Source organism: Semicossyphus pulcher, unplaced genomic scaffold (genome assembly GCF_022749685.1).
Source record: "Semicossyphus pulcher isolate SPU_LCO1_2020_fin unplaced genomic scaffold, fSemPul1.0.p SCAF_7, whole genome shotgun sequence".
Classification (NCBI taxonomy): domain Eukaryota; kingdom Metazoa; phylum Chordata; class Actinopteri; order Labriformes; family Labridae; genus Semicossyphus; species Semicossyphus pulcher.
Genome location: NW_027211748.1, coordinates 23043658 through 23187836, shown reverse-complemented (window position 1 = coordinate 23187836; position 144179 = coordinate 23043658). Strand labels below are relative to the sequence as shown.

The 144179-nt window shown below is 41.5% G+C and overlaps 6 protein-coding genes across 7 annotated transcripts; 2 read left to right on the top strand and 4 right to left on the bottom strand.

Moving 5' to 3' along the window:
* Positions 1–2409: 2409 nt before the first annotated feature.
* Positions 2410–9499, bottom strand: pigr (polymeric immunoglobulin receptor). 2 transcript variants are annotated; one of them, XM_069684653.1, is made up of 8 exons: positions 8723–9499; positions 7873–8208; positions 7691–7772; positions 7267–7493; positions 5065–5149; positions 3234–3322; positions 3015–3085; positions 2410–2902 (listed from the first exon to the last, which is right to left on the bottom strand). In XM_069684653.1, exons 1-8 carry the CDS (start codon positions 8769–8771, stop codon positions 2813–2815), a joined length of 1029 nt encoding a protein of 342 aa, XP_069540754.1. In that variant the 5' UTR covers positions 8772–9499; the 3' UTR covers positions 2410–2812. The 2 variants fall into 2 exon arrangements, with proteins under 2 accessions (XP_069540754.1, XP_069540755.1); XM_069684654.1 differs by having other exon boundaries at positions 3015–3064.
* An 8511-nt stretch (positions 9500–18010) lies between these two features.
* dad1 (defender against cell death 1) lies at positions 18011–22240 on the bottom strand. The gene is made up of 3 exons (XM_069685213.1): positions 21939–22240; positions 18988–19159; positions 18011–18259 (listed from the first exon to the last, which is right to left on the bottom strand). Exons 1-2 carry the CDS (start codon positions 22147–22149, stop codon positions 19029–19031), a joined length of 342 nt encoding a protein of 113 aa, XP_069541314.1. The 5' UTR covers positions 22150–22240; the 3' UTR covers positions 18011–18259; positions 18988–19028.
* A 1051-nt stretch (positions 22241–23291) lies between these two features.
* abhd4 (abhydrolase domain containing 4, N-acyl phospholipase B) lies at positions 23292–29072 on the top strand. The gene is made up of 8 exons (XM_069684956.1): positions 23292–23439; positions 24629–24714; positions 24939–25043; positions 25155–25443; positions 27684–27895; positions 27980–28091; positions 28173–28359; positions 28449–29072. Exons 1-8 carry the CDS (start codon positions 23390–23392, stop codon positions 28536–28538), a joined length of 1131 nt encoding a protein of 376 aa, XP_069541057.1. The 5' UTR covers positions 23292–23389; the 3' UTR covers positions 28539–29072.
* Positions 29073–31571: 2499 nt separating this feature from the next.
* On the bottom strand, positions 31572–52945 carry tgm1l1 (transglutaminase 1 like 1). The gene is made up of 14 exons (XM_069685541.1): positions 52764–52945; positions 46759–47060; positions 46474–46665; positions 42542–42793; positions 39035–39153; positions 38446–38553; positions 37885–38062; positions 37280–37418; positions 36133–36325; positions 35749–35902; positions 35153–35437; positions 33812–33972; positions 33584–33720; positions 31572–33498 (listed from the first exon to the last, which is right to left on the bottom strand). The coding sequence occupies exons 2-14, from the start codon at positions 47057–47059 to the stop codon at positions 33354–33356; spliced, it is 2364 nt and encodes a 787-aa protein (XP_069541642.1). The 5' UTR covers position 47060; positions 52764–52945; the 3' UTR covers positions 31572–33353.
* Positions 52946–63448: 10503 nt separating this feature from the next.
* Positions 63449–79832, top strand: LOC138611984 (nucleolar protein 9). The gene is made up of 12 exons (XM_069685265.1): positions 63449–63478; positions 64080–64376; positions 64993–65229; positions 65333–65542; positions 66881–66988; positions 75468–75609; positions 75707–75899; positions 75991–76131; positions 76316–76435; positions 76564–76776; positions 79416–79521; positions 79618–79832. Exons 2-12 carry the CDS (start codon positions 64151–64153, stop codon positions 79770–79772), a joined length of 1851 nt encoding a protein of 616 aa, XP_069541366.1. The 5' UTR covers positions 63449–63478; positions 64080–64150; the 3' UTR covers positions 79773–79832.
* Positions 79833–101017: 21185 nt separating this feature from the next.
* rem2 (RAS (RAD and GEM)-like GTP binding 2) lies at positions 101018–143603 on the bottom strand. The gene is made up of 5 exons (XM_069684978.1): positions 143347–143603; positions 140069–140405; positions 135799–135872; positions 121644–121821; positions 101018–103980 (listed from the first exon to the last, which is right to left on the bottom strand). The coding sequence occupies exons 1-5, from the start codon at positions 143356–143358 to the stop codon at positions 103652–103654; spliced, it is 930 nt and encodes a 309-aa protein (XP_069541079.1). The 5' UTR covers positions 143359–143603; the 3' UTR covers positions 101018–103651.
* Between the last annotated feature and the right edge of the window lie 576 nt (positions 143604–144179).

The window sequence follows — 144179 nt, the reverse complement described above, 5'->3', positions numbered from 1 at the left end:
TTTTAACAGCCGAACGTGTCACTTCGTGTGGATCTTTCCCGTGGAAGATGTAAACAAAAAATGTTTTGGCAGTGTGCTCTCCTTGTCTGACACCAACCCGTTGGCAGCAACACAGGCCTTAAAAATAACTGTATATGTAAAGTCAGTCTTGTCTCTGATGGTCTGGTTTGCTTTTGTAAGACATATCGAGTCATCAGTATTTATTTCAGTCTGTTTCAAACCGGCTAAAAACTCCTCACAGCAGCTTTAAATCACTTTGTGACTCCATCCTGCCCTGAAACGAGTCCTTTCATTGATTTACATCTTCCTTGAATTTGTCACCGACCTGTTTGTGATCTGAGACGATGATAATGATCAGCTCTGTGATGATGGAAGTTTGGAGTTATGGCATTATACATAATTGTATACGGATGACTGTTGAATTAATGGACAAGAAGTAACTGAATGCAGAATAATAAATCGGTCTGGTCACAAAGGAACGACTCTGCGTCTTTCCATTCGGGGACACATCAATAGAAGTTGTTGTGGAATAAACGGATGTTTTTTTGTTATATATTATGAATTGTGATGATTATAGGGAGAATTATTACACTCATGTCATTGAATATCAGGATTTTGCTCATGAGAGATCATTAAAACGGTTTACATGAAAATCACAAAGACTCGTGAGAATGTATTTTTACTGTGTTCTTTGGATCACAAACCTGTAATGGCTTGTCCTCATATGAATTTACAATTCTCGCACATTGTTTGAGGTTCGGAGCAGAGCTGTTTCTTTCTCTCAGAGGTCATTTACGAACTCCTTCTGATGGTTTCTGCAGCCATTTGCTTACATCTTTCTCACTGCGACGTTCATACAGTCTGAATCTGCACGCTCTCTGTTAAACAGAATGTATTCGTGCCTAAATGTGTTAATTAGTCTCTTCAGTGTGGTATGAAACAAACACTGGAGTCGAGCTCTACTTAAATGGTAACAAGAACTAAATGTGTCTCTGCCAGTCCCACGGGCTTTCCATGCAGACAAACTATCTTACTCTTTGGACACATTCACACTGAACTTATTTTTCTGTAGTTAAAGGCAACGATTTCCAACAGCTTGTCCAAATCCATCTTTAAAAGAGCCCTTTATACCAGGGGTAGTCAGTGTGCGAGACAGCTGTGGTCATTAGACCTTTAAACACGATTTAAAACACTACAGACTTTTGAGCAGAGCCTGATCCAGGATTTCTGACACTGAGGTGATGTGTCAATGTTCCCCCCAACAGCAAAATGGATACTTGAAATAAAGTCTCTGAATATCTTTTTTTATATATAATAATATAATTATTTTGTTTGTATGTCGGGGCTGCACATTGGTGCAGTAGTTAGCACTGCGGCCTCACAGCTAGAAGGCTCGAGGTTTGATTCCCAGTTCAGACCATAGACGGTATAAAAAGATGGACGACATGACAGCTCCCTAAAAGTGAAGCCAAACCCTCTCTATCGCCCCCTGCTGACTGGCTGCAGTATAGGTCATAAAGCCCGCCTCCTCCATATTAACAGATGGGACATGAGTCAAACTATAAAATCAAAATACACGACCAACACAAGAAGCTGTTCTGCTAGTAAATACGGCGATGTGCTGGATCTTTGCTTTTCGGTAAGTTAAGTGTGTGTTTGGGTTAGCGGGAGTGGCTACGGCCGCTCCACCCGCCGATCTCTACTGCGCAACTCTGGCTCCAAATGACGACACCAGCGCAAGATGGCAGTGCTTATCACAGGGGCTATCTCGGCATCAGTCTCGTACAATGGGAGCAGATGGAGACGCGTCGTCCGTCTTTATATAGAGTCATTGGTTCTGACTTCGGGGGCCTTTCTGTGTGGAGTTTGCATGTTCTCCCCGTGCATGTGTTCCCTCTGGGTGCTCCGGCTTCCTCCCACAGTCTGACTCTAAAATTGCCTGTAGGTTTGAATGTGAATGTGAGTGGTTGTCTGTGCATTTATTATTAATATTATTGTATTTCATTGTCTTTTTGTCCTTGCATTTTTTTTATCCATCACTTGTTTCACCCCTGCGCCTTACTTTGAGCTGTTGTAACAAGTGAATTTCCCCCCAATGGGGGATCAATAAAGTCTATCTTATCTGATCTTTAGCTCATATAGAGTCATTAATTTCAGTCTGTTTCATAACCAGTGGAAAAACTCCTCACAGGAGCTTTAATAAAGGGGACATAAACGCAACTGATAATTAATGCCAATGTGCCTCCACTCCTTCAGGATGTTTAATTAAATCTTTGCGGTGATGGTTCACTTATGTTTGCTTGTTTTTGCCGCCCCCACATGGCCAAAAAAATCACTTATTTAACTTCTTTATACTTTAGAAAGTATGAAGGTACACTTTATTTTGCCACATGAAAAAAAAGACAGAAAGAGGAGAAGTAAGGATCTTTATTTTGAGAATAAAAATGTTCCAATTTCACCATTCGCCTTCTCTTTTATCTGCAGAATATCCACAAGGTTTCTCAAATCCCCAAATTATAACACACGATGAAGAGGACCTCAGTGTCCTCAGTGGTATTCACGGGGCTTCATCTGACCAATAAAAGATTACATGATTACATTTTGGCAAATATGAGTAACAGTGGCATCTCTTAAGATCTCCAGCATGCACCAGTTGCGTATGGTTAACAGCAATCAGAGAACATGTTTTTAAATGCGATGGTATGTAAAATACAAAAAGGCGCTGGATATAGAGGCTGTGTCATGAGCAGTATACTAACTCGAACATGCCGTTCAGTCAAAAAGACTAACATTAACTCTGCAGCGACAGAGCTCAGTACAGAAGTGCGTCGTCCCTCTTTTCACCCTTGTTCAGGAAAACGACCGTGGTGTCTGGCTGGTTCGTTACACCCCCCGAGTATTTCTGGGGGAAAGCCGAGAGAAAATTCAGCATGATAAGCATGAAAGCACATCCTTGATAACAGTGTATTTTTAATTATAATGAAATACAGGAAGATATATTAATAGGAACTTACATTTATCCTTGATTTAGGGTCCTTATTTTGTCTCACTGCAGAGTCTTGCTCTAAAAATTGATATTGAGGATCTGTAAGCCACACATAACGAAGCAATTCTGTTACTCAAATATATTTAATGATTGTGAAACACTCCATTGACCTACAGGGGAGGTTATGGGAATTATTCTGCCTGGATTCAATGTTTTAAAAAAGGTAAACAATGAGGAGTTTCCTTACTGCGCACTTTCCACAGCTTCCTCATAAATACAGCGATGCCGAGGATGATGACGACACCCGAGCACACCAGCCAAGACTCCAAGTAGTGACTATAACACAAACACACAGAGAGCTCAGGCTCAGACAGATGCATGCTCCTTGGCAAGAGAACATCATGACAGTGTAAGCATCCATAATGGTTAATAGTTTTAGAGACTATGGACATTTAAAAGCATACAAATGCTTGTTTGATATCAATGTTGAGAGTCTCATAAAGCCTTGTGTCCACATGGCGCCTTTTTGTGGCAGAAAAGGGGCTTGTCAAATGTACAGCTCCGGGTAGACGGGAACGGCCAAGACAAGTTGTCCTCCATGTTTGTTTGTAACCAGGGAGACGAGTGCTGCCCTATCTGATTGGTTGCCTGAAAAAAGCGGCAGTGACGACACCCGCACCTTTCTGTAAAGTTCAGAGATTTTCAACTTGAATAGCTCGGAGAGGGCGCACAAAAAAGGCGTGGCGCTCTGAAAAAAGGCGGCTACAAACGCTCTGTCCTCATTGAAAAAAGACGTTGGCGCTGAGAAAAAGGCGCTATGTGGATAAGGGGCCTTAGGCATAGACAAAAATCAGGGTGAAATAAACATTGCTAACAATCAGAAAACCTTGGGCGTGGACAATCATGTTTTAATTGACATTTTTCTGGCTGCGCACAGAGACAAGTAGCATATGAAATTCAGCGTAGTGTCGCCCTAAACTTTATCTATAGTCTTCTGATTAACATTCAGAGAAGGAGGCGAAAGCCATCTGACAATATTTATTTAAATTGTTGACTGAACAGTGAGTTATAAAAGGCTCTGCTTTCCATGTCTTAAGTTAGACAATGTTAGCTGAGAAGCACTTATTTGTTCTCAAAGCTATGAATGCATGCTTGTCTCTTTAGCGTTAGCGTCTCCTGCATTATTAAGTAGCTAAAGTCCCTCCAACACCAAAAATAGATTATCAGCAGTCACACTAAACTCCCGCAGTCTGCAGTTGACACAGAACACCTGTGGTTGTCAGTAATCACCCAAGGCCTTCACTAATGGCCCCACCAACGCTTTGTGTAAATAGCTAAATAACTAGCGTATGACTTTTGATGGAATCGGGAAATTAAATACTTAATAAAACCCGTAGCCATGCCAAATTCAAAGTCAATATCAGGAAAGCTTTCATGACAATATCAAGAGTCGAGCTGGATTATTCAGCGTTTGTTTGGCAAATTTTCCTCTTGACAAAAATGATCGGTGCAGAGTGTTGCGCGTGTTTACATTAAGCTGATCTAGCCACCGCTATCTCAGGCCATTAGATAGCGGTAAGCTGCGTTACAGACAGTGAAACTAGTAAACACCTGTCGAGTCTGAACTTTACAATAAACTGTTTAAGAGCTGCTCCCTCCTCTTTCTGCTCATCACCAATCTGTGCATGGAGTTGAGATCCGTCAGTGTGGAGCTCAACTACTGCCTGAGAGCGCAGGACAGAGCAGCAGAGAGTGGAGGTGCAGACAGCGTCTCTCCACAATCAGACATAAAACAAGAGCAAGTGCACAGATCTGCTAAACTTTATGTTTGCACTTGATTATCATCAGTGCAATTTTCTTTGTGAATCGGATCTTGAGACGGGGCTGATAGCAGATGCAAATGATGTGCAATTTATGGTGGTATCAGCACCCGCAATTCCTTCTTAGTGAATTCCCCCATTACTACTGACCTCATACAACCCCACTTTAAAAAATCCATGTTATCCCTTTAAATTCAGGTTTAAATATGGACAAAATGCGGAGGAGGTTTGTGGTCAGAAAAAGTTTGTCAGTCTTACCTATGACTGGAGTCCTTATTGAGAGGTCTGGCAGGCATGTACCTATTACACTGACTTGGCGAAGGTGTGGATGTCACAGGCGCTGCTGCAGAAGATAAAGACACAAAGCTGAAAAATGATGTTTGCAAGTATAAGCAAAGTAGTGTTCTCAGCAGCGCCCGCAGAGTTCATAAAATCAATATTCTTGATAAGTGACCCGTAATAATCGATACCTCGTAGAGCTTTGAGAGCTAAAAGAGCCCCTGCCATCTGTCACAAACACATATTGATCTCTAAGCTGCACTTGGCTACCTCTCAATACAGTAGACTGATGTGGGTAAAAGGGCAGAATTTGGCCTCTTTTCATAGCTACAATGCCCGGATTAAATACTTCTCAATGGCAGTCTGGTGTTTGAGTGGGCCTGTCAGATCACCGCTTTAAATAGATGTTTGCAGGAGAGAAATTTCAGTTAAAACTGAGCTTTTAGGATTAAAGCTAGCATTACAAGGCTTATGTCTTTGGATAATAGAAAACAAGTGCAGGTAAGGTGAAGCAATCAAGCCAAACAAGACTGCATAATGTCTACTCACTCCTGAGAGGTCTATCTAGAGGACACTATTGACCATCTTCACATGGTGGCCATTTTGTTCTGAAATCACACATAAAAGTCTGAAGCTAAAATGCTGTTATGATGTCATACATCAATTTACCAAATCTCAGTCGACCACCACTTTAAAGATGATGAACAGTAATAGTCTAGATGGAATAACTGGCAGTAATTCAAGGTAAAACAATATGCTAAATAGCTAGTCAGACAACATATATCGTTAGCTCTCAGCTGTTAGCTAATACTGCTGGTGGCTGAAAGCTAACATAACTGTTTGGTAGTGTTACACGATATAATAGGACAGCATAAATTCCTAGCTAACGTGATGTTAGCTTGTTTGAATGTTAACATAAGTGTGTTGTCCAGCGTTAGCTAATTGGTAATCTCTATTTACAGATTCTACATAGAAATGTAGAATCTGTAGGCAGGGACGTGGGCGATGGCAAGTGTTCAGGTTTCCCATCAGTCTGACAACGATACAGCCTCTGGGGGTAACATGCCGGACAGTAGCCAGCGGTTAGCGATAAACGACTTCCAATCAAGACTTCCTTTTCCACATGCTGCATTGTTTACAGAAAAAGAACCTGTTTTTCTTGTGATACACTTTAGTTTTACCTTTGCTGAAATTTCAACATCATGACGCAGATTTGTAAGAAGTACAAATGAAGCTTTGTCAGGTCTGTCCTCGAGAGGAGAAGAAAACTTTTAAAATGCTTGTTTGTTGACCGGAGGTCAGATCGATCATTTCTGATGCATTCAGAGAGTCGGGAAATCTGAACGCTGAACAGCTTTTGTGACACAGTGTCAAGGGAATTTATCTCAAGTTGAATTTTTGATCTAGAACGAATTGTTAGCTGTTAGCATGCAGATGTCTGTTTACAGAGATAAATAAGAAGCTAAATCATTGTCAGATAGCCGCTGATGGGAGCCGGGATGTCATTACGGCGCATTGCGTTCTGCCTGCTTTTGCTCTCCTCACGGACTTTTTCCTGCACACGCCGCAGCCTGCTGATACGTGATTGGTCAATACTAATACTCGGACTACAAGCATACTACAAACGGAAAGCAGACCACTTGACTACCTGTCAGATTGATTGTGGGATACTTTGAGTCCACTATATATTTTGAGGAAATTCTCACTCAACATTTGGACAGCAGTACAAAATGGGGAACCCACTTTATAGCTGACTATACAGGAAGTAGTGAGTGATTGCGATGACAAACCCACAGCGATAATCACCCAATTCTGCAGCCAACTGTAAACTATCTGTCTGACATAACAACAAAGTTAGCTAGCTGGTGAAAATAGTGGCGTATAAAGAAGCTCATGAGCTATAAAAATTGGCAGAGACTAAGGTTAATATTAACTAACGCCCACCAGAAACATAGCTTTGATGGAATGCTAATGTTGATGTGGAAATAGACTTTCAGTAAAACTTATATTTGAAACTTAGATGATAATATGTAAATGTTTGATCCACTGCCTCCGAGTGCCAGAAAATGAATGAATACAAACAAAAACACTCACTAACTTGCCTGATTCCACATTCAGTGTAAGACATTGCAATGAGAGGATAGTTTATCATATACTTTTAAGGGTTCTTTGTCAACCTACAATCCGTGCTTCGAGGCGTGACCAGCACTTGCACAGACATCTTCTGCTTTCCTGCCGAGCACGTGTACCAGCCAGTATCTTTCAGCCGCAGCTTCTTTAGGGTTACAGTGAAAGTCCTAGTTCTGTCATCGCTGATGGCCACTGAAGCGTCTTCGTAGCTCTCTCCAGCATCTGTCAGCAGACAGGAGCTCCAGTCTCCGCTCCGGCACCACTTCTTTCTACTTTCTCTGTTGGCAAGCAATCACAGGGGAGTCACTGACGGCTGACAGTCTATCAGAGTTCGGCTTGTATTGAAGATCTCGAATAAATTAGCATTTTTCTCAGGTTTATTAATGTTAAATAAATGGATTCTACAAGTTATGATGCCTTAAAGGTAAATAAAACATCCACAATTGAAATACTATGAGTGAGAAAAATCAAGTACCTGTATCTCTCACTGTAGGGGCATTCAATTGTGACAGTTTCCCCTTCTTCCCCAGTCACTTGGTTGTTCACCATCGACATACCTGCAGGAAACAACTCCCTCTAAGAGCTTCTGTTTCAAATGCATGAAAATGTTTTGTTTCTTTACGCATCAATAAGGTTAAGAATCACTCCGTTACTCACCATCAACGACCCTGATGTTAGTGTAAGTGACAACGTCCGCGCTCCATATGCTTCCTATCTCCACGCCACATATGTACCACCCAGTTTCCCCTTTCTTCAGGTTGTTCATGGCCACAGTGAACACCAGCTGGTCCAGGTCGTCAGAAATGCTCACTTTATCCTTGGGTGAGCTGAGGTCATCCGTCCGGGCTAAGATGGTGCAGAACTCCCTCGTCGTGCCCCGACACCAGTATTTGACGTAGTGTTCGTACTGAGGCTCATAATGACACGGGATCACGACAGATTGGCCCTCCAGGACTGAATACTCTCCCTCGGTGGTTACCCCGCACTGGATGGCTGATGGAAAGTAAAGATGACTTCACTTTGAACACATTTTAGGTTTCAGTTTCCTTTCTACCCAAACACTCTCGCTATACTTCCCACCCCTCACCCCTCATTCCAAAATTGGATTATCCCTCTGTAAAAGAGATTTGGAGGTGGGGGGGGGGGGGAATGTAACAGGCCTTTGGAGAACAGAAAAATAAACATCAAACCTTCTCCTGCCAATGGTGCAAAGAGTACAGAGGCTTAAGAGATTATTCAAAAACGCTCAATAGCCCTCTCCTGCTCCCAGAAAACATGACAACTCTAACAACCTTTTCAGTCTGTCTTTAACAAATATCGTATAAGTCAGTAAAAAGAAGTGTAACATAAAACATATCTAACAATGTAGCAGCAGTATTTGACAAAAGCACAACAATAAAGTAAGGGGGCGGCAACATACACATGAATAATCCTAAGAACTCTTTCATAAATAAAAGGCTTATTGTCAAACTTTTGTAATCATATGACCTCAGTCTGCAGTCATTACCTGGGATCCATAACAACAGGCTGAGGACTCGTGTGTCGAGCTTCGGCATGTTTCACCGTCTGTTAGAGGTCTACCAAGTGGATCCACTCCCTCCTGGACTCCGGTTTCCGCAGTGAAAGTTTCCTCTCAGTCATGTGACTATAAATTGGATGCAGATTGTCCAGATATTAACCACGTAGGTGCCAGTTACATTTTATTAGTGAGGGGTGACTAAACTGAACATCTGGCAAAGTTGAAATCATTGCGACATTCATGTAAAACATCGGATCAGGACCAGGATTTGTAAATAAGCTTTCATGTTTGTTAAAGAATTTTTTAATGCAAAATATGAAAAAAAAAAAGTAGAAATCAACACATTACATTGTATTTCTGTAAAGTGACACTTTAGCCACAGTCCATTATACTCCTCAACATCCTCATATGATTTATTTTCTCCATGAAATTCAAGAAATCAAGCCAGTTGGGAATACTTTAGCTCTTTTCCCGTGAGTGGGATAGGAAGATTGACATCACTCTCATATCTGTTTGGTAAATATAAAGCTCAGGCAGCAGCTGGGAGCGTATCTATGTTCCCATGGTTCTATAAAGATATGATGAAATTAGGAGAGCTTTCTAATGTTTTTTTATGTTCTCGGCTGTTGGATGTGGTAGACAGTGGTCAAATTTGTGATTGTTTAGTATATTATTTAATAGTTTAATAACAGATGTGCAGGCTAACAACACAGATGTGTCTGCTTTCATTTACCACTTTGAGTATTTCTAAGAAGAAAACAAGTTGTGAAAATTTTTGCCAAAAGTGGTAAAAATCAGACTCAAAATAAGCTGTATTGGCCAAGTATGTGGACGCATACAGGGAAATCTGACTACAGGTTTTCTTTGCTCTCGCTGCACAGACACACATACCAAACAGACACAATAAACTTTAAAACAAGGACAGGTTAGACGAGGTAACAAACTTAGACACTAAAAAAACTAGATCTAATACCATCATAGACAGACCTATGGGTACAAATATATTTTGCTAATTATTTATATCTATATATATACATTTAAACACAACAACACTTATAGACAGGAGACAATAGTGCAATGGTGCAACAGAGAGTGCACATTGAGTGTAAATTGTACTTCAATCAAGCAAGTGTTTTCATGTATATTTCATACCTAAGATGTGATCAGATATTGTTTATTAAACGGTATAAGTGAAAACTTACATGCCAGTGGGCACACTCATGTCCTTCCTGGATCACGCCTACATAGCAAGCAAATTTGATTGATTTAAGTTGTACTGTTACTTTCTAATTATATTTACTCAAGTACAAGTAAAAGTAGCTATAGAAATAACTACTTGAGTAAGAGTAAGAAAGTATCACATAAAAACTACTCAAGTAGTGAGTAACTTCATTAGATGCAATTTATTTCATAAATATGTTGAACACAAGATAAGACGATGTGCACGTTCAGAAATCAAATCATATTCCAATTAAATTAAATTCTCTGTTCCAAAATCTGACTATGCATTTTCCAAACTCTTCTGTCAGTAACTGGCTAACGTTCACTTATTTTAAAACATCTTTTCTAACCGTAACAATATTCCATGTTTTTTACTTGTAAACTGATACAGCCTAAAACAAACCAAAAAAGATATGTGCAGGCCTAAATATTACTCAGCCCATCTCCTGTGTGTTTCTCTCCATCACTGCCAGAACGAAATGATGGGTGTTTCATGAATGTAGCTTAAACGACAAACAGTGTGCACATTTGCCCAGAAACATGAGGCGGCTCACCTTGCCCGACTCTCCCTTAATCAAAACCATTGCCTCAGTTACTGTGCACCTCTTCTCCTCGATGTTCTGTGGTTAGCTGTTGATAAGTTGCTAATTGGTGCTTTTAGACTACTGATGGTTAAAACAAGCACTCTTAGAAGTAAATTTAGTACATGTAACGGAGTAAGTGTAACGTGTTACTAGCCACCACTGCGCAGAACAAACAGAAAAACTAATCAAGCCAAATCTAGGCGCATGACTTTTCTCACAGACCAAAACTAGCATGCATGACGTGAAGATTATGCTAACTGACAAAGAACATATACATGCTGACAACCGTGTGGATTTTAGCTCCAAATCATACAATCTTAATATTCAGAAAATACCTCTGGATTTGTGCTAAATAGTTTTTCCTGCCAATATGCTCAGCAAAATGTACGAATCCTGTTATTTCTCAGGGGTGTTGGCCAGTAGCCTACAACTACCTTTCATTTTAGGTGACTTCTTGGGTCAGTGTGTTCAAATCAACTTTGTGCGCGACAGTTTTAAGACAGAATCAGTATCATTTTTAGTGGCCAAACATGTGCAAACATACTAAGAATTTGACTCTGGTTTTACATTACTCTCAATGTACAGACACAGAAATATATCATTAAAACAATTGGACGGCAAGTTCGACAAAGGTAACACAAACATTTAAACACTAGACTATTAAGTACGTCATAAATACGTCTACAGACTTTTTACAGTTTAGGATACAACTGATAGCATTCACTAATATCTTGGGATGAGCCCCACCAGCCTCTTAGCTTACTTTAGCATTGAGACTGCAGCAAAAGGTGAGCAGCTAGCCAGCTAGCTAGCCAAGTTCAGTGCAAAGCAACGCCCTGTTTAACATGTTCACAGGGTCACAATACCTTTTAAAATGACATATTATTCACATTAAGGTTTTAATACAGATTAAACAAACAGTGTGCCTGTGTGCTATGCTATGTGAATTGCCTCCTAGCTGTGGCTTCTTTTTTAGCCTACAGACCTAACAGTGGTTTTCTTACTTCTCCTTCTCACCAAAGCTCAAACTCCTCTTGTAACAAAGGTTTTTTACCTCAGAGTGTAAAAAGTAATCTTCAGAGTCACATCTGCTGTTTTTATTTTGTAGCCTAAGTGTTAGTTGTCTTTTTAATAACCTATGCTCCCGAGCAGCCAAATGCTGAGTGCCTTATTCCCTCCATGAATGCAGAAATGATTTGGCAGGCTACAATACAATGATTTGATTTGGTTGCCTGAAAACTTTGGATTTGGTCCAGTCTTCATTTGTCGGATTAAGCTTCTCCCCACTGCCCCCACACTCACTGAATTAACAAACAATTATTCCAATCCTCTCAATTTGCTCTGTGAAGGGTGTCAGGGATGTCCCCAAAGCCGCTTGCTTTTCGCTTCGGCTGCAAAGCCTTTTATGGTCATCCGTTTCCTGGAAAAATGAAGGCAGCACTCTGAATGGGAACAAACTGTCCAAGGAAAGTGAGAAACGAAACTCAACTTTCACAGAGCTGACCTTTCCCAGCCAGCTGAGCTCCATGAAATATTCCAGTATCCTGATTTTCCTTTCAGCTGTGTGAAATCTGTTTGAAAGACACTTGAAGTGATTTTATTTTAGTGAATTGCTGCGTCAAACTAAGCAAAGTTAAGTAGAAAGTCACTTTTTTTCAGTTCACAATGCATGTAACCCTGATTTATATTATCCTCACACTTTTTAAAGGCTCTTACTGTGAAATGTCTTCATGTTTGTAATAGTGCACAGTCATGCACAGTAAGACTGAATGTAAGAATGGTGCCATGATGCCTCCTGATGTTTGTTGTTATTACTGGGGTTCTAATTTACACTGCTTAGCGGTTTGAATTAACATAAACAAATAGACTACAGCTTTAAATGGACACTATTTAATGGGACTGTTTTTCATAGAGTGAAAAAAGAACAGTTTAGTGAGTCCTGTGATGAATTACCCCTTAAATATTGTCTTTTTCACCCAAAGTGCAGAAGGTGGCTGCCAAAATTATATTTACTCATTTGTACATTTTGCTATTAACTTAATAGTAACATATTTGAGGGGAAATATTGCACCGTATCTACATTTATGTGACAGCGTTACTTTATAGATTAAGAATTTAAGTTTTTAATAAACATAAAACAATACAACACATTGTTAAACTTTTAATTTAACCATTAAAAAGTACATAAAAGAGCTAATGATAACACTACATTTTGCTTACATTTAAAGGCATACGTTTTAATCACACTATATAACTTCATGTAAATAAATGTCTGTTAAGTCACTATCTATCGCCGAATGAGGTAACACAATAGTGATTGAGCCTATGGCCCGCTGATGAAAGTCTTTTTACAGACTGGGTGTCTGTGGTGACTTTAGGGGAAAACACTCACAAGCTGCGCCCAGTTAGTGACGTGTTTTCCATCAACCAGCAGTGGTTGGTCTGCCAGAGAGGGTAGGCGGAGCTAAGCGGCTGCTTTTCCGCTATCTGCGAGTAAACAGTAATCTACTATGGCTGAACAAACAAAGAAAAGATCGATGACTACAGATACAACTTCAACAATAAGTGAAAATCCAAAAAAAAAGAAACAAATTCGACGCTCAGATGAAGCAAACAGTCTAAAAAGGAAAGCGACCGTCAGCGAGGAAAATCAAGAGTAACAACCGGAGCCAACCGTGGACGTCACACATTTAGCACTGTCTGGATATCTGGGAAGTGTGCTACCGCAATTACTGTTTATCGCCATAGGTGCCGCCAAAGAGAACGAAACTGACATCTTCGAGATTACCACTTTAATTTTAATTTTACCACTTTAAGTGGAATTGCTACCTTTCTTACACAGAGGATCTGAATACTTCTTCCAGTAGTGCTTCCTTCCACATAGTCAATAAACTGGACTCGACTGAAAACACTGATGCTGTTTCCATGAAAGGTCAGAGCTGCCTGTATTTCCTCAGGAAAATCAGATCTTTCGACATCTACAGAACCATGCTTCAGATGTGCAATCACTCGGTGAAGACACAGGACGCTAACAGACTCAGCAAGCTCATCAGGGAGGCAGGCTCTGTCCTGGGAGTGGAACTAGAGTCTCTAGTGGAAGTGTCTGAGAGGAGGATACACCTCAAACCGCTCACTCCCTGCACGTCACACTGGAGTCCTACCAGAGCACGCTCAGCGGTAGACTGAGAGCACAGAGTAGCACCACAGAACGCCACAGGAAGTCCTTCCTACCTGTGGCCACCAGGCTGTATAACTCCTCCCCGTTCAGCAGGAGGACAAATGGAGCATGAAAGATCTTTTCATCACCATATGCATGTTCTCAATTACAGCAATGATACAACTTCTAATATAATGTGCAATCAGGGCCGTGCGCAGATATTTTGGGGGGCAGGGGAAAAAAAGGCCACCTGCTCCACCAACATGCACCAGTTCCTATCTGATTTTGTCACACTGCCGGCATCCATAATCACACGTTATGTTGATAACATGGGAACTGTTTATCTTCTACTGACCCACATTATTACGAAGAAACCACAGATTTGAGTAATGCAGTCAGTGTTCAGTTGTTTAGACTAATTCAGTGCGGTTATATATTTGTTACATCTGTGCTTACGGTTTACTAGTCCAGGGTCAGGGAGGTGAGAAAGATGTATTTTGTCTTTCATTGGATAAAGCTGTATTTGCCTTTCTAGTAGTGTTTATGCTGCTTCTTATTTCCCAATCAAAATGTATTAATTGACTGATTAGAACTTTTATTTTACTGCCGTGCAACTGTGACATGCCCAAATATCACGTTTATATATGTATATACGTATATGTTCTTTGCAGTATAACTTTTTAAAATAACCATGCACTATTACACATTTATCTGATCTCATCTTAACAGTCATCATCTCGTGCAATATAAAGTTTTCATTACTTATTTTTGCTCCAAATTCAACTGTCATTCTATTCCTGTAACCTTTACGTGCTGTGTATCCAGGCAAACATGTAGGGACTGGAATAATAGAGAACGCTCTAAAGTGGGGGATGCTTCTTTAAATTCTCTTTGCTTTCTTCTCTTCCAAAGCGTCGGCGCTGATGTTATCCTTTTATTATGTAGCAGCAGGTAGATAGACGACCTCTTTGTCTGCTATTAAATCAGCATAGGAAGAGATTTATATCTGACCTTTAGGAGAGACCTGGGGTGCCAGCGTGATTTAGTCCGTTTTCCATCTCTGTATGCAAGACAGTTTCATATCCAGTTCAGACTGGCCCACACAGCCGCACCCTACAGCTCTGTGCAGGGTAAAGCGATTGAGCTGGACCGCGTTTTCAGTCTATCAGTTATTCCAGAACAAGAAAAAGCAGCAAAGCCGCTCATCGCTCGGGGGTGTGATGTCCTCGCTTTCCCCGCTCTTAACATGATAGGCGGGAGGCCTGCTGCTTAAATTGAACCCCACACGCTCTCTCTGATTGGCTCAGGAGTTTACTTTAGTCTCCGTTCTGCTAACTTTTAAAAAATGATGCAATCTTTGGGGTTGAAAACAAGTTTTTCATGGGATGACGTTCTTTTCGGGCAATTTTTTCGCAGAGTTTATTTTCCTGTCAACCCGTGGAAAGACATTTAAGATGTAGCATGCAGCTGCCCCAAACTCTGATGTTTAATGTCCTAGTTGAAGCTGTTATTTCACTTTACTGACGTCAACTTCATGAAATGGAGTTATGGAGTTGTAGGCACATGATGTATTTCTAATGTAATATTAAAAAATAAACACTAATATTGTATGTTTAAATATGAGAAATGTGACTGTTAGGCCTCATCAGTCAGCTTGCTCTTTTTCCTGTTTAAACTACAACTAAATTTATCCTCCAGCTCGATCACTGATGTCCTCTAATGCTTCTCTTTGTTCCTAATGTGTTCCACAAATGCACCGGCGAGAGAGCTTTCTATTTTTACGCCCCTTAACTGTCGAGCTCACTGCCTCGAGATAACACCTTGTTATACCTTGGAAAAATTCCTAAAGGACTCAGAACTAAGTCAAAACCTCGTATGTGGCTGACCGCATCAGGTCAATGTGCTTTTGTGTTCAAGGACTGTCCTTATGAGGCCGATGACAACGTGTTTGAAAGCAGGTGCGTGCTGCGGATGTAGGTGAGGTCAGCAGACGAGCAGCGGAGGAGCAGCTCCCGCCTACACCCCGAACAAAGTATCCAGAGCCAGATAGACAGAGAGTCGCGTCAGTGGAGGTCCAATATGCTCCATGATCCGCCATTGCGATGTCGCAACTCTCTCTCTCTCTCTCTCTCTCTCTCTCTGCGGCTCTGAAAGTACCGACACTCACTCAGTCAGTCAGTCACTCAGTTACTCAGTCAGTCAGACTCTGTCCACGCACTCCCAGTTCTCCCAGTAATGAGATAGTTGATGGTGCTATGAACCCTCGACATTGGATTCTACAGGACAAACCCATAACCTTCCATCCTCGCTGTTCAGTTTCTGCTGCCAAATCTGCATATCTTAGCTTTTTCCTTTCATACGCTTCCTCCACTGAGTCCTCCCAGGGCACCATCGGTTCTATAACATAAACTCTCCACTGACTCGCAGACCATAACACTATGTCAGGCCTCAAGTTAGAGCAAACGATCTCCTGTGGAATAACTAGTCTTCCTCCCAAGTCTACCTACATCTCCCAATCATTAGCACCCTTTAGCTGGCCTGACTCTTGCCTGCTTAAACCACTACCTCCTTTATGCTTCTCGCCCTCATGGACAAACTGACTGCTGCACTCTTTTCCTGATTGAATTCATCGTCGCCTTCCACCTTCAACCCCTGCTGCTAAACTTTTCAAAACCTGGTTATGTCACCATGTGTACCAGCAGTGTGACAGACCAAACTTTCACCTGGCAGAATATGCCTCAAGGTGTCTGTCTCTGAAAACAACGGGCACGATAGGTCCCCCTCTACCCAACATTTTAGTTTCTGGGGTGATAGCAGCACATCGTAAGTAGCCCCTATCAGGAACTTGATCTGACTATCCTCCACCCTCCACAGGTCCCTCCAGCTAAGCTTCCTCTTCTCTACACTCTCCCAATTCATCCACAGTCCTTGCTTAGCCTGAGCCACAGCCTGAGTACACCTAAAACTTCTTCTTGTCGACGTACCTGCTCCACTACCAGCTTCCTTCTAAAAACAACAATTCTGTCCTGGCCTTTCGACACTTAAACTCCTCCGTTCAGCTAGTAATTGGTAGCTGGAGTATGCCTTTCCTGTAACTCCAAGCCATTTCCTAATATACAAATTAACCAGCCTCTCTAGCCTTTCCACCTTTGATATCGATATTTCATAGACTGCCAGTGGCCACATCAGCCTAGTCCGAACTGCAAACACCGTAACTTTAGCGTGCCTGGCAGGCCTGACGTCTCTATCCTTCCTTTTCCCTCTGCAACATCTTACAAATGACTTAAGTGGCTGTCCCAATCTGCCAGGATTACACTGTCCCATTCTAATTTACCATTACATTTAATAACTGTATAACAACTACATACTACCAATTGGTACCTACAGAATACTGTGGAGCTACTTTCCATCACAGTTCACTGCAGAGTTAAATATGATGTTCTACCCCCCTAAAGAGATGTCATGGCTGCAGAATCTATATAGCCTATATATTTTTTATCAGATATTTGCTTATGATGAGCTCAGTGTTGATTTTTAGTATGCAGGATGTTAGTATACCCGATGAATTATTAAGCTTAATGTCCCACTTCACCCTGTTAGTACTTATTTAAACAGCATTTTTCATTTCAAAACGACAGCATGTGTATGCACATTCAAAAACGTTGCATAAATTACTGGTAACAACCTTTCAGCTGCCTCAGGTTCAAGATTACGTCACTGTTTATATGATGTTGGCTGTTTCTGTGATTTTTGCAAATCATTCAAAGGCGCAAAGAGGGGAAAATAGGAAGCTGCTGACAAAATATGAAAGCAGCTCCTGTAGAAAGGCGGTCACATTTTTAATTTACTTATATTGACTTATATTATAGACAATTTAGGATAGGTAAGGTTTTGCCCACTCAGATGGTACCGACATCTGGTCTGGCCCGTGGACTACTGTGGGCGCATTACACTTTAAAAGACTGATTTGTATTTATTGATTTCTAACATTTTTGTTTTTATGGATATATTTTGCTTTTTTCTAGCCTTTCAAAATGTTTTCTATTGTTGTTAAAGTTTTCAGTTCCTGTGTGAAGCACTGCGGGCTGCATGTTTGTATGAAAGCTGCTTCATAAATGAATAAAGCTGAATAAAATCTTTCCACTTGCAGTTTTACTTCTTCTCCCTAATTTTCAGAAAATAATGCATTAAAAAGATTAAAAACATCTTTTATGGATCTTTAGACACAAAACACGCAACATTCAAACGACTATTAATTATCTCTCTAGCTATAAACTGTGTGTTATGTGAATCGTGCTGTTGAAAACCAGCCAGTTTGAAGGTCATCATTTCAGTTGTTTTTATTTCTTCTCCTCAGTGCAAAAGGGAATGCTTTACAAATGTCATCATTAAAAAAAAAAGAATAAACAACCATTATCAGTAAGAAAATTTTACTGCATCATTTCTGTCAGGATGGAACTAATTCAGTGTTGTTGGTTGGAAGGGACTCTCCGAATTAGTGGCACACACGCAGATGTAGCGTCGTGTCTTGAAGGGGGGTTTTGGTAACTTCTCTTGCGTGATCTATGAAAACAAAGAGAAGAGGTGGATGGGTTATTTAGGAGTTGTTATTTAGTGGCAACGGAGAAACAAGAGGATGCAGTACAGCCTTCTCACCCACCTACAAGTATGAAACTCAATAACACTGTTTTCTTGCAGCACAAAAGCAATATTCGGTTTGACGTAGATCTCCCAGGAGAAGCAGGAAGGAAGTCTATCTGATCACATTAGCTATGTGGAGCTGCTCCTCTGAGGACGGAGAGACGAACTGGCAAGAACGGTTAATGTGACTGAGTGCGCCCTGAGGAAAAGGTGTTTTTCTTGTTTTATAAGCACAAACATTACAGGAACGCCTCGAGCTGTATAAAAGCCCACTTAACACATCCCTTGAGTTCATAAACTCTCTCTTTTATTGTCCATTAAGAGCCTAAACCATAAACTCTAATTGCCTTTAAAGGGCGGATTTCTCATATTAGAGAATGCATTCCTTAAAGCTTGTCACATTCATCCCTCGCAAGGCTGGTTTTAACATATTTTAAAACACAGAATACACTTTCAGTCAGTGCTAAGAAATGTTCAGTCAAGGATGTCTACAATGTTCCAGTCGCAGCTTGAAATGGAAGAATTCACTCAACTAAGGAGGCACCAATAACCGCAGAAAGATCAAACTCGCAGCTGGAAGGAGAGCTAACGACAGAATGTTTAATGCCGACGGGATGTTTGATGTGTTAATGCATGTGTGAAACACACACCTTCTGAGAGGGCAACACTGCAATGCAGATGCACGTCTGTTTCAACCAATGAAGTTCATCACAACCAGATGGAGGACGGTGTGAGCGAACAGGAAGTCAGCAAAGGCTCTCTCTGGGGAGATGGACAGGAACTCTCCTTTGTTCTGTGGGTTGATCTGGATACGAAGACACACTGAGGAAGAAATACATGAAGGATTTATTAGTTTTTGTACTTGTTAGGCCCTTTCATAACGTTTGGAAGTATTCTGTTGGTTAATAACTGCTTACTAATATTTTCATTATAAATGCAGTGTTATTTTTGAGCACAAAAAACATACATGAGATTATTAAGACAAAGTAATGTTTTTGAACTGAAAAGGTGGCTGTGAATTGAAGAATCATGGTGCACCTGCAGGTTTGAACCTGACAGAACCTGTAAAAAAAAACCTCTTGTAATTGTGACAGATTCAGTAATATATCTGTGTAGTTACTTAAAAGGGTCAACTTTTAAACTTCTACTGCGACTGTAGAATCACAATTATAAGAATTTAAACAACATTGTGACTCACTCTGATAACTTTATTAACATTCCCAAAGATTAAATCTGACATAAACTGATAGTACCTTGTAGTCAGGCTGTAATGATTAGTAAATGTATTAATTAGACAATAGACAAAAATAATAATCACAATCTATTTTGATTATTGATGGATTATCAAATTAACCATTGTTAAAGTAATTTAATGCCAAACATGCTCCTGTGCCAGATGCACTAGTCTGAGGAGTTGTTGTGTCTCTCTGTTTCCATCAATGTAAACTCATTTTGTAATGATTTTTTTTTTCTGGCATTTAACAGCAAAGCAATTAGTCATCTACTTCAATGCAATAAACATAATTGTCTTCACAGCAACCCAACTGCTAGGTCTATATCTCACCTGTTTACCTTACAGGTCTTGCAGGGTTTTCCCTGTCCTCCACTACAGTGATCAAATTGATTTTGAGATTAAGTAATTGCATTTATTTTATTTTATCTATTTTATTTTATTATTTAGTGGCTTTGTAATATCTTGCTGTAGGGCTGGGCAATATGACAAGGTCTATCGTATGTGTTTTTCTATATCGTCTCTATTGTGATTGTGTCACAAAACCAGCAGCTGAACTGCTTTACGTCTATTTTTATGCATTTTGACAACGCTTTACATTCTAATCCTTGCACATGGGAGTGAACCTGTAGCGGGCTGTTTTTTAAGATGGACAATAAGGTGTGGGAAAGGACTCAGGCTCAGCCCAAGTGAAAATGGAAACTCCGTACTTTATTTGTCAAGCATTTAATTCACACAGGATTATCAAAAACAGGCGTTACCATGTGGTTATTTCATGTAGACTAATTATTTGTTAAATTACCAGCAAACATGACGTATCGTGTTATATATTGTTATCCAGATATGAAAAATCCTACATTGTGATATAGGATTTTGGCCATATCGCCCAGCCCTACCATCAGTCGGGCTGAAATGATTAGTAAATGTATTAATTAGAAACTAGACATAAATAATAATCAACATCTATTTAAAAAATTGGATTATCAACATTTATTGTTCAAGAAATGTATCAAGGATCCATGCCAAACATGCTCCTGTGCCAGATTCTCTAGTCTGAGGAGTTGCTGTGTCTCTCTGTTTCCATCAATGTAAACTCATTTTGTAATGATTTTTTTTCTGGCATTTAACAGCAAAGCAATTAGTCATCTGGTTCAATGCAATAAACATAATTGTCTTCACAGCAACCCAACTGCTAGGTCTATATCTCACCTGTTTAAAAAGAAGCTTGCAGGGTTTTCCCTGCCCTCCACTACAGTGATCAAATTGATTTTAAAATTAATTGCATTTATTTTATTTTATTGCTTTTACCCTTTATACTCTGTTTCCTCTCTGCCGTGTTCTTACAGGTTTTTTGTCCTTTTGCTTCAACTTCATATTGACTGTGGCTTTGTGATATCTTGCTGTAGGGGTGGGCAATATGACAAAGTCTTTCGTATGTGTTTTTCTATATCGTCTCTTTTGTAATGTCACAAAACCAGCAGCTGAACTGCTTTACGGCAATTTTTATGCATTTCGACAGCGCTTTACGTTCTAATGCTTGCACATGGGAGTGAACCTGGAGCAAACCATAGAGGGAGGCGCTGTTTATTAACATGGACATTAACATGCAGAAAAAGGACTCAGGCTCAGCCCAAGTGAAAACGGAAACTCCGTAAAAAATAGGCTTTACCGTGTGCTTATTTCATATAGAATAATTATTTGTTAATTTACAAGATGTATCGTGATATGAGAATTTCTATATCGTGACATAGGTTTTTGGCCATATTGTCCAGCCCTAATATGCTGTGTCTGGCCATGTAATTTGGATTCTTTCTTACATCTGTGTTTGTGATTCGTTGCTTGTTGTCAAAGCACTTTGTAAACCTTTGTTCTTTAAAAGGTGCTAAATAAATAAAGTTATAAAAAATGTATTATAGTAAGGTTCACTCAGCTGCCAGGTCATTACACCTAACTAAAACACTTCATGTGGGTTATAAGGTTCAGTATGTAAAACTGCACCGTATAAGCTTCATGAGAGGAAGGTTTATTGCAAGTCCTTTGTATTAGTTAGACTAGGTGCATTTTAGCTAGGTGAGCCAGGTTAGCTAGGCTAACGTAAGGTAAAGAAGCGTCTGACCGCAATTTTTAGTACTCTTTTTTAGGAGTTAGTGTTTGAATATTTCGATACTCAAACAGCATGTTTTAAAAATATATTTGTATATAGTTGCAACTCAATAATTTCAGTTTTTAGCTCGGTTAGCTTCCTTTAGCTTGTGTCTGCACACGCTCACCAGTGGGCCATAGGTCCAGTGACTAACTGAAACACACGTATTGACACGTTATTTAATAGAAGAAATATTAGATAAAACATTTAACTGAATAAATGTTTACCTGCAAGAATGAAAGCGCCCACACATGAGATGAAGCCTGACAGAAAGCTATTGAAGGGGAAGGTGCCAACGAGCAGACAGTAGAGGAACTGCAGCGCTCCTGTCAGTAAGATGTACAGCAGATAAGCATCCACCACCTTCAGCTTGTTGGGCGTCGTGGTGGTGTACTCCTCCAGAAACCGAGAAACGACAGATATGACCGAATTCGACATGATTAAGCCGTCTTTTTCCTACAGAGAGGGTCAACAAACGAGTTTTGCACAGGTCCTCTTCCTCAGTTGAATGACGTGACGTGTCCTCATCAACCGGAAGCGGACATGGAGTTGCAAAGAATATATTCCGAGTCGGACGGAACCATAGAAAGCAGAGCTAAAGAGTCCCCCCGCTTAACAGAGAGGGGTACAAATTAGAGAGATGGCTTACTCTGACAGTATTTTCTCATACATTTGTGTCAACTGCCCTTTCTTTGACAAGAAATTAATTAATAAATATAACTGTTTGTGAATCGCAGAGTACCATAAAGGCTGAGCTTTTGTGCTTTATTAAATCGACCAATTAATAATCCATTCAATAACAACCACGGTAATGTTGTGTGGTGCAACAACAGTACACCAAAATATGCCATTGCATCCAGCTGTTTGAGGCTGAGAAAATGTGCCACCATTGTAAATAAAATTATTAGTGCCAGACTAGAAAAAAAAGTGAGAGTTGCTTTTTTTTTTCTTCTCACTTTTCGATAATTAATTCTCTGATTCAAAATAATGTGGACATTTCAACAATATATTCGATATATTGGGAATAAAGTCGTACTTTTAGTAAAAGAGTCAGAAAGAAGAAAAATGTTTGGGTTTTTTTGTAAATTGTTTGCCAAAGATTTTTTAGATTTAAGTCCAAATGTCCAGAATAAAGTTGAAATACAATTTCGAGAAAGAAATCTTGCTCCTTACTCCAATAAATAATTTCCTAAACCTGGCACTATGAGTGATAGTACGTATTCTCTTATTACGTATACTTTATTCTCAAAATGTAGACTTCATTCTCCAAATGAAAAAGGGAGAACTCACCCTCCACTCATTTATTTTTCTTATAATAGTACTAATACCAAATGTTCTACTTTATTATTGAAATGCAAAATGTTTCCCCTTCTGTTTTTTTTTCTTTCCTTGTCCTGGTCCTAATACTCTTCCATTCCTATCGTTGGGTCATGGTGAATATATACATCAGACTTTGTAATAGATGAAAGACGAGTAACAGATGACACTTTTTGCCTAACGTTAATGCAGCTCAGTAATAGACGATCTTCGTGGTTAGTCAGCTGACCAAGGTATGTACTTGTTACCAAACATAACAAACAAGGCTACAGTGGTGTTATTTTAAAGCAGATACGGAAGAGCGCGTTGATGAGCTTATACCTCGTTTTAAGTGAATGTAGTCACCGGAATATGTCAACCAATGGATCCTGCTACGACCGCAGCTCCGTTACAGAACGATTGTGAGACAGAGTAAGTGACTTAGATACACATAGCCTAATACAACCTTCACAATGCTGGCCTGCTTATATCACATGTTAGATAAACTTCCCTGTACTAAACGTGTTTACGGTGCCGCTTTACGTCTTTAAGATGTTGTAGTGTTGTGTTATCATGCCTAAACAACACATAATCTGTTCGGATATACAAAATCTCTGTATACAATTTATAGGTACTGCCTCTTTTGCTCTTTTGTCTCTTTTGTACTGTATTTTTGGAGCTATCTGGCACTATAATTTCCTAAGGGATTTATAAAGTTCTATCTTATCTTATCTTTTAGGCTACATATTCTGATATTTATGTCTAACATTGTGACTTTATACTTAGAAACTAACATTTTAATATTTTCAGCCAAATAACTCTGTAACACAAAGACTCACCATTGTCCATATAAACCACCAGTAACTTAATCTGACAGGAATGAGGGAAAAATGATGTAAAATCAGTGTAAATTGACCATAAAGTTTTCTATTAAAGGCTCACTGTAACCACTTATCAGTGAAGTTGGAGTAGTAGGGTTATATTAAGCAACCAAGACCCTCAGCAGTGGCTTCCTGTTTAGTGATTGAAGTTAGATTGTTTTTATCTGGCACTAATGAACAGGATAATCAGTGTAGAGAAGAGTGATAGAGAGTTACACTCCACATTGAGCCATTTGTCAGCATGACTCAGCAATTTGGAGTTGCCCATTCATTGCAGGACAGGTTGAAGACACAGAGGTGTACATGGTGTTTAAAGGGTGGAGTTAGACATGTAACACTGGTCCTTTTCTACCTCTAATCAGAGACGAAGTGGAGGGTGAATCTACCTCAGCTCAGTTTACTGACCTTTTTAGTTTCTCTCCTGACAATAAAAAGGTTGTGAATACCCTGATACCCGCAGTTCAATTCAAACAGTGAAGACTCTATAGAGGCCAGAGGTAACCGTGATTAATATTAACCAGTACGTCACAGCTGTGGGGCTTAATGTGGACTTTGATTGACAGCATTATGCCTGTGAAAGGTGACACTGCGGGGCGAGTGTAGCATGTGTGCTTCATGCAAACATTTATAACCTTGAACTCTCACCGGAAACATTAGTATTTTCTGGTAACATGCATTTAATGTGTCCTAATTCTTTCAATTTCTGTTCCCTCTTTTCATGTCTTTGTTTTTGTTTCTAGGACAAGTTCAGTCTGGAGCTGGTGGCCTTCCTGGCGTCCGACCTCCATGTCCCTTTTAAAGACTACAGAATCCAAGATTCTTGCTTGTAAGAATGTTTTGACTTTTAAATGCAGATAATAAAATCACTGGATCACTAGCTAATATATGTGCAGCTTAAGACTTGTTACGCTATACAAAAGCTGCTAACCCTTCATTAAATATCTACCTCCCTTCGTGTAGCTCCACTGAGTGTAATTTGACACTCATTTTGCAGCTGTAAGCTAACAAAGAACCTCCACTAATCAGCGCTCCTCTTTCATGTCCTGACAGGTATTCAGAATGACCTATGGGCTAGATTTGTGACTCTCCCGAACCAGGATCGAATATGGACTCTGACCGTTACCAACAAGACACTGCACAAACCTGCAGAACAAGGTAACGCCCTCTTCCCACTCTTTGTTTGTATAATAGGAGGAACCAGCTGTAATGCTGTGTGCTTTATAGATCATAATCCCCATTACATAACTCCTCTCTGTCTTCCTCCAGCCACAAAGACTCCTCTGGTGATGGTCCACGGCTTTGGAGGAGGGGTGGGTCTGTGGATCAGGAACCTGGAGCCGCTGAGCCGGTCCCGGCCCGTTTACGCCTTTGACCTCCTGGGCTTCGGCAGGAGCTCCAGGCCTCCCTTCCCCTCAGACCCCGTCAAAGCAGAGGAGCAGTTTGTTGACTCTATCGAGCAGTGGAGGCAATCTGTTGGCCTGGAGAACATGGTTCTGCTTGGACACAGTCTGGGGGGGTACCTGGCTACCTCCTACGCCATCCAGTACCCTTCTAGGTAAATATGGGATACAATGAAAGCCATGAAATAATCAGGGGGAGCGGCGGAAGACAATACATGCAGCAGGGAGTGTTTGAGGATTAATGGACAGTAGAGATAAGTAAAGGCATTATCTAAATGCCATGTATTGAATGTGTTGTGTTGAATATTAACCAGGCTCTTATCTGGAGGATTAAATAAAAATTAATCAATTAATTTCAGTCATATAGTATGAACATGTCATGGCAGTCAGATATGATCTCCTTTGGCACTAACCTTATTGATGCCTCCATTCAGACCCACACGATTTCATGTTGTCAAATGTTTTTTAACACGTTCATTATTTAGTTTTATTGGAGGTGGGGAATAAGCTCCTCCACCTTCTTGCCTACAGTTAGATACCACTCTCATGTTTGTATAGTAAATACAGCAGCCAGTGAGCTTAGCTTTGCACAAACAGAGGACACAGGAGGACACAGTTTCCCGGCTCATAGTTATTATTATCCTTATTGTCGTCATTTTTACACTTAAGATTTTCTATAGATTAAACAAACAAGATACGATGTCAATGTCAATGTCAATGTCAGCTTTATTTGTATAGCACATTTAAAAAGGCCAGCGGCCAACCAAAGTGCTTTACAGTAAACAAAAAACAGCAATACAGTAAAACAACAATACAGTCAGTAAAGAGAAGACCATATAGCCGGAGCTATACTCAGCCAAAGGCCAAGGAGAACAAGTGTGTCTTGAGCAAGGATTTAAAATTGAGGAGGCTATTAGCAGTCCGTACAGGCAATGGCAATGCGTTCCACAGAGTGGGAGCCGCGACTGCAAAGGCTCGATCTCCTCTAGTACTTAAAAGGGATCGAGGAACATCCAAAAGCATCTTATTTGCAGATCTGAGAGCTCTGGGGGGCTGATGCAGCTTGATAAGGTCAGCTAGATATTCCGGGGCCAACCCATTTAGAGATTTAAAAACAAATAAAAGAATCTTAAAATCAACCCTATACCTAACTGGAAGCCAATGAAGTGAAGACAGCACCGGAGTTATGTGGTCACGTTTCTTTGTTCCAGTTAGGAGACGGGCTGCTGTCAATAAGCTAGCTTTAGAGATGGTGCCAGGCGAATTATGTAACCTTTAGCATGAGTCATGCTAACTTTTCCCTGTTTACATTCTTAATGCTAAGCTAATCTCACCGGTTGTGTCAGTAGCTTTATCGGAAGCTTATTTTAGCCTATAAACATGATAGTGAAATCAATCTTTCAAGTTAGTTCACAGCAAAAAAAAAGAAGCTATTAAGCATATTTTCCTTTAAATTAAATGTAAAGCTGCCCTAATCAACATTTTAAAGTGGTAATCACCTATGGCGATGAACGGTAATTGTGGGAGCACACTTCCCAGATATCCAGACAGTGTTGCATGTGTGACTTCCACGGTTGGCTCCGGTTGTAACTCTTGATTTTCCTCGCTTTCCTTTTTAGACTGTTTGCCTTCATCTGAGCGTCGAGTTTGTTTCTTTTTCTTTGGATTTTCACTTATTTTTGAAGTTGTATCTGTAGTCATCGATCTTTCTTTGTTCAGTCATAGTAGATTACTGTTTACTCGGAACACTTGCAGAGAGCGGAAAATCAGCCGCTGGTTGACCAGACCAACCACTGCTGGGTGATGGAAAATGTGTCACTAACTGGGCGCCGCTTCAGATTTTTTCTTTGAAAGTCGCACCAGACAACCAGTCTGTAATTCCGCAAATGCACCATTATGTTGCCTCAGTCAGCGACAGATGGTGACTTAACAGACATTTATTTAAATGAAAATCTTCAAGATTATTACTTTCAAGACAAAACTTTAAATGAAGCATAATGTTTGTCTGAGTCTGCAGGATGTGGTAACAGGAAAACGTTTGTTGACGCATTACTATGAACACAAGTTTATTATATCTTAGTTTTGTGTTCATATTTTTAGTGCTGCCCCCAAGTGGCCAAAAGATTGTCAGTGCTGCTTTAAACCTGCATTTTTACTAACACAGACCAAAACGCTCATAAGATATTATTGTACTATTAATAAACCACCTCATTATTGTCTGCAAAAAATTTAACATGTTAAATTGCCTGTGATTGACTTTGGAGGCATCTAGTGGAAGAACATTATAGTAATACAGTCACACACACCCCTTTCTCTGTGCATAGTTTGGCTGATCACAAATAAATGCCCACTGAAATGATCTGTATTTTTTATCTTTTCTGCTCTCCTCTTGCAGAGTGTCGCACCTCATCCTGGTCGACCCCTGGGGTTTCCCCGAGAGACCCAAGTCTCAGACCCAGACCCAGACTCAGACCCAGGCCGAGCAGACTGAAGGTCAGAGCACAGAGGTCGTGAAGAGGCCGCCCCTTCCTCGCTGGGTCAAAGCCATCGCGGCGGTGGTTTCCCTCTTCAACCCGCTGGCTGTCATCAGAGCAGCCGGCCCGTGGGGTGAGATGTGTTTGTGTTTATCTAACGGTGCACTGTTCAACTTAATACTCTCTCCACTCCTCTTACAGCGTGTTGTCATTTCAGGTCCGGGTTTGGTGAACAGATTCCGTCCTGACTTCAAAAGGAAATTTGAAGATCTGTTTGACGACGACACCATGACGCAGTATATTTACCACTGTAACGCACAATCCCCGAGGTAACTCATCACTCAGTGTTTTTATAACACAATGCCTGTGTCTGACCCTTCTTCTAACACAGTTTCCTCTCCTCCTCTCAGCGGTGAGGTGGGTTTCCGGGCCTTGTCAGAGTCTCTGGGCTGGGCCAAGAGGCCCATGCTGCAACGGGTTCACCTGCTGCCCCCGTCCATGCCCCTCACCATGCTGTACGGAGCGCGATCCTGGGTGGAGAGCTCGTCTGGGGACATGGTGGCCCAGATCAGGGACAAGGCCTACACCAAAGTGCAGGTGAGTGGAGACGAAGCAGTGTCTGAAATGTGCAGCTTTATATTTCATGTGTAACTGCTGAATGTAATGCCTCATGTTTTCCTCTGCAGCTGATAAACGATGCCTCCCACCATGTGTATGCTGATCAACCAGAGATGTTCAACAGAGTGGTGGAAAATATATGTAACTCTGTAAACTGACCAGTGTCTAATGTGTGTGTGTGTATGCTTGTGTGCGTGAAAGGGCTGGAAGTGTACAGACAATTCATGGTGTTTTCAGCACTGTAACCTTTGCATGTGAAGCATGCCGGCTGAATTTGCGTCGGGGCCTATCGAAAACATCATGAGTTTGATTGTTAATCTGAATCCTGTTGTCATAGCAACTAGTTATCATTTGTAAGCTCATATATGCTTCTTTCAACGTATTATTGCCAGTAAATGATTTATTTATACACATGAATTATTTGTGAATTGAGTCAAACAGAGTCATAATTGAACATCAGTGCTAAGTTATTGTCGCCGTTTGTCATTTGTATAAGGGGCATCACTCTGAATGAACTGGCTTTATGTAACAGAGCAGCCACATGGCTACTGATTCATACTTTGTACATGTGCCTGACATAACCATTAAGTACTGTATGACATATATTTTTATCTTTGACCCCTACTGCATCTGTACCAGTGTATCAAACAGCTGTTTGTATTTTATACCTCAAAATCATTAAACGTTTATTTGACAAACTGTTTCCTTCAGGCGTGTTACTGTCGAATTTAAATGTGATGCACTTTGTGGCCCAACCAGTAGAGGGCAGTAACAAGCACCATTTCTATTAGGCTGATAGTGTGCTTCATGCTTCTGCCTGCAAGCTTTGGACAATTAATATGGGAACTCCTACATTTAAAAAAAAAAACACACACATCATTTGATTGACTCTGAAAGTGGCTGTAGGTGTGAAAGGTTGTCTGTCTCTGTGTGTCAGCCCTGTGATTGACTGCCAATCAGTCCAGGGTGTACCCCGCCTTTCACCCAATGACAGCTGGGATAGGCTCCACCCCCCTGCGACCTTAAACAGGATAAGTGGTGTAGAAAATGCATGGATAGATTGAACTTCAGGATTAACTCTGGGTTTTCAGTACTTCGAAGGTGGTTAACTCCTAACCAGGGTAGATCGCCATGGTAACTTATGCTGAACACCTAACCTGCTCCAGGTTATGTTCGAGAAAACAGATCAACCTGAACTAAATGAAATGAAGAAATAAGTGTATGTTCTTGTTTGAGGGCTTTTAATCCTTCATGTGTCAACAACAGTTGTGGCATAATTTGAATGTTTCTTCCATCCATCCGTTCCATACTTGTGAACGCAATATCTCCAGAACGCCCAAAGAGAATATCTTCAAATTTGGCACAAACATTCACTTCACTCAAGAATGATCAGATCTGATTTTTGGGTCAAAGGTCAACCTCACTGTGATCTCTGAAGAATCCATTTGGCCATAACCAAAAAATGTTATACGCCAATTATGAAAAAGCTTCTCAAATGTTTAATTGAATAAAATGTGATGACATTTTGTACCCAAAAGGTCAAAGGTCAACCTTACTGTGCCATCATAATGTTACAGGGAGTAAAAACATTTCTGGCCATTATATCCATGTAATTGTTGTGAATGTAATATCTCAGGAAGGCCTGGAGGATAGATCTCAAACTTGGCACAAACATCCAGGGATGAACTAAATGGATTTTTAAGGTCAAAGGTAAGGGTCAGCAATACCTGATGTCCGCCCCATTCTCCTGAATGGATTACCTGGAGGAAATTTCATAACATCTGATTTATTTATATTTTCTTCAATATACACACACATGTCCCCTGTCCCCCAGTCACAGTTAAGCTGTCATTCTGTAGGAAACACTGATGGATGTAAACTGAAACTTAATTTGTTACCAGAGGCATTCGAACGCAGGGCAGTCATTTATATTGTTTTACAAGTTTCTTTACTGGGGTCAGTGTGCTGCTTTGGCTGAATTTGGTGTTTCCTATGTTTTCCCACTGTCCTGAGTTTTTGATCCATTCTGCCTCGGTCCTGTTAGCACTTGTTATCAATCGCAAAGAGAAGAAAGAAAGGACTTCTTCCCCTCCAAAAATATCATAAAACAGAAATTGTTTTAACCTATCCCCTGATAACAACAAATTCCAAATAATAGGCAACTGTACAAAATAAACAACGCACTAAAAGTAAATGCATCACTTAGGCAGCTGAATGGACCGTGTGTCTGTGTATCAATGTTTTGGAGTCATTATGGGTTTTGTACGATACATTTTAAGGTGAAATACATTCAACCATGCATTTTCTATACCGCTTATCCTGTTTAGCGTTGCAGGGATCTGGAGCCTATCCCAGCTGTCATTGGGCGAGAGGCGGGGCACACCCTGAACTGATAGCAAGTCAATCACAGGGCTCGACAACCTTTTTACACACAGAGTTACCACTTAACCAAACGAGCATGTCTTTGGACCCACACGTGCACAGAGGAGAACATGTAAACTCCACACAGAAAGGCCCACTACGTCTGAGCTGGGGTTCAAACTAGGAACCCTCTAGCTGTGAGGTGACAGCGCTGACCACTGCACCACTGCGCAGCCCTTTCAGTTGAAATGTAGCTGTTAAAGTCAATATTGGCCTCTAAAATAGAGTGGAGATGGTAGCCTCAAGTACATGCACCTCTAAATATTAACAAGCTTATACTTTGTTACTCCATCTCTGCCTTTCAGCCGCTGCAGCTAATGTACAGTCAGCCAAAATAGCACTGCATTATGAATCAAGTAAAACACACGAGATGAATCTGAATCTGTATACAGCCTGAATTCAGCATATCAGAGAGGAGAAATAAAACTGTGTGTGTAGATAAAACATCACAATCACAAAGCTTTAAGTACCCGTTACTCCATCAGTCATCAATGTGTTCAATGATGAAATGCAGCAAGGGTGTGTCACCTTTCTACAGCTGCACATTTTAAATGAGTCACTTCAAAGTAACACATCCATCATGCAGCACACATTTTCTACCAAAACAAAAATGGGGAATTTGCATAAATTGAAACACACATGTAGGCGCTTGTTTCCTCTTTGATCTCTTGATTTACGTCGTACTTCCCGCTCTCTATTCGATCCCTTGGGGACTTGTAAAAGTATGAGTGCACACAGAAGATAACTCAGGAGCCGGGCCTTCATGGACGTGTAAGTTTTATTACCAATGCAAAACATATGATACAAAAAGAACATTCAAGTAGATAAGGTAGATAAATAGTGTAATGTTATGAACTACTTTCTTTCACATTGTATGTTGAGTTAAACAGAACCTGGTAAAGCTAAGGTGAACTAAGGCCTCTGTGGTCTCTGGTTTGCTGGAGTTCACAGCAGTTGTGTCCAATTTCACAGGTAGGTTGTGATAAGGTAAGTGTTATTACACTCACATAATGATAAACACACAATACATACAGAACATCATTCCTCCTCAGGAAACATGTAGGTCTGAATTCTGCAGTTGGTGACATTTCAGTAATATGAGTGGTTACTTAAAATAAAAGACACAACATTTGCATCTCACCTGATGATTAAAACGACATTTTAGCCACATCCTTTAGGGAAATCTGCATTTCATCTTTCAACAATTACATTTTTTGCAGTCAATTGACCTTTCGCTTAGCCCCTCCCTTGAACGGCCACTGTCCAATCCTACCAAAAACTCAAGAGGAGAGATGTTTTGGAAGACCTCACTCGCAGCTAACTTGACTAGGTTAGCATGTTAGCAAAGAAAGACGGTTGAATATAAATTCCAAGTTAATCCAGATTCAGTGTGTGGCTCAAGCCCACGATATGCTACACGCTTAAACAAAATGAAAAAGTGGGATAATTTAGTTTTGCTAGCAATTGTCTAAAACACATTAGATAATGAATAAGTTATAGGGGGTCATATCTAAATATTAGCTTAAAATAAAACAATATATTGACTTACCCTGCTGTGCAAGAACATTGTTGTTCCTGTATATGATTGTCCTTAACATGAATTGTAAAGACGTGGGGTGCCTGACGCTTGCATTGAGACCAGTGAACGTTTGCTTCGATTTTTAAGTCCTCTTCATTCTCAACACCCTGCTGACAAATTATGTTCTGGATGTAGCTTTCACATGCGTGTTGTCGTCCCTTCTGTCTACTTTTCTCTCTTATTTGGGAACTGTTCTTCCAGAAATGTGCTATTATTTCCCTCGGAACATCTCTCACCGTTAGAGTTGAAAACGCCATAGTATTTACGTGCCGGTGCGAAAGCTTGACTGGCGTAGCAACAGTATCCAAGGGGGGCGGGACTTACCGAAGGGTCAACGGTAACAGAGAAAACTGGGGAGATTATAATGTGCTCTTTTGCAACATGTTAATGCCAATTTTTAGCATCATACCCTTCAAACACTTCTCACAGTACCCTTCCTTCACGTAGCCACGTGAGGTTCATCCTGTCTGAAAATACTCTGCTAATAATTTTCATCTTATGATGAGCTAAATAAATGATACAAATACAGTATTTACATTATAACTAAATGATCATGACCCGACTTTCTGACCCCCTAACTATATGATTGCAGTGTCTTAAAATATAAAAGTATTATGACAGTCTATGTAATGCGACAAAATACAAATACCTGTTAATCCAAGCGCTTCACTTGCTGTGCACGCATTCAAACGCTGCTGCATAGTTCACCACAGTTTTAAAATTCAGAGCAAGGCAGAAGCGTGAACTCTCCTTCAGTTATTATCTCAAGTTAAAAAAAATAATACTGACAATGCTACACTGACTTATTGGCTAATGAGACATTTTAAAATATAAAACAAAATAAAATGACCTGTAGTAACAAATAAAGTTTAAGATACAGGATCAGAGCACACTTCTCATATAGCTTGAGGCTCTCAGTTTGAACTTCATAAAGTAAAAGCAGAACAGGAAGCTATGTTTCTAGCGCCCTCTCTCAATGCTCCTGAACGACAATATCAGCCACTCCGTGCACTTGAGTCAGCTGTTTACAGTCAAGAGACGCCACCAGCTTCCTGGGCCCGGGCTGGGTGGGGATGAAGTGCTCTGTCAATGTCACAGTGGAGAGACCGCCGACGTCGCTGTAAGAAAGAGGAAGTTGAATTTAAGTCAGGCAAAGGAAATGCAGTGGGCGGCAAAAGAGGGCGGGATGTCACACGTTCTTACCCGACGACTACTTCATGTCCTTTCTGCAGACCCAGGCCCTCCACTCTGAATATAACTCCCTTAAGCAAACGAGGCAAGGGGTTGGTGAAGGTAATCTTGGCTGCCATCTCTTTACCAACCACAGCTTCTCCCAAAGGCTGCAAGAAGGCAAGTAAACATGAGTTAGCAGGGGTTGCAGAAATGTTCCCTTGTATCTTCCCGCTGAATAATGTTCGACTGCTTTTTTACCGTGATGTTGAGGTCAGGAGTGCGGAGCCTGAAGGTGGTCTGGTTGGCTAATACTTGCTGGGTTTCACTGACTCTTCCAGACAGGGTCAGCATCAGAGCGGCCTGATCCACCAGCTGGTTCTGGTACTGTTGGTAGGGCAGCACCCACTCAATGATCTTTTCTGTGAGGAGAGACAGAAAAAAAGGGCTGTGCTCATTATCCAGCATTTGCCAGGCAAGTTTAACTTAAAGAGTAACTAAACCCCCAACTGAAAACTTGTATGTGGGTATTTAATCGTTGATCAATTCAGGTCCAATCAAAGTATTTGAATCTACATATTGTGTTAGAAATATGCATAGCGACTGCCCTCTAAAGGTTGAAACCCAGCTACTGCAATTGAATATTTATATTGGCTCATCTGGAGGCAGGTGACGTATGTGGTGCCAGCTTTCGTCCCCAAAACTATACAAGCTACGTCACCCGATTTCGCGAACTGCCTGCGCTAGCGGTGAACTGATACAGTTCTGGACCACCTACAGGAGACTATGGAGGAGAGAAGTCCTCTACTTCAAACGGCATTTCTGCTTCTCGAGTCGTTGCTCATGGCTAAATAACCTAGCTAAACTTGCTAATCAGTATATGTGTGTGTTTATGATGTTTGTACATGTGTGTGTGGCGCATAGACTGTATGGTGTTGCTGCTGATGGTGACGGCGCGAAGGAATGAGTGGCCGTGTCAAGTGGCGTCAAGAAATCGCCCTAAACAAAACTCTACATGAAACGCTTTGATATTTGTTTGTACCGGCGACGCTAAGCTAACTGGCTAGTAGCTGTAGCTTTAGTCATACAGACATAATAGTGCTGCGAATCTTCTAAACTATCTCTCAAATAAGAAACTGGGTATACTGTATGTGTGTTTTGTACGGGGAAACAGACACAACTTTAAACACAACACTGAGCTAACAGTAATTTGACTAGGTTAGCAAACTGTTTCTTGAGCAGCATTAGCATTCGTAACGCTCTTTTTAGCTCTGTTAGTTCTTAGTTTGGTCTCCACCAACTCCTGTATAACAATGCTTGGTCGTATAGCTACCAAATGCTCCATCAAAAATATTCTGTTTAGGTCGTGCACTGTAGGTTTTTTACACCTTTTTTTCCTGAATAGCAGCTGCTCGCTAAACAAAAGAGAGCCACAAGACAAATTGATATAGTGATGTTGTAGGCCATCAAACCAAAGCAATGCTTTCATGCTCTTAGTGCTGAGGTTAACAGCAAAGTTAGGAGACACTAAAAGAGACCTCTTTCACAAACATGTAGCCATTTTCACTCGTTAGTATAAAAATAAGATAAGTTAAAGCCAACCTTCATGGGGCGCCAGCTCCACCGGGATCTGCTCCTTCTTGATGGTGCCCTTCAGCACACCAGTGTAGTACATGACGGCCACCTGGCTGTGCAGAGTGGTCCGACGGGGCTGCGAGCTCTGGTTCTTCACCTGGATCTTCAGCTTGGCGTCAGTACCCATCCTGGGCCCCTCATCATCCATCTTCACCTCCACGCTCACATCCTCCGCCATGGGTGAGGAGTAGACATCTGGCTTGCTGCCATAACGACTGGCAGTCTCCACTGCGATGCGTTCCTCTTCAGAGCCTGGTAAAGAGGGAGGAGAAGGTGAGTTCAGGTTATTCTGTCTAATAGTTCAGGATTTATTGGCAGATGCAAGAGATATGGCAAACAGTCCTCCAAACAAAACAAACAGAGGAACATATTTTAATATTTGAAGAGCATTTGAGGGGTCAGAGAAGAGGAATCTGTGTACAGGGAAATGATCTATGCAGCAATACATTATTAAATCATTCCATTTTAAGACAGTTCCAGGCACCATAGCATTAACTGTCTAGTTTTGGAACATCAATCTGGGGTGGAAATGCAATTAGCAAAGTCTAATATGCTCCAAGTACCTTCGTGGTGTTTGTAAAGGTGTGTGATGTCTGCCCGCTCGTCTGAGCCCACTGCTTTAGTGCTGATGCAGTGGCCCACAGCCTTCTTCTCACTGTGGATCTGGCTGAAGGTGGAGTCCAGGTTCCTCTGCCAGAAGATCTTATCACTGTTGACCTGATAGTAGCAACAAACATGATCAGCTCATACATCAGAGAACACAAGAATTTGGACATATTTGTTATCTAGCTGGTGGTTTCTGCTTAATCTATTACACCTAAAAGTTTTTCCTGGTAGAGTAATCCAAGCAAGACCTTTTTTAATCAAACTAAACCATCTCACTCTTCCTTTGGAAATTCCTAAACTAAAATGCAAATATATCATACTTTCTTATTGCTAGCACTCACCTCAGCGAAGACGAATGGCGTGTCGTGTTTGAGGTAGACCTGGCCAGAGCGAATGGCGTTGACAGAGGCGGGGCCGCAGCGGAAGGTGCCCTGGCTTGTTTCCTGGGGGGTAGAGTCAACAGCCTGCCAGCCTCCGTGACCAGGGGGCAGGTCTGGTCTGGCCATCCAGCAGTCATTCCATACGTGGAAGTTCCTATATCAAATTAAACCGTTTAAATATCCCATTTCCCAAAGTTCCATTTATAGGAATTGTTTACATTTTTGTAAGAAGTTAGCTTAGCATAAAGACTGAATAAGGGAGGAAACAGCTAGCTTGGCATTGTTTACGTTAATGCCTCAATTTATGTATGATGAAGACATGTTAACTAGTGAACTTAGGTGGTGTTGGTGTTAGGATTTGTGAATTTAAGATTATTGCTCTTTCAATGCCAAGGGGTACATCACTGCCACCAACTAGGCTGGAGTGTTCTACGGGTTTCTGGCAGGTGATGAAATTTGGACTTATAAAATAAAAAGATACCGATCAAGTAAGATTCGGTTCCCTACTTTCATGCCAAAGGCATTGAAAAGAATGTGATCCTTTGCAAAAGTAATATCACTTAAAGCCAGGGTAGTTGTTTCCCTCTGAGTCCCTTAGTTGTGCTGAGCTAAGCTAAGCTAAGCTAAGCTAAGCTAAGCAAAACATTTCCTGGCTAAGCTTCATATTAAATAGACAAATACATGTGTGGTATCAATCTTCTCATCTTACTAACATCAAGACAACTAACAAGCATATTACACAAAATATGCAACTATTCTTTTTAAAAGAATTAAAAAGTTAAATGTTGTGTTACTAAGGTTTCTTGTGCTGGCCAGGCACATAAGGTATCAAACCTTTATGGAGCAGGCCTGGAAAAGAAATGATACAAATTAATCTAAGGAAAACGAAGGAGATATGCTGCTACCACTAAGCAGATGGATACCAGATTAGCCTCTGCAGTCTGAGGGGAGTTGCAGATAATTGAAAGAGCATGGCGTCTATAAGGGTTTCAAGTTAGAGGGAACTGCTCTCAGAGCAGAGATCTTTACATACTGTGCATTCCTAATGTATGGATTTAGCAGCAGGCAAATTTCTGAGCTTGGTATCCCGACCATGTTAAGTTCTCACCAGACAGAGTCGCTATTGAGGTAGTCGATCGGCTCCAGATCCTCATCCAAATAGACGTCAGTGGTGAGGGAAACATCAGTGTCATGAGCAGATTGGAAGTTGGTCACACTGCGGGCGGGTATACCAAGACAACGCAGCACTGGAAACAAGGACACACAGAGACAGATTCATTCAAACTGAATTATTCACCCACATGATAACACGTGAGCATGATGGCCTTATGGTTAAGATGGCACTTGCATGGTTGCAGGCAGACTTTATTATCCTGCCTGAATGAAAGCAACACGTGTCTCTATTGGTGACAAAAGTAGGAGGTATGACAGGAATGGCAATGCGAGGTATTTAGGGTGTATATGAGCTATCAGCTGCAGCGCTATGTGCTAAGGTCAGCTAGCTATCATGTGAGGGACCCTGCATGCACGCACAATGAATGAAGCATTCTGTAACAGAGCAGGGAGAGCTAATGGAAAAGGCCTGAAGCCATGATCGTGATCATTTGACCATTAATTAAATTCACGTAAACACTGAGGAATGCAACACTCAGGGTATCCTTTGTGGCGTTTGCACATGCAAACAACATCACATGCTGTTTCTCTCATAGTAACCTGTTGTGGTGATCCCAGAGAAGACCCAGCACTGTCCGTACGACACAGGCGTCGCATCACTAGAGTGGTATTTCCTCAGGATCTCCACACTGCTGCTCCACGCTGCAGGAGAGACTCCGTCGGCGTAGTCCCCGGACCAGTTTCCTACCAGGACCCCAAAGTCATCCTGAGCGTTTATCTGAAAGGGAATTGTGATACAGTCAAATATCACTGACTGATCTGATGTAATGTGTGGTAATTTTCCAAAAAATACATGAGAGATGATAAGAGCTGATGCTACTGGGGTCAGGTCCTTTGTATATTTCCTGTAAGTTTCAGTTACCTGAGTTTATAACGGATTTATGATAAAAACCACATGCGGGGTACTTTGTATGTATTTTATTCCTGGCAGCGCGGAGAAGACTTGAAACAGAATTCCATATTGGATAAAAAATGACATGAAATAAATGAAAAGTTTACTCCTACAAAAAATGCGTGCCCTTGGACTCTTGACCTCAGTATTTCTAATATCCTGGCTTATCCTAAGGAGATAGTGGGATGTTTATATGTATTCAGACTCACCATTGCAGATAAGACTCTGACCACATTGACAGCATCCCCTCGGCCAGATGGAGGCATGTCACTCTTCTCCAAGATAAACAGACAAGCGTCCAGGATCCCTTCATGAAACTACAAATCAGCAGCAAAGGAAAATACTTAATTCAAGTAGGAATTCGGATCGTATTTTAGAGTTGAAGATTATTGTTAAATCATGAGTCATTGTTAGGTCATGCCTTCTGCTGAAACGTTAATAAAAGATACAATCGCCGTTGTGTGTTGCAATGCTTTACAGTATTTATGCGATAAAATACACATTATTTGTTGCACTGTCACTGCAGTTTATCTGTGTCAATGCCAAAGTTCTGCTGCTGTAAATACTAAATAATGCCCCAAAGTGTCTTAATCCGCAGCTGAAAATAGTCCCAGAAAAATACTGTTTGGGTAACATCTGAATAAAACTACACTGCTGCATTCTCTTAGAAAACCACCCAGCATTTTTTAAGAGCAGACCTGTTTTTAAGATTTGGAAAAAATGGGTGGAGTTCAACAAACGATGATGTAATTAAGCTTTCAGTACTTTGGAGACGTGTCCTGTCTTGATAGTCCGTACCTGCCCGAAGTTCCATGTGCGAGCACCTATTTGTTTCTCTGTGCCGTAGTAGAGCCTGCCGATGTCATTCAGAACGTACTCCTTCCTCTCCTCCTCGTTATCCATGAACACCGTGTCCTCTGGAAAGACAGGACATTACATCAACATGCTGTAATCTGGTGCTATAATACTGACAAAGTATTTCATCCTACGTTGTACAGACTTGTGACCGGCTATGGACCTATTAAACCAGCCGTGACAGGGAAACCCTTTCCTGCAGAACAGTAGGATGTATTTTAATTACATCAACTTTGGTCAAGGTTCTGGTTTCCTCCTTGTCTGTGAGAGTGACCCAGACTCCATGTTTTTGTTCAGCTTTTCAGTTACTGAACCTCTGAAGAATGGGCTCTTTCTTCACAAGTGATGTAAAAGAGTCCCAAAGGCCAGGAAATGGTTAAGAAACACAATGAGTCTTCGGACCTCGCAGTGAGGCCCATGTTCTTTTATGGGAAGCAGTCTGTTTTCGGCACCACAGACTTGGGTGTGCACCTCTGACTTGAGCTTCACAAATCCCTTTTTTTCCATCTCTTTTATCTCTTAATGTTGCTAGAGTGATTACCAGTGGGTGGGGCAAAGGAACAGAAAAAAAGGAAAGAAAGGAAAGCTGTAAAAGTATCAGAGTATTCAAGATGGGCATGTGAAACGGCAAGTGGAAGGAAGAGGTCTAAGAAAATCACGAGGGACGGCCGAGAGGAAGAGGGGAAGTTATGCTTGGGAGGTAACGGGCAGAGGGAGGGTGAAGAATAACAGATTTTACAGCAGAAAGTGGAGGGAGGTGAGGCTGATAGCATCTGGCAGCTGTGATAATTGTGGTTTTCACTTCTTACTGAAGATTTCTGCAATGTAGGGAGAGGCAGACACTCACACACACACACACATACAGTAGCATTCGAAGGAGGAGGAGGAGGACGAAAACAGAGCAGCAGGGCAACGGAGAGAGGATCGGGTCAATAGATATCAACAAGGCAGCAGGATTGGAAGGGAGGGGCGTATACAGCCAGGGAATACACATGGATGCAGTAAAAGCGAGGGAGAGGACAGGTTGTCACCAGCTGCAGGATTACTGTGAGCTCGCCCCGTGGCGTTTTTATACAGTAATTGTAGGATTTTTACTTTTATGAGCGTGAGGGAGAGATTGGTCTCAGGAAGAGGAGATTGAAAGCGGGAAGAGGAGATTGGGCGCGCTGCCAAAAGCAGCAACGCCATAATGAAAGACAGAGTTTCTCTTTATCAATTCCAGGCCCAGTTTTTTTGTGTATATATATTTAACTGAAATAAACTTCTTTTGGTGAAATATCCTGTTTGCACCGTTTGCATTGCTCAGCAAAAGGAAGAAAGTAGGAGGAATAAACAATGGACCTCATTTCCTGATGTTTTATTGACTAAATAAATAAAGTAAGACAATTTAAAAAATGGGAAATATTTTCTTAGATGCCATTTTGAGTGTTTGAACATTTTATAAATGAAATAGAGCTAAGTCCATTTATTCTGCACAAAAAGCTAACATCTTATGGTTAAAAAAAAGCTATGCTATAATCAATATTTTTACATTGAGAATGGATCAAATTACTAAGTGTACGTGAAAGGTGTCACTCAAAGTGACTAACCCACCGACAATCACCATCCCACTCTGCAGCTATCCTCAACACTATGTAGCATTTTAGCTTCTTTTAGCTCATTGTTTTGATTTAGCCATCAGACATCTTTGGTAAGGACAATGGTTTTTGTCGTCGGGCACTATCCAAAGTCTGACTGACAAATGACCAGTAGCGCCTAGCCCTGCAATAAGGAGACACAAAAGCTGTGTCCCAACCCAGGGGCTTCAGCCTTTGAAGGAGGCGGCCTACGAAGTCTGCGTCATTCGTAACCTGCGTATACCGCTAAAGCCGAACTGAAATGAGACGGTCTGGTCTACAGAGGATTTCCTGTCTGCGTCACCAGTTGTTCCCGCCCTTGCGTCATCAAACGCCACTCCTCTCGCCTAGCAACAGGTGGCTATTGGGATAACTAGCTATCATAACTAACGTCACGTAATTTAACCTTTTACATTTGTTTCAAGGGCCCCTTCGTGTTTTTTTAACATGTGTATCGCAGCTATTCGATTGAGTTGAAACCAAAAACTTTTAAAAGTTTATTCCTCAGCTGTTTTAGAGTCCGCAATCCGGTTTGAATTTTTCCACAATTTTCCCGCAATGAATCTTGGGATACGTTGGAAAAGGAGGACACATTTGAGCCTTCAAAACGGGACAGCTTTTGATGCGTTGCTGTGACGCAACCGGCCTTCAAATAGCCGCTGGACTGGGACACAGCTCATATCAGTTCTCCATAAGGTGTCTGTTCTATTTAGATTTTATGCCACTGGAAGTTTTCGTTGTATTGTTGCACTCATTGGATTTCTTATAACTCTTGAAATTGTACAGGAGGCAAAAGTCTCTGCTGAGTCAACAGAGCTTTGCAGTTTGACGGTGTTGCTCGCCCAGCTATGTTTTTCATCTAGAAATGGAAAGTATTATTAACACACAACAAATTGTTCCCACTTAAAATAGACAATAAGCAGTCATTTTGTGCCACGGATGAATTTATACATCTTTATGAAGCATAACTGTTAGTTCTAAGTCATAGCCCGAGTCTTTATGAATCAGGCCCCAGAGCAAAAACACTTTAGCTGGATAAAGTTGATATTATGTGAGTTGTGTTTTCAGCTTGTTTCTGCTGCCCCCAAGTGGTCAAAAAGTATTTAATTTAGCTTTAAACCAAATAAAAACTGTATTAAAAGTATGCTTGATTAAAAACTTCGATGAATCTCTTTCATCTAAAGACTTTTTTTATAAAATAACGTGTGATACATGCTAAGTTTAAATGTCATACCTGTATGTACAAACATTTCCTACATGAGCCCATTGAAAGTTTATCTTATCCTACATACACACTGTGTTAGTCACAAACAGTCCATCATGCTGCATAGGTGAGATAACTAACAGTTCCAGCAGTTTTGAACCACAGCCAGTGCAGTTACATAACTCACAGTTACACACAGGGTCATGCTGGAGCAGTTTGATGGACAGCAACATGCTCGTGGATGGACTTGGCCTTTCTCACTCCTGTGTAACACTATATCAGGATTCCTCTCAGAGTTTAAAACCACAGAACTGACATCAGGCTACTTTGTGCCAGTACTGGCTGACAGAATGATGACGCTATTCATAAGCAGCTGTGTTTTGAGAACAAATTGCCTCCCAATTATGCTGCAGAGAGTTCGCCTGCAGGAAAATATTGACTTTTTAAAGATATTCCACCTTTAACCTCATAGCAAGCAAGATAGCATGTTATTAATTCCAGACGTGTCTTTTCTGCTTTCATTCGTCTCCTCTTATCACCTGTGGCTCGTCCTCTTTCCTTCCTCTCCTCCACATTCCTGCCTTCAATCTTGTAAACCCTCACTCTGTTCACACCCACTGCCAATCTTACCTTCACACCAAGGGTTGAAGAGAATGATGATGTTCTTGCTGGAGTTGTAAGTAGTTGCCGCCTCGCCCTTTGAGGAGCTGATTGTCACAGTGAGTCCATACAGGCCAATCACAGCAGTGGCCGGTGAGTTGACGGACAGCTTGACCTTGTTGCCGTTCTGCTCGACAATCTTGGCCTCCCAGCGTTCGTCCTCCAGGTGATCCACCAGGGGGATGATGACATGGGTGCCTTTGGACACTTTGGGCAGGGGACCTACACGAAACAGGTTATATCTGAGTCATGATGTACCATAATTCTCCAATAATTAGGAAAGAACAAGGAAACCAAGTAGTAGAATTCACATGAGCAAAAGCCAGATGTATTACAATGCTTGTGATGCTTTTAGGTGTTATTGTACTCTAAGGTCTCTGAATTTATGTGCAAATTTCAACCCAATTAGTTTGACATTTGTGGGCATGTGCTTATAAGAGTAAATACAAAGATTGATAGACTTGACTTGCCTATTTTCTACACAAAACCGCTGTGCTCTCCCTTGAAAATAGTTCAACTTTTGGAACACTGCTGTGCTCATCAGTGTCACTTCTCCCTCACTGACCAATCAAAATCAAGAAGGGGCGGGACTTGAGATACAACTTTTTCAACAACGATGGCGGTGGAGAAGCGAATCAGTTTGGGGTTGGATATAGATAAGCTCTGCTTCTTCCATCCCCATTTCAAACCATGGTGGTTGTATTGTTTGGTGTTATTTTTATTTGTTTGTTTTTGTTTGTTTGTTGTTGTAATGTCTTTGTTATGTTGTTGGTTGGTATTTGTTTCGTCTGATTGGTTTGAAATAAACTATTTGAATTTGAGTTTTTTGATGGTACAATTTAGAGCTAATGCCAAGTCATGATTCCTTTCTATTTTTGTTTTCTTTGTAAAATGTCCTTGAATAAAAGCTAATATTAAGCATACAGACCGATTTAAAACAGACTTAACGGTCACTACAAATGGAAGCAGAAGTGCCGCCAGACAACTTTCATAACTGAGCAACAGTAAGCGCTGGTGAGAAGCGCTCTGAAATTGAGGTTGTGGTTGCTGCCAGCACAAAAAATACAGTTAGTGGACACAGGCCCTTATCCCTATAAAAAACTCAAAGTCTTAGTGACTTTTCTAAGCATAGCCAGTATAGCCCCATTCCTAGCCTTATGCTAAGCTAACTGTTTTGCCATAGCTTCAAGTGTAACAGTCAAGTGTCAGGAAAATTTATTTTCAAACTGTTGGCAAGAATCCAAAATGTTGCATTTAAATTTAACCGCTGCTTTGCTGCAAACCAATAGAGACATGAAAATATCAAGCGAACAAAATCCTAGCAAAACATTTTACACAAAAAACAGAATAATTAATACAATAATATGCAATATGTTCATCTGCAAGAATTTGTTTTATGGCAATACGGACATAAACTTTGTGTTTATGTATTACTAGTATTTTTAAAAACATGTTGCTTTTAATGTCTGAGGAAAATTCATGTAGTTAAGTTTGACAGAGGGCTCTTTACTTCTGTCCTTTTCACTGATCCTCAACTTGGAAATGGGATTAAACAAAGAAGCAGCAGTGGAAGAATTCTTTGCAACATCTATTTGGGAACGGAGTAAACGAGATTTTTCACATCGCTGTAATTGTAAGTCTGTTCCCATACGACTATAGTAAACCACATGCATCACAGCCCTTCATCCGGCTGAGCGTGGTTTGTCTGAGCAAACAACATTTCAGGGCCGTAAAACCTCCCACAGTGCACACACACACATCTCTGAAACAGAAACACACATTTAGGAATGTTTTATCTTAAAACTATGAGATGAGATGCCTTTTCACGAGACTTGATGTTTTGCTAAAGGCTAACAAACTTTAATTCCAGCCCATTAGCTTGATTAAGCCTTATTGGATGCTTTCCTCTCAACTATTTGCTTTGTGACACCCTGCTGGGCTTTAGCTGCCATTTGCTGAAGCGAATATGGAGTTTATCAAGAAACTATTGTTCTCCATCCGACCTCAGCCAGGACTTCCTCTCTCATCACCCTTTGTTAAAAAGGAAATCAATGAAAAAAACACTCTCTTTTCTGGTGGAAAAAACCTCACCCATATTGAAAATTGACTTCCTTGTTGACCGAAAATAACAGCTTAGGAAGCGACAATGATACAAGGCCCTGCTGTTAGTGCAACACTTAAGCCCTATTTTTTTTTTCAGCAATGACAGTGAAGGCAAAGGTAATGAGAGCCTGACAAATTGGAAGGCTCAGATTGTTGTGAATGTCTTTTTCTCACTCTTCTTTAAAATAAGCAGCAGGTGACAGCAAATCCCATCCCCGTGGTGATGTAAGGTCCATTTATTCCCAAGTGCATCGTGGATCAGTGTAGTATGAGGCCTGTAAATACCAGAGCGAGGTGTCCGGTGTCCTGGAGTCTGGAAACTGTTAACGCTGTGGTGTACTGGGAGGAATCCAAAACTTGTTGTGTGGTTATGACTGAGCTGCTGCTGTATTTAAATGTGCTAGCTATGCGAGGCATCTTGACCACATTTCCCATGCTTTGTTTTGAGTTAGTCTTACATTCCCTCCACTTTCACACAGAGCTGGAGCAAATGCTGGGTATTTGGGTACTCCATCTACTTAACACATTAAAATCTGTTGTTTTATCACGGATACTACAACTCAATCTGTTACTCAAGACTGTTATTTTAACCATTAAACTGCTTTTATCTAATCCAGCCTTTTAAACTATTTATCTGTTACTGTTCGCTAACTATTTAAACTCTGTATCCATTCCCGATAGCCATTTTACCATAAATACACTCATTTTAGCTAGCTTAATTATATGAACTATGTATCTATTTGGTCTTTTTCAACCAGTAGTCGGTTAGCTAAGTATTTTATGTTAACACGTTGCTTTTAGCTAGGACGGTTTCTTAGCTAACTAATTCAACTGTTTACCCATTGCTAAAATTAGCTAACAATTTAAATATTTTTGCAATTTTCTAGCTATCTACCCTTTATCTTCTCTTAGCTAATTATTTAAACTATGTATCGATTTCATTTAGCTATCTTTTCAACCATTAGTCAGTTACCTAGCTAAGTATTTTATGTTTACGCGTTGCTTTTAGCTAACAAGTTAAAGTGTTTAAATGTATACCTTTTCACTATTTGCCCATTTATAGGCTACTCACTTTTATTTAATCATGGGAACTTCATCATCTTCAAGTTTTAGTTATTTTGTTCTAATCATTGTGTGTTACTTAAGCTAACAACTTCAACAATTTACACATTGCTGTTAGCTAACGATTTAAACTGTTTAGCATTTTGTTTAGCTTTCTAGCCATCTCAGCTAAAACTGTTTCCATTTGTTTTAGCTATCTGTTCCAACCATTAGTCTTTAGCTAACAATTTCAGCTGTTTACACATTGCTTTCAGCTAACAACTTAGATTGTTCATCAATTTCTTGTAGCCATATCACCTTTGTATCTATTTGTTTTAGCTATCTGCTAACTATTTCAACTGTTTATTGTTTTATGCTAACTTTTTAATATTTTTTTTTCATTTCTTTAAGCTCTTTCAACAAACTATACTTTTAGCTACTTATTTGAACTGTGGAAGCAGTTGAAGTTGAAGCAATCTATAAATATATATTCTGTTTTTTCTTTTCTTTCAGGTTTTACACCCGTTTTGCTGCCACTGGACTCCACAGTGCATCAGTGTGTGAGGAACAGCACTGACTTTATTTCTGACCTGTGAGATGTGTCTTTGTGAATCAGACAGCATTTTTTCTGCAATACGAAATACAACCTAATGTAACACTTTTTAACCCCTAAACCATGCATTTTCCTTATAACAAATTATAAACTTTGTCAAGAGATGTGATAACATATGCACAGACACAGTCCCTCCATCCCTTACCTGTTTTCAGATCCAGATGCATCTTGTGAGTCTCAGAGTTGAAGGGTCTACCGAGCTCCAGCTCTATCTGGAAGGTCTGTCCTCTGCGGATGATCATCTTGTCCCCGTGATACAAGTCGGTGTGGTGCTCCTGTCTGTTCTGACCCGTCTTGGAGCTCAGCAGGTCCACGGAACGCACAGACAGCTTGATTTCTGAGGGGAAACATACATTTTAAGTATGTGTTTGTTGCAATGTTGATAAATTCTTCACTTATTTAGATCTACCCCAGAGGTCAGCGACTTTACCTTCCATCTCCTTTGCTTCTCCGTTCTCAGGCTTCGGCTTGGCAGGCTCAGGGGTCGGAGCGGGGGCCGGGGTCGTTCCCGGGGCTTTGATCAATTCCACCTTATCCGTGACATCATAGGAGGTGCTGTTCTGGCGCTTACAGCAGCAAGGACACATCTTCCTGAACCAGCTGCGACAGCCTCCCTCCTCCTGGTCCTTCTCATCCTTCTGGATGCTCAGTTCCACCCTGGTGGGCGGGGCAGCTCCGGGGAAACGCCCCACCTCTGATGTGCCTCGTACTGTCAACCGCTCGCCTGGCATGCTGGGAGACAAAATAGAACATTTCTGTTTCACTTTCAGGAATAAAACTGCATAGTCATTACTTATGTTTAAGATAAGACAACAGAAAAAGTTTCATTGCAATACAATATCATATCACAAAGTCAACCATGATATGATTTTGATCTGATTCAACTCAGTGACCTGCATTTAATCTAATATATCATAGGCCCATTAAATGAAGTATGTAACATGTACATAAAGTATAACTTGAAGTTTATTACAGAACTCTTAGAGACATTTAATAGAATGATAATATGTTCTTTTTAATATAAAGAAAAAAATATATGTATGACTTTTTTTTGCTGGTTATGAGCTACAAAAGCAAACCAGTCCACAAGTTTTATTATTTCCATATAGTTATTTCTAATGCCTGAAACTGCTGGCAGGAGTTCGAAGCGATTAACTGCACCCTGCCTTTGTATACATTTTCCAGGGCAGAAATATAAAGTGAGTGATATGACTGTTAAAGAAAGCAGGGCAAGATTTTTTGTTATAAACCACCAATTAAGCATGTACAGGACAAAATCAGCAAAGAGATAAGAGGTACGGCTTTGTCCACAAGGGGCGCCAAAATCAACACAAACAGGAAGTTCCTCACAGGAGCTTTAAATGATGTTAAGGGGCTTTAGGATTTGTACAGTATTGAGTTAAAAAGAAAAGCAAAAAAAAATACAAAAATCAAATAATATATTTATATAATAATACCCCGCACACACACACACGTCCTAACCCTCTTTACTGTCCTATGTAACATCAAAAGGCCCGCAAAAAAAATATGGTGACTCACTGCCCATCTGGTATCTATAAATAAAATTGTTTGGGTTTTAATTGACCCGGTTTGAGATATTTTCTGTAGAATTACACTTGTGGGAAGCTTTTATTAGAAAAGAAATAGTCCCCATAGAAAACATTGTTTTTCCAGAGTAATTATTGTTTATGGAAAAAGATGTTGAATTTTGTCTCCCTCATGATGCGAGTACAGAGGACAGAAAGATGCAAATCTTGGAAGCAAACATTGCATCCAAAGAGCAGAGGTCATCTGCAGAGTGATACAGTACATTTCATCCTAACAAGACTTTGTCTTCATAACAATCTGATTAACCAAACATTCCTCCAGTTCTTCTTCTCCCTCTCTTTCATCTCCCCTCCATGAATCAGCCAATGCACTTATTCTTTGACTTTTCCCACAATTACTGCGTTCCAGAAATGCACCCTCCTCGGCCGACGGGTTTTCCCAAAGCATTCTGGGGTATTTAGCCTTTCGTCCTTGTCCGCTACACTTCTTGAGCAATCTTACATACCTCCTACAAGCAGCTGGACTCCATCTGCCTCACCCCAGCTGTTGAGATTATGTAGTTTGTGTGTATCTCCCTGTGCTGCGGGTGTAGGTGTCCAGTACTGTAAATCCTATGATTTATCATACTGTCACGTCCCCGCCCTCATACACTGCACCAATAATCACAGCAGAATGAGATCATTTGTCACACTAAAGATAAGCTTGTTCATCCTGCTCATCCTCAGATTTTAAAACTGGGGTCAAAGGTCACACAACAAATGTCAACATTTGGAAAGTAAAAACAAAAAGGGTTAGAGTGAAGGGAGGACTTTCCCTTTGATCCCCGTCTTTCCCTCCTTTTCTCACCATACACACCATAACATTTTGGATCCAAAGATAAATCTATGTTACCAAAACATTAAAGCACAAATGGAGTTTTGTTAGCTCTCGTAAAACATCCATAAACTGTAATGAGCTGCAGTGATTCACAGAGTCAGGAGAGATGCAGGGTTGTTAAAGAGATGCTCAGTTTATATGGGGGTTGGTCTCATACAAAAGTTGTCGTTGGTACTCCTGTGAAAATTTCATTTCCAGAAAGACACCAGACGTATTAATTTTTTGGAAAGAATAGGTCTACAGTTACATCACCAGCTGTAGCAAGCTAGCTACTTAATGCTAACTGTGCGCCAGTTAAAATCTTAAAAATTAAGTTCTAGCTAACTAATTTAAAAACAAGGCTGACATAAAAGCTCTTAAAAATGTACTTGATGGTTACTAGCATGACTAAATACTCAGAGACAGAGGCTAAAGCTATTTGTTCCAGACAAAATGTCAGCATCCTGATCAGGTGATGGTCTGTGGACACATCTAAATAAAAGAGCAGTATTGTTCTCGCAGCGCAGCAACATTCACAGGCAGATATGAATTGTAATTATGCAAAAAAGAACTGACCTGCACTCTTTTACGCTGTCCAGATTTTAAGGAATAATTTAAGCCTTTCTTCCTTGCTAAACAGAATTTAGCTGCATTTTTAAGGGAGTTATGGAGCTATGGAACCGGTCTGCAGGTTTCATGATGAGGTTGTCAAGTTCAAACTCCAGATATCCAACATCTGATAAGCTTTGGCTCGTCTGACCAAACCTGTTCTGGGAATTCATCCTTTACTTGTTTTGTTGATAAACTTCTTCAGTGTTATTAATCGTTCGGTACATATGTAGCCCATTCACATTTCTGGGAATAAACGAGCCAAATTTATCCAAACAACCTTGACCCATGGTTTACCCAACTACCTCCATTTAGACATTTTCACACAGAGGCTTCTCTCCTTATGTTGTGTCATACACTGATTAAATTCAACATGTAACAAACTTTAAATAAGCTCAAAGACAATAGATCATTTTCAGGATGAACTCACTTAGATTAATCTTTATCATTACTTTTGGTCACATGACTTTAAAGACCACCTCCAGTGAAAATCCAGTGTTTAACCTTGTACACATCTCCATGGTGTTCTTCATGTGCTACAAGACACATCAGGGACAACATAAACAGAATCACATTGGCAGGTTTGAGACGTCCCAAACCTAAAGAGCCAATCCCGTAAATGGATGGGGTGACGCTATGTATATCATTATGTGTAACCTATGGCAACCACTTCGGCGATGCGCGAGCCAGCTGTAACCGTCATCATAATTTTGGCAAACTCACTATTGTAAGTACAGAGATACACAATCAGATTGTTTACATTGCGTAACAGAACTGCATTGTGTGTGGACAGAGAGCGTCCAATGTCCCTCTTTTGCTGTTAGAACACTGTGTGAGGAGTAAACTGGTCCCGCTGTTGTTTATTTGGTTGCCACAACCTCACGTGTGATTGACGTCCTGTGACTCCTGTCACTGTTTCAGTGCTCTTCCTCAACGAGGAGAGTGGACATCTTCGCGGAGTCGTTTAATATCAACTTCAGGACACGTTTTAGAAATCTGAAGGAGCCGTGGTGGGCCGTTGCGGGCGGGGACTATGCAGATTTAGGAATTTTTAATGACGGAGAAGGAGGAGATGCCTTGGGAGGATTTTTACTAGGTAATTTTGCAGAACGTATTTTGCAGAAAAAACATATCAGACACAATTTATTATTTCAAGCAGAGCATTTTATATGTCTTAAAGCATGACCGGAGCTGCTCTTTTATTTATGATTGCCTGAATAAATGGGCTGGCTCATTCTACCCACTGCTTTAACCCAGCTGCTCTCCCCAAACCCTAAAAAGTACTATCATTAGCTATTATGTGCTATTTTAGGCTTTGGAAGACAGGCTAGGTTAGCACTGGTGGTTGTAAGAATGGGGCAAGCTAATGTTGCACAGGTGGACCTCTGATTGGGAAAGGATGTTAGGCAAATAATCAATTGGTATCCGTGCACATGTACTTAACATTACTTGTGCAGTAGTGTCCTCGTGTTGTGTTTTTTCAGCTTGAGCATTCGGCTTTGCAAAATAAAGCTACATTGGAGGCTGGACGAGTGATTGAGGCGGCTAATAAGGAAAGTTATTGCACTACTATACTTACAGCGAGCAGCAGTGAGAGACTTTGTTAAAGTGCTGCTACTTTTCTATTGATTCCATTGTTGTATGTCTGCACAGATCATGTGCATCATTCAGTCAGAGCACACTGGATTTAGGCGGTGATAGTGAAGGTATGCGGTGCAGGTCAGAGGGCACAGCAGCTGAGGAAGAGGTGGGAGGGAGGAGCGCCTCACAGTATCAGACACTCAAAATCCATGGGTGTAAATAGAAATGTGTGCGTGTGAAATTAAGTTCACTTGTGATTTTGCAACTCCTCGTCTCCCTGAGTTCATCTGCCGGTCAGATAAAACCCCCCCGCCTTTAAACTGTTTCCAAATCCTCCTAATATTTGGCAAAACATTGATAATCATTGTGAGGGACACAATGGATCGCGTCAGCTGCAACACGATCTCCACCCAAAACTTAGCTCACACTCTGACCCTCTCTGTGCAGCCTTATCTACATCTATGACTTAAGTAGAGAGAAACAAAGCTGTAGATTAAAATTAAATATAATGTCTGGACAGGATTTAGAATTTAAGTTCATTATTTACTCGCCCACAGACAGGTGACAAGATTTTTAAGGTGATATGACGCAGGATGCAGTTATAATTGGACAAAAAGTGCTGCGAATATGGATTCTTTTTCACTCTAACAACAGGAAAAAAGCTTTTCAGGCTGTTTTTGTTGGTAATTTGTGTCTTCCCAGCCTCTAAAAAAAGCCTGTTATCTCTCTACTGCACCTTTGGTGGCTTTAATTGCCCAATTAGAGTCATCCACTCAACCCCATAAAACCTTGAAAAGCCATTCCACAAGATTAATTTTCTGGCTGCCTCGCTCTTCCCTCACACTTTGACGCACAAACTTAAATGGATTTATAATACAGCCATCAGCCGAGCTTGAAAACAACGTTTCTTCTCCATCCTGCATATCACTACCACATGTATCACTTCTTCCATCATGCCATGCCCTCTCCCTCTGCAGCTCTGCACTTCTCACTCAGTTTATGTTGGCATGTCGGCTTGGCTGGTATGCCTACTGGACTCTGAGATAAGCACTACGAATTCAAGTCACTGTTCCCAAACAACAACACTGCACTTCTTTGTTTGCTGAAAGAAATGATTAATGGTAAATAATAAAAACTTTACTTTAAACCACAGTAAAAGATTTCATCACATGCAGACATAAAATCAGCTGCAGCTGGTTGGACACAAATCAACAAGACTGAGGGCAGGAAATTGGTCAATTTAGGGTTATTTACTGAAGAGGGAGTGAGCACAACAAAAGTGAAAACAACAGTAAGAGTTTTGGTTTGGAAGGGAAGGCCTCCGTATCATCAGGAGAAACCAATCAGGAGAATAATTTCATTTAAGCTGCAAGAAAAGTTCTGCAAGTTCAGGGCTTCACTTCAACCAGAGCTGCAAGAGCACAAGCTATTTTTAAACTGTGATATAAATGTTTTTCCTGTTGAATTACTTCCGTTTTTCTGTTCACTGATGTTATTATGTTATTTATGCATGGTGCAGATATTAGAACATTGTTTACGTTTAACACGATTTTACATATTGATTTGCAACATTGTTTTATAACATTTTCCTCCCAATACAGCCATTAAATTAAGAGCTGAATTACGTGCTTAAATGTCTCTTTTCTTTCTGTCTGAGACGTGAGAGTCTCTCTCTCTCTCTCATCCTTTAAAACGTTTAGCTGATTACGAGAAAGACTTTCTCCAGCCTACGACAAGAAACCGTTATGTCATGCGCGTAACCTACCGCTTCAAGTTCACTTATCCTCACAAACCCCTCACAAGAAAAAAAGAAAGTTGGCGAAGAAGTGAGTGAGATCTTACTTTATCTTCGTGGCTTCTCCTCTGGATCAGCGATGAATCCTCTGCTTCGCCCTAGGTAAGTTTCCTTCAGCGTGAAACTTTTGGAAAGTTTTCTTTCTTCGCTCGCTCCCCTCCTGGATCAGAAATATTTATATGCCTGTCCTGGTATGTAGCCTTCTGCACGGTACTTGAAGCTGACACACTCATACACACACTCGCACAAACACACCCACTTCTTCCTCGCAACTCTGCCCACCTCGCCCCACCCTGCATGGGCTGAAGTTTCACCACCAAGAAGGTTCTGGTCCGCTGCCGGCGGTTTGGGCGTAGCGTGAAAGAGCGCATGTAGTGTTTTACTACATCATATGGATGCCCATTTCCGCCAGGACAAAAAAAAGTGAAAACTTAGCCTTGATTAAAAAAAACCCCGCAAATGTTAAGTCATTATTATGAGGAAAAAGTCAAAATTATGAGCTAAAAAGTCGAATTTATGAGATAAAAAGTCAAAATAATGAGAAAAAATAGTTGAAATTATGAAAAAAGTCAAAATCATGAGATTAAAAGTGAAAATTATGAGATTAAATGTCGAAATTATGAGATTTGTATCGCATAATTATAATAATTGATCATAATTTTGACTTTTTATCTCATAATTTCGACTTTAATAATGACTTAATATTTGTGGGGGGTTTTTTCATCAAGGCTAAGTTTGCACTTTTTTTTTTTTACTGGGTTAACTTGGGTGTGTTTCGCAATTTGGCCTCTTTTCTTTGCAGATAGGGAGTGGAGGCAGACAGTGACAGTGGATGGCAGGACTGTAGACAGATTTTATGCATTTATGGTGATGTGTTCATCCAATAAAAAGTACGACAAAAACAGTTTTACCGCCATTTATTTAATGATTTGGTGCCAACCTTTACCCTGAATCAGAAAGAAAATAATCACAATATCAACCAAATTCAGTGAGAAAAAGAGGAGAGGAGATTACGTGATGTTACCATAACTACTGTCCTCTAACAACCATAGTTGTAGCCACCAAAACCACAGTCTGTAAAGTACTATGTGTGTGATTCAGGGTTAAGAAATCCCCTTGAGTCAATTTTGTATGAGTGACTCTGCAGAGAACATCTCAGGAAATTTAACTTCCCCCCGCTCACTTTCAGTTCCCATCTGAAAAACCTCAGCGGGTAGACCCATCATGACCTTAGGTGAAACAAAGCTAAGTTCAAACATCAAATCCTAAAAACAGGCTGACTTAAAATCCTATGAACAGATGTAAAAGATGACCTGAGCATGTTTTTGCGATTGCATGCTGTTGATTTCAGTCCAGAGCATCACTCAGTGTGATGTGAATGAATGTTTACACCAGGTAACCTGTTCCAAAGTGCCTGCAGCCAATACAAGCAGACAGAGTGAGTGATTTTCTCTGGTAACTGTGTGTTTTGGCAAACGTTCAGAAAGACGTCAAATGTGATCAGCCTGATGATGAAATGAAGCCCTGATACACATCTTAATGTGCTTTCCTCTGTCAGTCAGCGATACATCATGTCAGCTGAGAATTACAGCGACAATGCAGCCAAATAACATGTTTAAGTTTGTCATCCGAGGTACAATGCTAACTGCTCAGCTGCTGTCAGTGCGCATTGCTCACATTGAGGATGCTCACATGCCGATGTTTAGCCGCTATCACGTCAACCAAGATTAAAATTTTGGTTTGATGTGTTGGCATGCTAACACAAGGGAAAGCAGAATCAGCCAAGTTTGTAGGTTTTTGGAAATAATCTTTAACTCTAGTAGGGAAACCACATTTTTTACCTAAAAGTAATTTCTATTTATAGATTCTATAGAAATGTAGAATCTGTAGGCAGGGACGTGGCAAGTGTTCTGGTTTCCGTTCGTATTACGCATAGTCCAAGTAGTATTGACCAATCACCTATCAGCAGGCTGCGCGAATGCAGGAAAAACAGTTTGTGTGGAGAGCAAAAGCAGGCAGGCCGTAATGCCGTCCCGGCTCCCATCAGCGTCCTCTCACAATAAATTGTTATTAATCTCTATAAACAGACATCTGCATGCTAACAGCTAACAATCTGTTCTAGATCTAAGATACAACTTGAGATTGATTCCCTGAGGCTGTGTCACGAAAGCCGTTCAGCATTCAGATTTCCCGACTTCCTTGAATGCATCAGATTGATCCGACCTCCATTCAACAAACAACATTTTAAAAGTTTTCTTCTCCTCTTGAGGACAGACCTGACAAAGCTTCATTTTTACTTTTTACTAATCTGCATCATGATGTTGAAATTTCGGCAAAGGTAAGACCCGTTAATTAAAGTCAATCACAAGAAAATCTGTTTATTTTTCTGTAAACAATGCAGCACGCGGAAAAGGAAATCTTGACTGGAAGTTAATGCCGGCTACACGCCCGGCATGTTCACCGTTATCCCCAGAGGCTATATCGTCGTCAGACTATAGCTGATGGGATCCGAGATGGACCTAAAGGTAAAGCTAGAGGAAAAGTCAGAGGGTTGTCAGAGTTGTTGTAACTCAATCTTGATCAACTATGAACATCTGTAAAAAAAAAGTCACGCCAATCCATCCATCTCAATATAATTGAGTCTTAACCAAAAAGGTCAACCCCATACAGGAAAGGTCAGGGCATTATACTGTAATACAGACATCATAGTGGCACTAGAGGTAAAGTCGGGGGATTACCAAAGTCAGTAGGCGTCTTCATCTGGGGGGGATTTATACAAGATTTCATAGCAATCTACCCAATAGTTTCTGAGAAACTCCCTTCAAGTTCACTTACCCTCTCCCTCATAAAAAAAGGAACTTGGCAAAGACGTGGGTGAAATCGTACTTTATCTTTGTGGCTTCCCCTCTGGATGAAACAGTGTGGGGCAGAGTTGTCCATCCATCCATCCTTCCACTTACACTGCTTATCTTGTTGAGGTTGGTGGGGGGAGGGAGCAGATCCCAGCTGTCATTGAGCGAGAGGTGTTTTACACCCTGAACAGGTCAACAAAATACGTAAGGTGACATTAAAAAAAAGCAACAGATAATAGACACAAAGTAACACAGTACGTAATATAGTAACAACAAGGACACTGTCAAAAGTAGGAAGAATGGGGATATTTGTCTAGTAAGAAGTTAAAAGCCCCCCTCCAGTGAAAGTCCAGTGTTTAACCTTGTAAACATCTCCATGTGGTGTTCTTCATGTGCTATAAGACATATCAGGGACAACATAAGCAGTCATCTCCATGGCTGGGCCTGTCTGCTTTTAAACTGCAGTGTACCAAGGACAGGCTGAACAACACGTTTTCAGATTGGCATGTTTGAGACGTCACAAACCTAAGGAGCCAATCCGGTTAATGGACGGGGTGACGCTATGCATATCATTATGTGTAACCGATGGCAACCACTTCGGCGATGCACAAGCCAGCTGTAACCGTCATCATAATTTTTGCAAACTCACTACTGACGACTAACGTTAACGTTACTACTACTAATTATGACATTTCAAGCTCGCTAAGTTTTAACAAGTTGCCACTAAATGATGGCAGAGACGTGTTTTGTGTTCGTGACGGAGGAGGCGGTTGGAAATGTGCATAGTGGGCGGGGCCTATGCAGATTTAGGAATCTTTAATGAGGGAGAAGGAGGAGATGCCTTGGGAGGAATTTTTACAAGATAATAAATCTATTTTGCAGAAAAAACATATCAGACACAATTTATTATTTCAAGGAAAACGTTTGATATGTCTTAAAACATGACTGGAGCTGCTCTTTAAAATGTAATCAAAACAGATGTTTATTCTATAGTACATTTATTTAAGTGTTTTTAAACGTATTTAAATGACCCAATAGCCTATTTTTAATGTCAGAGGAAGTGCATAGGTGTATTTTATGATAATAATAATGATAATAAAAATATATTCATTTTATATTGTGCTTTAAAAAGTACTCAAAGAAACTTTAACTTTAACTACATGTTAATAGTAAAGAAAGTAAAAGCAATATGCAGTATAAAACGATCAAGGTGCAGAAAACACAGTTATAAAGTGTATGTAAAAGAAAACAGTTACAACAGTGAGATAATGATCGGTCACAGGTTAAAAGCAGATTTGAATAGGTGGGTTTTGAAAGAGGGGAGAGAGGGAGGGTGTCTGAGGTGATGGGGGAGAGAGTTCCAGAGGGAGGGGGCGGCAATGGAGAAGGCTCTGTCCCCCCAGGTCTGGTGCTTGGATCGGGTGAGAGGGGTGAGGAGGTTGGCAACGGCAGATCTGAGGTTGCAGGTGGAAGTGTATTGGTGAAGGAGGTCACATAATTTACAACATTAGCGACATGATTTCTAAATTTCTTTTAAGCTTGTGGATTGCAACTTTACATTTCCTGCTGTAACAAGAATTTCTTCCACAAAGAGTTTAGTCTGGAACAAACATCTTGAGAAGAGAAAAGTTACAATGTAACATGAAGGAATAAATTGGCTCTGGTTCTTTTTTGTAAACATGAGTTTTCTGTAAAAGTTGTAGCTCGGAGCCATACATTACACTTTTGTCCTGACTATTTGTGTTTTGAAAAATGCTTCCCATTTACCCATCTGATTGTTGATGCTGCTGGCTCGACAGCACTATGATAAATGGCCTGGACAGTGTTCGCAGCTTCTGCAGAGCGGTGGGCGTGAGAGGAAACACAAAGGTGACTCGGGTTCGCTGAGTATCTGAGTATAACAGATGGGACTGGATCCTGGGCTCTCTCGCTGTTCGTGGGAAACCAAACAGCCAGCGGCGGGCCAAAGGAAACTTCCTGACTTTGGGAGATGGGATTGGAGAGAAATGTGGCCTTTTTATTGTAAAAGTTTTCACTGAGAACTAGTGAAGAATTTAATAAAAGGAATCAATTGCAGTTATTCATTGTATGTGGACGAAATAGGGGAACCAATCTTCTGCAAACATTCAGTACAGTAGGATTGTTCCCGTGCCAAGGAGTGTCAGTGAGAGTATTTTTGGTATGTGTGGTATTGACACGTCCCTGTTAAATAATAACCGAGTTCCTCTGACCTTTCCTGTGACTGATGTGGATCAAAAAGGCACACAGAGCCACAACAAACACAACTAACTATATAAGATAAAGATAGCATGAAAAAGAATGAGCTCAGTGGGTAAAAACAGCTCAAAATGAAAGACAATATGATGTTAAAGGAATAATTTTATACTCTTTCACTTCTAGGAAGAAAGTTAAATAAGACAGTTAACACTCTCATGTCTGTACGTTTAATATTAAGCTACAGCTAGCAGCCTATTAGCTTAGCGTAACACTAAGACTGGTAGCAGGGGGAAACAGCTAGCCACGCCTCTGTCTGAAGATAAACACGTCGGCCTATCAGCAATCCTCCAGCTCTATTCTGGAGCTGTAGAGCATCCTGACAGGAAACATCACCGCCTGGTTTGGCAACAGCTCCGGCCGGGACAGGAGGGTTCGGCTGAACGCACTGCTGGAACTACACTGTGGACTTTTACACCAGTGGTGCAGAAACAGAGCCTGCAGGATCCTGAAGGACGCCCACCACTCACACAACAGACTGTCTTAGCTGTTGCAGTCAAACAAGCGGCTCTGCAGTCACCCAGCCAAGACAGAAAGACTGAGACTGAATTTCTTTCCTTAAGCCATCAAGTGGGCGAACGCTCATCTCTCCACGGTCCCCTCCATTCAGTTCTACATAATACAGGCCTTCCTATTATCTCACGCATGTCCATATTAATACACATGGATGAAACATATTTGATTTGTTGTCATTGTTGTTGTGTTACTCAAGTCCACGTGAAGAATAGTTTTTTAATCTTGAATTTTAATAACATTTTTCTTTTTATCGTTTTATCCGTAGAAAAAATAAAGTGTAAAAACAACAGGTTTCGATTTTCCTTAGTCGCTTCATACTTAATGGACAGTCAGGGTATGTTTCAGCTAAAAATTAAATTAGCCAAGCTTTGCATACTTATAGTATAGCAAAAAAAACTTGTCTTTAGAGCTTTGTTTTCTTTTAAAGAATAAAATAAACAACACACATGATGTAAAAAAGCAAGGGGTGCTGGTAGGCTGATTTTTTACCGTTGCACAAAGCCAGGCTAGTTTTCCCCTGCTCTAAGCCATTTTCTCAAGCTAGGCTAACAGCTTGGCCAGCTTCGATTTTTACCTTCAACTAAGCACACAAGAAAATGAAGGCAATGAATATGCACCGATCTAAGGCAGAGTATGGTTATTGTAGGATTTGTGATTTTGTGTCCAGTGTGAAGCTTCATATTTTCAAGACAATCATGCCATTACTCAGCTAACAGTGGGAAAAGCAAAGCTTAGCTTAAAGACTGGAGGCAGGGGCAATAGAAAGAGTCCAATAGGGTAGGAAAATTCCAATAAACTACTCTAAACAATTAAACAAAACAGAGCGTGTTAATTTAGCAACAGGTGCTTGTAGGCAGGTTTTCTAACACTAAACGAAAACAAGCTAGCTGTTCCTTCCGCTTTAAGTCCTTTACTCGAGCTAGGCTAACAGGTTGGCTGGCTTCAATTTTTGCCTTTAACTATACCACACAACAAACAAAGGCAATGAGTAGTATTTTTGGGACAATAATGCCATGTCTTAGCTAACAATGGAAATAGCAAAGCTTAGCATAATGGTATCTTTAAATCGCGCAATATGAAAATGACCAAACTACAAATGTGAACATTTATGTACACAAAACAGACGATGTTAAATTAGAGTTGCTTGTAGGCATGTTTTCTAACATAAAAAAGAGCCTGGCTAGCTTCTGCTTTGAGTCTTTCCTTAAGCTAGGCTAACAGCTTGGGTGGCTTTGATAATTGCCTATAACTATACCACACAACAAAGGAGACAACAAGTATGAGAGGCGGAGTACATTTAGGTCGTGGCTTTGCCATAGTGGGAGTGGTAATTTTGGGTCCTGGTTGAAGCTTCATATTTTTGGGATTATAATGCCATGCCTGAGCAAACAATGGAAACAGTGAAGCTTAGCTTAAAGGTAGGAGGCAGGGGGAAAGTATTTTAAACAGTCCAATATGTAAAATTCACATAAAACTAAAACGCTAAACAGTTAAATAAACAAGACAGAGCATGTTAAATTAGCAAGAGGCACTAATAGCCAGATTTTCTAACGTTGACGCTGGCTGTTCCCTGCTTCCAGTATTAAAGTGGAGCTAAGCTAACGCTCATGGCTTCAGCTTCATATTAAATAGACATAGATAACACTGTCTCCAATTTTCTCATCTAACTCTTGTCAAAAAATTTAATAAGTGTATTTCTCAGCATCTCTAACTGGCCCTTTAACACATGATTTGCAGTCTATGGTCTACTTAGCCGTGTTTGTTTCAAAGGTCGGGGATTGAAGTTAAGGAATTTAAACATTTCAAATACTTCACTAATGTAACCTGTCAACCTTTTTCCAGCACAGAAAAAATATATCTTCATATTCTGAGAAGTACCAGACAAATGTGTGCTGAAGAATTTATACAAACCTAATTATGTATAAACAGTTGTTCTCTGATATATTAACCAGTGTGTCTCTGCCTCGTGTGATTCATTACAATGCTCGGCTATGACATCAGTAGCTGCGTGTGTGTTTAACAATGGCGTGATGAAATGTGTCTGCATATGTCTGTGTGACTGTTATAGACTTAATTAATTGCATTTGCAGTGTTCATTCACAGTGAGCTGTGCTGAGGCTGATTCATGCGCTGCAGTTGCTCTGGAGATGAACACAAACAGACAGAGCCAACAGGAGCTCTGCTGCTCAACAAGAGATTTATCTGTTTCGTCCGCCTCTCTGCCTAAACCTCCTGATCCGCACAGAAATCTTGGGAATTTAAGAGTTAGTTGCTCCTCAGTCTATTAAATGCAGGTGATGTGTTTTCCCAGCAGATAATACATTCTGTTCTGAATAGCATCGAATGATTTAATAAGACTTTTAGATGAAAACCTATCGTTGTTTTTGTTCAATGCATCTTATATTGTGTATTCACCAGCTCCAAAATCAACTGCATATGACAAATTTAGGAGGTATTTCAAAGGGTTTAAATGTTCCTATTCTTTTTTTTCTCGTGTCATAAGTTCACTAAATGTTGAAATCATCTACAGTCAGAGACGTAGGCAGAGCACACTGAGGCAATGCTCTTTAAACCCAGACCCTTAAATTTTTTAACATTCAAAGTGCTTTAGGGCCTGTTAATCACAGACGCAAAAGGCCAACATTATATGCAGCATGGAGAGAAGTGCGAAAGTTCTCTCCCTTGCTGTTGCAGTGTTCAAGCTTATATACAACCCCCTACCCCATCCCCACATGGTACTTCACTCAGCCACATGGCCTTCATCAGCAAGATAAGATGATCCTTCTCTGCTCTCCAGGGGAAACCAGGGGAATCCAAGTCAACTTCATAAAATAAATTGCCCCCCCCATATAAATTAAAATTTAGACAAGTTACCCCCTTGATGATCCCTGGAAAATTCCCACACTTATCTCAAACTATCAAAGCTTGTTTTCTCGTGTTAACGAAATAATTCTCTGGGATCTAGAAAACAAAACAACTAATGAGACAAGTTAATATGTTTGTTTTGTGCTTTTTACAACTCTGTGGATACAAGTCATGATTATCTATGATAAGGTGGTGCAGCGTTGTTATCTTGAGATAACGTGATAGATAAGTTGAGATCTCGAGAAAACAATGAGATAACTCGTGATCACAGGAAAACGGAGAAAATAAAAAGGAATGGATGTTTGTCTGCTTAAGCCTACCTGACCAAGTGATTTCTCATGGTGGATTAATTGTGGGTTTCAGTACAGTATAGGTTTGATCTTTACAATGTCATAACTTTTGTTGTGATTTGGCCTTATATAAATAATAATTGATTGATTGATAGTTTTTGAGATATTTACTTTTGGACCAAAGTGTCGGCCCAACCGTACAACGGTTTGACATACAGTGAAGCTATGAGGTTAGCAAAATCTCATAATCATCTGCTCTTCCCTACATCCAGCGCCTTCTTTTTAATCAGTGTGGATCTAATCAATCACAGTTACCTGCATAAACTTTCTGGGCGTCTGCTCTTTCAGTGTTTCCATAGAAAGTATTACAAATCCAATGTTTCCATTCTTATGAGAAATGACAACATCTCAACTTGCCTCACCTCTGATTCATTTATGCAGATGCCCAAACATGGACTATAGTCTGGGTTTGTCACTTTACTGAGGAAACGTAATGCCGTCATTACTGCCACAGATGGGTGCCATTATTTCGCAATGCACCTCAGATGTTGAACCTTAGTCTAAAATGAAACAGCGCAGTGAGATACCATCATTTAGGAACATTTAAAAAACACATTTTTCATTTTGTTTTTTGTCAAATTTTGACTGTAATGTTTCATGACCTGATGACATGCTTTCATTTTGTGTAAAAAAAAAACAACCCCATCAGGAAGTGAAAACAGATGGGAAAAAACAGCCCATCTATTATAAGTCAGCACAGGAAAAACAACAACATTATGCTGAACCGAAGCCAAAAAGAGATACAGGATGGAATGAAGATATTTTGATTTGGTTTATGTGGACCGACATTTGTTTCTACTTGCTGGAATTTACAATATTAACCATGAAATATGTTTTCATACAGTAATGGTTCCTACCCAAAATAACCTTTCTTTAGAAATGAGATTCTGCCTTACTTTAGTTGTAATTCATTAAAGGGCTCATCAAAACAAGTGCTGGGTTTTTAAATAAGCCTAAAAATACAAAATGGTTATCTATTTTTTCTTTTCAGCCGGCACCCTCCAAAGTTTTCCTGCTTTGTGCTTGCCTAGGGAAAGTTTTTCACGTCACAAGCTCTGATCAATTCCTGAGTCACTGCTGTTAAAGTTGGATTGCAGGTCTGTATTTCGTTACTGAGTCACGTGCCCTGGGCTCCACTCCATACCGCTGATCCTTACCACCCACAGAGAGGACTTGGAGAGTGTGGTCATGAGTCCTTCTACCATGAAAGTTACCATACTGCCCTCTGCTGGTTACAACTGAAGCTAAGTGCACAATATGACAGTACCATTAACATCCTCTACAGTACATTGCTTGATTTTGAAATGTAGACAGTAATGTATTTATTGGGGTGGATAATAACACAAAAGTTATTCCAATGCTAGGATCACTGATATCCATACTGATGTTGATATTTTTGTTGTTCAAAGCAGCTAATGTGCTATCGTATGAGACACAGCGAGAGAAAGAGAGATTTCCTGACCATTGGATGCACCTTTTATACGTAATTGAATATATATTTATATATCACAAAAACATTGCTTTCTTTTTATTATACTATGATAATGCATTAAACACATGCATGTTTAACACAAAACAGTATTAAATAGGAAATACAAACGTTTACTATGTGGATTTTAAAAGAGTCATGCGAAATTTGCAGCGTTATAAAGAATGTTTATGCACTGGATGTGATCTAACGTAATGGATCTTTTTTTTGGTGTCAATCCTATTGACACAATCAATAACAAAAAAACACACCTGATAATTGCAAATGTCAAGCACAATGACTGTCTATGATCAAGCATGAAACAAAAGACTGTATAAATAACGTTTTAAGTGGTTAAAAAAAAGTCGTAAGTCGCCGCCCAGTTTGACGTCATCACTACGCGTCCAAAACACACCGCGCATCTACACGTCTCACACGTGAGTTAAACTACATTCTGTTGACCTCTATTATTGGTGTTTGTGAACATTCATATTTCGTATGGATCACGCAAAACGTTTATTAAAGTGTTCTGTAACAATTGGTTAAAATTTCCCCTTGTTTTTTAGAATACTGAGTTAGTTTTAAGGGAGTTAGCTAGGACACCTTCTCCTCTCATGGGAACTACATATCGACTCTGAGCCAAATTCCTTTTCCGGAATATATCAATATAAGTGGACAGCTTTTATCGGCTACCATGTTGACCTTGTTCTACATGCCAGTGACAGTACCTGAACATTTAGTAGCTATAGATAAATTCGGCATTCATTCCTGTCAACCAAACATAAGTTATCCTTTGTTTACATGGGTTTTGTTCAGAAATCCCCCCGATCAAAAACCACACGATAAGGAAAGATTGGCAGGGATTTTATCATCAAATGCAGACTGACCTGTACCGATGAGTGATTTAAAGTGTTAAAAAAACTACTATATATAATTTGCTATCGCTATAAGCATCATATCTAAGCATTATATCAGTTATATTATTGCATAAAAACGTATAACCTCAATTCTTTTCCTCTTATCTTTTCCCAACTTCAGCTTGAAGATCAAACCCAGCTAACAAGACCAATACATTCTACCTCTAACCTGCATGTTGTAAGGTCCACGCTATGCTGGCCAAACCAGAGGAAAGAAAGCCACAGAAAGGAGGAGTAAAGAAGAGGAGACATCCTGGAGAAGATGGCGAAGGAGGAGAGAGGAAGAGGAGGGGAGGTGAAGAAGGAGAAAAGAATCAGGGAGACGGTGGTAGGAAGCGTCTGGACGCCCTGAGTGTGGGATATTTCCGCAGAGTCGGGGAAAGACTCGGTGAAGGCTTTGAAGATAACGAGGAGAGAGGTGAGAAGGATTGCTTCTCTAGAGATCTGAGGAATGAAAGTTGATTAAAATTTGAGACTGTGCATCAGAAGTTACATTACATCAGTAAATCTTCATATTACAGCAGAAATCTGTGCTCTCTAACTGCTCTGCGGACAAAACAAACTTCACCTTGAGTTCTGGGAAAATGTGACAGACAGTTTTCACTGTTGACATTTTAATATTTTATGGAAACAATCTATAACTGCAGAGGAACTCTAATTTTAGCCTGAAATGCTGATTGAAAAACAGAATTTGTAATAGCTTTATTAATTTATTTTTAATTAAGATAACCAAAGAGTGCAGCAACAGGATGTCTTCATATTCTAAAGATTCCATGATATGACTACAAGACAACATGAAGTACATATCAGTATATTATACTGTGCATGGGTTACATGATGTAACTGTGCCTTCTCACCATTTTTACCATGGCGTTATCAAACCTCACTACTGTATTATAATAGGGACTGAAGTGTGTTTCTAGCTTAGTAGTTAGCCTCAAGGTAATGGTAACAACATACTGATTACAACTTCCCAAAGCTGGGAACACCCTGTCTCTAATCTCCCTGTAAAATCTCTTGTCTTTCATGTGTAGAGATGTTTGTGGAGAACGTCCTCACTGAAATTAAAGGTAAGGCAATTATGGTGGCGATGGACCGAACAGGAAGCATCACCCTGCAGCGGCTGCTCCCGCTCTCCAGTCCTGACCAGGTGGGGGAGGTGCTGGCTGAACTGGGCGGAGAATCGGGGTCAGAGTTTAAGGCTGTGTCCTGTGACAAGTGCGGTGGGCATGTAGTGGAGAGTGCAGTAAGACAGATGTCCAGGTGGACGGGTAAGATCACATGTTTCATTTATGCAGTCATAAAGTACAGTCAGGTAAACAGACAGGAAACACTCAGCTCTGTGTGTCTCCTTTTGTATTTGTTCATTTTCAGAGTCATCACAGAAGGAGCCATCTGCCACCACAGAAGAAGAAGAAGAGGAGAGTTGTGGAGTGTTGGAGGCCCAGGTGTTGTCTTTCAGCCAGGTGGTGAGAGAAAACTGCGCAGAGTTTATCAAACATGTTCATGGCTCGCACGTGGTCCGCACACTTCTACACGTGCTGGCAGGCTGCCTCGGACCGCCACGCACTGAGTCCCGACCAGGTACACACACACACACAAACACACACACACTCATTGCTTGACTTACCACGGTGATCTTTAAAGTCTTAACAGCTGTGCTCCATTCACACTCCCCAATGTTGTCAGTACCTTCTTAGCTTTAATGATAGTTAGCTCGGGGCTACAACCATAGACTCTAAATACGAAGCAGATGTAGCCTCTGGGTATGAAAAGTGAAGCCAATGCTGAAGTGCCTTAAACCTGCATTCTTTCTAATCGCCAGCAGGGGGGCGACTACACTGTTTGCCAAAAGAAGTCTGAATGTGTAGAAGCGTTAAATCAGCAAACATTTTCCTCATGAGAGTATGGCCACAGTCAAGTTTTATGTTCCCTTTTGTCAATTGTTGTCACACATTTCTCTTCTCACATTTAGAGTTAAAAAGGTAACTCTTCAGGGTAACTAATGACCTCCTTTTAGCAGCAGACACGGGGGAGTGCAGCTTTTTACACAGTGGATCACCATCGGTAGTTACTCTTCCTCTACCACTAACATTACCTGTGGTGTACCGCAAGGTTCAGTATTGGGTCCAATTTTATTTTCTATATGCTTCCGCTCTGCCAAATAATCCAGCAGCAACGTTTCTTTAAGTATATCTGTGTATATCTTTCCTTTGAGACCTGGGAACCATAGAAGCCTAGCTGCTGTAATAGACTGTCTCTGTGATATCAGCTGTTGGATGGCACATTTTCAAAAGCTCAAATCAGAAGTCATATTGTTCAATCCACACAACTCCACTAATCTCATTCAGAGCGGCCTGCGTGTCCTTTCTGCAAATATAAAGCCAGCTGCCAGAAATTTAGCAGTAATGTTTGATTTTCATCTTGGCTTCAAAACACACATGAAAGAAGTCGTACAGTCATGCTTCCTCCAAATATTCACCATCTCCAGAATATATTCAAAACTTTCTCAACTGGACCGAGAAAAAGTTATCCACCAGATGGAGTTAACTGGAGTTAACCAAAAATCCCTCTCTCACCTCCAACTAGAGCAGAATGCAGCAGCTCTGCTTCTTACTGGTTGTAACACCACATCACACCACATGAGGTATGATATCACTAAAAGATATAAGTCACATTGAATCTAAATCCTGTCAGTGTCTTCAGTGTGAGTGAGGTATGACTCAGAGAAGGATTTTTGAGGTAGCTCTGGCACCTCAGTATGCTCCATGAGCTGTGTGTCACAGCCACTGCTGCAGCTGCTGATTGTTTTGGTGAGCAGCCAATAATTAACTTCCTTTTGTTCTCCAGATGACGGCGCGCACCTGTTTCATCCACCTCCCTTATTATCTCTGCCTCATGTTTCTCCCTCTGCTCCTCCAGGTGTGAAAGAACGAAACGCTGTTCCTCAGCTGACGGACTTTGAGATTCCCACGTCATTCTGGTACGAGCTGAAAAGCCTCACAGACGCCCTGATGGACAACGTTAACTGTGAGTCATCGTTCTTCAGATCCAAACACACGTTACACATTTTATCACAGGGGAAATAGTCTCACAAAGCAAGTTGTACTTTCTGATATAAATACCTGAATATGATGTTACTGGCAGATTAACAACTTCATTGCCAACTCTTTGCTACGATCGATTCAGAGCTGACTGTCTCTCACTCACTCAGACACACACTTGCTACACTCTGCTATTCTTTAAAGTAGCTCACTTCTCTCATAACAGGCTGGTCTTGAGGTCAGAGCTGAATGATACAAGTTATTACGGGAAGAGCAGAGTAGAAATGTCAGAGCACTCAGGTCCAAGTAAAAAAACTGAATCTTTTGGGATTTTTCCAAGGTGAAGGAACTGCTCAATCCTTGTTGAAGTTACCAGGTGATTAATATGATGTAATATCTCAGAAAATCATAATTGTAGGTGCGTTTATTTAGCTAGCAGGCCATACTAGTCCGATCCCACTGCCTACTTTTATGTGAGGGAAACAGAAAGACTGTCTGACAGGCAGCAGCTCATGATAACGTAGAGATAGAAGATAGAGTTTCACATTGGCTTACTGTGTTGCTAACCTGTATAAACAGACTCTTCTTCATCTTCATATAAATGCATTTTCTGTAGGCGATAGTCATCAGTGTTCGTGTTGGACTCAGCTGGTTTCCATTTGTAGTCAGAGTGATATTGTCCAATCATGTTTCAGCATGCTTTGGTTGCATGCATCAAAATATCAGTGCCAAATAGCAACTTTGAAGATAAATACAAATATGCAACATAAAGTGCAACAGTGCCAACACTCAAATCGCCATTCCTCTAGCCTTGTCTGGCTTTTATCTGCCACTATTTAAAAGCTTATTAGACGCAGGGATAAAATAATTTCTGAATCTATTTAAATCTGCAGCGGGGAACTCGAAATCTTCTGTGGAGAGCAAATGAGGCAAAAAGCAGACTTTTAAATCTCTAAAAACACATAATTGCATCAGAGTGCAGAGAACAGTCTGGTCATAAACATCCGCTCTCCTCTCCAACTCGCTTCTCAACTCTCAAGTTTGTAGTCGGCCGGTAAATAATGACCAATGAACGGAAAAAGGAAGTCTCGGGGCATTAAATCCTAATGCAGCCTAGTGCACCCACCAGAGCTGGCCTTGAGTTACCAGGTTTTAGTTCCAAGGTAGTGATGGGCGGATGCAGGCTGATGAAGCTTTTGGGCTTTCTTTCTTTTTGTGCCGAAAGAAAAGGTTCAAAGCCTTGAAGATTCAAACTCGGCAAACACAGTGAGATCTGGTGGCTTGTCACAGCCCTCTAGAAGGGTCACAACACCTCGCTGATATTAAAAGTTTTAGTCTCAAATGTTTCTAAAAGAGCAGCTCCAGTCATGTGTTAAGTCATATAAAATGCTCTGCTTGCAATGATTAATTGTGTCTGATATGTCTTTCTGCAAAATACGGAATTACCTTGTAAAAATCCACCCAAGGCATCTCCTCCTTCTCCCTCATAGGCCCCGCCCACTATGCACATTTCCAACCGCCCCCCCCGTTGTGAAAACAAAACACGTCTCTGCTGGTTTAGTGGCAACTTGTTGAAACTTAGCTAGCTTGAAATGTAGTAATTAATAGTAGTAACGTTAACGTTAGTAGTCAGTAGTGAGTTTGCAAAAATTACGATGACAGTTACAGCTGGCTCGTGCATCGCTGAGGTGGTTGCCATAGGTTACACATAATGATATGCATAGCGTCACCCCGTCCATTAACAGGATTGGCTCCTTAGGTTTGTGACGTCTCAAACCTGCCAATCTGAAAAGGTGTTGTTCAGCCTGTCCTTGGTACACTGCAGTTTAAAAGCAGACAGGCCCAGCCATGGAGATGACTGCTCATGTTGTCCCTGATATGTCTTGTAGCACATGAAGAACACCACATGGAGATGTTTACAAGGTTAAACACTTGACTTTCACTGGAGGGAGGCTTTTAACTTCATGGTTGATACTCTGTGACAGTTCATCGTCGCAATGCCATGTATTGGAAACGGATATTTATTAAATCATTATTGTTATGACATTATTACTCTGTATCTCATAGGAATGTTCTAATTATGTCTTTTTAGTTAACATAACTATATTTCTTAATTATTCTTCTCTATTTTTATCCCAGCTTTCCCACAAATTTGCCAGTCACAAAGTTTAGCTCTAAAACTTTTAAACTGAATGAAGCGCTTTTCCAAGTTTCAGAGGTCATGAGTCACAATACAAGCTCCATTATATTGAAACAGCCCAATTCACTCGAGTGAAACAAGCCCCTGAGCGTCGGTATCATCATCCACCCACCTCTATTTAAAAGTTTAGTTTTATTTTAGTCTGTTTAGTTTACGCTATTGTCCTCAGAAAAAACGAACAGAAAACATTTTAAATATTGGGTCAAGTATGTATGCCCGATGATCTTTAAAAGGGAAGTATTTCACATAATCTGGCAGACATCCTAAATTCCACAAACACTGTTAGCTGTGCTGCCTCCCTCTTTTGCTCCGCTGACGGCTCTGACATTTCTCCCGGAAATCAGAAAAACATTTAAGCCTAATAATGCTGGTGCAGACTCTCAGGAGAGTCAGAGCGGAAGCGCTCAAGGGCAGATATTTTGAATAGAATGCCGTCTAGATAGTGGTTATAATTTATATGATAAATGCAGCCTTGCAGTTATTATACCAAATAAAATGAAATAGTCAATAAGTAACCTCAGGGCTAGTGCACACGCTGCAGAGAAAGTGGCTTTTAACAGAGCTCTCCTGCACAGGGACAAGAGCAAACTCAGTTTAGTTCTTATTCTTAAACAACACAACTGAACACGGAGGGGGGTTTATGGCTGCTGCATATACCACCATGCATAGCCAAGGCTATCTGCTCAGCCTCAAGCCTTATTCACAAAAAAACATTGCACTAAAGGTATTCCAGTCTAAACATGCCGACAAGGTTTTTCAGGTTTGGGAAATTCGTTCTTGTTTTGCGTCTGATTGTTGAGAAGAGCCGTCAGCACCCTACGATCTCTGCCGAGAGAGTTTAATTCATCCCCAGATAAATGAGGAGCTGAGGGGAGGAGGGGGTTTTTTTCCGCGCTAATTCTGAGGCCCAGATTCAACAGATGTGATACCAGTTTACTGTCTGAAATAACTGGATAACAGGTGCTTCCTCCCTGCAGTGAGCCAGCTGGAGCAGCCCAATCAAAATATAATAACCCATTAATCCCCGTCTTACGTAACGGCTCCAGACTGTCTCCGAGCATCTGTTATAAGAGTGCTCGTATGTGCCGGGGTTGAGCCACAGATATATGTATACATATTTCTCAGTTCTGTCATGAAAAGAGGCCTCACCTGGGTTCCTCCAGTTTCACATTATAATTTGTTTTCCAACGTTCATACTTGTCTGAATAAAGTCTGTGGCTCCACAGTGAGATGTCAGTTGTGGATCAATGAGAACATATAGCCCCGGCAGACGTTTGTCCGGGTAATGCTTTTTATACAATCATGGCCCTTCAGCCAGTAGTTCTGAGTTCCGACTTAATAACATCGATTATCCCGTTACAATGGCACCTGTCAGTGGGTGGGATATGTTAGGCAGCAAGTGAACATTTTGTCCTTGAGGTTGATGTGTTGGAAGCAGGAAAAATAGGCAAGCATAACGATGTGAGCGACTTTGACAAGAGCCAAATTGTGGTGGTCAGGACCTACCAGAAGTGGTCCAAGGAAGGAAAAACGGTGAACTGGCGACAGGGTCATGGCATGGAGAGCGAAGGCTGGCCCGTGTGGTCCAATCCAACAGAAGAGCTACTGAAGTTAAAACTGCTGAAAAAGTTGGTTCTGATAGAAAGGAGTCAGAACACATAGAGCATCACAGTTTGTTGTGCGTGTGGGGCTGCGTAGCCGCAGTTCGGTCTACCTAAACATTGTTGCAGACCAAGTACACCCCTTCATGGAAACAGTAGTCCCTAATGGCAGTGGCCTCTTTCAGCAGGATGATGCACCCTGCCACACTGCAGACATGCTTCAGGAATGGTTTGAGGAACACGACAAGGAGTTCAAGGTGTTGACTTGGCCTCCAAATTCCCCAGATCTCAATGCAATCGAGCATCTGTGGGGCGTGCTGGACAAACAAGTCCAATCCATGGAGGCCCCACCTCGCAACTTCCAGGACTTAAAGGATCTGCTGCTAACGCCTTGTTGCCAGATACCTCAGCACACCTTCAGAGGTCTAGTGGAGTCCATGCCTCGACGGGTCAGGGCTGTTTTGGCAGCAGAAGGGGACCTACACAATATTAGCCAGGCGGTCATAATGTTATGGCTGATCGGTGTACTGTCCCGCTCTTTCTCAACATCATTCTTACATCAATGTTCAAATCTGCTGTCCAAGTTAACATCAGAGCATGCAATACAGCAACAAGCTGCTGGAGGATCATTGCATAATAAATAGACGCCTCATGTTCCAGACCCATCACCTTTAGAATCTGAGAAAGAACATTTGGCAGTTGAGGTGGGGTTCCTTTCCCCATAACATTGACTAGCAGGTGACAAAGTTGTAAATACTTCAAGAAATTATTCCTGGGCAGATTATATTCATTAACCAACCTCTCAAATGACTATTTCGTCTATATGAGTCTGCTAATGTTATAATTCCTTTTTCTAACCATTCCTTCCCTACAAGGGAGTATTTACCAATTTGTAACTTTGGGTAAATCCGTATACATGAAGTGGCCGGTGAGTGTAAGTAACAAGAAAACAAACAATCATGGTGCGGTTAAAAACAGTTCCATTCATAAGCGTAGTTGTTTGTAATCATAGTTTTGACCTGTGGGAACAGTTATGTTGAGTTTAAGTGTGTGCCGCACAAAAGTAAATGTTTTCCCAATTGCTTGTGGGACTTGGAGCATTAGCCAATCACTTGAGCAGGTTGGATATTGGCTATTAGACCAGTTTAATATAGAAGTGATGTATGATGGTACATTTCCAGAAACCAGTCACATCTAATTATTAGTGATGGCCAACAAACCCTTTCATACAGGATGCAGTGATGAGTAAAATAGCTGTCAAGGGTAATAAAAAAGTAAGTAAGTAATGTTTATTTATGTAGCGTCTTTCAAGAACAGGCGTCGCAAAGTGCTTCACACTAAAAGATTAAAGGCAAATCAGAGAGATCACAACAGACATTAACACAGACCATTACATTAAAGGAGAAGGTCAGTATTTTTAAACCTGGGCCCTATTTGTACAAATTTGTGTGTCGAAATGACTCACAGGAACAAATTCGGTCCAGTAGATGTCCTCCGCCGCAGCCGTGATACGCCCGCAATGGCTGCAACATAATCCAGGGGCAACTGCGCCCGATCAAAGTACATCCACTGAAAGTGCTTGTTTTTGCCACTGAGAGGCTCCAGGGTTACTCCAGGTGTCCGACAACATTACAGAAATTATCCCTACGGAGATCGTCCTTTTTTAAAGAGTAAGATCCTTTTTGTGTGACCAGAAACAGTGACATTTCCAGCTAAAGAAATTAGATGCATGTTTATATGTTAGTTATAGATAGTTGCCCGTTTGGTCTCTGTGGTCTTGGCCTCCAGTTCATTTTGGGCACATGAAAGAAAGTCTGCAGCACAGCCCTGTTGATCAGAGGGGGGAAATCCTCCGACATGGTTACACAGCGTTGTGTAGTGTCCGAGGTATCATCTCTGGACACCTCATCGAATTCAAATGCCTCATCTTCATCGTCGAGATCCGGTAAATATTCAGCCTTGGCTTTTGAAATAAATTCCTGCTGGCAGTCCTCTACGTAAACAAATCCTAACTCTAGGATTTCCACCGTCCTGTTCAGGTAACCTCTCACCACCTGCAAGATTTCAGAGCGAGACTTCTCGTTGAGCGAGACTTCTGTTTCTGGTTACACCAAAAAGATCTTATTCTTTAAAAAAAGCACCTGGAGTAACAATCTGAGCCAGAAGGACCGTTTTTCTTCCTATGAGTCATTTCAACACCCAAATATGTACAAATAGAGGTTAAAAAATACCGAACTTGAGAAACTTCATCCACAAGCCACCAACTCTCTGAAGACATCAATCATTTTGACTCCAAATGCGAGTGTCTATTTGCACTGATGTTTTTTTATTTTGCAATAAGGCTCATTTGCGTAGAAAAGGGGAAGTTTTGCGCCACATGTATGCATACGACCTCATTTGAATAGTCTTGCAGCACCAATATAAGCCAGGCAGCATCTTTAGGGCTGCATCTCTCCCTTTGTGGGACCCTTGAGAATTACCCGGTTTCTTTTTGTCTCATTTGCGAAGGTTTAGTGCGAGAAAAGCTTCACAATCCTTTTTTGAAAGCCCCCCAGAGTGCCTGAGAGGGGGACCACTTACTGTATGTCTATGCTGCTCTTTCCAATTTGCCTCAGAATTGATGGAGGCTGACAGAGCAGCAGCTATTAAATATAACGAGCAACAGTTTTACAATCATCATGAATCATATTCTGATCAATAAGACACTAAATGCGCTGTGGGTAAGGGAGTAAACAAAGGCTGCTGGGAAATCTTTAGTACAAACGTTTTCTGCCTTTGTTGAGTTATAATCAGCGGTAACAATATCAGAGAGAAATGAATCATCTTTATATGAATCTATTCAGAAAGCATCAGTATCTGCTCAGCATGCGTTATCTGTTCATGTCCAAAATGATACGTGTGTATTAGATCTCAGTTCTGAAAGTCTGCAGTTCTGATCCAAATGAAACCATTCATGAAACAATATTTGCAATTAGTTACACTTCAAGGTCCGGTTTATATCAGAAGATCTACAGGCAGCGTAATATAAAAACGTATAATATATTCAACAGTGTTTGTCATTAATCTCCTGAGTGAGCTCTTTACATCTACAGAGGGAGCAGCTCTTTTCCAAGGAGTCCACCAAGTTTCTACGGTAGCTCAGAATGGACAAACGTAATGCTTAAAGAGGGCCTTTCACATTTTTCTGAGTTTGGAAACCACTGTAGGTTCTCCCACCTGTAGAGACAACTACTCCTTTAAAGGTAACCTGTGTGGCTTATTATCCATTTGTAGCACTATGGAACAATTGTGGTACAAGTGGAGACCCGTTCTGTTTGTATAGTGCCATTGACTGTATATTATAAGTAGAAGTAGCCAGTACGAGGTCATCCATTGGTTTGTCAACCCCTGTTTTAAAGCCTCCAGTTTGTTTGTTTTTGCTGTCGCCATCTTGGTTGTTTGCAACCATAAGTGACCATAGCTGTTTTCCAATTCAGGGGCTGCATCCTTCGAAGGCCGTATTTGAAGGCTGATTGCGTCACGGCAGCGTGCCGAAGGCTGTCCCAATTCAAAAGGCTCCTTCAGATGTGGCCGACGTATGCGTCCTCCTGCGGCCACGAAGGATCCGTCGGGTGCATCCTTCGTGGCCCAATGTATCCTGAGGTGCATTGCACGCCAATTCAAACGAGATGGCGGACACTTACACGGACAAGGATACGCTTTAAACGTTTTTGGTTTCAACTCCATCGAATAGGTCACGATACAAATGTTAAAATAACGAAAGCGGCCTTCAAACAAATGTTCTCTAAAATAATAGGTTACGTTATATGACGTTAGTTAGCAAGCTAGCTACTTGTTGCTAGGCGACAGGAGCGGCGTTTGGTGATGCAAGGTTAGGGCGGGAACAGCTGGTGACACAAACAGGAAATCATGCAGCCCCTGAATTGAGACACAGCTCATATCTGGATTACTGGATAAGCCTTACTGCACCTCTGTTATGGTTTACAGGCTGCAGAGGGTGGTTTTTACTCTAAACCATAATTATACCAAATGTATAATGTAGTTGTACAAAATGAACACCATGCTGTGTTGAAGAGGACTTGATCACCAACTCATTAAGAAACTTACCAACCCCGACCTCATAATCAAAGATGGCTGCTCCATGCATCAACAGTCAATGAAAGCTGCAGTACTAACTGTTTATTATCACTTCTGAGTTAAATGGAACGCACCAATAGTATCTGCGTTATCAGTACCTGGAGCTCACATGGCGGAGCCTGGGTCTGTAGTAGTTGGCAATGCTGCTTTGGTTGCGGTGACCACTAAGGGCCATGTGGTAGGTTAATTATAAGCACTGGGATGAGGGCACAAGGGGAGGGGTTTCTTCACTGAGCACTTATCCTCATCATTAGGGCACAAGTATATTGTGTTTAATTCAATAAATACCCATTTACCCATACCGTTCTATCTGCAATAAGGTAGTAAAACATAAAAGATTTATTGGTCTCGCTCTGAAAGGTAAACCTTTCAGCACATTTACTCGACCTCGAGGACACACTCAATGTGTTTCAGGGAGAAGCACTGACAGTAAATCTAACTTTTATCTTGCTTCAGGGCATCTTGAAAATGGCAGAAAGTTTTAAGAAGCATTTTTATCTCCTCTTCCGTCTCTCTCTCTCTTCTAGTAAGTGTGACAGATGCTGCTGCCAGTGCCGTGTTCCAGACCATGCTGACCGTGTGTCACAGAAAACGACCCAAACTCTGCAAACAGCTCCTCAAACGCATCATGGAGTACCTGACGAGTCGCAGCGCCGCTCCAGGAGTCAGGTCAGCAACAATGTTTTTGTTTTCTGTTTAAAATTGTGTTTTTGTGCCATGAAATGTTCTCTCATGAAATCTTACTGCTGCTTTGATTTCCTGTTAGTCCACTCCTGGTCTTTCTCAAGGACCAGGCCTCCAGTCGCCTCATTGAGACCATCATACAGCTGTCCCACAAGTCCCTCCTCCGTGACCTCTACAAGAACCACCTGAAGGGTCAGCTGGTGGACTTGGCCCTACATCCCATCGCCAACTTCCCCGTACAGAGGCTGACGGCTGCCTCGGCCAAATATAAAATGGTGGGTCATGATCTCCGTGTGTCAAAAAATGCTGCATGAAAGGTTTTGTTATCGCACGGATGACATCATCTTCTCTCGTCTTTCTTCATAGTTCCTCAGGTTGTTTGATGAGCTGATCCAAGGCGTGGAGGCCATCTTGGCTGCAGGTCACATGGGTGTGATCGTGCAGCTGGCAGAGAGCTGCGCAGAGAGCGAGGAGAAACAGGTGGACTTGATGCAGTGCCTCCTCCGTGTAAGCATCAAAGAGTGTTTGCTGTTGAGGGTCCACATGGGTCGTCAATCATTACAAGAACAACACATTGGTTTCTGTTTGTTTCTGCTTCTTTACGGCTGCAATCAAAAGTGTAACCAGCACAATAAAGCTGCTTAATGTTTTATTTGTGGTTAATGGAAACCCCGTTGATGTTGCCCTGCAGGCGTTTCACTGCGCTGAGCCCGGCTCTCGACACGTCAGCTGCCTCCCTCTCTTCATGTCCCTGCTCACCTATGATGTGTACTACCACTCTGACACAGCAGAGGGCGGCACGCAGACAGAGGTAACACCTGACAATCCTTTCTGGATTTTGTTGTAGTCTTGGCATTTCAGTTAATTACAAGCACCAAGGTGATTAAAACTGATTGCACCTTGCACATAATGATGTCTTCTTTGCCTGTTGGTTTCCAGGTCCCGCTGTCCTCCATCTGTTACCACGGCTCCCGCCTCGTCCAGGCGCTGGCCAGGTTCAAAGAGCGCTCCCTCCTCCTCAGCAGCCTGCGCACTCTGACCCCTGCTGACCTCCTGATGCTGGCTTCTGACCCCTCAGGCAGCCACGTCCTCCAGGCCCTCATCACCACCTCCAGCGACAAGGGAAGAGGCAAGATCCTCAAGAGACTGGAGGTACGAGCACAGGGTCTTTAAAAGATAATGTTGCTGTCTTTCTGTATTGTTGGCTAAACACCAAGAAACACACATAACTGACAAACAGGACACAAATATGTACATTCTCTGCCAGCTTAGTGGCCTTTAACATGAGTACTGTAGTTTATTAAAAGTTCCCACGTACACATCCTGCAGCATTTTTCCACCAAATAAACAGCTTAAAATAGTCCCCAACAAATACAATAGTTTACTTTGTGCTAACTACTACAGTGTCGACAGGCGTGGCCAAGGGTAAAATGTTTCCGGGTCGTCTGTCTGTCCGTCCCGTTTATGTGAGCACGATATCTCAGGAAGAGCTGCAGGGAACATCTTCAAGTTTGGCACAAACGTCCGCCTGGACTGGAGCATGAACTGATTCGATTTAGTTTGCTAAAGGTCGAAAAACAATTTTTGGCCATAACTCAAGAATTCATGGGCTAAATATGAAACGGTTTCACAGAAATGGATAATAGGATTAAAAATGATGAAGTGAAGGGAAAGTCAGCTTCGTTGTGCATCATAATGTCCTATTAAAACGCTTTTATGGTTATTATTCCCCCCCCCATTCTTCTTAAAGCAATATCTCAGGAAGGCCTGGAGGGAGTATCATATACTTTGGCACAAATGTTCTCTTGGACTCAAGGAGGAACTGATTTGATTTTAAAGGTCAAAGGTCGAGGTCATGTAGCAGACAGGAACGTGGATTTTAGGGACGGCAAGTGTTCTGGTTTCCGTTTGTCGTACACTTGTACTCCGAGTAATTGACCACGTATCAGCAGGCTGCGACGTATACAGGAAAAAGAGTCTGCATGGAGAGCAAAAGCATGCGGAACGTAATGCGCCGTAATGACATCCCGACTCCCATCAGCATCATCTGATGATGATTTACCTTCTTATTAATCTCGTTAAACAGACATCTGCATGCTAACAGCTAACAATCTGTTCTAGATCTAATATTTAACTTGAGATGAATTCCCTTGACGCTGTGTCACGAAAGCCGTTCAGCATTCAGATTTCCGTGATGTCCCCGAATGCATCAGAAATGATGGATCCGATTTTCGTTCAACAAACGAGCATTTTAAAAGTAGTTGTCTTCTCCTCTTGAGGTCAGACCTGACAAAGCTTCATTCTGACTTTCTACTAATCTGCATCATGATGTTGCATTTTCAGCAAAGGTAAGAACCGTTAATTAAAGTCAATCACAAGAAGAACGGTTTATTTTTCTGTAAACAATGCAGCACACGGAAAAGAAAGTCTTGACTGGAAGTTGTTTTTTACTAACCGCTGGCTACACGCCAACATGTTCGCCGTTGTCCCCAGAGGCTATATCGTCGTCAGACTAAAGCCGACGTGCCAATGTGACCCTGCATCCTTCCCCTTTTTATTAACATCTTGTATCTCAGGAACAACTGGAGGGGATTTTATTATATCTGATATATTTTTATTTTCTTCTGTGTCTGATATACACCCTCGCTCTACCTCTCACATACCGTCATACCATGTTTAAATTGTGCCGACGTAAGCGGCTGTTTTGCTTTAAGGTTTGTAGGGTAATTTTTTCCTTCAGATATCCTCAATATAAAAATGCATCCCCCCATCCCAGCCACAGTTTCATTGCTATTCTGCAGGAAACACTAATGGATCAAAACTGCAACTTGACTGGTTGGTGGAGACTGCAAAAAAATATATATTTATGGAGTGTCTTCTGAGGGGAACATATTGGCTTAGCGCTTAGATTCACAGTCAGCGGAGGAAGTTCTGAGAGACAAGCCAGCACATTGTTAGTTTTGGTTTTTTGCTGGGATTTGTTCTCTAAACACAAAATCTAAACTATAGATGTTGTTGATACTATTGATTCTATACTATCAACACGTGTTAGGCCGTGCTGTTGCATCTTGTTGAGGGATTACATTTCACAGTAACTACTGCAGTCAGCTGTCAGCAGATAGATTACAGCTCTACTTCAAATGTTTCCAGTCTCTTTGTGGCCCTGACACCCTGCAGGAGACGGTTAAAGAATATTTCAGAGAGCGGAAGTGACACTGGAACTTCTTGTTTCTGATCAAGGAGGAAAAAACCTCTTTCACAGTGACATTTGTAAGAATGCTGATAAAGGAAAAAAAGCGCCTTTGAATATTACATTTCTCAGCAGTGTGGCTCGTTTCAGCTGTGTGGATAAGAACAGTAGTTCTTTGAACAATCTACATCATCTTTTATTCACTTTATATGTTTGAGCAAAAAACTCCTGGGTGATATAAAACGGAATCAAGGAGCACCTCAAGAATTACACAATGAAAACTCTCCAGAAAGGGTGGCGCTGGTTTAGCTCAGTTGGTAGATGTACAGAAGCTACAGTCCTCGACGCACTGATCACTGCCAATCATTTGGTGCATGTCACCCCCCACTCTCTGCTCCCAACATTTCAGGTCATTCTTCAGCTGTCCTATATAATGAAAAAAATAATAAAATAAAAATAGAAAATAATCCTAAAAAACAAATCAAAAATGGGAATACAAAGGCTTTCATCAGTGGGCCACAGGCTCAATCACCATTGTGTTACCTCATTCAACGATAATATCCTCATCACTTCTCTCCATGTGAACCCTTTGTCCTCGCAGGGTCAGTACGTTCAGATGGCGTGCTCCAGGCTCGGCAGTCGGGTGCTGGAGGCCATATGGAACAGCGCCTCGGTCACTCACAGGCAGAGCATCGCACAGGAGCTAGGTTAGACACATCATCATCTCACATCTCTTCATCATTCTGACTTTAAGGGGAGGGTAGATATATTTTATCGACTCCCTCTCTAATCTCTCTTTTCAGTGCCGAGTGAGAGCCAGCTGAGGTCAGATCAGTTCGCCCGGCACGTGTGGGCCAAGTTTGCCCTCTCCCACTTCATCCACAGGAGAGCACACTGGCAGGAAATACAAACCGGAGAGTCCAAGAAGAGGAAGCTCTTCAGTGACATTCTTGATTAAAAGGTGCATATTTATAGATCAGTTTGTGTTTCTTTGCTTTGTGATTGGATAAAAAAAATAAAGGAGAAATAGTCTTTATTTGATCGCTCATTTCTTACTCAAAAACAAGCTTGGATCCCACAGATAAAGGCAACTTTTTACTATGTGATGATAGGAGCAACAAAGCCACTAGGGGGTGCTGGTGTGACATTTATTGTCTGAGTTTTAATGCTCAGTGGTGTAGGTGATCAAATGAATGGAGCGATATAATGTCTCAACAAACAGTCGGAAACACTGACTCAAAGACCAAAAACAGACACTACATCTTCTGTGTGAAAAATGTATGGACAATAACAAAGCTGTTAAATGTTTGCAGACAATATGTAAAAGTGGTTTTATTACATATGGGGAGAAAATGTATATTGTGCCCCTGAATGTCATGCCATAATTTCAGCCTCACAATCAAACTCTGTGTGATTTGTGCCTCACAGTGAGCAGCCTTTTGTCGCAGGCTTGTTGGGCACACATCAGCTCAGTCACAGAGGAGAACATTGATTACATATTGATTTGAAGAGGTAGGCCTCTTATCTGTGCAGATGCGTCTCGGTAGAGAAGAAGCACGAGCCAGGAGAAGCCACGCTGCAAGACGGCATGTGTTATCAGCGAGGGAACAGGAAAGGCCACCGTGCTGCTAGATTACTCAATACAATACGTCTACTGTTTGATTTGACCACACAGTCAGCAGGCCTAGTGGATAAAGCAACATAGTCAGAGTAAGGCAGAAAAATAGAGACAATACTGCATTGTAACTGAGTCAAACAAATATAATTCAACCGATGGTAGATTTCTAGGCTTTAGCTTGTGTTGATTTCTCTATTTAAATCATTTTTCTTAAAGCCCCCCTCCAGTGAAAGTCAAGTGTTTAACCTTGTAAACATCTCCATGTGGTGTTCTTCATGTGCTACAAGACATATCAGAGACAACATAAGCAGTCATCTCCATGGCTGGGCCTGTCTGCTTTTAAACTGCAGTGTACCAAGGACAGGCTGAACAACACGCTTTCAGATTGGCAGGTTCCAGACGTCACAAACCTAAGGAGCCAATCCGGTTAATGGATGAGGTGATGCTATGCATGTCATTATGTGTAACCTATGGCAACCACTTCGGCGATGCATGAGCCAGCTGTAACCGTCATCGTCATTTTTGTAAACACACTACTGACTGCTAACGTTAACGTTATGACTGCTAATTACTACATTTCAAGCTCGCTAAGTTTCAACAAGTTGCCACTAAACGATGGCAGAGACGGAGTTCCCGTTTGGACTTTTGCATAGTGGGTGGGGATTATACAGATTCTGGAATTTTTAATGAAGGAGAAGGAGGAGATGCCTTGGGAGGATTTTTACAAGGTACAGGGTTCTTGCACCATTTTTAAAATCATATTCAATGCTTTTTAAGACCTTTACAAATATAATGTAAGATGCTAGATACAAACTTGACAAGACAGAGGAAACTCTCCAGGGAAAATCACATCAAACTTTTAGCTTCTGAAATAATTTGCTGAAATCTTGGATGTGTAGAACAACACAGAAAATTAAGAACGGTTGATCCTGACTGATCCTGTTGGCGTGTCGGGAGAGTGGCACAGTGGGTTGCCACGCACGTACTCACGGTGTCTCCCCGTGAGACGCACTCATCGTTTCTGCTGCTGCTTAATGGCAGTCAGGGTACCTCTGACTAGCACATGGAGGTCTGTGCGGCCCTCCAAGGATATGCCTCCCCGGACCATCACTGACCCACTGCCAAACTGGTCATGCTGAAGGATGTTGCAGGCAGCAGAAAGTTCTCCATGGCATCTCCAGACTGTTTCACGTCTGTCACATGTGCTCAGTGTGAACCTGCTCTCATCTGTGAAGAGCACAGGGCGCCAATGGCGAATCTGCCAATCCTGATGTTCTCTGGAAAATGCCAATCGGGCTGCACGGTGCTGGGCTGTGAGCACAGGCGCCACTTGTGGACGTCGGGCCCTCATGCCACCCTCATGGAGTCTGTTTGACAGTTTGAGCAGAATCATGCACATTAGTGGCCTGCTGGAGGTCATTTTTTGTAGGGCTCTGGCAGTGCTCCTCCTGTTCCTCCTTGCACAAAGGAGCAGATAGCGGTCCTGCTGCTGGGTTGTTGTCCTCCTACGGACCCTTCCACGTCTCCTGGTGTACTGGTCTATGTCCTGGTATCTCCTCCATGCTCTTGACACTGTGTTGGGAGACACAGCAAACCTTCTGGCCACAGCGCGCATTGATGTGCCATCCTGGATGAGTTGCACTACCTGAGCAACGTCTGTGGGTTGCAGACACTGCCTCGTGCTACCTCTAGTGGTGAGGGCACTGGCAAAATGCAGAAGTGACCAAAAATCAGCCAGAAAGGATGAGGACAGGGAAATGGTCTGTGGCCACCACCTGCAGAACCATTCCTTTATAGGGGTTGTCTTCGCTAATTGCCTCCCATTTCCACCTGTTGTGGGTTCCATTTGCACAACAGCAGGTGAAATTAATTCACAATCAGTGTTGCTTCCTAACTGGACAGGTTGATATCCCAGAAGTGTGATTGATTTGGAGTTACATTGTAATTTTTATATGTTCCCTTTATTTTTTTGAGCAGTGTATATTCTGCTCAATTGGTTTGATCACATCATTAGAAACAAGTGTGAACAGTTTTGAGTTGTGTGTGTAAATCATGACAGCTGTATTGTAGTTGTGTTCAACTTTAGCCGCCCATGTTAACCACACAGTGCAGAATGTGTTTTAGTGAGTGAACGAGATTGTCAAATGGTGTCTAACTACCTGAACTTGTTTAAAGTTTTGCCTAAAGAGTGGCTGATTCGACAAATGGGTTTAGACCACTGAGCATTTGGTTCAGAGAATGGGGTTTAGTGTTTTAGCCATTGTGAAAAACTGTAATATACATTGTTGTTCTCAGTTTGGCCTTCTTTATTCCTAAATATCAATGATCTAAAGCACAGCTTGCAATGCCCCCAGGATTTGGGTGATTATTAGAATTTCAGATGCTTTTGAGTTTCCTGTAAAACTGTTCTGTGTCATGTGTTGGAAATCTGCAAGTTGGCTTGAAATAATAAGTTGAGGAAATATGAAACATACTGCAACAAGAGGGGGAACACTGTTTATTCCCACATAGACTACAGTGTCATAGCCTCCTTTGCACCTCTGGGTGGGTGACTGACATTTTACAGCATGCTTCTAAGGTTTGCTTTTGACTGGAGACGAGCCTATGAACATTGATATGAAATGTTTTTATTTTCAACCAGCTCAGAGGGTAGGTTACTTTTAGCACCTTAACCCACCTGTGACTTCAGTTCATGGAACATTTGATTACCATTTAGTTCCTTCCGTTAGAAAAAGAAATGCTTGAAAGCTAGCCTAACTAGCTTCCACAAAGTTTTAGCCATTTAGCTTAGCTTACTAAAATTAGCACCGATTCGCATTGGTATTGCTTTTTGTTCATGTTATTTAAACGCCCCCTATTACTAAAAGCTTCTGCACCCTCAGCTGTGTTTTCAACCCAGTTATCCATTGGAGTCTAACAGGGTCTGTAACAGAAAAATACTGATATTGAATTTACATTTTACCTATATCTTCTACAAGAATCTTACAATATACACTTATTACTGAGGGAAAGTTAATTTTGATTTCAGTTCAACTAATACGTTGTTAACTATTTAAGCATTGTGATTACAATACTGATAACTATTATTTGTAGAGTTTTGGGACCAGGTGGCTGTAATATAGTTTATTCCAACCCTTCATTTTAAAGTTACAGGTTGTACTATATTGTCTCATTTTAACATCCTGCTCTTACTAACAGATTTTCCGTCAGTCACCTGTTTTTACAGTAACCATTATTTGTGATTTAGACACATTAAAAAAACCTACATTCTGGTTCATCCAATTGTTATCAGTCATTATCGCTCACAATCACATTGTTTTTCAAACTTTTCTCAAAGTGACCCATTGTAAATACAAGAATTTATCCTTTTCTTTTCTGTAGGTGTCAGAAAACACTTTAGTATCTCTTTATCATTTTATTGGTTCTTTTGATGGTCTTTTAAACAAACGAAGATGTTTATATGTCACAGGAAATCATGTAAGTTTTAATGAATAATGTTAAATTAATGAGAATGTGAGGATAATTCCACCAAAACTGTTTGATTTCGGAGTATGACTCTGAAAACTAGCTGAAAACAAACAGTAAACATGTATATTACATTATAGTATTCTTCACCAAAAATTAATTCAATATACTTCTTTTATGACAATAAAGCATATTAATTTAACAAATTCCTATGTTTGACAACAGGTTTTTTTAATAACTTGACTGTATTCATACTAACAACCTCATTAAACCATTTATGCAGAAATGTAATGTTTGAATTTGTATTTATTTATTTACTCCAAATTTTAATTTTGCCAATTTATTTCATGTAAAAAATGCGTGGGGGAACCAGAGCATCCTGGAGAAAACCCACAAGGGAAAGGGGGACAGGGGGGTTGGGGTTGGGGGTGGGGGGGACTAGATGGGGGTTATGGAGGAGTCAGAGCTATCCGGGTGAGGAGTTGAGGATGAGTTCCTCTTCCACCTCTGTGGTTTCCTCAACCCCAGAGCGTGTCTGAACCTCTTCCACAGTGACTTCTTTTTAGTCACTGGGAGAGCGGAGTCGTCGGTCTGCTCTGCAGTGTCGTCGGCCTGCATAGCAGAGTTGTCGGTCTGCTCTTCAGTGTCGTCGGCCTGCAGCACCGAGGAATCATCTTCAGTGTCTTCATCACTCTCCTGAGAATCGAGTGTTACTGCATCAGGGAGAGAACCATCTAGCGGCCAGGACATGGAGGAGTCAGAGCTATCCGGGTGAGGGTGAGGAGTTGAGGATGAGTTCCTCTTCCACCTCTGTGGTTTCCTCAACCCCAGAGCGTGTCTGAACCTCTTCCACAGTGACTTCTTTTTAGTCACTGGGAGAGCGGAGTCGTCGGTCTGCTCTGCAGTGTCGTCGGTCGGCTCTGCAGTGTCGTCGGCCTGCATAGCAGAGTTGTCGGTCTGCTCTTCAGTGTCGTCGGCCTGCAGCACCGAGGAATCATCTTCAGTGTCTTCATCACTCTCCTGAGAATCGAGTGTTACTGCATCAGGGAGAGAACCATCTAGCGGCGAGGACATGGAGGAGTCAGAGCTATCCGGGTGAGGGTGAGGAGTTGAGGATGAGTTCCTCTTCCACCTCTGTGGTTTCCTCAACCCCAGAGCATGTCTGAACCTCTTCCACAGTGACTTCTTTTTAGTCACTGGGAGAGCGGAGTCGTCGGTCTGCTCTGCAGTGTCGTCGGCCTGCATAGCAGAGTTGTCAGTCTGCTCTTCAGTGTCGTCGGCCTGCAGCACCGAGGAATCATCTTCAGTGTCTTCATCACTCTCCTGAGAATCGAGTGTTACTGCATCAGGGAGAGAACCATCTAGCGGCGAGGACATGGAGGAGTTAGAGCTATCCGGGTGAGAGTGAGGAGTTGAGGATGAGTTCCTCTTCCACCTCTGTGGTTTCCTCAACCCCAGAGCGTGTCTGAACCTCTTCCACAGTGACTTCTTTTTAGTCACTGGGAGAGCAGAGTCGTCGGTCTGCTCTGCAGTGTCGTCGGCCTGCATAGCAGAGTTGTCAGTCTGCTCTTCAGTGTCGTCGGCCTGCAGCACCGAGGAATCATCTTCAGTGTCTTCATCACTCTCCTGAGAATCGAGTGTTACTGCATCAGGGAGAGAACCATCCAGCGGCAAGGACATGTTGTCGTCGGTCTGCACTTGCAGTTCAACTGCCCGTAGATCAGGGAGGGAGGACTCTTGATCGTTAAACTTCTCAGAGTCTTCAACCTTCTCCTGAAACTCGAGAGTTAGTGCATCAGGGAGGGACCGTTCCAGTGTTGAGGACTTATCTTGACAGTCTTCAACATTCTCCTCAAAATCTAGTGATACTACGTCCAGGAGGGACCACTCCAGCACCGAGGAATTATCTTCAGTGTCTTCATCACTCTCCTGAGAATCGAGTGTTCCTACATCAGGGAGGGAACCATCTAGTGCCGAGGACTTATCCTGACAGTCTTCAACATTCTCCTGAGAATTGAGTGTTACTGCATCAGGGAGAGAACCATCTAGCGGCGAGGACATGGAGGAGTCAGAGCTATCCGGGTGAGGGTGAGGAGTTGAGGACGAGTTCCTCTTCCCCCTCTGTGGTTTCCACAACCCCAGAAAGTGTCTGAAAGTGTCGGAACCTGAATCGTCAGGGAGGGAACACTCCAGCGCAGAGAAATCATCTTCAGTGTCTTCATCACTCTCCTGAGAATCGAACCTCCCTGCATCAGGGAGGGAGCCATCCAGTGCCGAGGACTTAACCTGACAGTCTTTAACATTCTCCTGAAAATCCTCATTGTCTTCCTGTGTGACTGCCATAACATACTCTGAACTGTCTTTTTTTGCCTTTCCTTTGGATTTCTTGTTTTGCTCCATTTGGTTTAGTTTGGAGAAATAGTCTTAAAATAATGCTGCTGTTTGTAGCTGATTAACAGATGTGGTCTGCATCAGTGGTCAGACTTTGTGATGATCAAAGCTCAAAGCTGTCACCTCTGGTGGCTGAGCTGCATTTATAACTTTCTGCAAATGACCAATGACATCATTCATTACATCATCATTCATTTTGATGATGTGTTAGGCTTTGATCTTGAGTTCTACATTCCATTTTTTCCTTTTGTTGTATCACATGTTTACATTCAAAATCTACACTGTAAAAAAGAAAAGTTCAGTTCTTTTTACTGGGAAAAAAAATGGCAGGTTTTGTTGCTATTATGTAAAAAGTATGGTGAAAATGTAAACCACAACATATAGAACTGAACAGTTTTAAACAGTTATAATTAAAAGGAAATGCATTATAAATGTGTAGGTATAACAGCCCTTTTCTGCTGAAATAGCATAACCACTGTGTTGTTAAACATATCCTTTCAGTGAGATTTACATGCATTGGCCCCTTATTGTACATTGAATCATTTTGCTATATATTTGCTATATGTGATTTTTTTCCATGAATGTCGCACCAGACACCCATTCTGTAACACTGCAAATGCAAAGGCTGGATGGATTGGACTGGCCATGACATGAAGAGAGAGACGCTGATTTAAGGAACATTTGGAGTGTCTCTAACAACAAGCTTCGGACAACAGAGATTTGATTGCAAGCCAAAAGTACTGGCATGTGAGAATATAAAGGTACATAAAAATGGATCCTTTTCTCTTGTCACCTGTACGACCAAACACACTGAGGCCGATAGTTTAGTGTAAGAGGCAATATCATGAGACAGTGCTGAAATCCCCTGATGTGAGGCTGCCATCGCTTTGATAGAGGAATGTAATGACTCAGCTGAAGCATTAAATATCACAAATGTGTTTCATCTCTTTATGTGCATTAATATGCTGCTTCAACTCTAAAGGCATTTTAATTAATAGCTATAATGATCTAGTAAGACTTTACAACGAGGCTAAAAGTCGCACAGTAATGCATAACTATTGTATCACTTATGATGACTAATGCATTATAGCATTCCTGTAGCTCACTCTTAACTAATGATGGCTTCACTGTGAGTTTATGTGAACAGTTAAAGCTTAATGGGTTTTTAATTAATGCAGTTAATTCACACTTACTTCATGCATTCATTTATGTGCCACCAAATGAAAAACATCGAGCAGCTGCCAGATGACAAATCAGGCGAGGTGAGACATAAACAGTTTGTAGTTTAATGAAGTGAGAAACATAAAGTGGAGGTTAATGTTCAGTCAGGAATCAGAATGGAATGATTCAATAATCATTAATCATGTAACATTACAGTGTCACTGAACATCCTGGTTGATGGTTAATCTCCTGTGGGTGTTCCTGAGGAACCAGGACAGGGTTTCAGGACAGACACTTTGATGTTGAGTTTTCAAAGGTTATATTTCTGTGCTCACTGTGATCACTGAAAACCTTATTCCATTGAGCTTAAAAGTGTCAGGGTGTTCAAAGCCTCACTTCTTAAAAAAACAAAGTCTCTTTATAGTTCAATCCTCTGTTGGGAAAGTTGGATATTTTCCCAGATTTAAGTAAACTAAGCCTTTAAGTATTCTTCAATGATAGATGAGGTGTCAATTTGCTCCCTCAGTCTAGCATTTGTGGTGAGCAGACGTATCACTGTCCAGATAGAAACACTTTAATGATGTAATCCAATGCAATTCAGAACCTCAGGACTTCCTCTTTGGTTGTTTATATACTGAATTTATCGCATTCTATATTTCAGACTTATATCTGTGGAAGGAAAAACATTAGATAAATTAAAGACCAGCTCCGCGTCATGTTTTAAAGGGGACATATTTAGCTCTGCAATCAATTTCCTATTCATCTAATGTGTTTTTGAGTCACATTGGTAAAGTTTGTTTTTAGAAAAATGTTTTCATATTTTAATTTAATTATTTTTTGGAGCCTCTCCTTCCTCCTGAAACAAACAAGCCGTTTTGCCTTTCAAATGTTAAACCTTAGCCATGATTGGCTGACAGTATTTGGAGGGATGGCATAGCCCCTTCTCCCACGTGGGGGAGCGGGCACACTGCACTGTCACTCCAAAGTTGTAGAAAACATGGCCGCTCTAGGATCAGTTATTCGGCCTTATATGTACGAGCCAAAATTGCCAGGAGGTATTGGAATGGTAAGCTGAAATCTTGACAACGACCTGACTACAAGCTAGTGTAAGAGGGCAGCCTGAGGTGAATGACGGTTGGTCGATATCAGCCGGTTCTACCTAGAAAACTGCAGCTGTTCTGAATGGCCCATTTCAGAGGCGACCTTTTTAAAAATGTCCTTCTGAAAAAACAAGAAATTATGTAGTTTTCGCTTTTTCACTGTGAACAATAAACACCCCAAAATGTGAAACCCATGCGAAATATGAGAACATCCATTTTAAAGATATGGCCCCTTTAAATAATATAATAAATAGTGTCTGATTTGTTCTTTCTACAAAATATGTTTTCTGTGTCATACGGCATATATGAACATATACGTATATATCAGAATATAATACTACAGTATATAGTATACTATAAAACAATAACTAGTAATAATAATGGTAATATAATATAGTGCAGTATAATATGGAGATAAGTAGTAATATGAAGACATAACAGTATATGGCAAGTATATAATTAAGTCAGACCAGCAGAGGGTCACTGAACAGTGAAGGTGATGAGAGTCCTAAGTGTGACAGACACTGTGTGTGTGTGTGTGTCACTGTCTGTTGGGGGGCTGTTCAGCGGGATGACAGTCTGCTTCCACTGCTGTTGTACAGTCTGATGGCAGTGGGCACAAAGGAGCGCCTGAAGCGTTCAGTTCTGTACCTTGGTGGGATGATGCGCTGGCTGAATGGAGAGGGTGAGAGGGGTTGTCCATGATGGCTTTAATTTTGTCCTTCATCCTCTTCTCAGCCACTGACTCCAGACTGGACCACAGAACCACAGAGCGGGCCTTCCTCACCAGCTTATTGAGTCTGTTAGCCTCACCAGCCTTGAGGCCACCCAACCAGCACACCACCACAAAGAACAGTGTGCTGGCCACAACAGACTGGTAGAAGGTCTTCAGGAGTCTGCGTCAAACAATGACGGATCTGAGTCTCCTCAGGAAGAACAGCCTGCTCTGTCTGTTCCTGAAGAGGCAAGAGTTGTGAGACCAGTCCAGTTTGTTGTTGATTTGCCATTGATACCTTTGATGCAGACCTTGCTATGAAACAAAAACTGTTGTTCACTGAGACCCAGTGGACCACAGGTGACCTCATTTTACATAACCATAACAGACAAACTCAGTTTTGTGTCATGGGGAGAAGAATATCGATTTCACTTTGGGGGCCCAGCTTTTCTCACTGTCCCCTTCTTCATATCAAACTGTCAGATCCCTCTTTCTCCATGTAGATCCTCATCGTCCTGCCTGAAGGATAACAATATTTGTGTGTATTGGTTCCATCATAACTCTGCTATGCTCTAAAATATAACCTCAATTTTCCTGTCCATATCTCTCTGGCAATCTTGGAGGCTGCCTGAATTGAGTTAGCGAGATTGACAGGTTGGTGTTTTGGGAGGGTCTAAAATGCCTTCTGTGTTACCACACACTGTCAGGCCTGGCTCACATATCCCTTTAAGGGTGGAAAGAGAGATAGGCATGGAGGGATGGAGGTGACATAAGAGTCGGTAAGAGTCAAAAAAGGAAGAGAGAGCAATGGATAGAGGAATTAAAGTGGAAGGGGTCAGAGAGGGAGGAGAACATTTAAAGCAGAGGATCAGGAGAGGCCCGAGGTTGGAGAAGGGAATGTAGTATGTAACAAAACAGCATTCCTGTAGAGCACAAGGGGGCACTATAGCTAAAGAAGCAGCTTTTTGCTATTGGCGGGCTATTATTCACGTCCACTTTCCAAAACCGGAAACTGGCACCTGGTGCTGCATACTGCAAATTAAAATTGAACAGCTCTGTACTACATACTCCCACCAAACGCAGTATGTAGTATGTAGTATATAGTGTGTAGTGTGGAGTATATAGTATGTAGTGTGTAGTATATAGTGTGTAGTGTGTAGTATATAGTATGTAGTATATAGTGTATAGTATGTCGTATTCAGTACATAGTATGTAGTATTGTGTAGTATATAGTATGTAGTGTAGTGTGTAGTATATAGTGTGTAGTTTGTAGTATACTGTGTGTAGTATATAGTGTGTAGTTTGTAGTATATAGTGTGTAGTAATGTGTAGTATGTAGTATGTAGTGTATAGTATGTCATATTCAGTACATAGTATGTAGTATTGTGTAGTATATAGTATGTAGTGTGTAGTATATAGTGTGTAGTTTGTAGTATATTGTGTGTAGTATATAGTATATAGTTTGTAGTGTGTAGTATATAGTATGTAGTGTGTAGTATATAGTGTGTAGTTTGTAGTATATTGTGTGTAGTATATAGTGTGTAGTTTGTAGTATATAGTGTGTAGTAATGTGTAGTATGTAGTATATAGTGTATAGTATGTCATATTCAGTACATAGTATGTAGTATTGTGTAGTATATAGTATGTAGTGTGTACTATATAGTATATAGTTTGTAGTGTGTAGTATATAGTATGTAGTGTGTAGTATATAGTGTGTAGTATATTGTGTGTAGTATATAGTGTGTAGTTTGTAGTATATAGTGTGTAGTAATGTGTAGTATGTAGTATATAGTGTATAGTATGTCGTATTCAGTACATAGTATGTAGTATTGTGTAGTATATAGTATGTAGTATATAGTGTGTAGTATATAGCATATAGTATATAGTATTGTGTAGTATGTAGTATGTAGTATATAGTATGTATTATGTAGTATATAGTGTGTAATATATAGTATGTAGTATTGTGTAGTATATAGTATGTAGTATCAATCAATCAATCAATCAAATTTTATTTGTATAGCGCCAAATCATAACCAGAGTTATCTCGAGACACTTTACAAAAAGAGCAGGTCTAGACCGACTCTTTGTTATGTTATTTAAAGAGAGGTCCAACATGAATCACCACGAGTAGCACTTAGCAACATCTGGCACATTGGCAAGGAAAAACTTCCTTTTAACAGGCAGAAACCTCGAGCAGAACCAGACTCATGTTGAACAGCCATCTGCCTCGACTGGATGGGCCGACAGGACCTGCTGCGTAACATCAGGCAGCTGTCATGCCATTTTGTTAGAACGAATTCCAGTCGAGACTTCCTATTCTGTGTGCTGCATTGTTTACAGAAAAAGAAAGCGTTTTTCCTGTGATTTACTTTAATTACCTTTGCTGAAATGTCAATGTCTTGATGCAGATTTGTAAAAAGTAAAATTGAAGCTTTGTCAGGTCTGTCCTCAAGAGGAGAAGAAAACTACTTTAAAAATGCCCGTTTGTTGAACGGAGGTTGGATTGATAATTTCTGATGCATTTGAGGAAGTCTGGAAATCTAAACGCTGCACGTATGCTGAAAACTGCCCTTCCCTCTATTGCCAACTACGGCTTACACTACAACGACCGTTAAACCAAAGAAGAGAAATGAGGAAAAGCAAGCTAAAAAGAAAGAGCTGGACCAAGACAGAAACGAAACGAGAGTAAACATTGGAGCGGCATTTCCAAGGTGGAGAGCGCTACGGGAGCTGAAAGGACTAAAAAGCGATGCTGAGTTAGACAGTTCTGCTCGACAGGTAATTACCCCAGCTTCATTTCTGCTGTATTTGTTTCACATTGCTAAGATGTCTGCGGTTACTGTGACGTAGTGTTATGTTGGCGTTGCAGTCTGGTTAACGTTAGCTTGTTCTCAATTCGGCTACTGTTCAGCGTTGTTTCGTGGCGGTGTGGCTGAAAATATGTTTGTCAAGTGCCCAGGCACTGTTACCGTTTCAGACTTTCTCCCGATAGTTCTGTGTGCCTGTGCTCTCACGGCTAAATGTTGTCAACATCAGTGTGTTACTGCTTAGTTGGCGCTGTTTTTTCCACAGTCTCTGTTAGCAAACTAAGTGCTGGTGGTTTTGCTAAATGAAATTAGCTGTAGATTACCGTTCCTAAAACGCAGCTAGCAAAAAGCTTCCCTGTCATTGAAAACAACTACAAAACAGCCGCCCCCCAGCTGCTAAGACGCGCTCTGTCTGATCGGGACCTTAGACTGTAGTTTCCAGTGTTTATGAGGTGCAGGACTGTTTTTGTAGTGTTAAAACTTTAAGATACTAGATTAACTTGATGCATCACCCACTTTGTCCCTGTAAGCTAACATCACGATCAATACTGATCTAATGACGGCCTCTTGTTAAAGTTTGCCATATTTTTCATATAACAAATGGTTTGCTCTCACCTCTTGACCTGCTATTAATCCACATTACTGGGACTGAGGGGAGCATTGCATGCAGCATTCAGCCCATAATGAGGTAGATTTGTGCCTCCCTCTTCAACCCGCTATTACAATCACTCTGCCTGATGTTTTACTGCCGGCTTCTAGCTTTGACCGAACCAGTTTTAATTACACATGCTTCTTTTCCGAGCGAGATATTCAAGCGAGCGGTCTGGCTCCCTTTTGTTGTTTGGTTATTATAGCTGTGTGCATGTATAATCAGCTCTGTGAAGACAAAACAGAGGAACAATGACCTTTGGGGTACAATGAGCCAATGCTTCTTGAAAACAAATCATAGATTCCTCTGGGATTTCGCGATGCTTCCTTCAAGACCACTGGCCATAGCAGCGTTCGTGCAGCCTCCACATGACCTGGTCTATCCCCACTTACACTACACACACCAATTCTAGTGTTACCTCCTCGCCAACAGCCACACTTCAGGAGAATATGCTCCTCATTAGTGATGCACAGTGCTGTCTGGAAATAGTCTTTCTGTGGTGCAAAGTGAGGATAACTTCGACAGGCTTTCACTGGCACTCAGTAGGTGGTTTTCTGTCTTTTAAGCTCCCTCTCTCTGTCTCTTTGCCCAAAAATCACAGTAAATGCCGACAGAATGAGTCAGCGGCGCAGACAAACCGAGAGGGAGGAATTCTGTCACGATTTGAGCGACTGATAGGGTGTCACAGAAAATAAATTGTATCATATTGTCCTCGTTTCCCTCTCTGTTTCCTGCTGTGCGGCTGTCAAACACATGCTGTTATCTGACAGTTATCTGACCTGTTTAAGTGAGATAAAATCCACCCGTCTCATTCACCTACTGGGAACAAAAAGAGGCAAATGTAAAACCTCCTCTTCCTGAAAATCATAAATACGGGACATTTGAGATGCCAGAGGACTCTAGGACTCATCGTCTCCTTGACGACAGTCTCCAAGCAACCATTACTCCTCAAAGCATTTCTCTCCCTCAGTCTCTCCTCCACCCCTCTGTCTCTTTGTCTCTTTGCCTCCCTTTCAAGAGTCCTCCCATTTATCCACTCCAGATAGTTACTGTACCAGCATCAGGAGCGGAAAGCCGCAGCTCTCTGATGTGATGTCATCTGATTGGCTGCTCTGCTTTTTTGCCCTAGGCTCTTCTCTGTTTGATAAAACAAGTGGAGGAAACGGATGTTTACAGAGTCATTTGTGCCTTTATTTTTGGACACAGTCAATGAGCTAAAATGCGTCTTTGGTGTGGTGCCGTGGTGTTGATGTATTGCCCCTTCCGCTAATCAAAACACACATTTAATGTCCCCAAAAAACTCAAAGATCCCTCAGGTGGGCTCAGTCTGCAGCAGAACAGCTTCTTTGTGTTGGGCTGAAGCAGACGTTCACAGATATGTAAACTTCAATGAGTGTAGTGATTGTTTCAGTTACGTCTCCTCACTGTTCCTCCTCTACTCTGCTAATCCAGAAATGATCCACTGCAGGAGCCGTATTTGTCAACAGAGCTGTCAATCATCCTTTTTACAGCATCAAATAACAAATTAAAACCAAACTTGTCAGAAAAATGGACACATGATAAGAACTAACTATACTGACAGAAAAATGTATTTGACCTGTGTTTTGATTTTATAGTTTGACTCATGTCCCATCTGTTAACATGGAGGAGGCGGGCTTTATGACCTATACTGCAGCCATGTCATGTCGTCCCTCTTTTTAAACTGTCAGTAGCTGTGTCTTCATTTAGGGGCTGCATCCTATGTAGCCTGTGTTGTTAGTAGCACAGTAACAGCTGTTCCCGCTTTACCCTGGTGTCACAAAGCGCAGCTCCTGTCGCCTAGCAACAGGTAGCTAGCTGGCTAACTAGCTAACAAAACCAACGTCACATAACTTAATAATAATAATAATAATAATTGATCATTTGAAGTTTTAAGGCCCCTTTGGGTTTTTTTTTACATTTGTATCGCCAGCTATTCAATTGAGTTGAGGCTAAAAATGTTTGAATTTAAAGTGTATTTCTTGGCTGCTTGAGAGTCCGCCAGCTCTTTTGAATCGGCGCACAATGAATCTCAGGATATGTTAGGCCACGGAGGATGCACCCGATGGATCCTTCGTGGCTCAGGAAAAGGACACATACGTCGGCCGCATCTGAAGAAGCCTTCAAAATGGGACAGGCTTTCTCCTTGAAATTACGTCCTTCAAAGGATGCAGCCCCTGAATTGGGACACAGGTTATGTGTGGTACTCAATGCTAACATTTTATTTACCATGTCATGTAAAGGACACAACTGTATCCAAAAGGCTTATCGTATTTTTTAATTTTTGAGTAGACAGATCCCGATTCAACATCTGCGAATGCAGCCATTTTCCTTTGACGTCATGCTTACAAAACAGCTAACGTTAGCATTCAAGCACTTCCACGCCAACATTACTGTTTGATAATGTTAAAGGATACAAAAGGAAAGGCATAAATTAATTCTTAAATTACCACACTCTTTTAATGGATCTAATTGTTAGGCTATGTTAACTAGGATGCTAACGTTAGCTTATGTCTAATGTTAAGTAGTAAAAATAACAATTTGACACATTGCATTCTTGTATTTTGTAGCCTGTACAACTTTATCCTTTTGACAGCAGCTTTTTAGCCTCACACCCAGAGGATGACGGCAAAAATGGCCCCTGACTTTTGGGGAATGGATGTAAATTACTTTCATGAAAGATAAAACAGTGTTTGTTTCAGACCAGATTACATGAAAAATACAACAAATTTTCAAACAAGGTAATGCTGCGGAAAAATGTTTCATGGTAGGTTAACTTCCATTTAGCTTTTCAATCATGTTTGTTTGTTGTTTGCATACAGTTGGACATATCTTTTAAATGGATATTCTCTTATTTTGCATGGGTTTCACATTTTTGGGTGTTTATTGTTCACAGTGAAAAAGTGAAAACTGCATAATTCTGTGTTTTTCCAGAGTTACATTTTTAAAAATGAAATGAGCCGTTCAGGGCCCGGTTTGACAAAGGTTAGACTTTGACTGTGACTTGTGAGATATAACAAATAGTAAGACTTCAGATATACGTCTAAATTCATCCGTTTCACAAAGCAGTTTAGTTCTTGACTATCTTAAGAAGGACTATGGTGCATTGAATTCTGGGTAAATTAAGACTTTTTTCAAAACAAGAAATGTCTGACTGAGTAACTGCATCTAACCGCTCAAGTCAGTTTACCCCAGCAAAAAATGTTTGTGTCTTGGAGGAATTCAACAGTTTTAAGGGTATTTTACTTGATGTGGAAAACCTGATATGGAAAAAAATTGCAGCAACAGTAAACAGTGTTAATCCAAACGTTGAAAGGACCATTAAAGACATTCAAAATTTGTTGCTTCTGGTCAGCAGGTGTCACTGATTGTTACCATGGTAACATGGGTCCTAGAGCTGAGTTAGCCTGGGTGTAAGGTGTCTAATTTTTTTGGCTTTGAATTAGTCTGTATTTTTGTGAAACGGTCTAACTTGCATTAGACTAATCCAAAACACTGGCCCAACACTATAGACCAGTCTAAAACATCTTTGTGAAACTGGCCCCAGAACAGCTGCAGGTTTCTACGTAGAACCTTGCTATGGCTGAAATCGACCAATTCACCCCAGGCTGCCTTCTTGCACTAGCTCGTAGTCAAGTCGTTCAAGATTTCAACTCACCATTCCGATTCCTCCTGGCGATTCTGGCTCGTACATACTGTATAAGGCTGAATAACCGATCCTAGAGCATCCATGTTTTCTACAACTTCACTCCAAATACTGTCAGCCAATCTAAGTTCTGACCCTTGAATGGCTAAACGGCTTGTTGGTTTCAGGAGGAAGGAGAGGCTCTCAAAAATAATACAATTAAAATATGTATACAATTTTTAAAACGGAACAAACTTTACCAACGTGACTCAAAAACACATTGGAGTAATAGAAAATTGATTGCATAGCTAAAATGTGTCACCTTTAAAGGTCAGTCTTCTCACATTGCAAAGAGCGGATGATCTCTTTCCTGGTGATATTTAGCCATGCAGTTATTCTTGCTTTATTTGCCGATGTTTGAACAGGCCTTTTTAAACTTTCTATCCCAATACAGTTGATGTAAACATAATTACAGTTGTGGTTCCTTCCATCATTGAAGAAACAACACGACATTTAAAAAATTCAAGGGCAGCATCACTGTTCTGAAACAATGTCCTTGTTACTGAGAATCCTCAAACATTTATTCTACTGGAGCTGCTTTCTCCTGCAGACAGTCTCTGTATAAAGAAAAGTTCAAAGCATGCATGTTTATTATTCAGGGCAGTGTTTCCTAAACTCTCTCCGCTTTGCCTCCCTTTAGAGATCATTTTATTCATCCTGATCATTTCATTGATGGCATTTTGAATTGTTAACTATGTTGAGGATACAAGTAACAAAAGGAGCAAAGATTAATTTATTTTAAATTTTACACAACCATGATAAGTGTTCTCTCTTTCTTTCCTGCAAAAAGTCTGTCCATAATGCTTACTGAATACGTCTTCTTATTTTAATCTTAATGGCCTTGCAGCATCAGAGCACTTGTCAAAGTTGAACTTTCACAGCAGGCCTAAACTAAATCATTTCCTTACTTACAACTGCATTAGACAAGATGTCAAAAGGCATGAAAACAGATCTACTTGACTAATAAGTGATTCTCAGCTGATACTGGTACCCAGGGCCGTGCACAGACATTTTTGGGGGCAGGGGCTAAAGCAAAAAAAAGGGCACTTGGCCCACCAACATGCAATAATTCTCACAACTGATTTTGTCACACTGCCACCATCCATAATTACACATTATGTTGATAACATGGGAACTGTTTATAGTCTACTGGACCACATTATTCCACGAAGAAACAGATTTGACATGTTTTCATCAAAGTAATGCAGTCAGTGTTAAGTCTCATTAGATCAGTGGTTTCTTTGAGAAAGACAGTTAGGAAGGATGCAATTAAGTGGCTTTCAAACAGATCATACCATTCCAGTATGCACGCTTCCTAAATGTGGCATGCATGCTCGACAGACTAACCCTGTCTGAAACAGAAATTCGCACCACGTTTTAAAAAGCTGGCTATGAAGAGAGGGGGTGACTAAAACTATCAAAACCATGCAAAATGTAACTACCTGCTTCAGCAATGAATTGCTATTTGAAAGTTGCCCTGCATGAAGGAGAAAACTACGGACTACAGAGTCTAATGTAGAGGGAATTACAGCCAAGTCCTACTGGCCTACTGAATCGTTTTTCTTTAATGGGTAACATAAAAACTGTTGTTTTGGTTGGTTTCATAATTAAAACAGTGCCTACCTGAGTGACATCATTCACTGCTACCGCACTTAGGTGGGGCTGGAGTGATGTGTGCTTTTCTTGACAAGACACGTTTCAAGACAAGACCTCCTCAAAAAATCATTTGGGAGGGGGTGGGGAATGCAGAGTACTTCCTAAATTGATATGGCATAGTTTCTGTAGATACCACTTTACATTTACGTCTTCATATTGGATAGTAGTAAAAAAAAAAAAAAAAGGTTTTAATTTAAATTCAGGGCACTTTTCAACTGTGGAGGCACAAAGGGGCTTGGGTCCTGTCTGTGCACGTACCCCAGGATGTACTATACTGCAGTTGCGAGGCGTTAAATGCAAAGATAACAGAGAAGCTGAATTGTTTCTGAAAAAAGTTAGCAATGCTGAAGTTCAAGAAGTTAGATTTAACTAATGAATATGCAGTGTCTGCTGGAACTTTTTACAGCCTGCAGTTACAGAGCAACATTATTATTATTAATCAAGTTTCTGGCACTCGAAAAATGTCAGTTCACTCTGTCAGCTCTGTTGTAGCTCTCCTTGAGGAAATGCTTGGCTCTTTAATTGCTAAATGCTCTGCTTTGTTAACCAGCTGGTCGATCACTGTGTCTGCCTTCTGTTTGGTGCTGGGCCTGTAGTGTAGAGGTGGATTTATACGGCTGCACTTTGACTGAAACAACTTCCTGCTCCTGTGAAAAATGGTGCTATAGGAGCCGAAAGACTGATCACAAACAGTAAAGTTGGGGCCCAGAGAGATACATGAGCTAAAACTTTCTGTAAAGCTCAGGCAATAAAGCTCAAAGTTTCAGTGTGTTAAAAAAGACACTAATTGTAAAAGTGGTTTATCTCAGCTCTAGTAGTAATTAGTTGCATGCTCGTTTAAAAGACCTATTAGAGCAACATCAACACAAATTAAATCAATGTGCAATTACCTTGATGACAGTCATTGGTATACAGTGGAAACAACAAAGGTGAGAGGACTCAACCTTGTGGTACGCCAGTCCAAGTGCTACTTACTGAGGATTGTCTTACATGAATGTGGACAAACTATTGCCTCTCAGTGAGGGAGTTGTAAATCCATCTTATGAGGGTGTGATTAATTCCCATATTGCCCAGCTTCCCTGCCAATATATCCCCAAGAGTATTAAAGGCAGCCGATCATTAAAATTATGCATGCATAAGACGATGGAGTTTGTGTGAGGTGTGAACTTTTTGACAAAGCAGACTTAGATTTCTCTTTATTTGTGGAACCTCAGGATTGTTTTACATACCTTCTTCATCCACTGGCATGCATGCAAACAAACACACACATCCACACACACGTAACTGACCCCTGATCTGCCTCTCAAAACGGATTCAGGATCCACTCTTCCCGACTCTCCTCCAGCTCACTGTCAGAGGGAATGACCTGAAATGCCCAATCATGTTCCCTCTACCCCCAAAATGTTCTTAAAGAGTGAAGAAAATACATTGACTGTGGTAATTAATATTTATGGGAGCATATCTCCTTCCTTTAGCAGGATATTGCTCGATCAAATGTGGTCTAACTGCACAATGTCGCCTTGAGGCAACAATAAAGAAAACATAAATTAAGTAAATAAATATCCCAAAATAAGTCTCTAAACAAAGAAGTCTCAAACTTCCTTACATACTCAAATAAAGTGTGAATAAAGTTATTTCAATTTAAACACGTTTAAAAGTGATATCTTGTCAATTGGTGGCACAAGGACTGCTCCACCCCCAGACAAAGGCCCTATTTACTTCAGCCCTCATTTTATTGGGACTCCAACATGTCTGGTGTCACTTTATAGCTTCTTTACTTTTTAAAGTTTGAGGCCTGGAGTGAGGTCCCAAATGGTGCCCTTCACAATATTGTTTCAGATAAGAACCTTATTGGTAGCTCAAAGTATTTCTGGCAGGGGAAAAAGGCCTATATAAGGGCCTCTGCCCACAAACAGCGTTTTTTGTGCTGGCAGCGCCTTTTTCTATTCAAAATCAACGCAGTTCAGCGTTTTCAGCGCTCAGCGTCCTCGACGTCAGCTGTTTTTTGTCACTGCGCTCTCAGTTGAAAATAGCTTAACTTTTGGAACACCGCCATGCTCGTTAATGTCACTTCTACCTCACGATAAATCAAACACAAGAAGGGGTGGGACTTCAGATATCAACTTTGTCAACAACAATGTCAGAGGAGAAGCTAATTTGTTTCGTGTTTTTCGAGGGCACAATTTCCAGGTCGAACTGCTGCTAAGCCCAGGACACGATTCCTTTCCTTTGTTTTTATGTTTTTATTCAATAAAAGCAAATATTAATCATACAGAGCAAAATCAGACTTAACAATCACTACCAAGGGAAGCGGAAGTAGAGCCAGAAAACTTTTGTAACCTAGCAACAGGAAGCGCTGACGAGAAGCGCTCTGAAATTGTGGTCGTGGGCACTGCTGGCGCAAAAAGCTCCGTTAGTGGACACAGACCCTAAAGAGGTATTATACATTACTGTGTCATGTGGGTCTGATGAGCAACCTTTAGCTGAAAAACACTTTTAGTGCCCTGTAAAACATGTGCTGGGTTCAGGCACCATTGGGTTAATGTCCTCCAGCGAATACAGGCTATTCGTCAGTTCTCCAAAGTCTCCCTAGGGGTACCACTGCCCCCATTTCAGAAACATTGTCATAAAAGACCAGTGAAATAATCTGCTGAAGGTGCATTTTAGATTTTACATTCTCTATATTTCTTTGTCTTGGTTCAGATTCTTCTCTCATACAATCTATTTTCAACTTGGGACCCTGTTAGAGCCACCTTGTGAACAATGAACCTTTTTTTAGCTGCTAAATGGAACAACTGTCCAGGGAGGCCGTCTCACAGTCTGTCCTGTGAGTCATCTGACCGGTCATATCATCCTTCAACCAAGAAACGCCTGTAACGAGACATTAATTTCATAACATTATCTTAAAAAACGACAAGAGACTCATTCAGGAAGTCAAACAAAACTTAATTTATTCTCAGTGGAAAGACGAGAGTGCTAAGTAGATGGTGACAAACGAGTGAGCATGTGTCTGAGACGCTGCCACGCTCAACGAGATATCCAAACAACGTTTCCAGAACGTTCTCTTTTAGGTCACCTGTGTGGCCAGCCCCCACAGAATTCAGTCTCAACACACATTGTAAAGTCAGTGGGTAAAAAGAGATAAATAAAGACATCAATCAGCCACAGGTAGATTAGGTTTTCTCTTGTTTGTCCTGCTGCGCTTCAAGAACATCCCAGCGCTCTGTGACTCAGCTGCTATTGAAGAAAAGTTCAGTCTAGTCATCCCCGCTGACGTCTTCGTCCTTGTAGCCATTTCGACCTGTTTCCTTCTGTTCCTCATCCTCATTAAAGGGTTCTTTGTGCTGATCGCTCAGGGTGCATTTAGCAGAAATATGGCTTGGGCGCTGATGTTTTTTATCCTTGTATAAAAATCACACTTGAATGTATGCCATTGACAAATAATCAAACACTTCCTCAGATCAGTACGGGACACAAAAGGTGAATGAAGTGTGAAGAATGTGGCTTATAAAAGGTGCAGAGAAGGAACATTTTCTGTAATAAATAAAGGGTCTTGCCTTTGAGATGGCGTTGCTAGAGACACTAGCTAGATTGTGCATTAGCTATTAGCCACTGGGGTACAGTCAATCCAGTGTCACGTACTGTAAAACCTACAGGATCATGTCTATTCTGCATGCTATAAAAAACAGGGGTTACAATAGGTGTACATTAGATTGCTATCAGTCTCTACATAATCAATGCGTGCTACTGGGGTGTGTGTTTATCTGTGAGCCCCTCCCCCCTCTTAGCATCTGAATGCGACTTTATCCGCTGTCACTTATTCTCCATATTCACACGGCGACCATTTTCCTCTGATGTCATACTCTATGCTGCTATAATATTGTACTGCAGAGTTTCTGGCTGCAATTATCATTGCAACACAGCTTGATAGATCAGCAACTGAAAAGACAATTGATAGTGAAAATCTGGAAAGACATTGAGTGAAATGTCAAGGAAAACAGTCCTGTTAGAAAACAGCTAACATTAGCATTTTAATACTTCCTAGCTAATATTAGCATTTAGCTAGGAGTTAGCTTTTACATTTACGTATTTTGTGTCAACTGAAAAAAAGTTAAAGGATAGGCTAGTCAAAATCCAGAGGGACTATGGGCCACATTTCCAGGTAAAACAAGAAATGTAATAATCCATGTTCCATTTGACAGCAGCTAAATTTACCATTTTGACACTTTCAAGCTAATATAACTGTTTATAACTACATTTCCTTATTCTCTGTAAACTGAAAATGATAATCATAGTCAAAATTTAGAAGGAGATTTGGCCATATTTCAAGGTAAAGCAAAGTATTTCATAACCCATTTTGAAGACAGCAGCTAACATTTGCATTCTGACACTTCATTGCTAACATTACCGCTTAGCTATTAATTTAAGCATTTATCGATCTGTATTTTGTGTCAACTGAAAAAAAGTTTAGGACAGTCAAAGTCCTGAGGGACATTGGGCCATATTTCAAGGTAAAACAAGCAACTTTATAACCAATATTCCATTAGACAGCAGCTAACTAAAGCATCTTCCAAGCTAACATTACAGTTAGCTAGGACTTTACCCCTTAACATTTCCATATTCTGTGTCAACTGAAAATGACAATGAATAGTCAAAATATGGAAGGACATTTGACCCTAATTCAAGGTAAAAAAAGGTATTTTGTAACCAATTAGGTATTGTTAGACAGCAGCTAACATTAGTATTTTGACACTTCCTAGCTAACATTGTGTAGCTAGGAATTTAAGCCTTTATCTGTATTTTGTGTCAACTGAAAAAAGGTAGTGGATAGTCAAAATCCAGAGGGACATTGGGCATTTTAACCCATTTTTTATGGTAAGACAGCAGCTAACTTTACTGCTGTCAATACCGTTTAGCTAGGAATGTAAGCCTTTATGTTTCTGTATTCTGTCGTATCGTTTTCAGGGAGCACTACCAAACAGAAATGTTAGCTAGGAAGTGGGTGAATGCTAACACTGACTGTAGCCATTGGGTTGCCAAATATGTTTTACCTTGAAATGTGACACATAATGTCAGGGTCCCTACTTTTTTAAATTGTGATTTGAATGTACAATCTGGAATATAGCAATACAACCTTATTCTTTTGATAACCTACTTTAGCGTGACCTCAGAGGAAAATGGCCGCAGTGTGAGTGTGGTGAATTTTATCTCTCCTGCTCTCATCAGGTAATGAGCGCTTGTAGGTAAATCCAAGCTGCTCACATCCTTATCTGTTCTTCTGTTTTCTCTCCTACCTGACCTCTTTTTCTCTCAAAATTGGATTCACTGATGGGAGATGATAAAGGCTAACTGCTGAGGTCCTGCAGGATTTGGGCTTTCTCTCCCTCCTCTCCTCACTTAACCTTCCTGTCCACTGTTGCTAAATTTCTCCTCCATCTTCCTCTTCTCCCCTGCTGCCTTCCATTTTTCCTTCTCCTCCATTGGTACACCTCCCCCTCCCCCACATCCTTCAATCTGGTGTGTGTGTACATGTGTGGGAGTGTATCCCTCTGCCGGTGTGTGTTCATGTGTGTCACAGTGCACTGAGGTCGTGGCAGGAGCGGGACTTCTGGCGGAGGATCTTGCTGCCCCGGTGGCGGCTCATTTCCCGATAGCGGCCTCGATCTCTGTCCCGGTCTCGACCGTACGAGCGTGGTACCAGCCCTGCTAGGAACCTTTTCGCCCGGCTGGTCAGGCTCTCCCGGCGGGCCGCTCCGGGGTCACCGTCGGTCCAACCGGGGCCCACGCACTCGCCCCTTGCAGTCCGAACCGCAGCCTCTAACAGCTCGTTGGTGCCATGGTCAAGGGAGGCGGAGAGCTCCATGTAGTTGCAGTCGAACATCATGGCGCTGGATTGGGCCTCTGATGAGAGAGAGGAAGGTTTGTTTTAGATTAAATAATTACAGCGTCACACACTGGAAGATGCAAATGGAAGCAGTTTGAAATTCAAGATCGTTAAACCAGCAAACCTTCAACAGATTGTTTACGACCCAGCTGCTGTTTGATGTGCATCCCTACAACATAATAAGTCGGCATCCACAGCTCAAGCACAGCTGTTTGAGAGACTCTATTAGACTCTTAAGTGTTAGTTTGTGTCTTCTTCTGCACCAAATGATGACAAATGGAGTTAATCTACAAGATCTCACTTAGTGAGGAGAGAAAATCTTCTCTGTTGTACGGTATTGTGATCTTGTCTGATTGCCATGATGGTGAAAGAAGTAAACGGTGAAATGTTTGTGGAGGATTATGATTTATCACAACAGATACCAAAGGACATTAGGCCCGGCAAGAAACTACAGAGTTATCGCTTTTGTTTGGACACTGAATGATTGCTCTCACATTTAAGATAAGCATGAAATTGTTTCTCCCGGTGATTTCAACCTTTACATGCTTTTTATATTATCAGATGGAATTAGCTCTGTTGTCGTGAAGATAGATCTGTTTACATGCGACAGATCAACCTCCATCCACCAATAAGGGCTGTGCAATACAGGTGAAAATAACAAAATATAGCTATACCCCTTTCCCACCAAAATTAGCGCAATGACGCAGGTTTTTCAGACCCGGAAAGACCCGCTTATAAATGCCTATTGTCTCTTTTCTGCTGCGTCACCATCAGACGTCACAAACGTGCCCGAAACAGGGTTAGTAAACATTGAAGATGTTAAGGTGGTTAGGTCTTTATTTTACCTATTACTCATTCAGTCTGTTTATCAAACTTGGCGCAGACAAATTTGGAACGATGTTCGAGTGCTGCTTGGACGGAGACGGGCGCAATTTGTAGCTGAGATGATAGCGGAGAGTAGCTAATATACATAGACAACCACGTGGGGTTCCTGGGTACTCACAACATCATAGCAAACTTATTTCTTCTGCAAACATGATCAATTATGTAAGTGATGTCATGTGAAGAAAAAAACATTTCTATATTTTTATACTTTTAGTAAAGTAACAGTAATTTCTGCTATAAATTAGATTTTACAAAACACTGACAGTTCTGACAGTTTTGTTCATACACTGTAATAGTGTCTGACTCTTGAAATAAGGACCCATGGCAACCATGAACTCCATCCATCCATTTATTATCTATACCGCTTATCCCTGCTGTCATTGGATGAGATGCGGGGTTACACCAGGACTGATCGGCAGTCAATTGCAGGGCTGACACACAGAGACAGACGACCTTTCACACTCACACCCACGCTTAATTTTAGAGTCACCAATGAACCTACAGTAACGAGCATGTCTGTGGACTGTGGGAGGACCCACACATGCACATGCAAACTTCACACAGAAAGGCCCACTACATCCAAACTGGGATTTGAACTAGGAACCCTCTAGCTGTGAGGCAACAGTGCTAACCGCTGCACCACCGTGCAGCCCAATCATGAACTCAATAATCAATGATTTGATCGTACAACAATCCATAATAAGCAACAACTGTGAGACATGAGAAAATAAATATAGTATGGTGAGGGTTTGATTTAGGAGATTTAGGGTTCAAATGAGCACTTATTGCGTTTGGATGTTTCTCAAATTAAAATTTTGTGCATTCGTTTGGAAATCTGTCTTACCAAGTGAACACAGAGAGGCAGAGAGTGAGACAGCACAGGCAGGATGGGGTTAATGTTGCCACAAGCTGAGCTGTGTGAGCTCAAATCTCTTGGCTGCAGCTCAAAAGGGAAAATGGTTTCTCTCTCAGTGTGACTCTCCTGGATGAGGACAGGTGACTAAACGCGTTGTCGACAGGGCTCAGTATCTCAGCTCAAAGCGACAAACAGGCTGGGGTGATAAGGAAGGCCAACGGATACGCATCATTCTGCAGCAAACGGCTTCATTCTCAGCTCAAATAGCTTTTTCTTTACGACTATATACTCCAGGTTTTTTAGTGCCACTTCTCCGTTCAGGGACAGAACGTACGAGCTCGTGAGCAGCTGAGGACAGAAAAGGCTTTTAAGGTTTATTAGAGTTCAAAATAATTGTGTAAAACTCATAATGCATGCACTCAAAGTCACTGCAGAGAGTTGGCAGCAGGAAGAAGACACGTTTTTTTGTTGCTTTCAGAAAGTTTTCTTATTTCTTTAACCTTGGTTCAAGCACACAATAATACCCTGAGAGCACCGATAAAAGCAATCATCAACCTTACTGACTATAAAAACAAAAAAGTCAAGCACATGAAAAGAGATTCAAACTTCCATACAGACTTAATTAACAAAAGCGCATGAATCATGATTTTAAATTGAACGCAATGAAACTCCAGAGGAGTCAAAATGTTTGTTCCAGTAAACATTTATCATTATTTACCTGTTTTCTGTTGGTGAATTACAAATGGGCAATTAGAGTAACCGCTGTCTTGGAGGCAGTTATGAACATTAAAACAATTACCTCAAATTCAGACCCGAGTATTTGACCCGTTCTACTTAGTGTGTTTAATGCAAGCAGTGCAGTGGATGATTCATATGGATCAGTCAGGATAGTTCAGTTATTTTACTTCCAGGTCTGATCACTCGGGAGGTTGCAGTGATAAATAAGTGTAAAATATAGAAGTTTAAACATACCAACGATTTTGATATAATTTGACTCAAGGTCCTCTTACTAACGCTTCCTGGAGCTTTTAAACTTTTAAACTTCGTTCTTTTATTTTCAAGCTTTAAAAGTGGTTGTAGGTTAAACGAGATGGATCTGTGGACATGGGATTTAGAATCTGCCTATTTTCTGAACGGTAGAAAGTTCAGAAAATCGCAGGCAGTTTATGAGCTCTACCTGAAGATCTATGCATCCATTATCTATACCGCTTATCCTGTTCAGGGTCGTGGCGGGGGCTGGAGCCTATCCCAGCTGTCATTGGGCGAGAGGCGGGGCACACCCAAGACTGATCGTCTGTCAATCACAGGACTGACACACAGAGTAAGACAACGGCCAAATCCCAATCTCCACCCTAAAGCCTAAGGGACTGAACCCTCATGGACTTCAATGACGTCAGGCGTGCAGTGCCCGAGTCCATGAGAACTGCATAAAAGGAATGTCAGGAATGGGACACACTCTCATGGCATCACATGTTGCCTGGAAACCAGATGTGACATTAAATAATTAGACCTGCAGTATGCATTTGTGTGTCTTGCATTACAGTGTTTACATATTTTAGCAAACTATCAGAGGTCAGAATGGCGTTATTTTGTGTTTTTCCCGTCACTCACACACTTGACTTGACAGAAGGACAGCGCTTAGCACTCACACACTTACCGGGAACGTGCCTCAAGGTCCCTGAGCCCGTGAGTGTGGAGATTGGGATTATTTAGAGTCACCAATGAAGCTAACGAGCATGTCTTTGGACTGTGGGAGGAAGCTGGAGGACCCGGAGGGAACCCGGGTTCCCACGTTCTGTTTTTTATGTTGCGTGTGAGTTTGAAGGGGGAGCACCAGTGTTACACAGGTATAACAAAAAACAGACTTAGATTAGATCTGGCTCTAATAATCCGGCTGCCCAGCAGCTGTCGACCCGCAGCGGTGTCACCTAATAGTGGACGAGGTAAGAGAGGAGGAAAAAAGACAAATCCCAAACCAGATCAGCGGGGCTTATCCTAATACCTCCCACTGCTGATTGAATTGAACCGAGTCTTTATAACCTCTTAAAAGAGTGTCTCAGAAATTGAATTGGAGAGGAGTGGACAACAAGACCAGACGAGACATAAGAGAGATGAGGAAACTAAGGGGGGTTAGGAGAGGACAACAAGACCAGACGAGACATAAGAGAGATGAGGAAACTAAGGGGGGTTAGGAGAGGACAACAAGACCAGACGAGACATACGAGAGATGAGGAAACTAAGGGGGGTTAGGAGAGGACAACAAGACCAGACGAGACATAAGAGAGATGAGGAAACTAAGGGGGGTTAGGAGAGGACAACAAGACCAGACGAGACATACGAGAGATGAGGAAACTAAAGGAGGAGAGGAGAGAAGGAAAGGAGAGGGAAACAAGACAGGAGAAGAGAGGAGACATAAGAGAGATGAGGAAACTAAGAGAGGAGAGGAGAGAAGGAAATGAGAGGAAAACAAGACAAGAAGAGTTGAGGAAACTAAGAATGGAGAGTAGGAAAGGAGAGGGAAAACAAGAAAGGAGACAAGACATGAAAAGGAGAGATGAGGAAACTAAGGGAGGAGAGGAGAGAAGGAAAGGAGAAGAGAACAAGACAGGAGACAAAACAAGAAAGATGCAAAAGAGGATGAAAAAAGGAGTCAAGGAGACAAGGAGAGGAAATGAGGAAGAGAAGAAATGAGGAGAGTAATTACTGAGAGGATACAAGAGTATGTGGAGACAGCACGGGAGAGGAAACAACGGAATAAATGAGGAGAAGAGAGATCAAACAAGTGAAGTAAAAGAAACAAGGAGGGGAAACAAAGAAAGAAGACTAAAGAAAGAAGAGGAGATGAGATGAAAGAAGGGGAGAGAATAGAGAAGAGGAAAATAAATCGATGAAGGAGATGAAGACAGGGTAGGGATCAACAAAACAGAGTGGAGGGAAGATGAAGAGAGAAGGGAAAACAAGGACACAAAACCAGTGTGTAAAGGAGACAAGGAGACAAAACACAGATAGAAGATAAAAGGAAAGAAAGGGGAAAGGAGAAGGAAAGACTGCAAAGGAGAGATAGAGAAACAAATAACATCGAGCAGAGAGAAGAGGCAAAAAAAAGAGAGTAAGCAAGGAAAGAAAAGGAGGGGAGAGTTGAGACAAGATGAAACTTCAGGGCAAAAGAGGAAAAGAGAACTGAGGATGCACAAAAAGAGGAGAGGAAAAGATGTGGGAAGAGAGGAGGAAATGAGAAGAGAAGAGGAAGCAGGAGATGAAAGAAAGAAAGGAAATAAGTATAGAAGGAAACAACAGAGAAAAAGAGAAGTAATGAGAGGAAAGGAAACAAGGGACCCTACCTGTTTGTTCACAAGGAAAAAGCAAACGAGGGATGGAGAAAGAGACAGGGTAAAGCAAGAGAGGCATTAAGACGAGCGGGTAAAAACATGTGAGTCACAAAGACAGAGGAAGGTGATGCTGAGAGGAGATGACAGGCAGGATGGCAGATGAAATGAGCAAGGAGAAGGAGAGGAAGGAGACAGGAGGAGAGGAAGGAGACAGGAGGAGGAGGAGACGGAGGGGAAGAATTTCGACTGAGCAAACGAAGCACAAGTGCATATTAATGAAAACCCTGAAGAGCAGACCCACAGTACAGGCTTATTGAGCAGAAGATAAATACGTCCTCAGAGTGACAGCGCGCGTGTGTGTGTGTGTGTTAAAGGCAGAGACAGAGATGTAGCAGAGGGGGGAAGGTGAGAGGTAGCAGAATAAAAGTGTCACTGTACAGGCCATAAATAGACTTTATGACTCCAGCAGCAGGCCGCAGGTTCTTTAGTCGCTCTGTCAGACTCGCATATCAGCAGGGGTACATGTGGTCCACTCAGAGCGCACACACCAACATCCTTGTCAGTCGCCGCGGGAACAGAGACGGGGCATTTCCATATCGCTGACCACATCTCTGCTTTGGGCTGAAGACTTAGAATATGCTGAGTATAGGCATCTCTCATTATTCATTCCTCACCTCCCTCCCCTCCCCTCCTCTCTCCCCCTGCTTCCACTCGTGTTATTAAGCATACACCAGAGCCGTGACCGAACCCGAGTCGACAGCGTGTGCAGGCACCGATGAGCACACATTTTACACTTGCTGCCCCAGTTTAACTTGCAAAACACAACAAAACAAACCAGATTTGACCCCCAACTGTGGATTCTGCGCTTCAACACGAACACACACAAATCTGTGCCTCTGTCCTTATAAGATCCCTCCGCTGACTGCATACTCCCTCACCATTGTCTGTAGTCACAATCCTGCATACTAAAAATAAAATGACCCCTTGTAGGATTAGGCCAAAACGCCAAAGGCTTAGGAAGGAAACACAGACGCTGGTCGTGTATTTCTTATTTAAAATACATCTGCTGATTAGTTTTGCACAATATATTTAAAATCTTACATTTGAAAATGGATAGTTAAACATATTTTTCAAGAGATCCATTCAGTGTTACAATTTCAATTAGCAGACGCTTTTGTCCAAAGCGACGGACATCTGAGAGATTATTATTATTTCTTCTGTTATTATCATCAGGCGCAGAGGTGTTCATGAAAGAGCTGGGTCTTTAGCTTCTTCTTACAGGTGAAAGGGACTCTGCGGACTGAATGGAGTTTGATAGCTCGTTCCACCACCTGGGGACGACTGAGGAGAAGAGTCTAGTTAGCGACTTAGGGCCCTGTTGTGATGGGAGTACCAGGCGCCTTTCATTGGCAGAGTGTAGTGGGTGGGACGGAGTGTAGACCTGGATGAGGGCGTTCAGATAGGCAGGAGCCGTTTTTGTTGCTGTTTTGTAAGCGAGCAACAGGGTTTATAAATTGATGCGAGCGGTGACTGGGAGCCAGTGGAGGGATATGAGCAGGGAAGTGACGTGTGTGCTGTTTTGGGTTGGTTGAAGACCAGCTGCGTTCTGGATCATCTGCAGAGGTTTGAATGTGCACACAGGAAGGCCTGCCAGTAGGGAGTTGCAGTAGTCAATTCGTGATATCAGGTGAGCCTGTACCAGCAGTTGTGTTGCGTGCTCTGAAAGGTAGTTTGATCTTCCTGATGTTGTACAGGGCAAATCGACATGACCAAGCAATCGAGGCCACGTGAACCTTAAAGGTTAGCTGGTCGTCATTCACCATTACATTTTAAGGGTTGACATGATTTTACTAAATGTAGTTTGATTGTCTTCAAATAGCCCTGAACAGCTTTGGAAGGCTAAATTCATTTTACGTATATAAGATTAAAGCTGCATAATTTCCTCTTTGACATCATGTTACTTGTCCTCATGCTTTTGTATAGCTGCAGTAAAATAACTGCTGTTTTGTAATCTTATTCTAATAATCTTGTTAGAAATTTCTACTACCTTACTTCCTTGTATCGGATAATATGGTTTCCAATACCTTTGATTATGTTTGTCTAGTTTACATCGCCATATTTGCAAGTTTTTTTCTCCTTGAGCCAACTCAACCAGTCAAGGCAGATGGCTGTCCGCCTAGTTTCTAGGTTTCTGCCTGACATGTAGGAATTAATTTGCCTCTGAAAACACTTCTGTCCATGGCATGATATTATTTTTGTTATGACTTGACTCTCTTCTTATCACATCAATGATGTATCCCCTGAGCGTATCAAAACTGTGCTTCGGAGGTGCGAAAAAAAAGCTTTGGTGCTTCATTAGCGTCTGTCCATCACTAGCTTAGCTGACAACGGCCAACTTGTTAGCAACCCTACCCTCAAAGCACACACAGAGCATTAGCATCCCATTTGAATCATGTTTCTGACCCTTTATTCTGTCCTTTGTAAAGTACATTTGTTAAATCTGTTAAATTGTTTTTTGATACTGCCCCCTATTAGCATTTGCTTTTGAGGAGTGAAGAATTAAATGTGGTGGAGGACAGACTCCAATTCTGCTTCTTCTGCGGCACAATTATCTTACTACATTGTTGCCTTGGGACACTTTTTGTCTGTAAGTACTTCTTTCTGTTAGAGGTGTAGGCACATGATTCCTTGAGTTTGCTTTTGTAAGTAGTCAGTTGGTAGCTGGCTGAGCTGTAAGATAGCAGTATGACTCAGCATTGTGCATTACATTGTGCCTTATTGTTTGTAGTTGTTATTTAATTACATAAGTATACAATTTGTGCTTTACTGCAGTTTTACAAGTGTGAAATTTTTCAATAAGTAACAAAAGCGTACGCCTTGTGCTTATTGGAGGACATACAACTGTTAGCTAACTGTCTGTCATTGCAAGGACAATATGCCCTTCCTTTAAGCTGTTCTCAACCACTTCCTTCTCCTGAGGAAGAGATCAAAGAGTTTCTAGATAGTGTGACCTTATTTAACACTCACAGACCTTAAGGGACCTAAAGTGTACAGCACGTTCACACGATGACATTCACACGTCACGAGCGTTTTGGTATGGATCAGCGACAACTATTTCATTGCTAAGCTAACCATGGACCCCGTTAACACCTCATTTTCACTGCAGGGTAATTTCTTGAGTTCAATAGGAAAAAGACCATCTTTCCCTTAGGCAAACTTAGGCTAACTGTTAGCATACATGATTAGCTCTAATGCTGTCATTGTGTACTCCACTTGTGCTTTTGAACCGGTTAGCCACAGCCTTGACAATTACACAGTGATTGTTGAAACTCACACAAAAATCAGTGTTGAAGCACTAAAAACTGGTATTATATTGTAATTATGACCTAATTGTTTGGTTATTTCTGGTCTCTATGTTTCTAGATGAATCCAAACTTCTTCTTGACTCTTGTGTGGTGCGGGTACACTTGGCTAGCCTAGCGTCTTTGCTATAAGGGGGGTTTAGCGAGAGCAGTGGGTCTAACTCATACACCCTCATTTCTATCGACTGTTGCTCAACAAGAAAAAAGGGGTCAAAGTAGAAGCACGGTAGAGCTGCAGAGATGAATGTAGGTTTTCACTGCGTTCAGAGTGACTAGCGAGTCGTTTCATGTTAAAAGAAGTCACTTGACTCAGGGGTGACACCTAAATTGCTTTAAAATGAGCTGAGTCAAGTGAAGGCTAACGTTACTTTGACATATTCTTGTAGAGGAGACATAGTTTAGACTTTAATTGTATCTGAAATAAAATCCACCTTAGGTCACTGGCAATTTCTACAGATAACAGATGAGACAATTTACCTTTAAAGCCTCTCTAGAGATGTAGGGAGGTAATTTAGCAACTTCTGATTCGTAATTTTAGGGCAGAATTTGACAAAATGAGCAAGAAAGGATCGCCTTTCCTGAGAGGGGCGGAGAATAACCTCTTTAATACTTTTAGGGAAAGATATGGAGATTGATATTGAAGTGAGAGTCTGTTAAAAGAGGTTTCTGACGATCTGTAAACTGTGGTGCTTTCAAGGACAACAAAACAAGCCCTGCTCTCTCCCAACACACACACACACACAAACCTCTTTTCATGCTGAAACTCCCTTTCATACACACACTTCTGTCATCCATTCATCCTTCCTCTGTCACTCCTCATCTCCTCGCCCCTCTTATCACAGTCCTCGCTTTGAAACATCAGGCAGCAAGAAGATGGTAAGAGATGAGGCTGTCGTCCACTTGTTTGCCGTTCTATGTGTCTGTGTATGTAAATGTATGGCGACCGCAAACATACATAAAGATAGCAAAGGCAGCTGTGGCCTGAAAGAGGGAGATAGAGTGGATGAATGCAGACAGAGATGACCCCATCTGGGGAGAAAAAAACTGAAAACGGAGCTGAGGGATTGAGAGATGGAGCCTCTCCAGAGGATTAGAGAGGAGAGGAGGTGTTTGCAACAGCAGGAAAATATGAGTGTTTATATTTGATGTATGTGACAGAGGATACATCTAAATATGTGCTGAGATGACTCAGACAGAGATTACCTTGAAGTTTTGAATATAAACACCTTATAATCCAAGAAAGCAAGTTCAAATCAAGGTCACACTGTCACGCTCTCTTTCCTTCCACATACAGTAACTCTGAACGCACTGTCTATCTGAAACATTAATGAATTCACACAATGGGACGGCCTGTCACTGATGCATAAAATACTCATAAAGTCCAGAAAATTATAACCTGCCTGTGGTCTGTGCTGAGCATTTCAAGCGTCACTAAATAGATTCAGTACAAAGTGTTTTTCTTCTTCTGTCGATTCATTTTTCGCCAAGTCCTGGCTGCAATGTTGCGTGCCAGAATATAAAAAGCAAAACAGTGGTGTTTACCAGAGTAAAGTAAGCTCTGAAATTCACAGGATTTACTCATTTTGCATTTTAAATTGTACAATATATCAAATGCCTACAAAGTTATATATCTTTATGAATGGAATTCGGATTTTCCGACAATGATCGACAACTAAATAGACCTCTTACACAAAAACAAATATCACACACAGACTGTATACATTAAATAGGAAAAAAAAAGGAATCAATAAGTAGAAAGGCAGAGGAAGGTGTTATGTCTTTTTGCTGTATCTGTGTGCTGGCCAAAATAGCCCCTGACAGACCTGTCAATCATTCTTTTTACAGCATCAAATAACTACTTAAAACCAAACTCGACAAAAAACACTTGGACATAAATCATCATGATAAGAACTAACTATAATGACAGAAACCGTGTTTGAGAAACATTTATTTGGCGTGTATTTTGATTTTATAGTTTGACTCATATCCCATCTGTTAACATAAAGGAGGCGGGCTTTATGACATATACTGCAGCCAGTCAGCAGGGGGCGATAGAGGTGTTCTGGCTTCACTTTTAGGGAGCTGTCATGTCGTCCATCTTTTTATACAGTCTTTGGTTGAAAGAGACAATATCATTTTGTAGCCAGGGTCTCTGATTGTAAAGTATCACAGCAGGTCAGAAGGTTATTATTTGGGTTTAACTGCTTTCAGTTAATTAAAAACACAAAACAACAAAAGCAAAGTCAAAACGTTAGATTATTCAGACCACCGTCTTTAACTGTGTGTCTTTGAACGTTGCAGTTTCGTCTGCAGTGTTATCTCCCCCACCTGTCGCTCTGAAGTGAGTGTTTCCATTGGTTCAACTTCACAGACATGTCATCAATCAAAATCAGAGTCTTAGGTCAAAATACTTTAATCTCAGAACTTAAACACATTTTCCACGTGGCCCTAATCCTCCCTGATTGGATTGATCCTCTCAAAATAAAACATAATAATATTTGTTGAGATATTTGAGTCTGAACCAAACAGCTGGGCATACACAACAACTGACTTCCTGACTGAAATACAACGCTCCCCCTGCAGCCTCATTGTCAGAAAGCCCAACTACACATTCAATATTGTAACATAACACAACATAAAAAAGACAAAGCTTCTCTAGGCAGCCGTTTACAACAATAACAGATGATAGAGTTTCCTTCCTCTAAGGAGTTTACCATAAAAACATTTATAGATCCCCTAAAGAGTCTTTCTAATGAAGACCATGTCGGCTCGGAGGAAGATTAATGGTGTAATACAAGGGCAGAGAGACGGATGAGCCAAGACAGAGAGAGACTGAAAACAAGGTTAACAGGGATGGATGAGTGGCATTAAGTTTGTGTGTAAGCCTTTTAACTTTAGTATATATATGTATCTTTAACACTTTGGGCACCTTTTATGCATTAAAGAAGGTACAAAAAGCCTGAAAATCAGGTCTTTGTAACAAGCTGCTTGAAAAGGAATTTCATATCAGTGTACAACAGTGCATGTCAAATCTATCTTGTGTGGGTCTTTTGTTGCATCATTCAGCAGCCCATTATTACCAGCTTGTGTTCAGATGCAACTACCTGTTAGCTAAGCGCATTGGGGATACAATTTATGATACTATACACATGTATATATATATGTGTGTGTGTGTGTGTGTGTGTATGTGTGTTAGTGTTGGTTTAGCAGTGGAAAATACTTGAGCAGCATGATAAGAACTATAATGACAGAAACCATGTTTCAGAAAAATGTATTTGACGTGTATTTTGATTTTATAGTTTGACTCATGTTCCATCTGTTAACATGGAGGAGGCGGGCTTTATGACCTACACTGCAGCCAGTCAGCAGGGGGCGATAGAGAGTGTTTGGCTTCACTTTAGGGGAGCTGTCATGTCATCCATCTTTTTAAACAGTCTAATAGTTAGCTCCATTGGTAAAAAAAAACAGTCATTGTTTGACTTTTTATTGGTTTCAGCTGATTAAGCGATATCCCACTCGAGGGAGTGCTGTTGTACTCAATATCAGCACGGCTGCGATTTGGCATGAGGTCTCGAGATGATCAAAGTTGTTAAGGAAATATGTTTTAAGAGACATGCGGCCTTCCTTAAAAGCTTTGCGTTTATTTCAGGAAAAGTCATGCTCAATTATTCGTTCTAAACACTCGGCATGAGTCAATAGTCAGTTTTAAGGCACCCTTAAGAGCCTGTTTTAAGGTCTGACATCGTCCTTTCTCCGGTATGAACCTCCGGTGATGTTGTAAAGTTTCACATCAGTCCGATCAGCTGCAGCGTCCAATCAATAACTGATATCCACCAATGAGAGACTTCCGTGGAGGCTGCTCTCGTGTGTCCTCGCTCCTTACTGCTCCAATCAGAGATAAGAGCTTTGGTATGGTCTTCAAGATGGCGGGTCCAGGACTACTTCTGCTTCTAACGAGGATTAAGGAGCGAGGACGTATCAAATAAGAGACTTGGGATGCACCCTCTACCAGCGCTCAAGGAATGCCTCTTGTCCAATCAGACAAGAGGCATTCGTGACATGCCCATCCAAGCTGGAGGGAACAAATTTACCAGCTGATTTTTTTGTCGTATTTGGATGTAGGTTTGTTACTATTATTACTTTAAACATTAAGTCATGATTATTTTAAACTATGAGTCACATGCTTTTAATTCAGATAAATAATGCCTGGAAAAGTCACACACACCCTTTTTCCTCTGGTTTTGGTTTCTTCCAAAAGTTGCGGGATGCACAGTGATACGCATCAGTGCTGCAGGAGATGAAGGCGACAGCTTACAAGTGTGTAACTAAAGTGATTAGTGGAGAATCAATTCATTGTTCAGTGAGTGAAAGTGAAGTAAATTACTTCTACACACTTAACTGCATTTGACAATAGTTTCCACTGCAACAAAGTTGGCTTGTACCGACTCTGTAAAGCCTTCAAAGGTTATATGTACTCAGGCTATTGATGTTGCTGGAGGTTTCAGGGGAGTTTGCAAAGTAGGTTACTTTTGCTCAGTCTGAGCTTTTATTGGCAGGAGCAGACGCTGAAGTGATGTGAGCACAGTCTCATCGGTATTCATGCTGCTTCCTCTGCATTCTGTTTGAAAATACAGCTATTACCACGCTGGCAGGTTCCTTTCATCTGTGCCTTTATTATCTGTGTTCACTCAATTAATGACATTGTGAATTTAGTCTTTTAATGCGAGTTTAATTCATGCCACTTAAAGTACGCGAGTGAAGAAGACAATTTATGCTGTTTTTGAGGATAAGTGCCAGCAGTGTAAACGTTACAGCAGAGGACAGTGAACTACTTGCTTGAAATAACTGCAATTGACATTCATCTGTGCTTAAACACACAGCACTCTATTATAAAGTGAGGGATCACTGAGCTAAAATGATTTAGCAAAGTTTATAACGAATCCTTTGACTATGAAGCAGAAAATCGTCTCATTATTGTATTCCCACCACAGACCTCCCGCTCTAGAATATTGGCGTGCGTGATGTCCCTGTTCTAAAGTAGCGAGCCAAAGTGAAACCTGAAGCATCATCCACAGAGCAATCTCAGAAGCCATCGGCAACCATTTGCCAATATATCTTCTACTAATGACGAACTTTCTGGGCATTCTGGTCCCAGAATGCATTCATGTCTGCAATATAAACTCTGTAATTTCCTGGTTCATTAAATCCACCTGCGGAGCGCCCGTTCATCTGTTTGTGCTGAGTCTCAGTTTCACTCTGGATAACTTCAGCGGTATGAACCCAAAAAAGAAACAGATTTTCTTGTGATTTACTTTAATTAACAGTTTAAGTGATAATCTCAAAGATTTTCGTGTAAATAAATGTCTGTTAAGTCACTATCTGTCGCTGAATGAGGTAACACAATGGTGATTGAGCCTGTGGCCCACTGATGAAAGCCTTTGCATTTGCAGTATTACAGACTGGGTGTCTGGTGCGACTTTCACAGACAATCACCCAGTTAGTGACGCGTTTTCCATCAGCCAGCAGTGGTTGGTCTGCCAGAGAGGGTAGGCGGAACTAAGCAGCTGCTTTTCCGCTCTCTGCAAGTGTTGCGAGTAAACAGCAATCTACTATGGCTGAACAAACAAAGTAAAGATGACTACAGATACCACTTCAAAAATTAAGTGAAAATCCAAAGAAAAAGAAACAAACTCGACACTCAGATGAAGGCAAACAGTCTAAAAAGGAAAGTGACCGTCAGCGAGGAAAATCAAGAGTTACAACCGGAGCCAACCGTGGACGTCACACATGCAGCACTGTCTGGATATCTGGGAAGTGTGCTCCCGCAATTACCGTTTGGAAAACAACTTTTCAAATGCTTGTTTGTAGAACGGAGGTCGGATCGATCATTTCCGATGCATTCGAGGAAGTCACAAAAATCTAAATGCTGATCAGCCTTTCGACACATCATCAAGCAGATTTGTCGCTCAAGTTGAAATTCTTTTTATCTATAAGAGATTGTTAGCTGAACTTGCAGATGTCTGTTTATAGAGATTAATAAGAAGCTAAGCTCAGATGGGATGTCGATGTCATTACATCGAGTTCCGTTCGCCTGCTTTTTCTCTCCACGCGGACTGTTTTTCCTGCATACACTAAAACCAATACATGATTAGTCAGTGCTACTCGGACTACAAACATACTACAAACGGAAACCAGAACACTTGTGGTCCGCTTCATATTTCTTTGTAAGGACAGAACAGCCTGATTTCTATTCTTTAAAGCATTTCCCATAAGCACCAGACCTTCAAAGCTAAACAAACACACAGCAGGACAATGGGGAATTTAGACTGTTTAGACTTAAATCTTTAGACAGCAGAGATTACAACCAAAAGACCAGAGAGAGCCTGGGTGAGTTTCATAGATATGTGGGAAACCAAGTAATGATGGGCTAGTTTTTCCTGTCATCAAAGGTTACCTTCCATAACATCACAAAGGTTACGTTTCTAACAGCGCTGCTTTAGTTGATGCCAATTTTCTTGTCCAGTGTTACAAAAGAAAAGGCTCTTGGGAGATGGACTAACCACTGTTTTTGCTAAACACCACGCTTGCTCAGACAGTGATTGTGTCTGGTTTCTTAAGTGTTAACTTCCCCAAACACATCACAGCTCAGGACAGGGTGGCTAACAGATGAGCTTCTCTCAGCAGGGAAAATCAATCAGTGTACGTGCTAACGGTAAACAGGTTTATTTTTCTCACAGAGCCTGTAACAGTTACCCTTTGCCATGAAAGACTCATTTCCCTTTAACGGTGTCTCGCACATTAAAATGTAACGGCAGGTCCTGTGTCTGCTCAGTTAAATGCTAGAAGTGAACATAAGCGCAGATTATGACAGATTGCTTCCTCCTAAAGTCGTTGAAGTAAATATTGGACGCATTTTTCATAAGGCACATATCTTCCAAAACACGGTGACACTAAAACGGCATTTTGCAGACAGAAAAAAGGAGAAAATAACTTTGTTTGATGCAGAATCTGCCAACTCAAATATTTCTTCTTTCACAAGCTCTGGCAACAGATATATCTCTTCTCTCTGTTGGTGCTGAACGACTGGCTTATGATTTCCCTTTGCAAGTGGATTCAACAGAAACTTAAAAGGAATTTAACGTGAAAGCAAAAGTTGAACTGAAAGAAAACTTTATCTCTGCTTAAATGCTGCCGTTATTATGATTATTTAAAGAGCAACTTGCAGGTTGGAGACCCCAGTGAATGAATGTGTAGGAAAATGATTTAGTAATTATATTTTCAATTAAATATATGAATGAAAACAATGCAGTGGCTTCTGGAGTCATTTTCTGTCTGTTTGCGTTAATTTCTGCATTAAAACAGAAGGGACAACAAAGGGGAGTCCTGCCGATTAATGACAGGTTTAACATGAATAAATATGGACCTAAATACGACAGACCACAGGCTGATAATGATGAGCCTGTTAGGTGTAAAAGAGACCAGGAACAGGCCAGGGTGAGGAGGAATAACAGCCACAGGAGAGACAGTGAGAATCAGTGGACAACAGGGCAGGTGCCGTGATGAGTGCCTGGCGTTAGCTAATGCTGTGCTCACATCACAACACTGTAAAGTTTATCACATATCAAAGGCTATAACAAATCATGAGTAGTAGGTGGGATTATTGATACTTGCCCATAACAGTTACTAATGGGCAAGTGTCAGCTTGTATCAGTTGTATTTGCCTTCTATAACGGTAAAACCGAGAGAGAGAGAAAGAGAGCGCTGACAGTTTCCTGATACATTGTCTGATAGGTGCTTATGTGTACCGTCCCGACGTTCCGTCTCTTCACCTGCACAAAACGCACCCAGGCCCGAAAGCTCGCTCCGTTCCTCTTCCTGTCAGGAAAACGGTGGGCTCGGTGTCCCGTCAAGCTAGAATGTGTGCAACCGGCACAAACTAAATAAATAACCAATATGAGAAGTGGTGAAATGCAATGTTAGACTACCGAAATAATAGCTATACACCCGTGGTTCTCAACTGGTGGGTCGGGACCCAAAAGTGGGTCGCGGAGCTGTTTTCAGTGGGTCGCGGATGTGTGCTTGGAAAAATAAAAAGTTGTGGCAAAAAGTCGACGCTGCGCTTTTATTTTGGAGGACTTAGGTTTCCTATGGCGTGTGTGCAGTAGTAGCCTAGTTTAGTCACACTTCATGTATTCACTGATTTGGTAAGCCCAGCTACAGTCACATTCCTGAAACTTGATGAGCACAACAGTAGTTGCATTTATGTGGCAGTTTTTAGCATATTTCTGTCGAGGGAATATGTATGCCACCTCTTATGCACTGCAACCATTTTGGTTGACTATTATACTGTTGTGTTTTGTGAAGTTGACATACTGATGTTATGTTCGGTCTCAGGTAAAACGGCACCGTTTTTCTGTAAATAAATTTAAGCAGTTGAAACAAATCGACCCAAAACTTTTTTGGGTCGCCATTTATCACAAAGAAGGTGGTGGTGGGTCCTGAGGCGAGACCAGTTGAGAACCACTGATCTACACGATACGATACGACTGCTCAGACCCACTGCACCTACTACTGTACGTTGAGCTTATCCAGAGTCGGACGTAATTGGACGCAATGTTGGGAAAAAAAGGTGTTTTTACCAGCTTCACTGAAAACGGCCACTTCTTCCTTTAAATTTGTGCCCTTATGTTCGTAAATAATAAGAAATCAAGGATTAACCTTTTACACTGCCATTTTCACAGTATTAATGTTGTAAAACATTTAACCTGCAAGTTGCTCTTTACCTGTTTTTTTAAAGGAAAAGACACCATGCCCACTTAGAAGACGGGAAGTGTACACCTTTTGTGTTCATTTTTGTAGCTTGTAATGTGCTATCTTTGTTAAAGAGAATCTTTGGTTAGGTTACAACCAAAAGATAGCAAGCTAGTTAGCAGAACGAGCTAACATTTGCAGCCTACAGCCGAAGTTTATTATGTTCTATTCATTCCTTGCATTTGGTTTGTGTTTTAGTTTTAAAATACCCCAGAAGACACCAACCTCCCCACTCTAAAAATAAAGTGTTACTCTTCCACATGAACACTGCATCAGCATACTGAAAAATCCATAGCTTGACAGGCCTGCCATGCCGCGTTATGTTCGCTAAGCTATGACTTGACAATCCCTGTTCAGGGGACAGGTTCAGCTAACAACCTATTGCGTGCAAGCATGACAGTTTTCCACCACAGAGCGTGACCCCCCCGTCCACCTACCCTCGGCGCTGATTTCACGGGAGCGGACAAGGTCGCTCTTGTTGCCCACCAGGATGATTGGTGTGTGCGGCTGGGACTCCCTGAGGAGGAGGCGGAGCTGGGCGGTGCGGTGGAAACTTCGCCTGTCAGTCACGGAGAAGACCAGGATACACACATCACACTGCAGAGTGGACAGGTCCTGGGGACAAAGAAACACACATACACATTAATAAAACAACACCTCAAAGGGGCAGATTAGCTCTGAATAAATAAAGGAGAGATCCAATGACAGCTGGGTAAGTGCTGAATGCCAGTGTGCTCTGATACTTTACACAAGATCCTTTACACGGCTTTAAAAATCAACAATTTCTAAACCCAGATTCACCTCAAATCCTTCTTTTGTTGTTCTGCGGCTTAGCAGTTGAAAGGACATCAGTGCCAAAGCCAGGCAGCCACCACCACTCAAGTTTTTATCACTGTCCCATGAGAGGATGCAGACGACGCTTTGCACAACTTGCCTGTATGCACGTCACGCTTCACTTTGAATCTCCTGACCCTTTTAGCAGTGACCAGCAACATCCCATCGGGGCTTCCTGTCACAGAAGCTCAATTAGCCCGAGTGGCTCTAGCAGAAAACAGCAGCTTGAAACTGCCCGAGACCATCTTTGTCCTCTCTTCTTCCCTCTCCCTGATTCTGTCAGCCATATTTAAATTGGACTGAAGGTGGTGGATGTTGCATAACTCATGGTGAGGTTCCTCTGTCTGTACCTTGAGTGAAATCTCAACCAAAATTATGATATCCAGGCAGCATCTAAGGCCTAATCCCTATGAGCTGATCATTGTTGACCTTACTTATCACAGTCCCTGAATAATAATGTCTTGTTATTATTGTATCAGCTGCTGAGTTGGTGAGTGATGTGATACGCAGAGACTTTGCCATGTGGTCAAGGGTTTAGTGAATTGAATTCTCAGTGGTTGTGAACCGCAGACTAAAATGCAATTTCAGTTTAATCCTGAAGCCTTTGGTTATGTGGATTAGGTATGCACCATTTGTGTCACACAGCATGGTAGCTCTTTATATGATTCACTGACTTAGCTCAGAATAAGACCAAAGAAGATCAACCTTTAACCCTGAGGTTCTTAGTACTGCCTCTAAAGCTCCACTCATAAATATTTTAGGAGAACAATAGGTCAAATGACTCTGTGATATGAAAGGCTGCTCATGATGAACCCACCATGAATTATCACCCAACTAATCCCCAAAGCCTTCCAGCATCTCAGCCCTTTTGTTAGAATTCATGGCCTAAAACTTTACTGCTTGTTTCTGTTTTACCTTCTTCATCAAACCTTCAATAGGCAGCAGATTTCTCTGTCAAAAACAGCTCAGACAAACAAACTGTATGATACATGCCTAGCATCAAACAGAAGACCCACAATATTAGCAAACGTAGTCAAGCATTTTGCTGAAAAAGAACCACATACACCAATCAGCCATAACATTATGACCACCTGCCTAATGTGTAGGTCTCCCTTTTGCCGCCAGAACAGCCCTGACCCGTCGAGGCATGGACTCCACTAGACCTCTGAAGGTGTGCTGAGGTATCTGGCACCAAGACGTTAGCAGCAGATCCTTTAAGTCCTGTAAGTTGCGAGGTGGGGCCTCCATGGATTGGACTTGTTTGTCCAGCACATCCCACAGATGCTCCGTTGGATTGAGATCTGGGGAATTTGGAGGCCAAGTCAACACCTTGAACTTGCTTCTGTGTTCCTCAAACCGTTCCTGAACCATATTTGCAGTGTGGCAGGGCGCATTATCATGCTGAAAGAGGCCACTGCCATTAGGGAATACTGTTTCCATGAAGGGTTGGTCTGTAACAATGTTTAGGTAGGTGGTACGTGTCAAAGTAACATCCACATGAAAGGCAGGACCCAAGGTTTCCTAGCAGATCATTGCCCAAAGCATCACACTGCCTCCGTCGGCTTGCCTTCTTCCCAGTGTATCTTGGTGCCATGTCTTCCCCAGGTAAGTGATGCACACGCACCCGGCCGACCACATGATGTAAAAGAATTTACTTTAACTTTAGATTTAAGGATGCAACACCAGGCCCCGGGGTGGAAAAGGTTAAAACAAAAAAGACATTTCATCTTACGCTGGACAAGCACAATCAATACAAACTATTTTTCTCCCAAAGACAGAAACCTGAGGCCAGACGACAGTGTTTGGTTCTATGTTGATGAAACAGACCCATGAGAAGATGTACAGAGAAATTGTTTTGTATCCAGCTGAGTTTCTTGTAGTGAAGCACAGACTGTCTTCACATGAAATCTGAGATATTACAACAAAATATTTCTGTTCACTGTTTTGTTACAGCCTGGACCTCAGAGGCTTTTCACTCGAGTTAACTGTAAACATGCCCACAGGGAAATCGTAGAATTATATTTGAGTTTAGTTTAAGCGTTAATCTATAACATTCCATTGAGTTATTTCTAAACAAAACACAATTCACACCAAACACAATCAAGTTATGCTTCAACTGGAAATAGGCCTCCAAAGCCATAAACACAAATAAAAATCAATATAAATGATTTTTCCCTCCAGATAACCCAATCTGCTGCCAGCTTTGGACTGCAATTTGTGCATCGGTGTGTTTGTGTGAGTACGTGGATGCCCTTGCCCTACATGTACAGGCCCTGAGGTCACTTCCTGCCCTCCAGAGAGATTCAGACGCCTGAAAAATTCACACAGCCAAGTAGTATTGGATCAGGCCCTGGAGCAGGAAATTCATGGGGAGCCCCTTGGCACTGTGTCCTCAGTCTTATCACCCTCAGCGACTCTGTACTTGGCAATTGATTCCAGTAAAAAAAGTTCTGATAAACTGATTGTACGCCACATGTCCAGTAACAGACTGGTGGCGGCTGTGACTCAGTGGTATAGTCGGTGTGTTTCAATCGGAAGGTTGGTGGGTCGATCCCCAGCTCCCTCAGTCTAAATGTCAAGGTGTAAGACACTGAACCCCAAATTGCTCCCGGTGGCAAAGCCAACAATGTGTGAATGTGATGACTGACTGACAGTTGGGTACTTTACATAGCAGCCTCTGCCATCAGTTTATGAATGTGTGTGTGAATGGGTGAACGTGACATGTAGTGTAAAAGCGCTTTGAGTGGTCGCAAGACTAGAAAAGCGCTATACAAGTACGGTCCATTTAACAAACAGCAGACTGACTGTTTTGAGGAACTTAGTCAAACATGTAGCAGAGCCAGATATGTCCCTCAGGAGTTGGAGCTAATATCTGTCTTACTGACATCAGAAACATCAGAAATCTTGAGCATTTTCTAAACATCATCTTAACCTAATTCACATTAAAAATGTTGGTATTTGGGGAAACCATTGGCATCCTCAAAATTCCTTTTGGCTTATAACTTTTGTGTATTTAACAATGTAACTCCGGGTCTTCAGGGATGAAAATGTTAGAATAAAAGACATTTTTCTTAAGTTGGACAAGTCCAATCAATACACACTATTTTTCTCCCAAAAACAGAAACATGAGGCCGGACAAACAGTGTCATGCCAGTCTAGACCTAATAGAAGACAGACAGAGAAATTGTTTGTATCCAGCTGAGTTTTTTTGTAGTGAAGCACAGACTGTCTTCAAATGAAATCTGAGATTATACAACTGAGTCAACAAAGTATTTCTGTTCACTGTTTGTGTTACAGCCTTGTGCTCAGAGGCTTTTAACTTGAGTTAACTGTAAACATGCCCACAGGGAAATGGTAGAATTATATTAGAGTTTCTATTCAAGTGTTAATCTATAACTTTCCATTGAGTTATTGCTAAACTAAACAAAACTCACACCAAACACAATCAAGTTATACTTCAGCTGGAAATAGGCCTCTGAAGGCATAAACACTGGTGACTAAATCAATATGAAAGCGTGTTATTCCCTGCAGATAACCTAATCTGCTGCCAGCTCTGGACTGCATTTTGTGCATCGGTGTGTATGTGTGAGTACGTGGATGCCCTTGCCCTACATCCACAGCCCCGAAGGTAACTTCCTGCCCTCCAGAGAGATTCAGACGCCTGAAAAATTCACACTGTCTCACACAGCCAAGTAGTATCGGATCAGACCCTGGAGCAGGAAATTCGCGGGGAGCCCCTTGGCAGAGTGTCTGTTTGACGGAGCACAGGAACAGACAGCGAGCGGGGAAAGCATTGGCGTGGAAGCCGGCTCGGCCACCTGTCACTGTCTGATTCAGGGATGAGGAGGAAGAATGGAAACAACAAGACAGAGAGAGACAGAGAGACAGAGAGAAAGAGAGAGAGGGAGGGAGACTATTCTTTGTAAGCAAAGGAGTACAAACACAGAGTGGACATCGATTGACGCCAAGATGGAGCGCTTCAGGAGGAAAACTGGGAGCAGGTAAATACGGCTCTCCATCAAACCGAGGCAGAGCAACTCAGGACAGTGCCAACTCTCTCCCTCTTTTTCCTCCTCTAGATTAAGCAGCTCCTCTCTGTCCACAGAGAGCAGGCCATCTGTCAATACCTACCCCCCCACACGCACACACTCATTTACATGGACTAACAAACAAAAACCAATGCCAAGCCCACATGCAATTATCTTCCAAACCATCCTGACTATACACAGATATCTGAGCATCCAGGAAATATTAATTATATCGTCTTCAAAACAAAGAACTCATTAAGCTGACCAAGCCATTTCCGCTGAAAATGGATGCAATGTGACGTTCACGGTTGGTGTCTGTAAACCTTTCTATATAATCCGGCCAAAAGTATGTGAACACAACACATTCGATTTAGCGGGTTTCATCGTCCTGTCTTGGACAAGCAACAACCTTTGAGGCCGAAATTTTAAAAAAAAATGGAGCCATTCCAAAAACTGCAGTTCCAGTAATGACCACTTGAGGCTGGTTCCAAAAGCGAGTCGCTCCCCATTAGGTCCCATATATTATCCCCAATGTTACACCAGAGTTAAACAGCTGGGGTCAGCCCTACACACAGGTCTGTATCTGACTGAATAACTGACTGACTGAGTGAGTAACGGTAAGTGAGTAAGCGGCCGTAGAGAGATCCCAACGGCAGATCATGGAGCATATTTGACCTCCACTAACGTGACTCTCTGTCTACACTGCTCTGGATTCTTTTTTTGGGGAGTAGGTCCACAGCGTGCACCTGCTTTCAAACACATTGTCATTGGCCTCATAAGGACCGTCCTTTTAACACATTGCCCACAAAAGCACATTGACCTGATGCGGTCAGCCACATACTAGATTTTGACCTAGCCTTGTTGAAGTTGTATCTGTAGTCATCGATCTTTTCTTTGTTTGTTCAGCTATAGTAGATTACTGTTTACTCGCAACACTTGCAGAGACCGGAAAAGCAGCCGCTTAGCTCCGCCTACCCTCTCTAGCAGACCAAATCACTGCTGGGTGATGGAAAATGCGTCACTAACTGGGCGCTGCTTGTGATTTTTACCGTGATAGTCGCCACAGACACCCAGTCAGTAATTCTACAAATGCAAAGGCATTGATCAGTGGGCCATAGGCTCAATCACCATTGTGTTACCTCAATCGACGATAGATAGTGACATATTTATTTAAATGAAAATCGTTGTGATTATTACTTTAAAGCTTTAAGTTATGCATAATAAGGGCATGGAAGCTTTGATTGACAGGTTGGTGCTGCTAGTTGCCTGCTCGGTGACATCTGATCTAATTCAGTCACTGAACTTAACGTCTAGGCCATATTTGTGGTGTTGGTGCCTTTTGGTGTTTTTTCCATGTCCAATCAGCAGGTATAGGTGTCTGCGCTTACTATACCTGGCTTGTTGCCTTGTCGCCTTGTTTACCTATGTTACCATCTCTAATGACACCACACCCATACAATCCTTATGAAGTAGATTAGGAGAGTTGAGGAGTGTTACACTGATGCATAAATTCAGAATCTTATGTTTATATACCAGTGAATAGTCATTGTCATGGGAAATACTTAAGATTTGCTTCAGGGGCTTTAATAGTGGAGCATGTAAGGACATTTTAGATCAAAGTTTAGGGTGGGCCCTTTCCTGTATCGACGTTAAGTCCATTTGTTTGATCTGAATTAAAGATCGAATTGTTACAATGTTGCATTTTGCCTAAACTTTGGTTTGTGTTCACACAGCAGCTTATACCGCGGGGCCAAAAGTTTTGATGAGCAAGGAAACTGCTTTCTGATTAATCAGAATTTCCGCTTGGGACACACACTCCTGTTCATTTATTGGACAGAACTTTTGAGGGAAAATCACATTGTCACGGACAACAATGGAGCAACAGACATGTATTGCAATTGTGATAGTAGCTTTAACTAGGAAAACTGCATTTCCTTGCAGAAAATGTGTGGGAATGCTGAAAGCTGAAGGCTGAAATGCAATTGCAAAACACTGCTGTGTTTTCAACACTGTTGAATGTGAGGAACATTAAACTCAAAGTGAAGAAGAAGAAGCAGAAGGTGTGGAAGATGAATCTTAGAGTGAGACTGCAAGAAATTCCTCGGAAAATGTAAGAGAGGTGAAAAGACGGAGAGAGGGAAAGAGAGAGAGAGAGACTGTGTGTTGACTGCACTAATTAGCTCATCTCAAACAGCTGGAGATACAAGCAGTCATTAAACAGCTTAGACAGTAGATTTAAGTGCAGAAAAGCTGAAAACTTGCCTTTACATAGTGCTAATTTTAAGGGGCAAAAGTAATGAGTATCAGCAAAAGAATGATACTGTGAGCATGTAGAGAGTCTGCTGAACATTAAGATGTATTTTTTTTTGTCTGTCACATGCTAGAAATGTGGATCCCACAGCGAAATACAAATGTGCTCCCGTGTGGATTTGCCCGAGGAAGTGGAAGTCAGTTTAACATTATGGAAGATGGAGAGTAATTTGGCGCTCCATTTGCATTGAAGCTCATTGTGCCAAAAGTGTTAATCCGTTTGGCTTCAAAGTTTTTCCAGCTGTATAGGAGAAGATTTCCTACATTTTGAGTGTGAATTATGTGCGTTGAGTGAAAATTGTGGGCTGAGGAGCAATTTGTTTGGAAGAAGTTTGAAATATTTTGAACAGCCCTCCCACTCTAATTATCAAATCTTCCACTCTAGCCCCGAACATTCCGTGCAATACACACTAATGTTAACTTCTGAAAAAGGCTCAAAACAGCATAAAACTTAAACAGTGATAATTCAAAAACTGTAAAAGATAGCAAAAAGCTGAATACAAGTATAATGGTTGAAAGAATTGTGAACATTTTAAAGCAAAAATTATTATATTACTATCAGAGCCCTTACCTCTTCGCTCCCCCATGTCTGTCCTCTACTCATTTGCTGCCTGGCTGCTGTCTGTCTCTGCAAGTGTCAACATCCGTTAACAACCCACAATGCACAGTGTTTTGGTTTGCTTCCTATATTAGGCCCTACTTTAAGTGTGATTATTTTCTTTCCTGAATCGAACCGGACCGTGGTTTGTTTGGAAAGGGACGAGTCCTGTCTTTTCTGGTGGAACATGGTCCGGTGGTTTGGTCCGCACCAGAGTTTGAATGCGTGATCTCACCTGTCTAAATGAACTGGACTTTCAGAGTAAAGGTAAAAATTTCCAGACCAAAGCTGTCAGGTCTTAATCCAACACCTTTTTCAAACTGGAATGTCAAGTGTGGAGGCCATCCAACATCAGTGTCCCATCTCAATACAGGCTGAATGGGAACATATCACAAAGTCAGGTTGCAAATGGAAAACCTTCCGCTAACATTGAAGGCTTTTATAGACTATATAAAATACCATGTTCATTGCTGTAATGTTTTTGTGTCCACACCCTTTTGTCCAAGTGCGTTACCCCTCCAGTAAACATGAACAGGGATTCAGATATTCCAAAAACTTAGATTATTATAAAGCCATAAGTACTCAACCGTAATAATGAAACCTGATTTATATTCTGAGCAGCTCTTCAAATGTTCTCTCTACACTGAAATTATGAATAAATTATTGCGTTATTTTGGATGGGAGATGTTTGCTTTGGGCTACATCCTGGAAAGTCTCTGCCGACGTGTCATGTTGCTGCCCGTCATGTATGACTCTTTTATTATGGCTTTAGTTTCAAGAAAATTACCACTACTTACCCCACGACCACAATTTGTTGATGTTTGTAATACGGATCCATGAACGTTACGGTCTTTTAATAATACGTGAATTAAAATAATAAAATTATGCTGTATTTTTGTCAGTTCTAAACTGCTAAAAAAATACGCTCATATGGATATATCCGTATTTCAAATATATTTTTTTGGGCTCATCTCACACTCTTTTTGCTACAGTTTCTAACTTGTTTTACACACAGTGAAAAGGGGGATTATTCAGGTGTTCAAACAGCATGATAAATGGTGGAGGCTCACAGTGGAGTGAGAAAAGACTATCTGTTCTACCATCAAAAACCGGTTTAAAAAAAAAAAAAACAGGCCTTCTCAAAATTCATTTTCCCATAACTTCCTGTTTCTGGCGCAGATGTAGATAAGCAAAATACACCCAATAAAATCTGACAGGAAGCATGGTTTGCAACCCCGTCTTTATCAGTGCCGCATACAGCTCTTACTGTTTGTTCCAGTGAGACGCTGCAGCCGAGTTTCTCAAAGCTATCAGTGGAGCTGTGGTCGAAAAAAACAGCCTTTAACAAGTCATTAAACTGGAACGACCTCCAAATGAATTCTCAAACATTTCAAAAGCCTTTTATTCACACAGAAACAACACACACAGGCATTCGGGAACATACTCGCACACCAGCCTGCTCGAGTCAGGCACTACATCAGAAGCCATTAGCAGTGAGGGCAATGAATCACTTATCAGACGTAATTTGCATAACATGCCGTGGCTGTGTGAGCACTCAAACTATTATTCCTTCCAGTTGTGAAAAAAGGCGGCAAACACGGCGTTTGGCTGTAGATTAAGCGTGTGTGTGTGTGTGTGTGTGTGTATCCGTCATTATACAACACGCTCCCTGCTGCCCTGGAACATAGACCCTGAACTATTTCAATCTATTAGCTCCCCGGTCATTTGTTTTGCAGAACAAGATACATGAGTAAAGCAGCTTACGGCCTTTACATGGAAACAAAAGGTCAAACACCCCTCCACCTGCCTGCACAAACATCAGCGGACGCTCATGCTACCATGGTCTCTAAAAACCCAACTTTGTACCCAACACACTTTGGCTTGAGTTCTGTCTGTGTGACTGCCTGTAAGAGCCAAATGAAAGAGCGGGCGGATCAATAAAGAAGCAGGGCTGATGAATGGAAGGGACTGAAAGGCAGACAAGAAAGGGGAAGGAAGAGGAGGGAGGAGCACAAGCAGGAAGTGCCGACAGAGAAGAGAGAGGCACCCGTCTGTCGCTCAGTCAAAATCTGATAATTGGATGATGAAGCTTAGTGTGAATGCTGAGTTGGTGGGTTTGCTCTTTTCCTCTCCCTTACTTACTGCTGCACGCAGACAACGCTGCCCTACAGACGAGTAATGCAGAGGCCATCTGGCTAAGCAGGACACGCAAACGCACGTAAGCACTGCAAAAGCAGAGCACCGATGACCATGAATGACCACATCACCACTTCGTGCAGCTGACATCATCGTACAGACATAGTGCAACACGCAGACTAGAGCGGTGCATGCCATGGACACTAACCGAGTTACACACACACACACACACACACACAGAGGGGTGGTGAAGGGAGTGTCCCTCCATGGCCCAGTTTCAAGCTTTACTATGACGGCATGTGGCCTTTACTCTGCTGAAGAGTCCATTAGCAAATCCCCCAACCCCTGCTGGTTTCAGGGATGCTGTTCTATGGGTGACCCAATGCGGAAGTTCCACAAGTGGCCACTTGAGGCTGGCTCCGAAAGCGAGTAAGTTCCCACCAAAGCCCATAATAAACAGCCTGGTACAAAAACGTTTTGGTTATAAATAGCTAATTTTATGTTCAAGATAACTGTACGGGGGGTGAATTTTTCTATAACTCACCTGGTTTAATTATATTAAGCATTAAATTATAGAAGTGTGGTCACTTGAGTGACAGGTGGACACTGCTGGCTGTCTGCTAGACGTCAACACAGACACACAGTCACTGAACTTCACTTGTTTGTGCTGTTGGAGCCTGTTAGGAATTTTTTCATGCAAAAATCGAACAAATAATCTGTCTGGCTGTGTGATTTATGGCACCATGAGACTGTCCAAGAAGTCTGAGCTCCAGCTTTTTTTGGTGAAATTCAAGCAATATTTTTATTGATATATTCGGATTAAGTAGCAGGTATACTGTGCTTGCCATACCTGGCTTATTAGCTCGTTCAGTGTTTATCATACACTTGTTCATTTGTCGGCAGTGTGTGGGAGTCAGGGTTGTTGTTGGCTTTTCCCCAGAGAGCTTACAGAGAACCGTAGTGATGAGAAGATCGGTTTTTATCCTTACACATTTATGACATTTTGAGACATTTTATACGTAACAACTTTTCAAGTGATTTTACTGACAGCTCTCTAATGTCAGGATGAATTTGTTACTTTTGCTGGAGTCGGTGTGTGCTTCAGTAACTTCAATTGTTTGGTGCAAGATTGTGACAAAACTCTTTGTCTGTCTTTTTTCGTCTTGATGTTAAAATCAAACATGTTGAATAGTATTCCATGTTTTTAGTCTTGGAACAAATAGTGAAGTTTAATTACATCAACATTATCAGCAACCAATAGGTGTACTTTGTCCAGGACCGGAAGGGAAGCAGCAAATTAGGCAGATAGTAAACATCGGGGGGACCGAGGAGGTGCAAGCCACTGCACATCAAAAAGGGCTGTCAACATGTCCTAACTAAACAAGTTGGATGCAAGCTTGCTGTTCAGACACGATGTCTGCCAGGGGGGATAGCTCTGGTGGACCTGTGAAAGTTTGAAGTAAGAGGTGTGAAGGAAATGCCTCGCTAACAGACTGCTAGCTTATTATGCTAACATGGTTAGTTGGCCTTAATCACTGCTGATAACAGAAGCCACAGCACGTAGGGCGGGCAGCCTTTGCCAGAGCTGCTTGTTTGTTTTCCATTGTTAGATTTTATTACAAATTTCCAGCAGGATTATGATGGTAAATGATTGTGAAATGATGGTGCAGTGGTTAGCGCTGTCAGCTCACAGCTAGAAGGTTCCTAGTTTGCATGTTCTCCCCGTGCAGTTTCTCTCTGGGTACTTCCTCCCACGGTCCAAAGACATGCTCGTTAGGTTCATTGGTGACTCTAAATTGCCCTTAAGTGTTGTTGTGAGCGTGAAAGGTTATCTTTGTCTATGTGTCAGCCCTGTGATTGACGATCGGTCCAGGGTGTACCCCACCTCTTGTCCAATGACAGCTGGGGCTCCAGCCCCCCACGACCCTGAACAGGATAAGTGATATAGATAATGGATGATTTCAACAGAAATGTAGTTGTAGTCTTAGCTTATAAAAGGCATATGTTAAGAGGATTTTTAATCATGCTTCACAATAATATAAAGTAGAATTTTAGCATTGACTACCATGCTAGACAGCTAGCTTACTAATGTTCTCATGTGTCTCCGCTTAATTTCGGCTCATACAAGAGCACTTGTCACTTTTGGTAAAGCTTATAAAAACTAATGATGATGTTTTATAAATTCAGCTTTTTCGCAGGCTTGATTTTTGTTCACACAAAGAGTTTTACAAAAATGAATTGAGAAGTGACTCCCAGCGGAGACTAAAACAAACAAACAAACTGTTAAGGTATAATAGCTTCTGTGGACGAGGGCCAGAAATGAGAAACTGTAAATAGTCCAGAACGACTCTCACAAGGCTGCAGAAACACAAAACAGGAAAGAGAGAAATGTCCAGGGAAGGAGCTCGCTGCACACAACAAAGAAACCTGTTCTGTTGTTTTTTTCCCCTCCTAATTCAGCCAAAGAATGTGATCGGGCAGCGATTATCTTCTTCTAAATTACATCCTGGACTTTCTCTCTGATTCGCTTTTACATAATAAATGACCCTCTCCTCCAGGGCAGCAGCAAATACATCTTACTGATGGGCGATAAATACACACATACATCACTGGCCTACATTCTCCAGGCTGTACCTTTTGGTTGTCTTTGATAAATATTTTAATTCCAAGCTATTAAATAGTAATGCAAACTCTCTCTCTGCACCGACACACTGATAAGCCATTGGAGAAAAGGGTGAGAAGGCCCTCTGGTCCTAAGTGACCTTAATCTAACTTTCTTCCTTACATACACAAGAGCCCAGCTGGCTGTTTGGGAGATAAGTTACACAACTAAAGTCAGTCTACAGGAGAAGGACAGACCGGGCGTGCCAGGTCAAGGCCAAGTGTGCCAGTGTTTCTATTTCAGGCACGAGGATGACTTATTTAAAAGCTCCCTACCCTCGTGACATCAACAACACTCATAACGTCCCAGCGTCTGGCAGAGCAGACTCTCAGCCTTATGTGCTGATGCAACGTACACACACACACACACGTCACAGCACAGTCAATATATTTACATCTTTTTGCTCTACTTGTGGTTTGTTTTGCACCACTCTCTGCACTGCGTTTGGTAAAATTACAGCTCGGGCCAAACCTTCATGTGTCAATCGCCCGTGAGTCAAGCCAAGAAAGCACTTGAAGGAACAATCGCTGAATGTGACTGTAACAGTTTTTCATCTTTTTTGGCAGTTTGTATCGCAGGGGGATGACGAGGCGCTGAGCGAGCCGGCCAGAGAGCGCATGCAGCCCGACAGCCAACAGCGTCGGATGCTGACTGTTCCAGCATGATCTTATGCGTGAGTGAGTGATTACGTCAGCCCTGTATGTGCGTATGTGAGAGTATATGTGTGTGTGTCTTTGCAGGTTGCTATGGCAACTTTGGGAGTAGGTTGGGGTGCCCCATGGAGAACACTTTCAGCTTGTAACAAGGCCAGAAGTCTCTTGGGTCCGGCGCTTAATGCTGTGCCAGTTCAAGGCCGAAACACGTGTTAGACAGCTGGACAACATCTGTGTGTGCATCTGAATGTGTGTGTGTAAATTTGCATCTGTGTGTGTCTTCTATCTGTGAGCATTAGCACAAAAAAAGCAGAAAAACATGAACATAATTTGGCGGATAATTTGGGACGCTGTCCAGTCCTCTCTGCCTCCCCCCACTGCTGACGGCCCTGGAGTTATTCCAAGCTTCCCGCTGGCCTGCGTCTGTTGCTTCAGCCTTAATGCCCTGCCTAGTATTAACACGCACAGAATAACAAATGTAATTAACTCGCAGCGAGATTTTAAACACAGCAGCAAAGAGCCAATGGAGAGAGAGGAGCAAGCAGCAGAGAGATTTGCAGCTGAGGACAGCTGCGGGAAAGAAGGGCAGCAAATTTTGAGAAAAGAGAGCAAACAGTGCAGAGGTGAAGAAACGAGCAGCTCTCCGTGGAGTTCCCCAGAGCTAAATGTAGCTGCGTGTGAATAATTTAACCTTAAGGGGAGAGCCCCAGAAGGCCGAGTGGACATCTGGAATAAGATGCATCAGGGATGATCCGGCCCTCACACTAATTAGAGTGCTCTCTCCTCCATCATTTTATCAACAGACATTAATTACGGCATGCTGTTTGATTTTTGCACAGTGTTCTCGTTGTCACACGGAGCTTTACTGCTCTCTGACACAGACTGCTGCAGAAGACAAAGATACTCTCCTGCACAATAATCATCATCACAGGCTCCTTTTAGCTTCAGTCCTAAAGCTTGATGGTGCGTAGCCGCAGCAGTTTAAGCCCTCGCCACGTTAACTGTAGGCTTGTATTGAAATAAGTTAACAAGAGACTGATTTCCACTTTCCCGAGTGAGAGAGCTCCGAAAAGCTCAAGAACAGTGACTACCGCTGCTCAGTGCAGCACGCAGACACACACTCGTACACACACAAAAGGGAAAGTAGGAACACACTCTTTACACTCGAGCGCACACAAATAATTTGCCCATCAAAGAAATTGAAAAAACGGCTTTTCCCGATTTTTTCAGCACAAGAAAAGACTGTCAAAACCAGAGGAAGTTAGAGTTGTCATCGAAAGAGAAGCACACGCAGACAATGTTCGGACACTCACTGAAGGAACCAAACAAGACAGAGCGTCTGAGAAGTGAAGCTGACTGTCTGTTGCTCACCTGTTTCCAGTTGTCGTAAACTATAACTTTGCTGTCCTCCTCGTCGACTGTCACGTTGCACTCGTAGCCTTCACCTGCAGGCACACACACACACATCGAACACATCAGCACACAGAGTGATGAAAAACACCACACACACTGTCTGACACTAACATTCAATCCTGGGAGCAACAGAAGAATGTGGCGGTATGCATCAGAGAGGCTAAGAAAATTGCAATATTGACTACATGTCAGTGGTTTAAGTGCTGCCTTAGCTTGTTGACAAGTTAATCTAGGTCTAATAGATGTTCTCGGCCTACTTCAGAAACCTTAAACCACTTTTTGAAGATGTGTAAATTGGGTTGTTTGGCCATCTGGTGTGTTTGGAAAATATTGCTGCTTCCAATTTCAGACATATGTTCCTCCACTTTATAACTACATGAAAAGAAAACCAGTAATTTTAGCTCCTTTTTCAATTCTCACCGGCTGCGTGGCATTTAGCTCAAAGCCTGTTTTCCCTTCTGATGATGTAAACCTTTTAAGAAATGAGCACATGTATTTATATTAGGGGTGGGACAAAGTATCGATACGGCAATGTATCGTCGCCTTGACTCATGCAATACAATCATTGTTAGGCTGGCGCCAAATATCGATAGTTTACTTTACAAATATTTGGTGCTCTAAACAGATTTCCCTGCGATTTTGACTCACTGAGTCACTACTTCATGACTCCTTGCGGTGGCACTTAATAGCGATGTGCAGGTCATGAGTCAATCGTTCAAAATGAGCAACTCTTTTTACTGACTCGGGAGTCACAAGTCCTCATCTCCACTAACTCTTTCACTGACTCACCCCTCCTACCCACTACCAGCCACTGCAAACTACAAATTTGAGGCGAGACCACCGTATAAGCCTCGTCCTGTGAGAAAAACAACTGCTTTGGTGCTTGTTTCAACTCCAACCAAGCAAAAATCACTTTTTCCGCACACAATCATGGGAGAACGAGCATCACAAACCCGCGAAATTACTCGCTTTTAGGGATGGGGACAAATATTCGAGTACTGTTACACTACCCGCGCACCTGCGCATGCGTTGTTTTCGACTAAAGTAGTTTAACCACGTCAGTCGTGACCAGGAAAAGTGATGTCTGGAAGTACTTTGACCAAAAAGACGACCATAACGTGCTGTTCAAGATATGTGGTGTTAAACATGTATATCATAGAAATACTAGTTTGATGCTTAACCACATGCGTTTAAAGCACAAGGAGAAGCCAGCGGAGACAGACAGTCAGACAGTCTCACATCACATCATTTGCTAGCCCTGTTAGCACACGTTGTTGTGATGATACCAGAGCGGAGAAGATTAACCTGCTAATCACTGACTGGAGACGTGCTCCCATTAAGTGTTGTGGAAGGAGTGTCCGAAGTATGTTTTTTTATCATTTACGAGTACTCGAATGAGTGACTCATACAAACTCGAGTCGAACCTCCCATCTTTAGCACTTATGATGAATGAGTGTAATGTCTGTTGCTAAGAACTGCTCGTGGTGGATTCATGTTGGGTCCCTCTCTAAATAATATTAAAAAATTCTCAAAAAAATTTGATTGATTGATTTGAACGTGAGAGTAAATTAAGTTTAAAGCAGGATAAAAGAAGAAGAAAACAGCGAGATAATGTTGGACAGCGGTGAAAAGAAGTTAAGACATGCGCCAGCCACTTTCAAATCCAAAGTCCTAATTTGTTTTTACAGTTATATATATACAGACTAAAACGCAAACATGGTTCCATCTCAGTTGCTGTCAAATTCTGTCAAACTGTCTTGCAGTATATCATCTTTATTATTGTAGGCCATGTATTGCGTATCGTACCGTACCGTATCGCATTGCATCGTATCGTACTGTATCATATTGCACTGTATCGTATCATATCGCACCGTACCGTATCGCACTGCATCGTATCGCACCGTATCGTATAGTATCGTATCGTATCGTATCGTATCTTATCGTATCGTATCATATCGCACTGTATCATATCGTACAGTATCATACCTGCGATTCGCACCTCTAATTTATATTATTCAACTAACTTCCTAAATCAGCTGGAAACTGTGCTTTTCTATCAATAACGACTAAAATGGGATTCATTGTGCATTTAATGTCAACTTTTCCCCTCAGATGATTTATATACATTTGCTGCATTAGGGAACTGCAACAGGAAGGTGTATTTAGGTTTGACTGATCATTTTGTAGATTAACATTACCCATGCAAGCCATTATAAAAGGAGAAAAAGTCACCCTGTGCAACGGTGAAGCTAAGTTTTAAATATGTTTTGGGTAACAAAGAAGCTCTACAGCATAAAAGGAATAAAATATATCAGACAGTATTTATTAATGAGCTCAATTCCTTGTCTGTTTTGTTCTTTTCAAAAGATTTCATGACCTTTATAAAAAAAGTTTAGAATACCACCAAAGTTATCCTTTCAGGAAAATGCTCCAGGAAGCTACAATTTTCATGAAAAGCCATAGTTACACTGTAATAAAGGTGAAACCTAAAAATGGTTCTCGACCAAATGATTGTACCAAACTGTCAGCTGACCGCATCAATACACTCCCCAGAAAATCACTACCTTAAAGTGCAAGGCAGCTTTTAAAGGTTACGAAATCCATCGTGATGAATGACATGTCTATCTTAAGGCACGACTGAATCTCCAGGTGTTAATAAGTGCTGTTTTTAATGGTAATTATTTGGTGTGGACAGGTGGTATCCCACTCTCAGAGCTAACATGGTGCTGCAGCATCTGTTCAAAACAATCATAAAAGTGTTAATTAAAGAGGTGTTGATTAGTGTTTTTTGACACTTTGTAATTTTGACGTGGAGCTCGTGGAATAATTTAGCACATAGATAAAATCCAAGATGAGGACAAGAGCACAATCTTGGAGACGTGTACTCGCTCCTTGCATGAAAGGGTTTTTTTTCTTTGTCCTTTTATGGTGCAAGAATCCGAGTGTACTACAGGAGCAGTAATGAATACTGTATGGAGTCAGTCAGCTTCACACAGGAGGGGGGAAGTCGAATCTTTGTGACACTGTCTTATTGATTGGCGGGTTGAGGACCAGAGCTGATTATCCTGTGTGTTGCACAGAGTTGTATGACAGACCGACATCCTGACTGGCTGACGGAGCCCATAACAGAGAGGAGAATATGATTGAGGCTGTTTTTGCAGCTTTAAGAGGGAATAAGCAAAAAGGGGAACATACAGTGCCTCGCAGTCCTCCCCACCCTTGGGTTTTCCATATTTTACAGTGTTACAAACTGGAACTGAGGCTTAAAATAAAAGCTCATAAAGGCCGAAATCTGTTGGATGCACAAGTCAATTAAGCACTCAGTCTTAGCCACGGGTGTCTGCAGCAAAGCACACATAACTTAATTTACGCTTCAAAATGGACGATAAATATGTAAAAGTTTAAGGCACAGTATGGTTATTCCCTTTATTGACCAGATGTGAGAAGAATGAAACCACCCTCACATCTTGTAGCTAAGTATGGGGCTAAAGCTAGCAGCAGGTTAGCTTAGCTTAGCAAACTGAATTTGTAGTAAAGCTTTGATGTTTTTTCTTTTTGTACATATTAGCCAAACAAGATATTAAGTATTGAGAATTAAACTCAAAGTAATAATCTTGAAGATTTTAATTTAAGAGTTACAACCAGAGCCAACCGTGGACGTCACACATGTAATACTGTCTGGATATCTGGGAAGTGTGCTCACGCAATTACTGTTTATCACCATAAGTGCCGCCGAAGAGAACAAAACTGAAATCATCGAGAGTACAACTTTAAAGGCGGGTGAATACTTATTCAATTCGATTAAGAAACCACCCTCACATCTGTTAGCTAAATATGTGGCTAAGGCTAGCAGCAGGTTAGCTTAGTAAACTGACTTTGTAGCAAAACTACACTTTTTGTCCGTATTAGACCAACAAGATATAAAGTATTGATAATAACACTTTAGAGGGGCTGTCTGGCAGATTGTGTTAGACAAAGCTAGGCTAGCTGTTTCCTGTCTGAAGGCTCAGCTAAGCTAACTGGCTGCTAGCTCGAGCTACATATTTAACGTAGAGTACCTTGTGTGGTATCAATCTTCTCGTCTAAATCTCAGCAAGGATTTAAGAGTGCCTCAATCAAGCTTTCCTAAAATTAAACTGTAAGAATGAGTTTTAAAAAGCTTCCTAACACAGGTGCACATGGCATGCTACAAAAATAACAGCCCACCAATCCCCATCCAGGTCTTTACCACATGCTTGTGTCTCAGAGTCTATAGAGAGAGATCTGTCCGACTGCCCGGCCAGAGATAAGGCGAGCGACGACTTCCCGACGCCATTCTGTCCCAGTAGTACTATCCTCAACGCCCCTCCATGGCTGTGGTAAGACGACTGGGCGGCTGCTGATTGGCTGAAGGACTCATCCCGAGGCATCCCTGTGTCACTTATAGGCAACGTGGCAGGCTCATCCAAACCCGGGATCCAATCGCAGTCGTCGGACACAGCCTCTTCCCTCCGCAGCTGGTGTTTGACGGGCAGAGGTGTGCTTCCACGCCGGAGGGGCGGCGCCGTGGTGAGAAACATACTGTACTGGAAGAGAAAGAAAGCACAAAGATATACGTTTTAGTCTACAAAGGAGCCATAAAAGAACACACATTTGGGTTTTGGTGCCTACAGTTCTTTAAAACAGTCAAACAGGCCTGTAGGGCTCTCTATTCTGGTATTGTTATCACTGGAGAATGGGGGAGGGGTGTTTCCACTGTGTGTGCGCAGATGTCTCAATGAGCAGGAAGGCGATATCAGTGGAGGTGAGACAGATAAGTGGCAGTGCGAGAGAAAGGTGCTGATGAAGACACAGAGCATGTCAAAGGAAAACCTAAGAGAGACTGAGGGAGGTAGTGCGTGTCTGTGTGTGTGTGTGGCCGCAGTGGTGTATAAAAGGGGAATAAGTGCGGTCAGGTGTCTCTAAACTGTTCAGTGTGTTCATAGAGCATGAATTCACACAAAAATAGGTCAAAAACAAAGTCTTTATCTCCATCCCCAGCGATTAAAAAGGGGGAAAGCAGTCAGCTGTTCTCTCCAGAACAATAGTTTGGCTGAGAAAAGTGTGTGTTTGTGTGAGGAAGTGTGTGTGCGTGCATTTGCATAATGGTGTGTGGGCATGCAGCCGCAGCAGGTCAGCCACAGACGACCCTCATCAATATTAATGCAGCAATTAATCCAGCTCCAGTCGCACCCTTGGGTGTCTGTGGCCAAGCCTGTGCCTGTGCCAGAGCTAAGTAGAGTATTGATGCCTAATTGAACAGGACAGAGACAATAACATCAACACGTTAGAATATAAAGCGGTCCAATTCACATCGGAATCAAAGAGGAGAGACGCACAGATTACACTGAGCTGAATCAGCAGCTCTCTGACACCGTGTCTACAAACAATTGAGATTATGAACTTTACAGTTAGGGTTCAAATCAGTGAGGCTGTATATGTTGCATTAGACTGTTGGATTATACAGGTGTTCCTAGTGCAGTAGTAACTTTGTCTCCTGTACAATAGACATTTCATGGTTTTACTTTGTTTTCATAACATCTTTTAAATTCTCAATAATGTTCTCAGTATGGCAATAGTACCATTATATACTTAAGTACTGTGCATGCCATTGTGTAATGCAGTGTAGCACCGTCCTGTTTGGAACCCCAACAACGTGAAGCTGAGAGGTCTTGTCTCACCCTGAAGGGGTTCCTCCGTGTCCATAGCAACGGTTAACTCTGTAGCCTTCTTAAAATGAGCTAACTGAGCTGTTATCACTCACATTAAATGGAAAAATTTCCACTGATAGTGATGTAAGACACGGTGCACCTGATTGAGATTTCCGTCCCGTCATTGTTATTCCATTCACCATCTTTAAACACCGCCGTATCCCATTCCCTTTAATGTTTACCCTATTTCATGTGCCATCTTCAGTTTTGTAGATCCCTCTGTCGTGGCGTACAGTTGTTGCGTCTTTAACCTTTATTGCTTTCTCTCAGCTAATTCCTCTCTTTTCTTTTTTTCCCCAATGTAAACAAACCAACGTCAGATTGGCGGATTGATATGATTACAATTAGTCCTCCAGATTGTGTGATTAGAGCCTCATCCCTAGCAACAGTGTGTTCTTCATAACAACGGTCTGCTATCAAGAAATAACAGACCTCGGAATGCCGAGACAGCTGTGTAATAAAGTGTGGTATAGTACGAAGAAGTACAGTATTGTGTAATGTAATGCAGTACAGTATAGCAAAGAATAGAATGTTAAAGTGTAGTAAAGTACAGAATAGTATAGCATTTTATAGAATACTAAAGTATAGTATCATGTAGAATAATATAGTATAGCATACTAGCATACAGTACTATACAGGTAAGTAGGCTATAGGATACAAATGTGTTGTGTAGTAGAGTACAAAATAGTACAATATGTTGCTGTATTACGTACTGCAGTATAATGAAGGGTGGTGGTCTCTAATGTACAGTTTAGTTTTACATATTTCAGTAGTATAGCATGTATGGTAAAGTACAGTATTAGGCCTATAGTATTATGTTGAGTAGATAGTAGTGTGACTTTACAGTACAGCATAGTATTATTTTTCATACATGCAGTTGAGGTGTGGCTGCTTGTGACAGTTATAGCCCCTCTCTCTCTCTCACACACACACACACACACATCACACATCACACACACACAGGCTTACTGAGGTAGCTCAATTAGGTTAATTGAACGAACTAATCAATTACGCATGGCCTTTATTGTCAGCGGCGCTCAGGGCAGCTGTACATGCGGAGACAGGAAACTCTGACCGCGGACTGAGCCGGCGTGTCGGGGGTTAATCTGCTTCTCTCGCCAGCCTGTGATGAAACTGGGGCAAACAACAGTGCACAATACAAAATTAATACTACAGGCAATGTTTTTATCCTCCTCTCGTAACAGCCCGATTACTCTGACTGCTGCTCCTCCGCCCGCTGCAGCCGAGTTATGTCTGGTGCACTTTTAATTCTCCCGAAACATGTTTACTAAGCGGCTCATTGTGGTTCAATACAGAGGTCTATGAAATAATCTATGAGGGATGAGATGGTCCACGTAGAGAGAGAGACAGATCGATGGATCGACCACCTTTAAGAGCTGTAACCCTGGCGAAGACATTACAGAAATACTTACTGGACCATCTTACAACTGTGACAGAAAATCCAATATATAAGGCTCCTATAAGGCACACCAGGTTACTATAAAGTCACCTTTGAGTAGCACAGACAAGCTGTATGTTTTCTTCTATTTTTATGTGAAAAAAATGCTCAAAATTGTGACCTAAATTCCCCCACAAAGACAGTATGACGGAGGGAACCCAAAGTAGCCTATGCATGCTTACAAACAAAGATTAGATCTCGTGCTGGTCACATTAGAGCGTGTGTAGTCTAGGCTACCTGGCGCGTGTGTGTAGTTTGAGGCTATTGTGCAGAGCGCACGAGGTGTCTTTAATGGAGGTGGAGAATGTGTCGCCTTACCTGGTCAGCCATGGTTATGATAAGTCTTCTCTTTATGGAACAAGTGTTGTAGTTGCAACCGCCTCTCCCGCTCAAGTCATGTGTGCTGGGTGCTGCTGCAGACCACGCGCCGGCATCACACTCACAACGGCGGCAACGGACGGCGCACAAAAGAGACGCACCACATTTCTTTTAACATGATGTTATTCTACCCCCAAACCGGCGCGTAAAAACCCTCCTCTGGTGACAGGAGAGGAGAGGCTAGGCGCGTGGAAGATTGGTGAAGATGGTGGTGGTTGTAGTAGTAGGATGGAGGGTGGATGAAGAGGCTACACCTGCGTCTCCGCTTGGAAGAAGAGGCGAGTTCTTATAGGAGGAAGAAAAAGGGAAGCCATCAGCACAACAACACATCCCCTGCTGTTCTTTTGGTGTCCCAGCGGCCAGCAGCGACTTCGCTTCACTCCCCACCTTCAGATAATACCTGCATCTCTCTCTCTCTCCCTCCCTCTCTCTCTTCCCCTCTCGCTCTCTCTCTCTCTCTCTCCCTCTCTCTCTCCTGCAAAGTGTGTATTGGGGGCGCGTCCTTGAGTCAGTGTAGAGTGATCTATGGGTTCGGTTAGAGGTGGAGGGAGGGATGGTGAAGGTGAAGGATTGCCACTCGCTTCCTTTCCCCTGGGTAAATATCAGCCCAGGTGTGGTTTCCTTATTATGTGCCTTAGTCAAACACCGGTTTGGGCTTTTCCCGGTCTGATTTTTCAGACAATCAGAATTGGAAGCTGTGAAGTGAAGCCACCACCAGAGGGAGCCAGAGAGACGGATCTTTTAAAAGGTGATGCCAGTGAATGTTTATACAG

Excerpts from the sequence above, each read along its gene's own strand:
- pigr (XM_069684653.1), bottom strand. The coding sequence starts at position 8,771 with ATGCCGAAGCTCGACACACGAGTCCTCAGCCTGTTGTTATGGATCCCA. Across the intron at positions 5,150-7,266 it reads CACGCCTCGAAGCACGGATT|CAGCGCCTGTGACATCCACA; the intron begins GTAGGTTGACAA and ends TATCTTCTGCAG. Across the intron at positions 3,323-5,064 it reads AATAAGGACTCCAGTCATAG|TCACTACTTGGAGTCTTGGC; the intron begins GTAAGACTGACA and ends TTTGTGTTATAG.
- rem2 (XM_069684978.1), bottom strand. Across the intron at positions 135,873-140,068 it reads CTCTGAGACACAAGCATGTG|GTGAAGGCTACGAGTGCAAC; the intron begins GTAAAGACCTGG and ends GTGTGCCTGCAG. Across the intron at positions 121,822-135,798 it reads TTTACGACAACTGGAAACAG|GACCTGTCCACTCTGCAGTG; the intron begins GTGAGCAACAGA and ends CTTTGTCCCCAG.
- tgm1l1 (XM_069685541.1), bottom strand. The coding sequence starts at position 47,059 with ATGCCAGGCGAGCGGTTGACAGTACGAGGCACATCAGAGGTGGGGCGT. Across the intron at positions 38,063-38,445 it reads TCAGAGTCTTATCTGCAATG|ATAAACGCTCAGGATGACTT; the intron begins GTGAGTCTGAAT and ends ATTCCCTTTCAG. Across the intron at positions 35,438-35,748 it reads CCTTTACAAACACCACGAAG|GCTCTGAAGAGGAACGCATC; the intron begins GTACTTGGAGCA and ends CCTCTTTACCAG.
- abhd4 (XM_069684956.1), top strand. The coding sequence starts at position 23,390 with ATGGATCCTGCTACGACCGCAGCTCCGTTACAGAACGATTGTGAGACA. Across the intron at positions 27,896-27,979 it reads CAGAGCAGCCGGCCCGTGGG|GTCCGGGTTTGGTGAACAGA; the intron begins GTGAGATGTGTT and ends TTGTCATTTCAG. Across the intron at positions 28,360-28,448 it reads AGGCCTACACCAAAGTGCAG|CTGATAAACGATGCCTCCCA; the intron begins GTGAGTGGAGAC and ends TTTCCTCTGCAG.
- LOC138611984 (XM_069685265.1), top strand. The coding sequence starts at position 64,151 with ATGCTGGCCAAACCAGAGGAAAGAAAGCCACAGAAAGGAGGAGTAAAG. Across the intron at positions 65,230-65,332 it reads ACAGATGTCCAGGTGGACGG|AGTCATCACAGAAGGAGCCA; the intron begins GTAAGATCACAT and ends GTTCATTTTCAG. Across the intron at positions 76,436-76,563 it reads AGGGCGGCACGCAGACAGAG|GTCCCGCTGTCCTCCATCTG; the intron begins GTAACACCTGAC and ends GTTGGTTTCCAG.
- dad1 (XM_069685213.1), bottom strand. The coding sequence starts at position 22,149 with ATGTCGAATTCGGTCATATCTGTCGTTTCTCGGTTTCTGGAGGAGTAC. Across the intron at positions 19,160-21,938 it reads GGGCGCTTTCATTCTTGCAG|TGTGTCTTCGTATCCAGATC; the intron begins GTAAACATTTAT and ends TTTCTTCCTCAG.